Genomic DNA, 121,628 nt, shown 5'->3' on the forward strand with positions numbered 1-121,628 from the left:
TCGCCATCTTGATCGATCTGCGTAGGTCGTATTTTTACTGTTTAACCATACAATTGTCCTCAGTCACCTTGCTATGTTTATAAGCAGCATCTCTCCTTCAGTTTCACAACAAGGCTGCCATCAATCCACCAGTGGAGGCTCCTCAGAGAAGGAAGGGGAGGATCATCCTCCTCTGTGAATTGAATAAAAATATAAATAGTGAAACATTAAAGAAGTTATCCTTTTTAGATAAAACTATACTAAATATATTCACGTCACAGCAGCACTCTGTAGAGTAGCACCATGGTGTAGCCAGAGGACAGCTAGCTTCTGTCCTCCTCTGGGTACATTGACTTCAATACAAAACCTAGGAGGCTCATGGTTCTCACCCCCATTCATAGACTTACACAGCAATTATGACAACTTCCTGAGGACGTCCTCCAACCTATCAGAGCTCTTTTTTTGTTTTGTATTCAAGTCAATGTACTCAGAGGAGGATGGAAGCTAGCTGTCCTCCAGCTACACCATGGTGCTACCCTACAGAATGATGTTGAGGCTTTGCAAAATAGTGTGTTTTAATCAATTATTTGGTGACGTGATTATATTTAGTGTAATTTATTCTAAAAGGGATAACTTTAAGGTTTTTAAAAATTTTAATCATAAAATTCACTGAGGAGGATGATCTTCTCCTTCCTTCTCTGAGGATCCTCCACTGCCACAGTGAAACTTTATTCCGTGAGAAACTATACCTTATCACGGAGTGACATTTCACTGTGGTCACGTGGGTTGTATTGGCTTACGGATGTAAAAATCCCTCAAAATATGGCGTTGGAGACCATTCAAATTAACCCCAAGGTTGCCTTGTTAAATCTTGTTCATTCTCTCAAACTAAACTGTTTTCAGTTTCTCATTAGCTGGGAATGTTATTTGATATGTCCGATACAACATAATTTGGTCGGTATCATTACCAAGCTACTGCATACTCCTTAAAAATATACATTTCCTGTGCAGAGTGTGCTATTAGCATCGCTAGCATTCACTGGTTGAAGACAAATTCACTTTTGAGTGTAATGACATGAATATATATCATTCACAACATTTTGACGGGAGCTATAATCCAGTTATAATACCCCCCAAAATGTAACTATGGTGTATCAATATTGCTTTAATTCAGGCTTGGCTGAACTGCTTTCAATTGGGAAAGATTGGCCCGTACCCCGATTCCGTGATTTTCATTGAAAACGTTACTTCCCCATGTGGACCTATGAAAAAGGTATTGACTCCAATTGAAAAAAAAATTGTTAGCATTCTAATTGTCATGATGGCTGATGCTAGACAGATTAGCATCTCCTATTTTCTTAGAGTATTTCAGATAGCATCTATGCACGTGGTACTTCCGCATTCCACTGGGCCAGCTTGCCAACTCCCTGTGCTACTGAAAGCTAGCTCTGTCACCAACTGAAAATGTTGGTATGGAGCCTTGTGATTATATGCTCTTACAGGAGTGGACATTTGCAGTCCTCGAGGGCCGGATTGGTGTCACAGTTTTGCCCCAGCCCCAGCTAACACACCTGACTCCAATAATCACCTAATCATGATCTTCAGTTTAGAATGCAATTTGATTAATCAGCTGTGTTTGCTAGGGATGGCGAAAAAGTGTGACACCAATCAGGCCCTCGAGGACTGGAGTTGCCCACCCCTGCACGGTCTTACACATAGCATAGAATGTGAATTATAGGATATTTAAGCTTTCATCTCACAACATAAAAAAGTTAACATTACTAGAGACACGTTGCACTTGATTGTTCCGGAACACTTCCAGAGGTGGGCAGCCAGAGCAATATCAGGACAAAATGGGTATTTTGCATGTCCAGACCTGTCATTTAAAAGCAAACTCGTGTGTTTGGATGACTCAGCTCGTATGTATCTGTCAGGTCTTAACACGCTCAATGGACTGCTATTGTGGAATTATGCTTATCATTTTCAAAGGCATTGTACAAACATCAGTGTCTGTTGCTAGTAATTATTTCAGGGTTCTATTACAGGTTATAACACACAATAAAAAAAAACATTTAACGAAACACTTATTCTGACTGATAGTTTTGTATAGCAGCAATTGTGCAATTTATGCTTTTCAGGTTAGCATGAAAAGAAATTCAGACACCACGAAATCCAGCAGATAGGCTGACAGCTAACTATTGTCTTGACCAAGCTTCCTTGATGCTACTCTACCCACGCATCACAGAAAGCATTGGCAACATTCAGAGATAGCATGTTCAGTAGACTATACGAGCTGGCTCGGCGTACGCTCTCCTGGGACATTCTGGACATTCCTGCTATTGTCATTTCATTAAGGGGCCATGGATGACCTCGGCCATTCACAGCAGCTGACCTTCAGAGTCCAGACTCATTGTGTCGGTGGACACTAGGCTCTGTGGAATAGAGACCAGAATAGGTCTGTGGCCACTGCACTGCGCCCTCTAAAACAAGTACCCTCTCACCCACTTGCACGCACGCACGCACGCACGCAGGCACGCAGGCAGACAGACAGACAGACAGACAGACAGACAGAGCAATCTGATTTTTTTTTTTTTACAAAATGACAGCATTCTTTAACTATCTTCTGGCCAGGGTTGGGGAGTAATTGATTTTATGTAATCAGTTACATGTAATCTGACAAAAAAAACTGTAACTGTAATCAGTTTCATTACCAGTGAAAATATTGTAGTTGGATTACAGATACTTTTTGGATTACTTTTAAATTCAGAAAGGATGTTTGAAAAAATACATTATGACACCTTTCACTTTCCTCAATTACATTCTATATAGCATTGGAAAAAGGTGCAAGTTTAAGTTTGTTCTACCTGAGTGAGTCTGACCACAAGTCAGAGACAACTATGATGACACACCAAATGTGTTTGTTGGAGCCTTTTTGTCTTCTTTTAGGTAATCCAAAAGTAACTGAAAGAAATATTAAGTTATTGAGCTTGTATAATCAAAAAGTTCCATTACTGATTACAATTTTGGACAGGTAACTAGTAACTGTAACAGATTACATTTAGAAAGTAACCTAACCAACCCTGCTTGTGGCCTATATCGTTACCCATCAGGGACAACCATAGCCAATATGTTCAAAGAGTATAATGCTCAAAAGGGAACTGTACAAAGAAATAATCAGATCAGGCGAGTTTCGAGTGTTATCTGTCTGTAGATAAGTTATCTTGTGCGGCTTTCTTTCATTCTTTGTGGTATCAGTCGCTTTTCAGGCTCCCTGCAAAGGCTCTCCATAATTTCATGGCAGGATCTGTATGTCTGCTATTATCATGTATCATTTGTATTCACTCTGCTTTTCTATTGTTTGTTTGTTTGTTGTTCATTTGTTTCCTCAGTGATAGTTTCAAAATCTCAGTGCCAATTATTTACCCCCCCTATTCCCCGATTACCTTAATTAACTGCTGGGTCTCAGGCCTTCGCCACTCAAAGCAGTCAGTAGCAATTTATTGAGCGACGTGTGATTGCATGTGTGTGTTTCTGCTTGCTTACTGGCCTGCTTGCATGTGAACTTGTTCCTGTTAGTGATTATGCATGTGTCTGAGTTTGAGGGTCTCTCCCTCTCTCTTTGTGTGTTTGGGTGAAGAGAGTGCAGCTGCAACTCTCAAATCAAGCCCTTTCCTGAGCAGTGAGTGAATAAACGAGGGATGAGAGAGGGGAGGGTGGGACCCCTCTTCCTGTGTGCAGTGTGAAGTGTGTGCGATGCAATGAAGTCTAAAGGCGGCTACGTGGTTTACGTGCGTAGACTCTTTTTGTTGCGTTACACCCATAGAAGAAGTCTGCCTTGTGTAGTGTGTATCCACTAGGGGGCTTGGGGTAAGCCAGAGTAGTTTACCAAGCAAGAGGGGCCGAGGCACTCTTTTTGACTCTAGCTCGCGACGACGTTTGAACTTCAGCACCTGGTGTCATATGCCTGTTTACGAAAGCTAGCTAGCCACAGAAGCAAACATGTCTCTCTATGAATTGCAGTTGCTAAAGTTTGAAGATCAAGAGCTTGAACTGCTCTTACTCTTACTCAGGAGGAGAAAAAACTGAAAACCTACAAGAGGGGACGATGGAGAATACAAGTCTCTTGTCCAACCTTTGCAAAGCATTGACGAGGAAAGACATTTTCAATACTTTTGGCTCTCTGTTGACAGATTTGACGGCTCGCTTCAGCGGCTTGCCCCTCACATCGTGTATGCGAGAGAACTCACAGCTTGCCCGTAATTGATGCAGGAAGGCTGTCTGTGACCCTTCGGCTATTGGCGATTGGCAGCGCACAGCAAAGTATTGTAAGTTAGGAATCTCAACAGTTTGTGTCATAGTCACGGAAGTGCGCTGTGCCATCATGCATGTCCCGAAGGAGGATTTTGTTGCTTATCCCTCCTTGGCAAAATGGGCTTCACCGTGATCAACTTTGCCGCATAGTCTGGAGCAAGTTCGGCCAGCAGCCGCTACCAAGGCCAGAGTGCTTGCCGACGGACCCAAACACTGAGCCCATATGTCTTTGTGGGAGACAAAGCATTCCCTCTGATGGTAAACCTAATGCAACCATATCCAGGTAAGATATGCTAAATACATGTGACTGTACTGTACATACAGTATGATGTGAAAATTATATTATTAAAGATGTTGTAATTATATGTCTTGCATAAAAGTGATCTGGCATCCCAGTGAAAGGATAAAGGCCTATGTCCAAAGCATAGGCCACACAGTTGTTACAGTACACATTTGATAGCCTTCGTGTCGTTGTTCAATACTAATGGAAATAATTATTTTATTTAAAGGTTCTTCAGGCCTTGATGAAGCCAAGAATATCTACAACTACCACCACTCTCAATTTCAAAGAACTGCTTTGGGATCCTTGCTGCAAGATGGAGGATCCTGGAACGAGCCCTTGAGGTTGCCCCACAGAAAGCTGAGACCATTGTGAAGGCCTGCGTGGCCCTCCACCATTACCTTTGCACTACAGACACTGACGACACAGTCATCAACACGCTACACACGCTACTTTATTGCTATGGTACAGTGGTGAGAATGAGTGTCCAGCTGTAGGCAATAAGGACAGACCCCCAATACATTAACCTCATCTACATAGCCCATGTACAGTACAAAGCAGTAGAAGTTTACTGAGTGACTGATTCAGAACAGTAATATTTTAGTGTAAATAACCAGACAAATACATTTGCAGACCTTTTTGATATTTATTTAGGAAAATAGTTCAATGTAAAACAATGTAATACACAGGTGAAAAGTGTGATGAAAGGGGAAATTAGAGAAAAAACACAAAGTAAACAACAGTAACATGAATTAGGAAATAAGTAAATATAAAAAAAACATGCTGGTGAGAAGGGCCTGGGCGTTGGGGAGAAGGGCCGAGGAGGTGAACCAGGTCGGGGAGAGCGATGATGAACCAAGGGGCAATGAACCACCTGTAGATGGGCCATCAGGGCTCAACTCTGTTTCTGGGCTGTCCAAAACACCACCCCACTCCACCACCTACAAGCAGATGACGAATACATTGCACGCAATCTTAAAATATCTTCATAGGCTCCTTTTGAGTTAAAGTGCTTACTCAAAATAACAGATTTTTTATAAACATCTCAGTCTAATTAGCACACATACACACCACAGTGTCTTATTTCAGATTGTTGAACTAGCCCTGATAATCAGTATGATAACAACACTGAATATTTCCCACTCACAATTTCCCCCATCCAGAAAAGAGCAAATTCCATAGGATCTAACTACGTCTAAAAACATAGGATTGGAAACACACACACACTGTACAAAAGGACTCGGCTGCAAGACAGAACACAAGCATTTCGCTACACCTGCAATAACATCTGCTAAATATGTGTATGCGACCAATGCAATTAGATTTGACAAGAGTACATACCGTATTTGGCATATTATTGGTGTCTGTCTGACGATGTTTCATGTGAACACGAAACCAATCCAGGTGTCAGACAATCGGTGAGACACACACACCAGCGGCAGCCCCACTCCTCATCCCCTTCACCCTTTTCAGATTGCGAACGTACCGGTCCCAAATCTTTCTCCATGTTTCTTTGATATCAGTATCAGTGATCAAATGTGATATCCGTGATATCTCCTTCCAGCTGTTGTCTTTTGCGTGTTTCTCCGAATACAACTGCATCGAAGGGTTGTAAAGCCTCTCGTATGTCTCACCAGTTTGCACAGACACTTCCTAAAACTTGTGACGAAAAACGACATTGCGACACTGCGCTACACTCTGTCAGCCCTGTTTGCGAATTCTATGTAGACCCCTTTACATGCAGAAAGCTAATGGAAGCCCTCATGTCAGGCCATTTTCTCCTCTCTACCCCCACCTTGTTTCCAATGGCTCATTACCACCACATGGTAATGCTTTCTATAAGAACATAGGCCTCCTGACTCCTCCAACCGTGTGCTTTCTTCTGGGCCCTTTCATTTTCCTATCACGCTGTCAGCTCAAGCAAATAAAGAGAGAGAACGCCAGAAGTATGCTGCTGTATAGACTGGACCATGGATGAGACTACCTTTAAAAGTACATTGAGGGTGTTCCACCAAAATAAGGTGAGTCAACTCAATGTAATTGAGTCAACCCAATGTAATTCAACCATGGAAGTATTTTTTATTAATTGTTCAAAGCTTCTTTCATAGGCCTACTTGTGTTTCTGTTTTACAGGTGTTCTGGAACAATCAGGTGGCTTCGCTGTTCAGTAGTTGGAACTTGTCAAACAGTGTTTTGCCTTCTTTACCCCAAGATAAATTAGATTTGGGCATTGTAGGAAGACACTTAATCCATTTGGGACGGTGTCTAATCATAATTTGTACTTGTGCCAATTAATCAAATGTTTCTTCCTCAGAGAAGAATCTGGCTTTTTACACACAGTTGCGAATGTGTCATTTTTGTAATCTTGCACAAGACGACTCTGTATTCATTTGTTATTCATGTACAGTACCAGTCAAAAATTTGGACACACCTACTCACTCAAGGGTGGCTACTTTGAAGAATATATTTTGATTTGTTTGGCACTTTTTTGGTTACTACATGATTCCATATGTATTATTTCATCGTTTTGATGTCTTCACTATCATTCTACAATGTAGAAAAGAGTAAAACAAATAAAAATGAAGAAAAACCCTGGAAAGAGTAGATGTGTCCAAACTTTTGACTGGTACTGTATTTTTGGAGGCCAACTTTATAACAAATGTCACTGACTCGTTTGTGTAGCCTTATCACCAACCATTACTTCAACGCACAGAGAAACAGTCATACCCATATTCTTTAAGATAGGGTGAGGACTTTACGTCATGCCCTAGGTGTGCAGTGGATCTATCAAGATAATTCAGTTGCAACAAATCCACTGGCACTACAGGCTGTAGCAAATGATTTATATAAAAAGATTTATCCAAAATATTAATCCTGTGTGTGACTCCGTGTGTGGGGTCATTGAGAGACAGATGAAAGGATGGGGGAAGAGGGTGGTGGGGGTCTGAATACCCTGGAAAGAGGGAGTACAAAAGATTAGGTGCATTTGCAGATCTCTTGAAAAGGGGGTTTAAAAAGAAGTGTGCTCCAGCACATAGAATGAAAGGGTGCAAGACTGCTTTTCTCCCTCAAGCTTGGGTTTGAGAGGGCAGTAGAAAAGGCTCTTGAAATGAAAAGGCTTAATCAGCAACTTCCAGGTAGGAGACCATCTAAAACGTTTATATTACTTCTACTGTTATTGTCACAGTTATGAAGTATGGGCCTATAGAATGGCCAAATCTACAAACCTTTCTTTAAAAGTGTGTTTTTCTTGTCATCATAACTGAGATATTTAAGAAAACTGTGATCAACCCAATGAGTTCCTTTTAGCCTCGTTTCAGATCTGTTTGTGCTCTATAGCTTTGATAACAACCATACGAGTTGGTTATACAAGATCTGGGACCAGATTTCCTTTGCTTCCTGTGCAAAGATTGACACATTTCAAAAAAGCATAAACACAATGTTGTTCTGTGTGCTAATCTCTACACCGATCCTTTAATCTTCTCATTTTTTTCTACTATTTCTCTTTTTTCTCTCTGCATTGTTGGGAAGGGCCCCTTAGTGACCATTTCACTGTTAGTCTACAGCTGTTGTTTACAAAGCATGTGACAAATCAAATTATATTTTTTTGAAAATGTTCCATTTGTTCAGCTACAGTCCATGTGAAACATTCAAGGGTGTTAAAAGGTTTCAGGAACAGGATGAAATAAGCAAAGAGTGCTTTTGTATTGTTGATCGAATTGTTCACATGCCATGTCATCCCTGCTCCGCCATGGGTAGTTACAACGCAGTCCAAAGTATGAAAGTATGAAGAGTAGTTTATCACGGAGAGAGCTAATTGAGAAAATAATTGTTCCTCATTAAATTACCCATGGCAAGTTGCTCTTTACTGTTCTGTGCGAGTACAGAAAAATTGATAGATTGGCAGAAATATTGGGATTACAAAGCCAAAGCAAGGAGCTCTAGTGAATAAACCTTTTAAACCTTTGCCCTAAACTCCCAAATCTCTCCAAATACTGCATGCACGGAAGTCATGCTGAAAGGTCTAACTGTACAATGTTCTAGGACTCCAGCTTTGCAGCACTCACAGTAGCACATTCTAGTATACAGAAAGAGAACATACGAAGGCAACCTGTTTTGCCAACACGGTTGTTAGGTTAATGCACTATGTCACATTGAGCTATGAGCATATCCAACCCAGTCTATGTAACATGAGCTCTTATGTTATATCAAATTGATAACATCAAATGTAAAGTATTTGTCCCATTTTTAATAGTAATCTCACATGTTTATAAGCATATTGCTCTCCACTGTACATGAACCTATGCCTGACTGCAAGGCAGAAGGATATTAATTCTTAATTTACTCTTCATCTTCTGAAAATGAAACGTCATGATCTTCCCTCGATCCTATTATAGTTTTTTTCTTCACAACAGTCTTCAATTCATCTTCATTTCGTATATGTGGTAAAGACTTCCACAGGCAACAGAAAGTGCTTCATTTGCTCCTATTCTTCTCATATCTTTGTAAAAGGCTCTTGGGTATACTACTGGGACCAAATCATAAAACGAATGAAAGATTGTTGAATATGTTTCTGGATTCATCCCAAGCCAAGTCTAACTGAATATCTCTGTCTCCTCTCTTTTCATTTGAAATTCCCTCTTCAAAAAATGTACTGTCAGATATGCAAACAAACAATCAAGCATGTGCACAGACACACACACAAGCCCCCTGCTCCCCAGCACACACACACACAAGCTCCTTTCTAGTTGCAGTGACAGGTGGCTCTTGGGGGTTTGTGCTAAAACGGCTGAACAGCTGCACAAAGGAGCCCCACTGGGGGGCTTTTGGGGGGGGGGGGGGGGGGGGGGTCCCCTCTCAAGCGTGCCGATTACCTCCCATCGAAGCCCCCTCCTTGGCAGATGCTCCTTGAAATCCACAGGCAGGGGATAGAGTGCTTCAGTTGGAATGAGTGGAGAGATCCATTATGGAGAAGCTTGTACATTTTGTATCTTTTTCAGTGCATGATGAACTAATGAAATCAAGAAATCTAAACACGTATTTCTACTCTGCTTCTATTTGGCATGCAGTCGCCGTTTGCTAAGTTACCTTATAAACCCCATTAGACTGCATAACAAATATCATTGGAATACTGTGTTAGAACATACTAAAGAATTGTGAAGACGTTTCATGTTGTTGTACTTCTCCAGCATTGTTTTGGCACAGATTGGAATGGTGTTTCTGTAAGCACAAACATTGCAGTAAAAACTCTTATCTTGGGTGGAACATGGCTTGTTTAACAAGTCCTGATATAAATCAGATCCGTTTACAGCAAAACAAAAGGTCAGATTCACACACAAGAACACTGACTAGAGTTGTCTCTCTACAAAGAACATTATATATCGTATCAATGTATGCAGGATAACTTTATCATATCCTTTTCTGAAATGTTCCATTATTTTACTGTAAAGGAGAAACATGTTTCATGCCAATAATTGTGTTTGGTATGCCAAACCATGTGCCAATAATTGTGTCGTTGTGCAACCTCTTCTCTTGTTTTCACTGCATGTGTCCTCACAGTCCAAATCCCCAGCAAATGTCTAATCCCTCAGACTGGAACGCTCGACGGAATCAGCATCTTTTACACACTGTGATGAGAATCCTAATTAAAGTGAGTGTACATCCCACTCCTGAGTCAAAGGTCAAAAGATTTAGGTGGTGCATATTGGTAACATAATTCCTAGGGACTAGGGTCAGTCTAGGCCTACCTGAGATGCACACATGAGAGTTTTGAACAAAACACGTGTTCAGAGAATATCATTCTCACATGGTACAATGTCGCATTTTATATGGTCAGTTCCCATTGATGATGGCCTTGAACTTGTGGGGTCTTTCACAAACTTCTACAAACGTGTCGTCCCAGAGAGTGTGGTCACTGTGGTGTCTTGATGTTGTTTTGAAATTGTGCAGACTAAGACCAAGGCATTAATCATAGGGTAAAACCCTGGCCTGACTTTTGGCCATGCCAACATAAAGTAACAACTGAGTTTAGACAGCAGTCTCATTTTAATTTCTGCCAGAGACAGGGGCGCAACTTTCACTAGGGACGAGGACGAGGGGCATGTCCCCCCCACATTCTGAAATTGCATTTTTGTCCCCCCCAGTTTTAATAATTGGAATGTGATACCAAACGAGGCAATGGTGTGCTTTAGGCCAATGCGGACGCCTCTGAGCTGTCACGCCCTGACCATAGAGAGCCCTTGGTTCTCTATGGTGTAGTAGGTCAGGGCGTGACTAGGGGGTGTTCTAGTGTGTCTATTTCTATGTTGGTGCTAATATGGTTCCTAATTAGAGGCAGCTGTTAATCGTTGCCTCTGATTGGGGATCAAATTTAGGTAGTCATTTCCCCACCTGTGTTTTGTGGTATATTGTTTGTGTTAAGTTGCCTGTGTGCACGTCATAACTTCACGTTTTGTTGTTTCTTTATTGTTATGTTTGTTTCACGGAGATTAAAAATATGTGGAACTATACTCACGCTGCGCCTAAAAATTTTTCAATAATAATTATGTCCTCCCCACTTCTAAAACCAAAGTTGCATGCCTGGCGAGAGATAATAATATTTAAACACTTCTGGAAAGTGAATTATACTTTAGGTTTTACTTTTTTCGTGGTCAATAGCAGGACAATAAGTGTGCCAAAATATACTGAACAAAAATATAAACTCAACATGCAACAATAGCAAAGATTTTACTGAGTTAGAGTTCATAGAAGGAAATCAGTCAATTGAAATACATTCATTAGGCCCTAATCTATGGATTTCACATGACTGGGCATGGGCCCACCCACGTGGGAACCACGCCCACCCACTGGGGAGACAGACCCAGCCAATTGGAATGAGTTTTTCCCCATAAAAGGGCTTTATTACAGACAGAAATACTCCTCCTAGGCTATATTAGAGTGAGCTATGTCAATAATCCATTACATGAATACATATGTGGTCTGTATAAACAATGTAGCTGAATACAAAGTACAGTCGTATAAATATTAGAATGAGCGATGTCGCGAATAAATACTCAGTGTTAAAACGAGAAGTGACCAGTGGTTCAATGTTTCTCTATATGACATGGGACAGCAGCGATGGCTGTGCATGTGTGATTATGAGGTGTGTGTGTATGTGATAGTTTGTGTGTTTTTTTGTTAGTCAGTGTGCGTCACCTGATAGGTTAGTCTACCAGGTGATGCACTAATAATTAGGCTACCATATGTGACCTCTAAAAAATAGCTTTAAAAACATTTGTTTTCAATGTTGTTTGGGTGATAGCATCGTTGAAGCAGTGGTCAGGCATTCAACACATGAAAAGCATTGAATTACTTTACACTGGAATGGACCAGAGGTTGTATTCTTTTATAGACGGCTAGCTCCATTTGGAATGAAAGGGGTATACATTTGTATCATATGTGAAGTATTTGATTAAACACGTTTAAACATGTACATAGTCAAATATAAGTCATTACAACATAATACAACAAATGTATGTTATTCATTGTGAATTAGATAATGCGGTACAAAGATTGAAAATAAACGTGCTCCATAACATATTCACACCCCTACTGGCTATGGAACAGTCCGATCCGGAGGCCAGCATCTGACTGTCTGTACAATGAGCTGTCGTGTGGGTTTTACTTATTTCCCCTCTCTATCTTTCTGACCCTAAGCAATTTTCTGAACGTTGATGGTATTGCAGCCAAAATAGTTACCGACCAAAAAAATTGTTGTTCTGTGTGTGGCACCGTTTTTATTTTCGAAAGAGTGCTACCTACCCGGTGCGTTTCCAGCGTTTTCCATTTGGAAATAGGGGTAGTCTGCGCGCGCTGGTGAGCAACTAGAGTGACTCAACCAAGTTTCCCTTCTGTCTGAGGAATGAGTATACATACGGTCGGGAGAGGACGAGCCGAAAAGCGCACGATTGAATGAATAAAATGCAAAGCAAAGACCTCGACACCGATTTGGTGGGAAATGCGTTGATTGAAGCAATATGTAAGTGACCTATTCTTTTATTTCACGCGCGTTGAAACGTTTGTTGTTCGACCTGTCAATGAATTCGAGGGTTTTCTGGTGGCCTTTCTCACGTTTCTCACGTATCTCCCGACAAAACTTTTTTTTTATCGAATGACGGTCATACCGGTAATTCGCACGGTCGCTGTGCGTGTGAATGTGACATTGTTTGAGATCAAACGAGTTTCATTTCTTCTCATCTGTATTATTGTTAGGCTATGTGTGGAGTAGTCTAATAAGGGATATTTCCACGCTATAAACGTGTAACAACACATGTGATGATTTGTCTAAATGTTGATTATTAGCCTAGTCAAAAGGAAGGAAATAGAGGAAGAAGAGCTATACATTCACCACATTCACAAACAATTCCTAATAGCATAGGCTAGTCCGGGTTGATTTCCGTCCAAAAAGGCTCCACAATACAGCCTAGTCTACTTCCACAATACAGCCTAGTCTACTGCCACACTGTTAATTCTTCTCTAATCCGTATGACAACAACAACACATGAGAATATACTGGGTTTAAATCATTGGATTTTCCTCAACAGGTTTTTAAACAAATGTATGACTAGTGTCTCTAACAGCCTGACACAAACACTGTCCATTCGATCAAAACTGAATTAATAATAATTAATACAGCGCGCTTGATGAGGTAAATCGGTGCCCCCCCCCCCATGTTTACATTATGAGGTCAACGGTCTGGCATCCTTTCCGTTTTCCCCTCAACCGGCTTATCACATGAGCACCCATCAACCGGATAATGAACGGCTTCTGTTCTGTGCCATTTGATCTTGACTAGCCCAGTTCTAATGCAAGGGATTCATGGTTCATATATCTTTACTCCAGGTGGCTTCTGATCTTTAAATGAATACACATGAGTACTGTGATTTAGCCTACTGAGATTAGATGCCCTTTAATCAGAAGTGCAGAGCCACAGTGCAGGCAGGAGCCAACTTCATCATCTGGCAAGATTGATTGATTTACTCTTGAAGTCCTATGATTTTATATGTGCAAATTACAATCTGTGACTGTGTTGTCCCGGAGAGCTAGTGTTCACGGACAAAGTTATCCACTGGATATCATAAACAGTATTCTGTCAGTGGGCTTTTGCATAAGAGTGTTTAACAGTGACCGGTCAAAACGGATGTGGCAGGAGTATGAGTGCAATTGTGCATTCCCTTCGGGTACACACACACACGCATGCACATACACACACACACACACACACACACACACCATAACCCTGTATTTGTCAGATGAGAGATGATCAGAGTAGCATGGATTGTCGCATTGTTCGGGATATGCCTCCTCGCCTCTATGGCTTTTCATGTGTCATCATAATGCATAAGGACTATTATGAAGTATAATTATGAGTGAGTGAAGGACTTTTAGACTGAAGACCAGAGCACAGCCATTGGTGTCATCCAGTTAAGAGAGTGTCAGTGGCTATTTTAATGTTCCACTTCACACAGCCAGATAAGCAGCTCTATTTGAATACATGAATGTAGGTTTATTGTGAAATAGAGGACAATGCACTTTCTCTCTGAATCAGACATACCCGATAATCACCAGGCCCTATTTTGTGTAATAGCCTGTTGGCCAATTACCTCTGTGTGAGTAATAACACTCCCAGTAAAGAATAAAGCGGCTGGGGGTGGATAGGTAAGATCCTCAAAACGAAACCTCCCCAGAAGGAATGATGTTCACTGGTTAGAACTGAGGTTGTCTAAGAGCTAGAACCATTGCATTGATCCATTACCCTGCTCCGCTAGTAGGACAAACACACACACACACCATGGACAACAGTGTCCAACCAAGAGCTTCCTTGCTACTTCCTGTGGGCTGCTGGATGGGTGTGTTGTTACTTGTTTTGGCTGAGATTCATAAGAATGGAGCTCCACCCTGTTGACCGTGGAAACCTTGACCAGACCCTGCTGTATCTATCTAGCAGCTATGCCATTGATAGCCTGGTGCCAGATCTGTTTGTGTGGTCTTGCCAGCCTCATATGGTCATTGGATGACAATGACAATAGGAGTTGGCTTCAGCACACACCAATCTGGCTATGTCATTGAAGGCCGTGTCCAGGAGACGCGCCATCCTCATTATGTGCACTGTAGCCTACAGAATTCTTCTTATATAATGTCCGCCCCTTGACAACGAGCAGAAGTTGTTTCTGAAGCTGTCTGGGATGATTCACGAGGAACATGTTACATGAGCTAAAAATGTAACAAAGCGACAACTCAATACGCGCTACCCTCTCTGACCTATGCAGTGGGGCTGCTGTAGTAGTCTCTTTAGTCCGGCCCAGGCATTGTGGAATTGTGCTTCCGTCAGGACCGTCATGACATCTTCTAATCCTTATTTTCTTTAGGGTTGTGTTCCAAATGGCACCCTATTTCCTATGTAGTGCACTATAGGGCTCTGGTCAAAAGTAGGGTACGATATAGGGAATATTTGGGACGCAACCTAGATTTGCATTCAGGCACTCGCCCCTCTGAGCTCTCCTTCTCTCTGCACCGCCAGTCCGCCACTTGTTCCATGCCCTTGGAGTCGGCAATCATTTGGTCTTTCTCTCTAATCTGTTCTCTGTTGTTAACCTGCAAATCTGAGGCAGGCTGACTGGAATCAAGAGCTTTCTTTCTTTTTCGTGGCTTACTATACCATTGCTAGTGCACTCTAACCATGACACACACAAACTTGAACGCACTCACGTGTACGCACGCATGCACACACACACACACACACACACACACACACACAGACAGAGTATGCTCTACCCATCAGAGAGGGCTATAAAAATAACACTTGTCTGAAATGGTTACTGTAGACATCACAGACAGTACAGGATGTATTAAATAGAATGCAGGCCTTCTGAATAACTTGTCAGGTACCTGTGAGGAGCAAAGTGAAGAGAAGCCATCTTGACATGTGAACTCTTTAGGCAGATCATGTGAATATCGATGTGTTTCGTACTGGCATTGTCACGTTCTGACCATAGTTCTTTTGTATTTTCTTTGTTTTAGTGTGGTCAGGGCGTGAGTTGGGTGGGTTATCTATGTTTTGTGTTTCTGTGTTGGTTTTCTCGTTTTGGCCTCAGAGGCAGGTGTTAGTCATTGTCTCTGATTGGGAACCATATTTATGTAGCCTGTTTTCTGTTGGGTTTTGTGGGTGGTTATTTTCAGTCTTTGTGTGTCTGCACCAGACAGAACTGTTTTCGGTTGTTTCTTTGTTATTTTGTTATTCAGTGTTCAGTTTTGATCATTATTAAATATCATGAACACTTACCACGCTGCACCTTGGTCCTCACCTTCTTCCACCGACGACAGCCGTTACAGGCATGTTCTGATATTTACTGTAAATGTCAAGTGTGTAACTGCACAGCTAATGGTAACTGCCTATAAACTAGTTGAGGGTCGGCCATAGTGTCACAGTTTAGGCCTACTTTAAATCTTAACGTGTGTAATATTGGGTCACGCACTTGCTGATGCACTGTAATGGTCAATAGATCTAACCAACAGATCAATGAACTTCAAGGTCAATACTGTTTGTTGTGCGTTTATTCCAAATGGCACTATACATGTAAGTTGCCTCATTAATCAATGGCAAATATTGCTGTGACTGTACTTGCATTGTTATGGAGATATTTGAGCCTAGTTGAGCGAGAGTGTCTTCTGCCTAAAGCTTCATAGCTTGTTCACTGAGTTCCATGTTGTAGCCTACTGTTACTAACCCTAGTTTGTACAAACACGCTCGTCATCCTGGAGGATGAAGAGTCTCAGCAGACTGACAGGGAAACAAATTGTAGCGTCTGACAGGACTTTTTCTATTGTGTAACCCCGTCAGCGAGCCCAAGTTCCACCAGCCCTGTCAGGCTATCAGGCCCGCAGTGAACAGGATCACTCAGCTAGCTACGCAGGCACAGCTTCAGCTGCAGGAGCTGCTCTTACGTAATTAGGAGAATATGTGAATTGTGAAGCCAGTGTCCAGTTTTCTGGAGAGAAAGCTGCATTAGTGAGTATATTTGTGAATTAGTTAGAGATTGGTGGGCTAGGAGTCTCACGTTGATACACTTTCCAGTAGTGATGCACCGATATGACATTTTTGCCCGATACCGATATCCAATATTTTCCTTGACAAAAAAAACGATACCGATAATTAATATTTAACATTTTTGCGGCCGTTTAAGCATTCATTGGGGTGGCAGGTAGCCTAGTGGTTAGAGCATTGGGCCAGTAACCGAAATGTTGCTGGATCGAATCCCCGAGCTGACAAGGTAAAAATATGTCGTTCTGCCCCTGAACAAGGCATTTAACCCACTGTTCCCCGGTAGGTTACACACACACACAGAGACACACACACACCACACTGACCAAAAATTTATTTTGTTGGCATTTACGTATGTCCCCATTACCTGTAAAACATAATCAAACCTATTTCTTTCATTAGCTTGCTGTGCTGTTTCATTGTTCACTTGTTCAGTCATTTCATTCTCTTTTTTTTATTTTTTTATTTTTATTTTTAAATTTTTATCCCATTTTCTCCCCAATTTTCGTGGTATCCAATCGCTAGTAATTACTACCTTGTCTCATCGCTACAACTCCCGTACGAGCTCGGGAGAGACGAAGGTCGAAAGCCATGCGTCCTCCGAAGCACAACCCAACCAGCCGTACTGCTTCTTAACACAGCACGCCTCCAACCCGGAAGCCAGCCGCACCAATGTGTCGGAGGAAACACCGTGTACCTGGCCCCCTTGGCTGGCGCGCACTGCGCCCGGCCCGCCACAGGAGTCGCTGGAGCGCGATGAGACAAGGATATCCCTACTGGCCAAACCCTCCCTACCCCGGACGACGCTATGCCAATTGTGCGTCGCCCCACGGACCTCCCGGTCGCGGCCGGCTACGACAGAGCCTGGGCGCGAACCCAGAGACTCTGGTGGCGCAGTTAGCACTGCGATGCAGTGCCCTTGACCACTGCGCCACCCGGGAGGCTAGTCATTTCATTCTCAACCAGGGTTTCTATGGAACACCGTTTGGGTCTTTGCGTGTCAAAAAAGATACACGTCAAATAACACTAGTAGACTGAAATAAGCTTGTTGACCAATCAGGACCTGAATATGACTGCACATCACATAATAATTTAACGTGTTCATAATTTTTTTTACATAGTTATTACACATTGATTACACTATCACTCGCATTTCATATGTCTGGTGAAGTTGTCTGACTGGATGTGTCACACTGGATGTGTCTGATGCACCTCCAGTGCTGGTCATAAAAAAAGCTAGCTAGCTCATGGATGCAAACAATGTTCTTCCCCCCAAAAATAGCAAAATGACATAATCTGTTTCAGTAGCTATAGTTAACTAGCTAACTATATAGCTAGGTGTCATCATCTAAAATAACCCTAATTTATAATGAAGCAAGCCACAATAAGGATTAGCCACAATAGTGGACTTTGCGGTTAGCCTTCAAAATAAAAGTATTTAATTGACAGTGATACAAATGAATACAAATAGTAGAATTATGCCATAATTTAATAGATCATGTTAAACGAGGTTGGAATGTTGTTATATAAAATCAACAAAAGACAATCATTTGTTAATTTCACAAAAATCTGTTGAAATCACACTGGATGTATTATACTTTAGAATTGCATTGGGGACATAGTTATTTCACTGTACAGCCTTACCTATGGATTGTGGATCAATGACATGGAGTATCAATCTACTAAAGTTCTGTTATACTCACAGACATAATTTTAACAGTTTTAGAAACTTTAGAGTGTTTTCTATCCATATCTACCAATTATATGCATATCCTAGCTTCTGGGCCTGAGCACACGCAAAGCCCCAAACGGCGTTCCATAATATGTCGTGAAGCTAACAGCAGGGACGCTAATACTGTGTTACTCCGGTAGGGCAACATCTGAAAAATAGCGCACTTGGTAACGTTAGTGTGTACCGGTGCTCGACCAGTCGCGAAAGCCAACATCACCCACGACAGAGAACGGTTGATTGTCAAGGGCAATGAATTTCATTATCTTGCCGTTAATGGATTTCGCCTTTGAGTTGTTTCGCTGAAATGTTCTTACTCTTTCAAATGACTGCTAGACTTGTTGACTGCTCGATCCACACAGCAGACATTGTAGGCTAGGTTAGGAATGCTGTACATTTTACGTGGCGTCATTACGTCATGTACCTACGCTACATATGTATGCATGTCAGCTTTGACATCAGTTTTTCACATCGGCGTTAAACCTGACATCGGACCGATACCGATGTTGGCATTTTTAGCTAATATCGTCCGATTCTGATATGTTCACCAATATATCGTGCATCTCTACTTTCCAGGCTTTTTCCACTCAGATTTTTCAGAACGAACGTGAGAAAGATGGAAATTGAGGTTCGTGGACTGGAAACCAATGGCTTCTAAGATTTGGAAAATTTGCAGGTTCACATGTAAGAAAAGTCCACATGTGAAAACCTCACTTTCACATGTGGAATTGCATGTTCACAAAAATCGAATATCAAACTTGCGATTCCACACGTGAAAGTGATATTTTAATGTAAAAGTTTTTCACATATGAAACTGCAAGTTCGATTTTTACAAGTCATTGTTTTTCACATGTGAACTTGCAATTCCACATGAGAAAGTGAAAATCCAATTTTCAGTTTCACATGTAAGAAAACTCCAATGTTTGTAAACAAAGTAAATGTAAACAAACACTGTATAGTATAGCAAGGAAATACTTTTTAAATGCGAGAGCAAAATAATTGTAAATGGATGCAACATTTTCTATTAATTGTTTTTATTTTTATGTATGAGCAACTAAGTTAAACGCCTTCCTTTTTCCTGCAATTTGACTTGTCTTTGGTTATGTTACCCTGGCCTTTGCTTTTCCTGCTTTTTTTCTAGTTGCAAGTTGTGGTACATTCCTTTCAGCAACACCCTGCATCCCACTGCTGGGTTCCTTCTGAAGCTCAACAGGGTTGGTTCTGGTCAGCCCTGGACTGGAGAAACTTTACACATTTCTGAAAAACATGTCTTTTTTCACCTGATTTAAAAAATATATATGTGTAAGGGTGATCACAAATGTAAACATTGCTGTCGCATAGAGATGTAGCCTAAGATTGGTCTTCTAGCCACATTTCAGGTGTCAGATTTGATATATAGGGTCATATTTGTGGGGATGTGATCATCTTACTGATCATCTTGGGCTTCTAACAATGTCATTGTTGGATCAACTTGTTTCGCATAACTATCCTCAGAAAATACTTCATTTCAAATGGACAAATGAATATTACTATACATTATTCCTGCATAGTTTTGAATGAGTCAGCGAGTGGATGAGACCATGTAGACCATTCCTTTCAGCAACACCTTTTTGGATCGAGGGCCACATCAAGATTTTGAAATTCAACGGAATTTGCTGGGGCCTCCCGAGTGGCGCAGCGGCCTAAGGCATTTCATTTGATTTTAGAATTCTTGTATTTATTGTGTCCCGCGGGCCGGATTGAAATGCTGTACTTTGATCCCCCCCCCCCCTTCTTGATGTAGACTGTGCATCCTACTATAGCCTAGTTGTTGCAGTGTTCCTTCGCTTCATCAACATCAAAGCTGGTCTAGAAAATACGTGTTTTTGCTGCTGTGTGTGTCGATGAGCTTCCGGCTAGCACAGAAATAATTCATCCTCTGAAGATTTCAATTTGCTCGCAGAGTGAGATTTCAAAAGGGGGCCCATTTTTCAATCTCTTGATTTGAGGGAGGACGAGAGAGATGGCGAGCAAATAGAATGTCTTGTTCGTTATATAATCTCATTTATCATTTCACTCCTCTGTTTTATCATCTCATTTATTTATTAGCGGTTACAGTGCAGAAGGAAGACCCACCGGAAGGATGAAGGCTCTATATCCAGTATAATCCAGTTAATTCCATATGAATGGTTCTTCTACCCAAGATTACGTTGCCAATCAAATGCCTCGTTTCCCAACATATTAATCGGGTTTACTTTTTGGGAAGAATTAAAAAGTATTTGCATGGTTAAAAGGATTAGGCAAATCCTAAATCCCCTATAGAATTTGGAAATAAAATCAGCAGAATAAGGAGAAGGCTTTGCTTTGCTATCCAATTTAAGAGGTATGGCTCGTTGCTCGAATGCTGATGGAAAGGGTTACCCTTCTAAGTTTGCAGTATAGGAACAGGAGTTTTCCAGACCACTCAACCTAACCAGGGAAAACTCTGGGCCCTAGTAATGCTGGTATGTTGTTGGTGCAGGAGGGAGGATGATTTAGAAGGATAGGGTTCGGAAGTAGTCCTCCTCTCCCACATGTTCAAAAAGGCCCTGCTCTGCAAAATGCACAGACAAGGTGGGTTTTGAATGAGGACGGGAGAGAAAGAAGAAAAGAGAGGGAGAGGCCACGGAGTGACAGAAGTGATGCCCGATTCGTAGTGTTTGGAGTCAGGTCTTTAAACAACAGGCAAGTCTGTGTAGCTAGAGAGTCTAATGTTCTTCCAATGCTAACAATGTTTGGGTGGCATTTCTCTCTTTCTTCCGGTGCACGGGCCTCCCTGTTTGTGTGTTCGCGCGTGCTAGCGGGTGTGTGTGTGTGTGTGTGTGTGCGCTTATGTGTATGTTTTCAGCGTGGTGTTTCTCCCTCAGAGGAAGAGTTTCAATGAGGGAGGATAAGAGGTAAAGAAGAGGCAAAGAGATGGGGGAGAAGAGGTAAAGAGATGAAGGAGAGCTCAGGGATAAGATATCTTCACCAGGGCTAAACTTCCGAATCCCCACACATAGAGATAGCATCATGTCAGCTATGGTCCCCTCTACAGCACCCAGCTGGTGTAAATCACACCATTCACACTTACCTCAGACACTGACTTCTCACAGGGGAGTGGAGCCCTCTAGCCCACCTCACTGGAAACCAGCACTCAAACTGTGCAAACTCTAAGGTTCCATAATATTTTATCAGGCTGTGTGTGGATATTTAAGTGTTTTTTGACTGAATTAATCAGACGCAGCTTCTGTTTTATTTTTGTGAACTTTTGACCCCACTTAAGGTAACGACTAAGCGTCGTTATATTTAGCTGATAATAGGTTTTATCGATGCACTTTTGTGGAATTCCGCCTCAGACACGCTCAAATGTAAACAAAAACATAAATGTTTAGAGTGAAAATGGCGGAAATAGTTACCTTTCAACCTTTTATGCTCTGAATTTTGCTGCCAGAACTAGAACCGATCATTGTTTATGTTAGTTCGGGAGCAAGACCATTGCTTTTAAAATGAATGTGATCGTTTTTGTCGCCCATGCTTATGATGTTAATTTGGTCTTTTAATTAAGCACTTAAGTTGTATGCGTATTCATGAACATTCACAGCCCCGTTAAATATGTTATTAGTCACGCTTTTAACAGGGCCTGGCAGTTGGGGTAGCCTCTTCAATCCCTTTGGTCTTCCCCACATAATACTAGCCTTCTGAAATAGGAGACCATTGATGTTTCAGATGGTTCCAGACCTATCGCTGGACCTTTAACTCCAAAGCTCCAGGTATAGTGATTAAAGGCTAATAGCAGGTGACAACGAAGTGCTTTGAAGTAAATTGAGTGGCTGAGTTAAATGTAACATACAATCTAATACAAACAGCTAATTTATGGCGGAGTGGTTCCCTATAAAGTAATGGTAATTGCTGTATACATCCAGGTTTGTAAATGTAGATCGTCTGAAGAGCTCATGCATTCATGAATTTGTCATCCAAAACATTGGACAAACACTGTAGTAAGGTCTCGACAGTGTGCTACACAGAAATTTCAAACCAAAAGGACACAGAGAGGAAGTGACCGAATACCAGAGCCACATGCTCTCTATTAGCTGACCGCCTGACCCCTCCCTCTCAAAACACGAGGGGCCCTGAAACGCACACATCAGCTATTTACAAACCTTCATCTTTTTAATTCTCTCTTCCCACCCCCTCATTCTCTCTCTCTATCTCTGTCACTCCTCAGTAACTTCAGAATAACTCTGAGCCCATGGCGTGGTGCCGTGGCCTAATTATATCACCAAACAGCTGTACCCCACTTCTCTGACTAGGTCGTTGCTGAATGCGAAGGGCTATGGTAAGAAACTAGCTCTGAGCTCCATAGCTGATTCCTATCCTGCCATTTCCTCTCCTCTCAAAATAGCCCAGACAGGCTGCTCTGTGCTATCTTGGTCTTCTTAAAGTCCCAGTCACCAGACCCAGGCCCTGTTCAGCTAACGGAATTGGTACTGTTCTTATAAGCCACCTCAATGTGTTCTCCCCCCTGCACCGATCAGAAAGATCATTTGGTGGTGGTGGCCATCTTGTCAGAAATATCTTGAACCAAAGGTTGTGGTAGTCGTTTATTGGTTTATAAAGCACTGAACTTAACCTCTGACTGTCCACCAAGTGTCCTGTTGTACTATTGATCCACAGATTCAAAGTCCCGAACCTTGGCTCCATGGAAGGTAGTTGCCACGCTTGTCATTGCAGTAAACTGTCCTAAAATAGTCATAAGTTTCACTAGCCTCCTAGCCTTGTGGATGATGGAGGCTGTACACCAGGGCTATTCAACCATATTCTTACAGGGGCCAGATTTGAAAACGTTTTTTTTTTTACAAGGGGGCCAGACATTTTCTACATGAGATTACTCTTCCTAAGACCGGTATAAAAAAACGATGCACTAGCACAATTATAATCTTATTAAGCACTTTTATTCAAATTAAATGTTGCTAAAAGTTCACTTGAAGTGCTTTAAGATTAGCCTTATTCAGTGCATCAAATTGTTGAAATAATGGAACACATTTGTACTTATAACACAGGTCAACTGCATCACATTAAAATCATTTCTACTTTCCTGTCCGTTTTACATGCTCTGATGGGCTGTAACTGGTATGTTGGGTGATATGTATTGACAGCACTTAATGGGCAGGACTACAGGAAAAACATTTCTCTCATTGGAGAATATTGATCAAGGGCTCCTTTTGGCACTAAACCTCACATTTTTGCAGGACATTTTGAAGAACCATTATTGGTTCCTAGTAGAATCCGTTTGGCTCCAGGTAGAACCCTTTTGAGTTCCATGTAAAAACCCTTTCCACAGAGGGTTCTTTATGGAACATAAAATGGTTTCTACCTGGAACCAAAAAGGGTTCTCCTATGGGGACAGCCAAATAACCCTTGTGGAACCTTTTTTCTAAGAGTCTAGGCCTTGAGAGATTACACATTACTTTTATGGTCTGTTGTGTTCTTGTGGAAGCTATAATTAGAGCTCTTGCCATTATGCTGAGAATCTCTGAACAGTTGGGTGGGACCTTAAAAACCCGAACACTATACAGTAACGAACAAGGACTTCTGGACTCTCCTTTATTGTATGTTCGGTGTTGAAACTGTTCACGTGATTACTGCTGGAACCTGATGTTGTTTGCCTGAAGTAATGGCCCTGAAAAGGACTATGTTTGAACGAAACAACCTCCGTCATCCTCCCACCTACAGTACCTCAGGCAGGAACACACATAGTCCCAGACACCTCCAGCATCTGTCAACAATGTCATAATGACACGAAATGACACCAATAGTGGTGCCTGGTTTTCATCAGTGTACGATCTAGCTACAGTATATGCGAGCTTGTGGAATTTAGCGTTGTAGTCCGGTTTTCCACAGAGAATCAGTTTGAACCAGCTCTTTTGTTCATCTCTCCGTCTGCTGGCTCCAAATCACTGCTAACCCCCTGGGAGAGTATAGGAATTTTGGCTGTGTCACTCGTTGGGGATGTACAGAGAGAAGAGGAATAGCAGATAGCAGAGATGTTCAATGCGGTTTTGTCATGACTAACCAGCCATCCAGGCACAGCTGGGTTTTGTAATGGCCATCTGGCCAACAACAAGGTCATGCGATTGAAGTCCCTATTGTAAGCATGACTGTATAAACTGTATCTGATTATCTGATGTAAACCCCCTCTATCTACCAGTTAAGTCTCTAATAGGGCCGTGTTGGGCTTGGAATGTGATGTTATGGTAATTTCACTATTGCATTACTCTTTGTTACTGTTTTTTCATTTCCTTTCCCTTTTCATTTATTTTTCGTATTGTTTTTGATACGTCCATTTTGTATGTTACCCAGCCAGTCATTACTCACTCCTAGAACAGCCTTGTCAATGAAATCCCTGCTAGTCAGGTACATCTTGAGGTCCGTCTTCAAACGCTCCATTAAATATTGACTGTTCAATTAAGGGGACTTTGGCACAATCAGTTGAGTTTGTTTGTAGAGGGTTTGTAGACATTGAAACTTAAATCCACATCATTTACAGCTACTTAACAGTTACTCCTCCTAGCTAATGCCCCATCCCGCCTTTGTGACAAGGGTGTATTTGGTGCCATGAGGCCACCTCTCATAGACCAGTGGAGGATTAATCTGGGCTGCTGCTCCCAACCCCCATGGGGGGGTTGAAGCAGGTTGCCATGGCTGACTGCTGGATAGAGTGCTCAGTTATGAATGGATGGCAGCCAAGCTGCACGGACCAGATATACAGTTGTGGGTGGCTTGAGTGTGAAGGTCCTATCACTCCCTATTACTGCTGGGTATCTCAACCAATCAAATACGTGTTAGTGTGTGTGTGTGTGTGTGTGTGTGCGTCTGCTGGGCATTTCATCACCACGATGGCTTTGAAAAGGATGACAGAGCTTGGGAGGAAAGCAGTTAGCAAAATGCCAGACACAAGCAAGCAATTGTATTTTGTGAAGTTAAAACGTAACCTGCAATGTTGTGTTGATTGTGCTAATGCAGAATGAAACTGTGTACACGTGAATTAGCGATTTATCTGTTATCTATTTCTCTCTCACACCCATCGTCGCTTGAACTCTAGGAACTTAAAAACAAAGTACAAATACACAAATTTCGCAGCCTGGCAAGCCCGATAGTTGGAACTTTTAACACACACACACACACACACACACACACACACACACACACACACACACACACAGTGAGAGCCTTCTGGCGCAGAATTGGTTGTTGTTGTTTACACTGCTCTTCCAATTTGTCTGGGGCCCCTCCATAGCCCCTTACATCACCCCATCCGGGGTGAGAGTGTGGGGGCCGAGAGAGGAGTGAGGGGGGTGACGGTGAGGTAATTCATTAGTTCCCTGTCCCATTCAAATGAGATGCAGACCTATTCTCCTGCGGCCTCCCGAGTTCCTCTACTCTTTTTCGGAGCAGCCCTTTTCCCTTTCCACTTTCTGATTTCACGTTTCGGGACCCGATGCTGTTTCCTAGACTGTTGTTTGCCTCATTTCCATTTTGTAAGAGAACCAAGAGAGAGTTCCCACCCTGTTTACTCAGTGCTCTTTTTCTGGCAAGTTTGGTTTGAAGTCTATTTTTATTCTTGGGCTTCTATTCTGCGAGTCAGTTCCAAGTCCACATATCACTAGCCCTGATGTATTACCGGTGGTTGTCTTGCTGTGCTCGGTCCTATTTTGCCTGGTTTGGCAGGAGACGGGAAGAGAGATGTGCTTGAGAGAGCAATGCTTGGATCTATGAATATTTCCTTCCCTCCCTGTCCTATATTTCCATCATGTCCTGGGCCATGCCAGTGCCCATGATAATACCCGGGATTTGATGTTTGGGTGCAGATGAGTGACCGGCTGTGTTTGTATCTGATCTAATTGGTTGATGTCCTGGGACCAGGATCTACATGAGTTTTACCCATGTGCTTTGCTGTGGATAGCGGATATGGATATATGTTTTCTTGATAAATCCTATGGTCATTGTTTGGCGTGGCATAGGAGTTGGCATGGCACTAAAGACGGCACAAACAGATCTGGGACCAGGCTAGGGGACTCCTTAGTTTCACATTCCCATTGCCTTATGTGATGGTTTGCTTCCAAAGACAAAGTCTCTTCTCAGCTGTAATTGAGTAATGTTTTTGGGAGTACTTTTTGTCCTACATTGGAGTTTGAGTCAGATGTTTGCGTTGTGGATGAGACAACATCATTGCTCTTTGTTCCTCAATGACTGCATGATGACGCCGCCTCACAATCTCACAATCACATGAGCCGGAGTTTGAAGAACAGGTAGCCAACAGACAGGGTGTGGAACACACACACACACATACACATACACACACACATATATACACACACACATACACACATATATACACGCACACACACACACACACACACACACACACACACACACACACACACACACGGTCCGAATTCCCCACTTTTTACAACCGCCAGGGCCTCAGGCACCCAGATTGGCACAGCTGATTTAGGCAGTTACTTAAGGCCTGAGTGAACAGTGTTGAGATATGAAATACCTTACATTCTAAAGGGATCAACTTATCAAGGACACAATGATAACATGTTTATTTTTCTCTGTTTGATGGCATTTGCAGCTTTCATATGTATTTTGGGCTTTGAAAATAGAAGCACGCATGCATAAATGTTTTTTGTATTTTTTGGTTGTCAGACCTTGGGGCCTTTTCTGTCATTTTTTATCAAAGATATCACATCAGTCATTTTTATGTGAAGTGCTTTGATTTGAGACCTTTATTTGGTATGACTCACTCACATTGATGGAATTGGAATTGCTGACATTTTCAGTTGTAATGTTGCCATTTTCTGTTATCTCAGTGGCCTCCACAGCTACTATATGCAGCCGTTTTCCCAGTCAGACCATGATATGGAAAGCCACTTAGAAGAGGAAGAGCAGTGAATGTACAGCTTACCTCTGGACCTCTTTAAACAGACCAAACCTCTGTATTCTGATACCAGAGGTGGAGCCCCTAGTGACCAGTGATTTTAATGCAGGTAAACTGAAATATGTCTTACCTCATTTCTACCAGCATATCACCTGTGCAACTAGAGGTGAAAAAACCTCCAGATCCCCTTTATTCCACACACAGAAACACGTACGAAGCTCTCCTTGCCCTCCTCCATTTGGTAAATCTGATCATAACTCTATATGATTCCTTCTTACAAGGAAAAACTCAAACAGGAAGTACTAGTGACTCGCTCAATACAGAAGTGGTCCGATGAACCAGATGCTAAGCTACAGGACTGTTTCGCTATAACAGACTGGAATTTGTTCCGGTAACATTGAGGAGTTTATCACATCAGTCACCGGCTTCATTAATAAGTGCATCGACGAAGTCGCCCCCACAGTGACCGTACGTACATATCCCAATCAGAAGCCATTTATTACAGGTGACATCCGCACTGAGCTAAACGCTACAGCTGCCACTTTCAAGGAGTGGGACACTAATCCGGGCACTTATAAGAAATCCTGCTACGACCTCCGACGTGCCATCAAACAGTCAAAATGTCAATACAGGACTAAGATCTAATCCTACTACGCCAGCTGTAATGCTCGTCGGATGTGGCTGGGCTTGCAAACTATCATGGATTACAAAGGGAAACCCAGCCACGAGCTGCCCAATGAAGTGAGCCTACCAGATGAGCTAAATTCCTTCTATGCTCTCTTCGAGGCAAGCAACACTGAACCATGCCTGAGTGCACCAGCTGTTCCGGACGATTGTGTGATCTCACTTTCTGTAGCCGATGTGAGTAAGAACTTTAAACAGGTTAACATTCACAAGGCAGCGGGGCCAGACGGATTACCAGGACACGTACTTAGAGCATGCACTGACCAGCTGGCAATTGTTTTCACATATATATTTTTTATTTTTTATTTATTTTTAATAAATTTTATCCCCTTTTCTCCCCAATTTTCGTGGTATCCAATCGCTAGTAATTACTATCTTGTCTCATCGCTACAACTCCCGTACGGGCTCGGGAGAGACGAAGGTCGAAAGCCATGCGTCCTCCGAAGCACAACCCAACCTAGCCGCACTGCTTCTTTAACACAGCGCGCCTCCAACCCGGAAGCCAGCCGCACCAATGTGTCGGAGGAAACACCGTGTACCTGTCCCCCTTGGTTAGCGCGCACTGCGCCCGGCCCGCCACAGGAGTCGCTGGAGCGCGATGAGACAAGGATATCCCTACCGGCCAAACCCACCCTAACCCGGACGACGCTAGCCCAATTGTGCGTCGCCCCACGGACCTCCCGGTCGCGGCCGGCTGCGACAGAGCCTGGGCGCGAACCCAGAGACTCTGGTGTCGCAGTTAGCACTGCGATGCCGTGCCCTAGACCACTGCGCCACCCGGGAGGCTTCACTGATATTTTCAACCTCTCCCTGACCCAGTCTGTAAAACCTACATGTTTCAAGCAGACCACCATAGTCCCTGTGTCCAAGAACATCATGGTAACCTGTCTAAATGACTATCACCCCGTAGCACTCACAGCAATGAAATGTTTTGAAAGGCTGGTCATGGCTCACATCAACACCATCATCCCAGACACCAAAGAACTACTCCAATTCGCATGTCGCCCCAACAGATCCACAGATGACGCAATCTCTATTGCACTCCATACTGCCCTCTCCCATCTGGACAAAAGGAACACCTATGTGAGAATGCTGTTCATTGACTATAGCTCAGTGTTCAACACCATAGTGCCCTCCAAGCTCATCACTAAGCTAAGGACCCTGGGTCTGAACACCTCTCTCCGCACAACTCCAACACCATCATTAAGTTTGCGGATGACACGACGGTGGTTGGCCTGATCACCAATGACGATGAGACAGCCTATAGGGAGGATGTTAGTGACCTGGCAGTGTGGTGCCAGGACAACAACCTCTCCATCAACGTCAGCAAGACAAAGGAGCTGATCGTGGACTACAGGAAATGTAGGGGCCGAGCACACCTCCATCCACATTGACGGGGCTGTGGTGAAGAGGGTCGAGAGCTTCTAGTTCCTCGGTGTCCACATCAGTAAGGACTTAACATGGTCCACACACTCCTACACAGCCGTGAAGTAGGCACGACAACGCCACTTCCCCCTCAGGAGGCTGAAAAGATTTGGCATGGGCCTTCAGATCCAGTTCTACAGGTGCACCATGGAGATTATCTTGACTGTCTGCATCACCGCTAGGTATGGCAACTGGTTGGCATCCGACTGCAAGGCGCTACAGTGCAATATTCCCTCTAATTATTTTAGGCACTGAACAAATTTCAGGTCTGCTGAGTAGGGCTGGGTGATAAATCAATATCAATAATTATCGAGGTAATTACTTCCCTCAATAACGATATAAAAACGTTGAGATTCATTTTCGATAATGTCGATATAGAATAATTAGGTACAGCAGTTCATTTCACCTCTGTGACGCATATGCACTTGGAGAGATATGCGCTCACTAAAAACCACTTAGCACCTCGAATGATGGAGTAGCCACTATTAACCACAACAAATGAGTGATGTAGGCGAAAACAGTGGCAGTGATAGCCATGGAGAAGGAGCAGCTTCCAACAAAGAAATTATTGATAAAAAGGGTTAAACTGTTTCAGTAATTCGGAGGTGGTTTGGCTTTTTGAAGTCCGACAGAGAGCAGAGCAATGTTCGGTGCAAATTGTGCAATAGACAGGTGGCTACAAAGTCTGGTAATACGACAAACCTTTTTCAACATCTGAAGCAAAATCCCTCTTTGAAACATGCAGGAAGTTTGAGTTTGTGCCACGGTATTGATAAATGCCCCTCAAGCACCAGCCAATCTAGGGATGTTTGCCCGAAACAGTCAACACTGACAGCGTTTATGTCCTACAAGCAAACATCGAAAACACAAAGACATCACAAATGCTATTATGCATTGCATTGCTATGGACATTGCATTGCTATGGACAATTAGCACAGTCAAAAAAGAAGGTTTCAAGAGGCTTATCAATTTAATTGACCCCAGGTACATTGCCCCCTGACCGCAAACATGGAACAATTTTGCTTGTGACCTTTATTTAACTAGACAAGTCAGTTAAGAACAACTTCTTATTTACAATGATGGCCTATCGGGGAACAGTGGCTTAATTGCCTTGTTCAGGGGTAGAACGACAGATGTTTACCTTGTCAGCTCGGGGATTCGATCCAGCAACCTTTCGGTTACATGCCCAACGCTCTAACCACGGTTTGTTCAGGCATTCTTGAGTTGGAAGCAGATATGCACCTTTTAAACATTATTTGATTAATATCGTAATAATTATCGTTATCGAATGAAAAAATATATAGATATCGTGATATTTATTTGCCATATCGCCCAGCCCTACTGCTGAGTGCAAAAACTTGAACATTGTGAAAATTCTGTGCAACTTCCAGCGCGCGTTTACTGTGAACACTGAGGCTGTACCTGCTTTAAGTTACAGTTTTAACAGTGGCCAGGTAGGCTGCTGTGGCTATTTGATCACAATGTAGGCCTACCAAAGTGACCTACCATCAAAAACAATGGAGAAAAATGCATCCCATAACATTTTAACATGGAAATAGCTGTTATATCATTCATCCTACAGCAGCAGCCAATGTGTGGTGTTCAATGTTGGCCTACATTCCTTAAGACTTAAAAAAACATGCAGGGCTTGACATTAACCTGTTTATCCACTTGTCCTTCAGACAAGGATGTGACAGAAAATGTTGTTGTGTTGTTTGATGCAAAAAACACTTTACAAAATACAATGCATTATTATTCAGACAAATCATGCTACCCTATTCCTATTGGCTACGTAGCTTATTCAAGCCTGTCTCAAAATACTACACTGCCCCTTTAAGACAATAAAAAGCTCTTTACCTGACTCATTTTTTAAAGATGTCTAGACATGCACATGTTTTGGGCTCTTGTAGGAAGCAATCACTCCCCTATTGCTGACTACAAATTATCTATACCTGGGTTAATATTTCACTAACTAGCAAAGGATATGAACACAATGTGCATACGTTGCTACATGCAGCTTTTGCTTTGATCTCAAAACAAGCTCATCTACTCACGACCGCTCATGCTGTAAACACAGTCCAGTTCAAAGTAAATGGCACAGATCCATATATGGCAATGGTCTATTTGCATTATAGGCCTACTGCAGCTCTGATTGTTTATGCCGCACCGGTCTGAGTAGAGTACGGGCTGAGTAGTGCGTGTCAATGCAATAGAATCCTACTCCGATGCGTTCTGCCTACAACAAAATATCGTGCATAGTTAGATTTGTTTCAGTATGCTGCACTGAAAATGGCTAATATTGCGTTGATTCAATCACAATTGCCACAGTAAAGGGAAACGTTGATAGTGTTAACAGGAAAAACTCTAGAACAGTGGTCAACAACCTTTTCTGAGGCAAGATCACTTTCTGAGTCAAAATGCAAGCCGAGATCTATAGCTCAGATTTTTTTTATAACATGACTTAAAAAACGTAAGCCTATGCAACATTAACCAATTAAAAACAGTACTGTAGCAATGAGGTTTGTGCAGTGAGCTATAGGCCCAATACATTATCACCACATATTAGCTTGAATTGCCCTTCCAATGCATTGTTGTTTGGTACATTTAAAAATATATATATTTCAAAATTTGAAGTTGGCTATATGATCACACCGGTAATAAGATCCGTTGTTGTATTACTTGTGAGGCACAGCTGAGTGAGCATACATTTAAATCATTTGCTTTTTGTTTTTATTGTACTGGGCTGATGGTGCCTGTATCTGATGGTCAGTCTCAGCGGAGGGAGAGAGCAGCAGACTGAAGGTTCACCTCTTAACGTCCCTACGCTTTCCCTTTCCTCCACTGACACTGACCAAAAGGGGACGCCACACCGTCTTCCAGCTGATGGCGAAACTCGAGTCGCACCGCATTATTTCGTTGTTGTTACTCCTATGAACAGAGAAAGTGAAATATTCCTTGATATTAAAAAATACCCAAGCCGCTAATAATAATAACAACGCAAGCCTATAGATACACTTTCCTACTCATTCATTACTGCTGCAGTGCTTGTTGTAGCTCTGAGTGGAAATAGGAAGAATGAGCATTTTGTAGCTGATAAAAGTGTTGAATACAAAGTGTTGACAGTGCTGAGTAAGAACTTAAACATGAACTCACTCATAAAAACAGCATCTCTTTGCTGTATTCGTTGACAGTCTCTCTCTAGTCATGGTTTTAAACGTTTTGAAATATCACAGTATCAATTTTGCTGTAGCATTCTTTTATGCCTGCTACGTTATTGCAGACACGGTAATCTGAGCCATCCGATTGGTCAGCGTTAGGCCTATAGTGCACTTGATTTGCTCCCTGGGCCCGCAAGGAAGGCAGAGTTTGTACCTTCAGAAACATGAAATGGTTAAAAATGGCAACAGTTTGCGTACCCGGCACGCAGGGCAGCTGAATCGGGTGCACCTACCGCTAACAGCCCAAGATGGATAAAACAAAATAGGAACACAAGGCTTTATCGTTTGTTTTTTTACAGAAATATTTGCCGATGGTCTAGGAATGCCTTGTAGATCGACCGGTTGGCGACCACTGCTCTAGAAAGTTGAGTGAAGTTCAATATCGTGCTTCGCTCTGTGGGCTGATAGTCTTCGAGGCTACTGCACACGTGCGCAGCTTAGAGGGAACATTGCTAGAGTGCGTACGGCCCAGTATATATCACTTCTATACCAGGCGGTGTCAGAGAAAGGCCCAAACAATTGTCAAAGGCTCCAGCCATCCAAGTAATAGACTGTTCTCTCTGCTACTGCACAGCAAGCGGTACTGATGCACCAAGTCTGGAACCAACAGGATCTTGAACAGCCTCTACCCCTCCAAGCCATAAGACTGCTAAATAGTTAGTCCGGGTAGCTTTTGGTAAACTATTTATCTATCTGCACGGACCCTTTTTGCACTCTTTTGACTCATCACATATGCTGTGGCTGCTGTTTACTATCTATCCTGTTGCCTAGTGACTTTAGCTTATCCCTAACTACAGTGCATTCAGACACCCCTTGACTTTTCCCACATTTTGTTATGTTACAGCCTTATTCTAAAAAAAATTAAATTGTTTTTTTCCCTCATCAATCCACACACAATACCCCATAATGACAAAGCAAAAACAGGTTTGTAGAAATGTTTGCAAATGTGTAAAAAAGAACATTCAGCGATATAGTATTAGCACTACCTTGCCCTGAGCATGCACATTTGGGCACTGGTCTCTCCCTCGAGAGCTTTTGTGGTCCCTTGCAGATATAGGCTTGGCTTAATTAGCATCCCATAAATAATTGAGGTGATTGGAAAAGGCTATTTAACGTAGAGCTCTACATAGCTTCTTTTGGAACCACAGCACTCCTCAGTCCTCTCCTCTGCCTCCGACAGGAAGACGCGGTGAGACAAATTAGAGCTGCTCTGCTGCCCGTTGATTCTTAACGTGTCATTTAAGATAAGACGAGACGTAAGATTTAATTCAATGAGTATGGTTGTTTGTGTGTAATACGAGCGTGCCTATGTGATTTTCTGTTTTTTGTTGTTGCGGTGTTTGTATTGGGTTGTGAGTGTTACTGTAGCTTTACTGTCTTATGTGTCTTGCAGGGATATACACAAATAAGACACTGTTTGACACACGCTGGGCACGGGGGACACAGAGGGCCTAGATAGATAGGTCATGAAGTACATGGCAGACGCACAGACAGACGGCGTGAACTGGACACCCAGTGTACAGGACCAGCATGCCTCAGATTCCTGATGCTTGTCTGTCCAACCTTCTAGGCCCTGGCCTGGCTTGCTCACCCCTCTGCTTTTCACTGTTTGTCTATATATACCCATTGCAGAGCTGGGCTCAAATACTATTCGGAAGCATTTCAAATACTTTAGCTGTGTTTGATTGAGCTTGACTGGCACAATGGGACCATTTTAGAATAGTCGAAACAAGTGCAAAAACTGCCCATCGTGCACTCCAGGCAGGCTGAAGCAAATTCTCAAAGTATTTGAACGATTTCAAATAGTATTTGAACCCAGGTTTGATAGAAAGTAGCGACCCCTCAACATGGAAATCTGCAGTGTCATAGTGTTCATTATTTAGACTGATTCTAGTGGCACTTCTCGGGGTCTGTGCAAAGGCGGCTGTTAGAGTGGTAGGAACACTCCAAGTAGCATTAAAACGCATTAAGTCGGTGTGTGTGTGTGTGTGTGTGTGTGTGTGTGTGTGTGTGTGTGTGTGTGCGCGCGCGCACCTGTGTAAAACGCTGTTATCGAGCATTGAATTGCACTGTAAATGCTTTGCCTTGTTCTCTCGTTTTATCGAGTCTCCCTCAATGATATACTGTGCCAAAGGGATTTTCCGTGTTGAGTAGAGAGGTGGCTGTGGAAAAGTGTCCGAGTGGTGGCTATGGATTGATTTATGCAACATGTATTATGAATAATGTAAATGGTGACCGCCTTGTAAAAAGGGAGAAAGGCTCTCTCATGGGTTTTGACTGTAGGTTCTCCCAGGGTAGAAAGATTCAGGGGAGACATTACAGTACTGTGAAGGTAGTGGCGAAAAGGGAGTGCTTCAAGGTACTGTGTTTGGTCCCTTCAAAATGTAGAGAGACCAAACAAAGAAGGTGCCTTTCGCTCACTCAACAGAGTTTCAGGTTATTCTGTGAGTAATAACGTGACTGAATGATTGTGAAATAGTTATTTCGAAGACAATTCGCACTTGAAAACATACCGGCTGGACAGCAGTGTCTTACCTCATAACATGCTTATTGCATTCCCTTTTTAGAAGTTGTTTTAGATGTGTTTACGCTCAGATGACTTGGGTCGCTGTCCGACGCCAGAAGGAAGCATTTGAATGGTTACTCGACAGTAAATCAAGTAATGGTTATGTCCGAATTCATTGAGTACATCTGTGCAAACATCGGATTTGCATTTTGAAAAGCACAGCAAGTTCAATTGCAGGTAGCGTGTTAACATTTCGTTGCTGTGCTGTGCCCCAATTCTGTTTGCTGTCAGGGTAACTGGCACGGGGTTACCAGGCTTGTTGTATTCAAAAAGCATCGCAGAGTAGGAGTGCTGATCTAGGATCAGGTCCTGCTTGTCCATGGCATGTTATTCATGATGATATTAAAGTCCAAACTGATCCTAGATCAGCACTCATACTCTGGACACGGATTACTAAATGCCAATACCACATAGAATATTATTCAGTGAGACCAACAGAGTGTCTATTCTCTTGGTCTTTGTATCAGCCATCCTTTCTTTGTTGTCGGGAAGCGCAGGGATGTGGGCAGCCAGAATATCACGTCCATAATGTCCCTCGTTTCTCTCCACTGCACCAAAACACCATGGAATAGTAATCAGCCAAACCTCCCCTGGCCTGCAGCACAACACAACACAAAACAACACCTCTTCTCCTCTCATTTCCTCCGACTCTTATGCTTAGTAGTGTAAGGTTCCATTTGTATTCAGCCTACACACTGTGCCTGCAGACCGGGCTTTCTTGCACGTTTGCATCATAGACACTACACTGTATATATCATGCCGATTTATCAGAGCGGTCGCACTCAGCACTGCTACCCATTGTGCTCTTGATGACAATAGTCCTCAGGTGTTAATGAGTCTGCTATGATATGCTCCCTCAGGGGTATATGAGAGCAACACAGTTCCTGTCTGTCAAAGACTGCACTGGCTGTGACCTTTGGATTCTACCTTGCCATATCTAGCCCAGGGAATGTAACACGTACGTGAAGTAGGTTAAAATAGTAAGAAAGGGGGGGGTTGAGTGTATTTTTTTCACCTACCAGTGTTGCGGTCGTGTGATGTGTTGGCTGGGGTTCACAACGTTGATTGAATAACTTTGCTCAATACGACTGTAATTTTCTAACCTGGCTATTAGATCACTGAAAGAGGCAGGGACATTTGAATAGGTTGATTGCTTTTTATATCGAAAGATCAAATGCAAAGCAATCATAGCTATTGTTAAAGTGGATTTAAAACACTTTCTCATCCACTCGAAAGGGCACATCAGGAGTTTGGTTTTGGGGCATTGTGATATTGTCTCTTTGGGACACTTTGCCTCCTCCTCGTGAGTCAGTTAGACCACATCTCAATGGATCAGTCTTTGTCTGAAGTCTGTGACGGAGCCAGGGTGGAAAGAGAGGTTAGCTTGATCATTACATAGTTCCAGATTTCTCACTGTCCCATGTGGATGACATCACAACCTCCCACATTTTCAGAGCATAAGAGGGAGGAAAGAGGGGGAAGGAAAAGGAAGCCCGGTGGTGGTAATCTGGGGTGGTTGAGACTGGAGAGTGACTTCACCCATTCGGCTTTAGCCAAAATAGTCTCAAACCCCCAACTATGTATGGGCTCTGCCATCTACTTTTGCTCTTGAATGGGGAAGCTGTGTGATTCCTTCACTCTGTGTTCTGTCAGGACATGCAGTTCTGTTTGAATTCTGTGTAGGCTAGGCTTTGTGTTTTGGTTGAACTTATTTTAACTTATTTGTTTGGTTTCACATGGGTTTGTGGTGTGCATCTAAGTTGGCCACCTACTAAATCCCCTTATGATGAGGGATTCTAGTTGTCATCCTCTGCACGCTCTCTCTCTCTCTGTCCCTCTTTCTGTTTCTCTCTCCCTTTCTCCATGTATCCCCCCTTTTTATATCTCCTCTCCCTCTCCCTCTCCTTCTCCTTCTCCTTCTCCCTCTCCCCCTTCCTCTCCCTCTACCTCTTTCTCCCCACCTATCTCTGCCCTCTCTCTGTGCCCTCTTTCTGTTTCCCCCTCTCTATATATCTTCCCCTCTGACTCTTCTCCCTGTCATTGCAGTGTGTTTGGCAGCAGGCCCGGTGCCATACAGAGACACCAACAATGGCTCCTCTATCTCTGAGTACATCACTGAGCTCATCCACCTCGCTGGCCCAGTACTTATTTAACAGTGGCAGGCTTTGAGAAGGAGATCGCTGTGTATCTGTCTCATCTCAGCTGAGCTCCCTCATAGACTCGTCTGAGCTCTGGCTGGTCTTTTCCATGAGCTGAGCTCTGGCTGGTCTTTTCTATGAGTTGAGCTCTGGCTGGTCTTTTCTATGAGTTGAGCTCTGGCTGGTCTTTTCTATGAGTTGAGCTCCCGGCTGGTCTTTACTATGAGTTGAGCTCTGGCTGGTCTTTTCCAGGAGTTGAGCTCTGGCTGGTCTTTTCCAGGAGTTGAGCTCTGGCTGGTCTTTTCCAGGAGTTGAGCTCTGGCTGGTCTTTTCCAGGAGTTGAGCTCTGGCTGGTCTTTTCCAGGAGTTGAGCTCTGGCTGGTCTTTTCCAGGAGTTGAGCTCTGGCTGGTCTTTTCCAGGAGTTGAGCTCTGGCTGGTCTTTTCCAGGAGTTGAGCTCTGGCTGGTCTTTTCCAGGAGTTGAGCTCTGGCTGGTCTTTTCCAGGAGTTGAGCTCTGGCTGGTCTTTTCCAGGAGTTGAGCTCTGGCTGGTCTTTTCCAGGAGTTGAGCTCTGGCTGGTCTTTTCCAGGAGTTGAGCTCTGGCTGGTCTTTTCCAGGAGTTGAGCTCTGGCTGGTCTTTTCCATGAGTTGAGCTCTGGCTGGTCTTTTCCATGAGTTGAGCTCTGGCTGGTCTTTTCTATGAGTTGAGTTCTGGCTGGTCTTTTCCAGGAGGTCTGATATCAACAGAGGGATGCAGGAGAGCTCAGTTATGACTAGAGGAGTAGCTAGGAGGGACTGGAATGCTTCTCGTAAAACCTCAGTACGTTATTGCTTGAAGTAACATAAATATATGTAGCACTCTCGGATGATGTGAATCAATTCAAATTTAAAGTTTAAATGTCAAATGTTGTTTATATTGATATACGCTGTGCTTCATGGAGTGGGTCCTTCTTTTTTTGTGGTAATAATGCATTGGTCCTCCCTGTTGACTCTTCATCTCTTCGTTGCTGAGGTAAGCAGCAGGTTGCCTGAATGCCAGTCTTATTTTCATCACTGCCTCAAGCAGACCATAACATGTGTAATTCACACAGGTTTCGCTCTGCCAGGTGCCTGCCAGCATCCCACAAAAAGACATAGTGTATGTGATGGAGGAGGTCTGGTCAGCTGTGTGTGTCTCTCTGGCCTTTCTAGGGAGTTTTTCCTAGCCACCGTGCTTCTACACCTGCATTGCTTGCTGTTTGGGGTTTTAGGCTGGGTTTCTGTACGGCACTTTGTGACATCAGCTGATGTAAGAAGGGCTTTATAAATACATTTGATTGATTGATTGAGGTAGACTATACGACAGATGGCAGGTGACTGAGAACGACAATGTCAATATGGAGGAGACCTGTTCCCATAGAAATAGAATGGCTAGATGGGCATGACCATTCTAGTCTTTAAATTTCTATACCCACCTACTGCTCAGTGTCAGAGTACAATTCAAAACAATATAGCTATACTGTATAGGCTACATGCAACTAGGTTCGATACTAAGTACATCATAATGACTTCCCAAAGTCATACACTATTTGCTTCTTCCAGCATTGCTGCGCTGTGTGGCATTACCATACTTGCCACTGTGTTGCACAGAAGAGAGTACATCTCCTGTCTGTGGTCCTTTGTGACATACCTGCTCCACCGTCATTGTTTTTAGCCCTGAATGAATAATTTAAAGCACGTTGCCCCAGTGTTTACCCTGAGAGACTATGTGGAAGAAACTTGGCTCAATGCTGAGTGTTGCATAGGGAATGTAGGGCGACAGTGCTGAGTGGACAAAGGAGCCACATATTTCCCCCTAGGACTTTGTGAGGCCTCCAAAGCCTGGGCAAAGTTATGTTTGAGCAGGGAGCTTCAGGCTCAAGCTGCCAAGTGTGAGTCACACTGCCACTGAGGCACTGACCCAGGCTGAGAGCTCTCGCAACCAACACCCTGTCCAACTATTTCTATGCCTAAAGGTTTTTGCAGGCGCAACCTGTAATTCCATTGTGGTCACAGGATGAAATGCACACACAATCAAGGCCCAATTAAGCTGTACACACACAATAACAAACTTTGTGCCATCTAATCAGTGTTCAGTACACTCAAAAAGACAGACAATACTTTTTAGTATGAAACTACAGATTACACCTTTAAAATGTTCTGTTTGGCTAAATTAAGGATGACTTTTGTCATAAAGAGAGGAACCTGCATGTATTTTGTCCCCCCCCCCCCTCTCTAAATCAATCCGTTCTTCCCCGGTAGAATCATCAAGAGGCAGAGAGGCAATTGACTTGTTTTGTTCTGCCAGGGAGAGAATTCACTCAGCCCTGACTGTCGATTAATCAGCCGGTCGTTCTGGGAGAGGAGCGTGGGGTAAAGTTAGAAGCAGACCAGAGATCCGAGATCTTGTAGCTATTAGTGTGCTTAGTGGACTAAGCATATCTTGAGTCATTTAGACTCTTAAGGTTTGCCAGTGGGTGAGATGTATCATATCGTTATTGCCATGATGTGCTTTATCATTCTTGTGTGTTTATTGTTTTACATTATTGAGGCTGAGAGTTAGTTGAGTAGCTCAGCAGAGACCATAACGCATTTTGATCTCATACTATGACTTGCTGGTACAGTATGCATGTACAGTGATCTGCAGGTATTTGCGTTACGATCATTCGCATGTTATGGGATCCTATATATTTTATGATCATAAGCATTGTGCTATTTACAGTTCCTCCATGGAGAAGGGGTTTCCTAATCAACCTTGATTCCACCTGTTGCCCCTGTTACCTTCTAGAGACTATAAAGTAGATCAATACAACGTCACTCAGACCCACTTCCAGACAAGCGGCTGTTTTGGAATGAGGACAGGTTGAATTCCATCTCTATATTGTGGTGTGTTAACTAGAGGTCGACCGATTAATCGGAATGGCCAATTAATTAGGGCCGATTTCAAGTTTTCATAACAATCGGTAATCGGCATTTTTGGACACTGATCATGGCCGATTACATTGCACTCCACGAGGAGACTGCGTGGCAGGCTGACTACCTGTTATGCCAGTGCAGCAAGGAGCCAAGGTAAGGTGCTAGCTAGCATTAAACTTATCTTATAAAAAACAATCAATCTTAACATAATCACTAGTTCACTACACATGGTTGATGATATTACTAGTTTATCTAGCTTGTCCTGCGTTGCATATAATCGATGTGGTGCCTGTTAATTTATCATTGAATCATAGCCTCCTTCGCCAAACGGGTGATTTAACAAGCGCATTCGTGAAAAAAGCACTGTCGTTGCACCAATGTGTACCTAACCATAAACATCAACTCCTTTCTTAAAATCAATACACAAGTATATATTTTTAAACCTGCATATTTAGTTAATATTACCTGATATCATTAATTTCTTTTAACTAGGGAAATTGTGTCACTTCTCTTGCGTTCATTGCACGCAGAGTCAGGCTCGTTGCGAACTAATTTGCCAGAATTTTCCGTAATTATGACATAACATTAAAGGTTGTGCAATGTAACATGAATATTTAGATTTATGGATGCCACCTGTTAGATAAAATACGGAATGGTTCCGTATTTCACTGAAAGAATAAATGTTTTGTTTTCGAAATGTTAGTTTCCGGATTTGACCATATTAATGACCTAAGGCTCGTATTTCTGTGTGTTATTATATTATAATTAAGTCTATGATTTGATATTTGATATAGCAGTCTGACTGAGCGGTGGTAGGCAGCAGGCTCGTAAGCATTCATTCAAGCAGCACTTTTGTGCGTTTGCCAGCAGCTCTTCCCTGTGCTTCAAGCATTGAGCTGTTTATGACTTCAAGCCTATCAACTCCCGAGATTAGGCTGGTGTAATCGATGTGAAATGGCTAGCTAGTTAGCGGGGTGCGCGCTAATAGCGTTTCAATCGGTGACGTCACTCGCTCATAGACCTTGAATTAGTTGTTCCCCTTACTCTGCAAGGGCTGCGGCTTTTGTAGAGCGATGGGTAACGATGCTTTGAGGGTGGCTGTTGTCGAAGTGATCCTGGTACGAGCCCAGGTAGGGGCGATGAGAAGGACGGAAGCTATACTGTTACAATGGCAATACTAAAGTGCCTATAAGAACATCCAATAGTCAAAGGTATATGAAATACAAATGGTATAGAGAGAAATAGTCCTATAATTCCTATAATAACTACAACCTAAAACTTCTTACCTGGGAATATTGAAGACTCATGTTGAAAGGAACCACCAGCTTTCATATGTTCTCATGTTCTGAGCAAGGACCTTAAATGTTAGCTTTTTTACATGGCACATATTGCACTTTTACTTTCTTCTCCAACACTTTGTTTTTGCATAATTTAAAACAAATTGAACATGTTTAATTATTTATTTGGGGATAAATTGATTTTATTGATGTATTATATTAAAATAAAATTGTTAACTCAGTATTGTTGTAATTGTCATTATTACAAATAAATAAATACATTTTTAAATATCGGCCGATTAATCGGTATCGGCTTTTTTGGTTCTCCAATAGATAAATCGGTGTTGAAAAATCATAATCTGTTCGACCTCTAGTGTTAATGCTTCTCACACTGCCATTTTCTCACCTGGCTTATTTTCTCTCTTTCTCCGACCAGCTCCCCACCCGGCTCAGGACCCAAACCCCACAAAGGAAGACACTGAGGGGTTGACAAGACCCCATAAAACAGGCCCAGCCCAGATAATGGAAACCTACACGAAAAAGGACAAAGAAAAGAAAGTGGGGACCCACACACAACTGGACGTCATCCCGAAGTCACCTGCTACACCGACGTTGCCCATGCCTGGCTCAAGTCCTAGCCCCATACCTAATAAAGGTAAGTCGCCCTATAATGTGGTGTTACCAGTAATAAAGGACATGGTGTGAAAATGGCTGCCCATTAGCAGTGGAGTAAAGTACTTAAGTAAAAATAATTGAAAGTACTACTTAAGTAGTTTTGGGGGGTATCTGTACTTTACTTTACAATTTATATTTTTGAAAATGTTTCTTTTTTACTTCACTACATTCCTAAAGAAAAGAATGTGCTTTTTACTCCATACATTTTCCCTGACACCCTAAAGTAATCGTTACATTTTGAATGCTTAGCAGGACCGGACAATTGTCAAATTCACGCACTTATCAAGTGAACATCCCTGGTCATCCCTACTGCCTCTGATCTGGCGGACTTACTAAACACAAATACTTAGTTTGTAAAGATGTCTGAGTGTTGGACTGTGCCCCTGGCTACCAGTAAATAAAACAAAACAAGAAAACAGTGCCAGCTGGTTTGCTTAATATAAGGAATTTGAAATGATTTAAAGTTTTACTTTTACTACTTAAGTATATTTTTGCAATTACATTTACTTTCGATACCTTAGTATATTTAAAACCAAGTACTTTTAGACTTTTACTCAAGTAGTATTTTACTGGGTGACTTTCACTTTTACTTTCTGTCATTTTCTATTAAGTATCTTTACTTTTACTCAAGTATGACAATTGGGTGCTTTTTCCACCAATGCCCATTTGTATGTGTTTCTATCTACCATAGAGGATCTGAAGTAGTTTATGACCATTTTCAGGGGTAGTAACACAGCATTAGATGTCCATGGTTGTGTAATAAAGGCTATCTTCATGTGATTATTGAGCAATTACCTCTGCACTCAGTTGATGTCATCCGACCCCTCGGGAAAACCAAATGGTTCAGTCCAGATTTATCTTGACCACATGCTTTCAGTGCTGGGGGTAAATCCAATAGACCTGATGCAGGGGGTTAGTTACAGCGCTTACAGCTCACAAGACAAAATCCATTAAGCTAGAATTGTTTTGCAGTAGGTTTATAGAATTTGGCTAGAATGCTTTTTTGTTTGTTGTTGTTGAGTGGATAACTAATGCTATTTGTGTGTAGCTCAGTTGGTAGAGCATGGCACGCCAGGGTTGTGAGTTCGATTCCCACGGGGGAACAGTATGAAAATGTATGCACTCACTAATGTAAGTCGCTCTGGATAAGAATGTATTTGCTAACAGGCTAATCGCTAACAGGCTATAGCTAGCCTGCTTGCTAATCACCTCCGGTCTCTAATATAAATTGGAGGAATTAACCTGACTGGGCACCACATTTCACAGAGTGATGCCAGGGGGCACATTTAGCCTAGCTTGACCCGCTGTTGCACCATCACCACGTTTGTTTCCACAATGCCACTACTTGTCCTGGCCCCAGCACTGTAGCACATGCAAACACTAAGACACGTGTTTGGGTGGGTTTTGTGAACATTTTTATTTATTTATTTATTTAACCATTATTTAACCAGGTAGGCAAATTGAGAACACGTTCTCATTTACAATTGCGACCTGGCCAAGATAAAGCAAAGCAGTTCGACACATACAACAACACATAGTTACACATGGAGTAAAAACAAACATATAGTCAATAATACAGTGAAAAAAAATAAGTCTATATACAATGTGAGCAAGTGAGGTGAGATAAGGGAGGTGAAGGCAAACAGATATATGTATAAATAAATAAAATATAAAAAGGCCATGGAGGCGAAGTGAGTACAACACAGCAAGTAAAATAAAAACTAAAAAACACTGGAATGGTTGGTTTGCATTGGAAGAAAGTGCAAAGTAGAGACAGAAATAATGGGGTGCAAAGGAGCAAAATAAATTAATAAATAAATACAGTAGGTAAAGAGGTAGTTGTTTGGGCTAAATTGTAGATGGGTTATGTACAGGTGCAGTAATCTATGAGCTGCTCTGACAGCTGGTGCTTAAAGCTAGTGAGGGAGATAGGTGTTTCCAGTTTCAGAGATTTTTGTAGTTCGTTCCAGTCATTGGCAGCAGAGAACTGGAAGGAGAGGCATCCAAAGGAAGAATTGGTTTTGGGGGTGACTAGAGAGATATACCTGCTGGAGCGCGTGCTACAGGTAGGTGCTGCTATGGTGACCAGCGAGCTGAGATAAGGGGGGACTTTACCTAGCAGGGTCTTGTAGATGACCTGGAACCAGTGGGTTTGGCGACGAGTATGAAGCGAGGGCCAGCCAACGAGAGTGTACAGGTCGCAGTGGTGGGTAGTATATGGGGCTTTGGTGACAAAACGGATGGCACTGTGATAGACTGCATCCAATTTATTGAGTAGGGTTTTGGAGGCTATTTTGTAAATGACATCACCGAAGTCGAGGATTGGTAGGATGGTCAGTTTTACAAGGGTATGTTTGGCAGCATGAGTAAAGGATGCTTTGTTGCGGAATAGGAAGCCAATTCTAGATTTGACTTTGGATTGGAGATGTTTGATGTGGGTCTGGAAGGAGAGTTTACAGTCTAACCAGACACCTAGGTATTTGTAGTTGTCCACATATTCTAAGTCAGAGCCGTCCAAAGTAGTGATGTTGGACAGGCGGGCAGGAGCAGGCAGCGATCGGTTGAAGAGCATGCATTTGGTTTTACTTGTATTTAAGAGCAGTTGGAGGCCACGGAAGGAGAGTTGTATGGCATTGAAGCTCGCCTGGAGGGTTGTTAACACAGTGTCAAAAGAAGGGCCAGAAGTATACAGAATAGTGTCGTCTGCGTAGAGGTGGATCAGAGAATCACCAGCAGCAAGAGCGACATCATTGATGTAAACAGAGAAGAGAGTCGGTCCAAGAATTGAACCCTGTGGCACCCCCATAGAGACTGCCAGAGGCCCGGACAACAGACCCTCCGATTTGACACACTGAACTCTATCAGAGAAGTAGTTGGTGAACCAGGCGAGGCAATCATTAGAGAAACCAAGGCTGTCGAGTCTGCCAATGAGGATGTGGTGATTGACAGAGTCAAAAGCCTTGGCCAGGTCAATGAATACGGCTGCACAGTATTGTTTCCTATCGATGGCGGTTACGATATCGTTTATGACCTTGAGCGTGGCTGAGGTGCACCCATGACCAGCTCTGAAACCAGATTGCATAGCGGAGAAGGTGTGGTGTGATTCGAAATGGTCGGTAATCTGTTTGTTGACTTGGCTTTCGAAGACCTTAGAAAGGCAGGGTAGGATAGATATAGGTCTGTAGCAGTTAGGGTCAAGGGTGTCCCCCCCTTTGAAGAGGGGGATAACCGCAGCTGCTTTCCAATCTTTGGGGATCTCAGACGACACGAAAGAGAGGTTGAAGAGGCTAGTAATAGGGGTGGCAACAATTTCAGCAGATAGTTTTAGAAAGAAAGGGTCCAGATTATCTAGCCCGGCTGATTTGTAAGGGTCCAGATTTTGCAGCTCATTAAGAACATCAGCTGACTGTATTTGGGAGAAAGAGAAATGGGGAAGGCTTGGGCGAGTAGCAGAGGGGAGGGCAGTGCTGTTGTCCGGGGTAGGGGTAGCCAGGTGGAAAGCATGGCCAGCCGTAGAAAAATGCTTATTGAAATTCTCAATTATAGTGGATTTGTCGGTGGTGACAGTGTTTCCTATCTTCAGAGCGGTTGGAAGCTGGGAGGAGGTGTTCTTATTCTCCATGGACTTTACGGTGTCCCAGAACTTTTTTGAATTTGTGTTGCAGGAAGCAAATTTCTGCTTGAAAAAGCTAGCCTTGGCTGTTCTAACTGTCTGTGTATATTGGTTTCTGGCTTCCCTGAAAAGTTGCATATCACGGGGGCTGTTCGATGCTAATGCAGAACGCCATAGGATGTTTTTCTGATGGTTAAGGGCAGTCAGGTCAGGAGAGAACCAAGGGCTATATCTGTTCCTGGTTCTAAATTTCTTGAATGGGGCATGCTTATTCAAGATGGTGAGGAAGGCATTTTAAAAAAATGACCAGGCATCCTCTACTGACGGGATGAGATCAATATCCTTCCAGGATATCCCGGCCAGGTCGATTAGGAAGGCCTGCTCGCTGAAGTGTTTCAGGGAGCGTTTGACAGTGATGAGTGGAGGTCGTTTGACCGCTGACCCATTACGGATGCAGGCAATGAGGCAGTGATCGCTGAGATCTTGGTTGAAAACAGCAGAGGTGTATTTGGAGGGCAAGTTTGTTAGGATGATATCTATGAGGGTACCCGTGTTTACGGAATTGGGGTCGTACCTGGTAGGTTCATTGATAATTTGTGTGAGATTGAGGGCATCAAGCTTAGATTGTAGGGTGGCTGGGGTGTTGAGCATGTTCAAATTTAGGTCGCCTAGCAGCACGAGCTCTGAAGATAGATGGGGGGCAATCAGTTCACATATAGTGTCCAGAGCACAGCTGGGGGCAGAGGGTGGTCTATAGCAGGCGGCAACGGTGAGAGACTTGTTTTTAGAGAGGTGGATTTTTAAAAGTAGAAGTTCAAATTGTTTGGGAACAGACCTGGATAGTATAACAGAACTCTGCAGGCAGTCTTTGCAGTAGATTGCAACACCGCCCCCTTTGGCCGTTCTATCTTGTCTGAAAATATTGTAATTGGGGATAAAAATGTCTGAATTTTTGGTGGTCTTTCTAAGCCAGGATTCAGACACGGCTAAAACATCCGGGTTGGTAGAGTGTGCTAAAGCAGTGAACAAAACAAACTTAGGGAGGAGGCTTCTAATGTTAACATGCATGAAGCCAAGGCTATTACGGTTACAGAAGTCATCAAAAGAGAGCGCCTGGGGAATAGGAGTGGAGCCAGGTACTGCAGGGCCTGGATTCACCTCTACATCACCAGAGGAACAGAGGAGAAGTAGGATAATGGTACGGCTAAAAGCTATGAGAATTGGTCACCTAGAGCTACTAGAGCAGAGAGTAAAAGGAAGTTTCTGGGGGCGATAAAATAGTTTAAAGGAATAATGTACAGACAAAGGTATGGTAGGATGTGAATACAGTGGAGGTAAACCTAGGTATTGAGTGATGATGAGAGAGATCTTGTCTCTAGAAACATCATTGAAACCAGGTGATGTCATCGCATATGTGGGTGGTGGAACTGATAGGTTGGATATGGTATAGAGAGCAGGGCTAGAATCTCTACAGTGAAATAAGCCAATAAACACTAACCAGAACAGCAATGGACAAGGCATATTTACATTAAGGAGAGGCATGCTTAATCGAGTGATCAGTAAGGGTCCAGTGAGTAGAGGTTGGTTGGGGTCGTGGCGATCCAGACAGCTGGCCGGGTATATGGCTATCGGTAGCAGCATAGGATGGAGGTCTGTTTGTAGATACCTCGTGCGTTTCCGTCGGTAGGTTCCGTGTAGTGGGGTTTTGTTCAGATAGCAGCCGATAGGACAGCTAACGATTAGCGGGCCTCAGGTGAGCGTTCAGGTAACGTCGGGACGGATTTGCCGGTTGGATAAATCCCTCGGGCAGATAACGTCGGCAGTCAGTCGTGAAGGCCCGGTGGGGTTCCGTATCTGCAGCAGCAACAAAAGAAACGGGTCCGGATGGTGATGGAACTCCTCAGCTGGCTAGCTCCAGCATGATTTGAGTTTGCTCCGGGGTCGACGTAAGCCAATAGTCACACGGTATGCAGCTAGCTAGCTGCGAAATCAAGGTGCAAGTGTCCAGAGCCTGCGGTTGGAATCCGGGGAAACTGAGAGAAAAAAAGTCCCCGAATGCTCCGGTCCGAGTCGCGTTGCACAAAAGTGCCGGTAGATTATCGAGCTAAAGGAATAGCTGATGACCGCAAAACGTGGGCAGCTGAAACACCAACGCTAGCTAGCAAACCGGCTAATTTCGGGGCAGCTACAGATTAGCTTCTGGCTAGCTATCGGAGTAGCTTCTGGTTAGCTATCAGGCTAGCTTCTGAATTAGCCCCTGGCTATCTTCCACGATGGATTTTCAGATTGAGGTAAATAATACTTAATGTAATTGGTGAAGCGGGTTGCAGGAAAGCTTTTGCAGGAAAGCTTTTGTAGTTGAGTTCTTGGATAATAAAATAAATAAAAGATATGTGAAGAAAAGGTGTAAATATATATATATATACAGGACACGACAAGACAATACGGAAAAGACGTCTGAACTGCTAAGCCACCTTGGAGCAAACATAGTCTTACTTCCTCTCTGCCCATTTTATTCTTTGCCCATTCATCTATTGACTGTGGTCATGGTCTATTTAACTATAGCGTGAGGTGGCAGAGCTAAACCAAATGAGTTCTACTGACTAACTTCCCGAAATGATCACAGTAACACCAAATTAGAAATCTGGTTTTGGTGTGCCAGATCAGATACAGTCAGATCAAGGAGCTCATTTTAGCGACGTTCTAATTGAACTGCAGGATCCCTCAGTAGATAACAGATCTCAGATCAGCTTTTGTAAAGTAAAATATATTGGTAGCACTTTACTTAAAGCCAACAGGTATAATGCTTTATAACCCATCATAAGCCTTTGTAGTGTCTTGTGACAAGGGTAATAATGTTATGTCTCTGGAAGGTCTGTTGGAAGCATTTGAGCACCAGTAAGTCAACAAACTTCTGAGACAGCACATTCTAAAAGGGCTTCTGTCACTTCCTCTCCTTCAGGTTGCCTTCCTGCTCAGTCATGCAAGCTAACTTCTGTGTTTTATCTTACCCCGAGGGTAGGAGGAAAAGGAAAAGGATAGGAAACAGTCTGCAGCTCTTAATTAGCTCAATTAAATGTCAAGGCATGTATTTGGGAGCACTACTTCCATAATGGCCGCTTTAATAAACTTTGGCACATCTCAGCCTCGGGTCTGACAGCTCATGGCACTTGGCCACCGGCAGTCCGTTGCCTCCCTGGAGGTTTTCAAGAGATCATTAAAGGACCAGGGATTTTACTCTTCACTGACACTGTCAGGGGGCCCTGCTGCTTCAGTTCAGCCAACCACACACACACACACACACACACACACACACACACACACACACACACACACACACACACACACACACACACACACACACACACACACACACACAGCTCCCCCAAACCCCCCTCCATGGCACTTGTTAATTGTTGCTATGGAGAATTGGTTTTTACTGTAACACTTTCTTGTGGATTTCCCATGGACATAAATACAGTGCCTTCAGAAAGTACTCACACCCCCTGTCTTTTTCCACATTTTGTTGTGTTACAGCTTGAATTTAAAATGGATTCAATTTAGATGTTTTGTCACAGGCCTCCACACCATACCCCATAATGTCAAAGTAGAATCATGTTTTTGGAGATTTTAACAAATGTTTGAGTCAATAAGTATTCAACCCGGGCGGCAGCGTAGCCTAGTGGTTAGAGTGTTGGATTAGTAACCGAAAGGTTGCAAGTTCGAATCCCCGAGCTGACAAGGTACAAATCTGTCGTTCTGCCCCTGAACAAGGCAGTTAACCCACTATTTCTAGGCTGTCATTGAAAATAAGAATTTGTTCTTAACTGACTTGCCTAGTTAAATAAAGGTAAATAATAATAACCCATTTGTTATGGCAAGCCTAAATAAGTTCAGGAGTAAATGTATGACAACATCATCTCTGAACCACACACATACAATTATCTCCAAGGTCTCTCATTCAAGCAGGGAATTTCAACCACAAAGACCAGGGATGTTTTCCAATGCCTCACAAAGAAGGGCACCTAAAAAAAGCAGACATTGAATATTCATTTGAGCAAGTTATTAATTACAATTTGGATTGCATATCAATACGCCATGTCACTACAAAGACAAAGGCATCCTTCCTAACTCAGTTGCCGGAGAGGAAGGAAATCTCTCAGGGATTTCACCATGAGGCAAAGGGTGACTTTAAAACAGTTTCAGAGTTTAATAGCTGTGATAGGAGAAAACTGAGGATGGATCAACAACACCGTAGTTACTCCACAATACTAACTAACCTAATTGACAGAGTGAAAAGAAGGAAGCCTGTACACAAAACAGTAGCCTAAAACACAAGGCCAAATCTACACTGGATTTGCTTACCAAGAAGACAGTGAATGTTCCTGAGTGGCCAAGTTACAGTTTTGACTTTAATCTGCTTGAAAATCTATGGTGAGACTTGAAAATGGTTGTCTAGCAATGATCAACAGCCAATTTGATAGAGCTTGAAGAATTTTAAAAATAATTCTGGGCAAATATTACACAATCCAGGTGTGCAAAGCTCTTAGAGACTTACAAAGAAATACTTACAGATGTCATCGCCGCCAAAGGTGATTCTAACCTGTATTGACTCAGGCGTGTGAATAGTTATGTAAATGAGATATTTCTGTATTTCATTTTCAAAAAATGTGCACAAATTTCTAAAAACATGTTTTCACCGTTGTCATTATGGGCTATTGTGTGTAGATGGGTGAGGAAAAAAATATATAATTATTTTTTTAAATTTTGAATTCAGGCGGTAACACAACAAAATATGGAATAATATGAAGGCTTACTGAAGGCACTGTATAGCCAGAAAGCGATGCCCATCTTTGTCCAATGAGAGAAGTGGTCCATTTTAAAGGATACCAATTGGATATGCCCGGACAACAGTTCCCTATACATTCAACTCGGAACCCAGAACCAAATCCTGTGTGCGCTAGCTAGCTACTTTGTCTTTACAGTCTGCCATGACATCTATGGATCAAACTGCTCCTCTAATCCTTTCAAAAAGCCAAGTGAAACAGATGACAGAGAACCATATTGTTGAGATTTGAGGAGTGTGCTGCTAACAGTCTGGAACCCAAACACGCTGCAGTGTTTCTGGGTCAGCTTGATTCTGTTTCTGTCTCGGAGGCTCCTGTGGGTGACCCATCGTGATGGTCAGGGCCTACACACACACACACACACGCACACACACACACACGCACACACACACACACACACACACACACACACACACACACACACACACACACACACACACACACACACACACACACACACACACACACACAGACACTAGCGCTTTTTACAGCCCTATACATAATCAGACGTAGTGTCAAAGTGGGTCAGAGGATATTATAGGGAGGCCGCTGCTGTTCTGTCCTATCTGGCGGATCGTTTCAGCACTGTGATTATTGTGTTTTAATGTGTTAGAATCCACTGAAGTATGAAGAAGAATTCAACTTGGCCAGTTAAATGCCGATCAATTGTCACGAAACGGTAGTAATTGTTGCATGGCATTTGAGAATGACATCATAGCAATTACGGTATGGTGTTTTCATCCAGGGAGCTGTTGCTTCTGTCACAATTATGCAATGAATCATATACAACATGATCGTCTAATTATATGAATCATTTTTTGATCATCATTCAAAAGCAATTGGGGTTAAATTGGTAATTGGTTATGGGTCGGTGGCAATGTTCCACATGGAATCCATACCAAACAATCCAGAAGGGTGCAGTAGAATTCCTGTAACGGTAGGACTATGCTCCCCAGGCATGAGTTAAGGTGCTCAGAGGAATGCAGACACCAGTGGGAAAAGATGAATCGACACTTTTTCCAGTCAGCACCAATCTGAGACTTTTGAACACGTACAGCGACTTGCAAGACAGCTCTGCTTGAAGATCGAAGAGGACCTCTATAGAAACGGATTGTTCTGATATGCAATGGGTTTTTTTGTCTCGAAGTTGGACAAAGAACATCTCTCCCTTCCCGAACGTGATTGTTTATGTGTTATGCATTTCCTCATAAGCCACTAACGGCTAAATTGAATGCTGGAAAGAACATTGTTGACTTGGCACAAGTGAAAAATGAACTCGGTTTACAGCCATATCCTGTCTGGGTTTAGGTGCGTTACTTAACTGAATGCAATTACATGTTCACTCATGAATCCTTACCAGGACACTGTAGACAAGGTGTGCCATGGTGTGACTAACCACCAGTCCTAATCAGAGTGTTTTCCACATTGCTCATTCACTTCTGTTAGATACTAGGGTGGAGTCTCTATCTGGCTCTGGCATAGTTGGCAGATTTGACTGCCAGCTTCCAGCGTTTTATCGCTCTGCAGATGTGGGGCTGGATTGGGGCTCTTTTCTCAGTTGTACAATGACCTCTCACATTCACTTCCTCGCTCTTTCTCTCGTTCTCTCATTCTCACCATAGACGCAGTGAAGTCAGAGGACAGACAGAAGTTGGCCAAGGAGCGGAGAGAGGAGAAGGCCAAATATCTGGGTAAGCTGAGATGGGGGTTGAGAAGAGGAAACTGTACACAGGGAGAGGATGCCCCCTAGTGTTGGGGGGTAAGGGGTGGTGGCAGATTTAGTTTTAGGTTATGTCTGCGTTGGCTTTGTTTTCAGGCCGACACATGGTGTGCACATGTATCACAGAAACATTTGGAAAAACGTCGAAGGAACGTCAAACCAACCTAGACTGTGGCTCAAGCTCAAGCTGAGCACTTCAATGAGAACCAAAACCAAGCCAATGATTTAGTATTTGGCTTTCAAGACACATAACAGTTTTCAACGTGCATGCTCCAAATAAATGTTCATGTGCATTTTATTAAAACAATAGCCTAGCTAACCCCTTTTTTGTTTGAACTCACAAACGCTTTAACGATCCCCAGCTCTGAATTGATATGTTTAACCCAACGTCAATTGATACAGACTTGTTTTCAATTGATAGTAGCATAAGTCAATGCCCTGCTTCAAGTTGCCTTAACAATTCTCTGGCTCTATTTCTTTTGTCAGTCAAGATGACTGCCTGTCACCCGCTTGAGTGTTTTTGTTTGTTTGTTTCACAAGCCACGCTGTCCTTGGCTCTAGTGACACCCTGGCGACGTGCACTGCTTTGCATGATTGACAGTTGCTCTTGTCTTCTCTTTCGCCCATCTTCCCTCCAGACAAGCTTGGACAGATACAAGGTAAACCACGCCCTATGTGTCCATGGTGGTAGTTGGTAGTGGTGGTGGTAGTGGTGGTGATTCTCGTTGTCGTGACCTGCATTTTTGACCTGTTACCTTGATTGATTTTAACAATTGTCTGTTTGTCGCTCAATCACCCTCTCTACAAAAAATATTTTGAATGAACTTTCTACATTGCCACGGAAATGATTGCTTCACGGTACCAGGCAGCCATTGTGAGTGTACCAATGAGTTTATCAGTCAAATTGCCAGGGTTAGAGGATCCAAACCCATTCTATTCATTCTATTTCTATGTGAGCTGCTGCTGCAGGGAGGGGGGTGTTGCCTAGGCAACCAAAAACTCATTTTCTACAACACCTTACTTGTTTCAACAAAGAGCAAAGTTGTAAATAGTCCACGTTACCGCATAAACGGACTCAACCTCATGAATGCTCGGCCGTACGGTCTTCAGTTAGCTGTTCGTTCCACAAATTTGTATATATATATATTTTTTATTTTTATTTTTATATAGTTATGAGGGTTATTTTATTTTCATGACGGTCTTCCTCCATATCCGTCGGTTACATGGTTATATGGTAATTGTACCAGCCCCACAATGTGTTGGTGCACATTTTTGTTCGTAGGACGTTAGCCTAGTGTCTACTTCCATCACATGTTTTCCTTCCATGTTGAGTCAATGATACAAACTAGGTGCTTCCACACAAGTGTTGTCCCTGAGTTAATTAAGCATTATATCATCCCATCATGTATAAACATGGTGTGCAGGCCTTTTTTTTTGGCATTATTTTGGCTACCATGGCTATGCCCCCATAGGATGACAATGTCCCCCTCCACAGGCACAAGTGGTCACTGAATGGTTTGATGAGCATGAAAACGATGTAAAACATATGCCATTGCCGTCTCAGTCATCAGATCTCAACCCAATTGGACACTTATGGGAGGTTCTGTAACGGCGCCTGAGACAGCGTTTTCCACCACCATCACCAAAACAACAAATGATGGAATTTATTGTGGAAGAATGGTGTCACATCCCTCCAATAGAGTTCCAGACACTTGTAGAATCTATGGCAAGGCGCATTGAAGCTGTTCTGGCCCATGATGGCTCAAGGCCCTATTAAGACACTTTATGTAGGGGTTTCCTTTATTTTGTCAGTTACCTGTATAATTATATAATTTATTATCACTCTATGCAGTTATTTAGCCATTTTATACAGGAATTATAAAGAGAGGATAGGAATCAAAAGTCACATCACCCTTGCTAAACGGCAAATGTGTTTATACTTAATCTCGGGATCCCAGATCCACATCTCACATTTCAGGGCCAGCTACTTCATTAGTAAACATTTATGTCAACAGTCTGTCATGAGAGACTCGTTTTTAGTCTAGTCTAAAAACGTTCTCTTGTTCTCTCATTCTCACCCTAGACGCAGTGAAGTCAGAGGACAGACAGAAGCTGGCCAAGGAGCGGAGAGAGGAGAAGGCCAAATATCTGGGTAAGCTGAGATGGGGGTTGAGAGGAGGAAACTGTACACAGGGAGAGGACGCCCCCTAGTGTTGGGGGGTAAGGGGTGGTGGCAGATTTAGTTTTAGGTTATGTCTGCGTTGGCTTTGTTTTCAGGCCGACACATGGTGTGCACATGTATCACAGAAACATTTGGAAAAACGTCGAAGGAACGTCAAACCAACCTAGGCTGTGGCTCAAGCTCAAGCTGAGCACTTCAATGAGAACCAAAACCAAGCCAATGATTTAGTATTTGGCTTTCAAGACACATAACAGTTTTCAACGTGCATGCTCCAAATAAATGTTCATGTGCATTTTATTAAAACAATAGCCTAGCTAACCTCTTTTTGTTTGAACTCACAAACGCTTTAACGATCCCCAGCTCTGAATTGATATGTTTAACCCAACGTCAATTGATACAGACTTGTTTTCAGTTGATAGTAGCATAAGTCAATGCCCTGCTTCAAGTTGCCTTAACAATTCTCTGGCTCTGTTTCTTTTGTCAGTCAAGATGACTGCCTGTCACCCGCTTGAGTGTTTTTGTTTGTTTGTTTCACAAGCCACGCTGTCCTTGGCTCTAGTGACACCCTGGCGACGTGCACTGCTTTGCATGATTGACAGTTGCTCTTGTCTTCTCTTTCGCCCATCTCCCCTCCAGACAAGCTCGGCCAGATACAAGGTAAACCACACCCTATGTGTCCATGGTGGTAGGTGGTAGGTGGTGGTGGTGGTGGTGGTAGTGGTGTTGATTCTCGTTGCCGTGACCTGCAGTTTTGACCTGTTACCTTGATTGATTTTATTTGATGTTACCTTGATTGATTTTAACAATTGTGTTTTTCATCTCAATCTCTACAAAAAATATTTTGAATGAACTTTCTACATTACCATGGAAATGATTGCATCACAGTACCAGGCAGCCATTGTGAGTGTACCAATGAGTTTATCAGTCAAGTTGCCAGGGTTAGAGGATCCAAGCCCATTTTATTCATTCTATTTCTATGTGAGCTGCTGCTGCAGGGAGGGGGGTGTTGCCTAGGCAACCAAAAACTCATTTTCTACAACACCTTGCTTGTTTCAACAAAGAGCAAAGTTGTAAATAGTCCATGTTACCGCATAAACGGACTCAACCTCATGAATGCTCGGCCGTCCGGTCTTCAGTCAGCTGTTCATCATGTTCATTGTCCTATATGTTCCATTGTCACAATTGGGAGTACAAAGCTGGAAGCTGCTTAAGTAAAGAACCTCATAGAAGTAACATATGTGCCTTCTGTTAAATCCAGCCTTCCTCATCATCGTAAAGCGTAGTAGATCTTGGATGAAATGGGTTATACCATCATGGATCAGTCTAATTGTCAGTCCACTGGGGTAGGAGGCCAGGCAGAGGGTTTCTCCCGGATCTAATTCCTTCATTCAATGAGATTCAATCTATAACCTTGTGTTTGCAATCCCAGCTAGGAGGCAATCCCAGCTAACAAGGCCAGTCTTGTAAAGTATCAACAGCTGGAGTGTAATTGTCTTCTTCAAATGTAGGCTATAAAGTTCCATTTTTTGTGTGTTTCTTTTCTCCCTCAAACAAGATGGGATTTTCTCCCTGAGTAATGCATGAAATGTTCACTAAGCCGCAAGAAGACGCGTTTGGCCCTGGGACCGTATGAGTTGTCCGTTCTTGGCTCTCTGTAGAGTGTAATGCATACTTAATGTGGACAGGGAGGGCACGGGACTCAGTCAATGATTATTTAATGGCTCTAGCTGCTGTCTAGCAGACCAGGATGTTGAGTGTCAACGTAGGGAAGCATTAGGGGAGATGAAGGGAAGATCGTATTTAAGTCACATCCACAGGGGGAATGGAGTGCTGTTGATCTCTTCAATATACACACACACACTTTTTAATTGGCTCAACTGCCACTACGCCATCCTATTCAAACCATGTCAAGGCTGATAACAGATCACATGGGGATGTTAGTAAATGACCTAAGATCAGTTATTAACTGAAAGTATCCATTTATCGCAAAAAATATTTGTCTATTTGACACCGGCATTATAAAAAAATTCCTATGGCGTTATCTTTCTCCTACGGCTCATACTATGTGTGTTCTAGGTTAGCATGGCCGCTGCGCTGCTCCCTGGCAATGTGCCAAGATCTCATGTGGGCCTTGTCAGTGTCACACTCACACTGTCATATATTTGACGTGTGAGGGCGGTGTGCAGTCTGTCATGCTCTCACTGTGACACGTCGCTGTGCCTTTTGAGTCAGTGGAGGCGAGAGCTGTGTAAATCTCCATCCGAAGCCAGCCCTGACATGTAGCCTCTGTGGACACTGGAAGCATCGCTTGTCCTTCCTCTTCCCTTCTCCCACACTCCCTCCATCTCTCTCCCCATACGTCATATTTCCACAAGGCTGAAACCCCGAGACAGTCTACACGCAATTACCTCTACTGCTAGCCCTTGAAGCTTTGCCTCGACAGAAGTTAATAATATGCCCTTGCCTTATTGGAGTTAAAGTACTGTTATTAAATGTTAATTACGTTGAACCGAAATGCACACTCACTGTAGCAGATAAGACGTGGGAACTCATGTTGTTAGTGCTGGGGCCCTCTGGTCTGCTGTGGCACGGTGCGATGGTGCTTTTTGAGCCTACTTTTCTCAAATAAAAGCACAGCTGTGCGCTTTGCGATAAATCTAAGCGTTTGCCTCCAATGTTGCCCCAGTATTCCCCTAATGTAATCGGATAACCAGTCGATTTTGTTGCATCAAGTACCCCCCACAAAGAAGCTGATCCTTCATGGGGGTTTATTCAATAAAGCCAAAAGATATAGTCGCTTATGTGCAAAGAGAGAGAAGCACAGTGTGTCCCAAATGGCACTCTATTTCCTATTTAGTGCCCTATTTCCCTATAGGGCTCTGGTCATAAAGTAGTGCACTATGCAGGGAATAAGATGCTATTTGAGATGCAGAGGCAGTCATAGAGGTGGTGGCGTAATACCACCTTTATAAGCCCTCTTTGAATGGCTCAGGGGGTGGGGACGCTTACCATATCAAAGTTTATTGTGCAGTTTATTGAAACCGGCGCGTGATGCGATTAACGCGGTAAAGTGTCAGTCCAGGGGTTACAGCCGAACCTTGCATAACGCTGCCTCTCTGGCGCTCTGTGCAAAGTTAAGTAATTCAATTTATATCTGAGGGATAGTGGAATTTCCCAGTTGAAAAGAAACACTGCTTCACACACCCACATTTTGTGGCATTTGAGATTTTGAAGCACAGTCAACATCAGAGTGAAGAGGCATTTGTGTGTTATTCAAAAGTACTTAAGATACTATTTACCATAGAGTTGCTTTTGGAAGAAGTACAGTTTTTTTTTATTGAAACAGATTAAAACACAAGGGACTCCATTTTTGTGTCCATAGCAAAACAACATTCAAATGTTGGTCAACATCTAACAATGTAACAGGGCTCTGCCTATCATCTGCAAGGGTGTTGTATTCAAAGAGAGAATAGAAGATCCTCAAATAAGTGGGACAGGAAGAGAGAATGCTCCCGCAGGTGGCTTTCACTTGTCCAGTCATTTCCAATCAGTGATTGCCTCAAGGAAGGGAGAAATGAAGGACGCACTTTTGAAATAGTTGAACAGGGCCTCAAAGAGCGAGAGAGAGAGAGAGAGTTCTCTCTTGATCCCAATTTTGTTATCTTGCCTCTCTAACCCTCCTGATTTGGTTTTCCCGTAGCGGCGAAGAAGTCCCAATGGCTGGAGAAAGAGGAAAAGGCCCGGCAGCTGAGGGAGAGCCAGCTGGACGAACGGCGCAGGAAGCTGGAGGAGCAGCGGATCAAGACAGAGAAACGTCGCGCTGCCCTGGAGGAGAGGCAGAAACAGCAACTAGAGAAGAACAAGGTGGGTTGTGAGGGAGAAGGGTGAAATACCCTTAGACGCTAATCTTAGGTCAGCTTAGCATTTTCCTCACTAACGGCAAAGGTTGGTATTGGGGGAGGGGCAGCTGATCCTAGATCTGTACCTAGGGGAAACTTCACAAGAAGAGAATGAGTCAGAGAATCATTAACTAGTGCTAACCTAGTATTTCTCCATGTTTGGTATGAAGGAGCGGTATGAGGCTGCCCTCCAGCGGTCCACTAAGAAGACCTGGGCTGAGATCCGACAGCAGAGATTGTCCTGGGCCGGAGGCCTCAGCCACAACTCCAACCAGAGAGAAAGTGAGTACCTACCGCTGAAACAGGAACCCAGAACCCACCGAGCCAGACACTGCCGGAGCCTCTCCTTCCTTCAAAGACAACTGCCTCACCTATACACATTTGACACTATCTTGCCGAGCCAAAGGACTGTTGATGGCTTGGATCATTTCTTTTCACATGGTCCTTCCCAGCACAGTTCCAGCAACTATGGTGGATGCGTTACCAGGCCAGTGCAGTACAGCTCGTTTTGGCTCGCTTCAGTAGTGTGAAAAGGGGTACTACTGTGCAGACATTCACATTCACCTGAGCCATATTTTCACAGGCTTCCGGTTGTTTTGCACTTCAAGTAAACCGTAAATTAGGTCACTCACTTTACACTATATAGTCAGTTAGTGACAGTCAAACTTGAATTCCAGTCACCTTCAACCCTATTAAGCAGAGGTGGTTCTCCGTGATTCGGTCTGGCATCAATCAGCCTACACGGCTGAACCGCTCCTCTCAACCTCATCACAGATACGTAGTTATCTCCTAATTAAATCACTCTGAGATATCTCACACACACACACACACACACACACACACACACACACACACACACACACACACACACACACACACACACACACACACACACACACACACACACACACACACACACACACACACACACACACACACACACACACACACACGACAGGTGGGTTGATGTCCCTATCAGCTCTTGCTGGGATGTGCTACACTACAGCAGTCTAATTTCCCTGCAGAGGGAGGGAACATTGGCTTCATTCCGTGAGGAAATAGCTGGGTAATGACAAGGCTGAGGTGAATATGAGATGTCCAGGCATGTTTGAGGTGTATATGTGTGGTGTGTGTGTGTGTGGGGGGGGGGGGGGGGGGGGCTGTGATGGTGTCAGATATGTAGTGATGCCCTGCGAGTCACAAACAATTCTGACCAATGTTTTCCCGGTCTGCGTTTGTGCGACATACTCAAAAGTCCTGTTTCTGTAGGGTCTCTGGTGATTCAACAGTGTACCATTTAAAAAAAAAAAAAAGATTTTATATTATTCATATTTTATTGAAAGGAATGAAGGGGAGAGAGCTAGAATGAATATAAGTAGCGTGAAGGGTTCGACTGGGATTCGAACCCACGTTAGCAGGGTTACATACTGTATGTGCACAACCAACCCCAGGCACATAGTGTAGGCTATTGCATGACTGGATGTTTCATTCAGGGTCCCTAGATACAGATAAAGTATTGGTTCTTCAATGTGTATGCTGGTACTTTAGAGCCTGCAGTAAGCGGGGCTTTATCAGTCATCAACACACTCATCAGAATAGTGGTTCATTCATGTTTCGCTAGCATTGATTCACATAGTCAAATACCCCTTCAAGTCAAATGGAGTCGGTAACAGCAATGCACTTGGGAAGAGGTGCATGAAGCAGGGATGTCTCTCGCTCTCTCTCTCTTTTCCTGCTGTTCTCCACCTTTGCCAACTCTTATGGTCACACTGAACATAGACGTTGGCAAGGCAGCCAAACAAATCTGGGACCAGACTACGTACTATATGAGCCATGAGTAATGGCAAATGTTGACCGCCAAATTAACCTGCCCCCCCCAGCCTCCTCTTTCAGACCCAGTGCTGTCGAAGACCGAAAGGTAGAAAAAAAGAGGGAAAGACTGAACCGTGACAAGCGTTAACAAACAGGATACAGTGGACTACTGAGGATCCAATAGAGTTATTTAGGAAGAGGCAGCAGAGTGCTCTATTGGCCTGCAGAAAAAAGACCTCTCCCTGCCCATCTCCAACAACAACAGACCCATATCTGACGAGGGATATTTAGGACAGAGACATCCAATTCCCCCATTAACATTAGACTGTACTGTCATATGTCTAGTGGCATTTAATGAATGGCACAATGTTCACTCGATTAGTCTCCATTAAAGGGTCTGGGGGGATGGTGTTTAATTAGTGGGTTGTCTCAGTAGTTCCCTCCACTAGGTGTCAGTTGTGTTACACGTGTGTCAGTTGTATTACATGCGTGTCAGTTGTGTTGACTGACATTGGTATTTGTTTGTGTAGTACAACATGCTGTGGTAACAAAACTGTTACTACACTGTTACTACTTTGTGTACGGCAGGACTCAGGTTGGGACAATGATGGGACGTGTACTCTTTTACATTCTAATCATGTCATCGCAGGTTAGACATATGTGTTCACAGGCCATTGATAGTCAGTCGTTTTCAGTGTTTTGGTGTCACTCTTTCACAAACAGTCAAGTGTATCCATTTTGAATATCAACACCTAACTGAATGACGCACGACCCAGTAGACTCAACACAATATTTCTTTAAATATATTTTTTTAGTGCGTAGAAAAAGCTGCGTTATTTCCCTCTACCATCAATTGTCTGTTTTCAGATTGTAATTGATTTTCGGTGGAGGCTCCTCGAAGTATACTTTGACATGACACTTTGACAGTTAGAATTTCTATTCTGTTTCCCGTCATCTCCATGCGGAAAGGAATGTAAAATAACACTTGTCAGATGAGAAATGTTCAACACAGAGATTTTATTATTTTGTTTCTTTATTGAATCAGAAATAGTTGCTCTCTGGAAATACACCGTTTTGGTATTTGGATGTTTGCTGTATGTATGCGTGTGTGGGGGGATTGATATCACCGTGACACATCCTGGAGGCCTCCCTCCCCTGTGTGAAACAGTGTGACCCACCATCTCTGTGGACTACTCTCTTGGCTTCGCAGGCAGATGCTCGGTGTCGGCGGTCAACCTGCCCAAACACGTGGACTCGGTTATAAACAAGAGACTCTCCAAGTCCTCCGCCACCCTCTGGAACTCCCCCAACAGAAGTAAGACACGTCACGCCCCCTCTTCCGGGAACGCCCACTTTTCATATCCGTTCCTTCACATTTTTTTTTATCCCCACTGTCTCCAATCCAATCGCTTGTCTGTGTTCGATGGTTGATTACCGATCATTTTCACCTCCCAAATTCAAATCCACCCTTGTTTTTTTTCTTCTGTGGTTCATGGGTTATGGTTTTTCTCCCTCCCTCTGCATTTTGTTCAGTCCCTGCATTTATATACTTCATACTTTGGTGTGAATATATGGGTTCATTTACGCTGTCTTCATATTTTTTTGTCCCACATTTTTGGTGTTCTTGGTTTATTCATTTGCTGGTGATGGTCATTTCGTGCTCTTTGGTTTGTGTGTCAGTCGATGTTTTTTCACTCACTGGAAAGTCTTGGTCAATGTCTTGAATGGTGATGGTGATGTGTTAATGGTGACGGTGATGTCTTGAATGGTGACGGTGATTGTCTTGAATGGTGACGGTGATGTCTTGAATAGTGACGGTGATGTCTTGAATGGTGACGGTGATGTCTTGAATGGTGATGGTGATGATGATGATGAATGGGTTTTCAGGCCTATGCTATCCCAATGTAAATACACTCTACTTTGCGGAACAGTGTTTCAGTGCACCTAGAACAGCACTGCAGGTGCAGGGTTCTTTCAGAAGTGCATGTCTAAATAGGTCACATAGGAACTTTAGTGTTTAAAATAAAAAAGTCGGCCACTAAAGGATGAGTCAGCGTTTTAAGCGAAAATTCTGAAAACTCCACATGAACACCTGTGATGCTTGAAAATAGATTAAGGTGACTGCTGAAAGCGTAACCCTCTCCCTCTTTTCCTCTCCTTCTCTCCCTCTCTCCACCTACCCTATCTTTCACTCTCGCCTCTCGTCTCTCTCGTCGTCCTCTCTCTCGTCTCTTCCTCTCTGTCTCTGCTCCTCTTCTTTCTCCTCTACCCCCTGTTCTTTTGATTCACTCATTGTCTATCAAAAGCTCACTCTCCTCTTTTTTTTATTTCAGTCTCTCTCTCGCACACTCTCTCTCTATTTCCCTCTCTGCTGGATAACCTTATTGTCCTTCAGGGCAGGTTTAATAGGGAAGTGGGACGTGATTTAGTGTACTGTAAAAGACCCAGTAAACCTCTGCGGTGGACTTCTTTCGTCTCTCTCTTCCCTCTCCTCTCTCTCCTCCCTCGTTTTTCAATGTCAATGTTCTGAACTGCTGCCTCCATAGCCAGAGGGGTTTTTGCTAACTCTGGCAGTGCTTACTTTATACTGCTCTGGTATATAGGTTGTGATCTTCCTCCCTCTCATGTTATTATGCGTCTGGAAGTTTTCCAGGTTCCTCATAGAGCATAAGAATGGGGCGTAGGCCTGGGTTGGTTTGAGGCTTTATTTGGTGTGAATGTTTACTAGAGACATAAGGGTTTATGCGGGTGAGATATTGTCTTATTTGATCTGTCATTATAGGAAAGCTAACTGAGCAAAGCTTAGCTCGTTGTCGATATTCCATATAAAGAAAACGAGAAGCAAAAGGCCTTTCTGTGACACTGTGATGACAATGCGATATTGGATCATTATATTTGAGTCATTTACTAAAATGGGGTTGTAATAGTTATCGAACAGTTAGTGGGTATAAGGTGCATATTAATACTGTTTGAACACTGACGTCGTCTGACGTAGCGAGACAGAAGTGGGGATATTCACGGTGGCTCTAAGAGGCAAACCGGCTTTGAAAATGAAGCTGGTTTGCCCAACCTGTTAGTGATCCCTTCGCGCGCCAATCCCTTTAGCGGGATCGATTTGACAACATCCAGTGAAGTTGCAGAGCGCCAAATTCAAACTACAGAAATATCAATATTCAAGATAACCGAAAATATAAGTGTAATACATCAAAATAAAGCTTAACATCACAAATGGTCCTTATGTTCGATAATGTCCTTCTTGATATCCCCAAAATGTCAATTTATTTGACGCGTTTGATTCAAAAATACACCGGTTCCAACACTGCCCAACATGACTACAAAGTATCTAATAAGTTATCTGTAAACTTGGTCCAAACATTTCAAACAATGTTCCTAATCCAACCTAAGGTATCCTAAAACATAAATAATCAATAAAATTTAAGACGGGATATACTGTGTTCAATACCGGATAAAAACAACGTGAAGCGCATTCCAGTTCACGCGCACCAAACAGTAGAGTCCACTTGGCTTGACACAGAACAGACCTACTTCTTCATATCTCAAAAGAAAAACATCAACCAATTTCTAAAGACTGTTGACATCTAGTGGAAGCCATAGGAACTGCAACCAGGTTCCTATTTAATAGAGCTATTCAATAGTAAACCAATGGGGAATACTATGACCTCAATTTTATTTTCCCCTGGATGGTTTGTCCTCAGGGTTTTGCCTGCCAAATCAGTTCTGTTATACTCACAGACATTATTTTAACAGTTTTAGAAACTTTAGAGTGTTTCCTATCCACATCTAAAAAGTATATGCATATCCTAGCTTCTGGGCCTGAGGAACAGGCAGTTTACTTTGGGTACGATTTTCATCCGGATGTGAACATACTGCCCCCTATCCCTAAGAAGTTGATGTCATCTGACGTAGCGAGACAGAAGTGGAGATGTTCACGGTGGCTCTAAGAGGCAAAAAATGAAGCTGAAAATGAAGCTGGTTTGCCCCTTAAGGCCAGCATAGGACTTTGAATTTATGTGATAAAATTGGTTGTGTTTGTCCCCTCCCGCAGCCCGTAGCCTCCAGCTGAGCCCGTGGGAGAGCAGCATTGTGGACCGACTGATGACGCCCACCCTGTCCTTTCTGGCCCGAAGCCGCAGCGTCGCCAGCGTGCTCAGCAACGGTAAAGGCCGTAAGTAGTTATCACACTCCCACTGTGATAGATGAGACCTGCTATTGGCGGGGTTGTTTATCATTTAGAACAGCATTTGTCCAACCACCCCTCTTGGCCCCCAGGACTTCCATGTATTTGATAATTTGTTCCAGTCAGAGCTAGCACATCTGATTCCACTTGTCAACTAATCATCAAACCCTTGAATGAGCTTATGAACTACAATAATTCTGTAAATGACACAATTGTGAAACGTTTGAGGGGCACCGGCGAGAGGTTTGAGAAACACTGATGTAGGGTATGTGAAGTGATGTGTGGCAATGAATAGCTTTGTTGCATGTGCTCTGCTTGTGTTTTTAGAGATGGGTGTCGTATTTATTTCTCTTCCTTCCTTCTCTCGCCTGCTCTCTGTGTGCCTCTCCTTCCCGTCCCCTCCAGAGTCGCCCCTATGCCCTCGTTCGGCCTCGGCCAGCCCGCTGACGCTGTGTGCCCACCGGCCTCACCACCGCTGCTCCGACCGCTGGAGGGTGACGTCCAGCACGCCCGACATCACCCAGCGCCGACGCGACTCCACGCCGGTACGTCAACCATCCTTTTTTATTTCCTTTCGTATTTTTCATTGACTGGATAGAGAGGAGAGTAGATAGAGAGATACAAATCGAAAGAGGGTCATAGACAGTGAAGGGCACAGACAGACCGGACTTGACCCCTGTCGCCTGCAGGCCTGCATGGTCCGAAATCTGGAGCGCCGACTACTACCATCCCTTACTGTTTAAACACAATAGAACACCGTTTGGCACTTTGAATAAGCTAGAATGTACTGTGTATCATTTGGTTTTGAGAGATGTTTTTATCCACATTTATACCTTTCTGATGGTTTGTGTCTCTGTCTCTCTGCAGATAGAGAAGAAAAAGAAAGAGAAGAAGGACAAGGAGCGGGAGAACGAGAAGGAGAAGAGTGCTCTCAGCAAAGACAAGGTGCTGAAGAAGAGACAGTCCTTACCCAGCATGAGGCACAGACCGGACCCCAGGTAACCTGCTCTCACACAGTACAGCACTAAACACCCTTTACACACTACTGAGCCGAACCAAGCCAAGCTGTACTGTATTGGCCTGGTTACACATCCACCATAGTTGTTGAAAACTTGCAGGAAAGGACCGTGTTTAAAGAACATATACAAGCCAGCACAGCATATGTAGATTGGGTCGACATTATAGTGTGAATAGGGTATACGACTAAAATTAGAGCTTAGAGTGTTTGCTAAGGTTAGGGATACAGTAAGAGACAAAGACAAAAAAAACCTGTGAGTGCAGATGGTAAAACCAGCGTGTCTGTGTGTTTAAGTGAACTCAGGATAAGACTGAAATGCATGAGGCCCCTGAGCCAACGGATATTTATCCAGCGCGTTAATCATAGCCGGCCATGGGACATGGAAATGGATGGGGCTCACTGACAGATGGAGGGAAAGGAGAAAAAAAAAAGAATGTTCTGACTTGAGAGAATTATCTACTTCACTTGCTTTAGCAATGTTAACGTGTTTCCCATGACAATGAAGCCCTTTGGATTGAATTGAGAGAGAGATGAGAATGCCAGATGCCTTAAGGAAGAGAAGTACACACACACACCACTCTGGTATAATGGGACTTTCCGCTCCGAGCGGCGACTATTACACTGTCTACTGCTGAGAAACCATCCCATAATGCTCTGTCACAGACCACACAATGTTACACGTGTTAGGTTGTGTCGTGTCTGACCCTGCTACCTGGTGAGGTCATGTTTATTGACTGCTGTCTGAGACTTGAGGTTAGGGAGGCACATATGTAACAGAAACAGTTTTAATAGTATTACTTCAGTGGAGGTATTAGTGGTAGTCTCCTTGCTTGATTGTGTATAGAGATGGACAATTTTTTCATCCCTAGGGCTGGATATGACTAAATGTTCGACTAAACTTTACTTAACCGTTGTTTGCTTATTATTATTTACATATTTCTAATGATTTCTAATGATTTGTCGGACATACTGTGTGTATTCATGTTTTACATAATAGCTCTCTTACCCTCCCTCCCTCCAGTCCTAGTCCCTTATCCAGACAACGGGCTGCCTCACCCGCCACTACTCCTAGAGCAAGACCTTCCTCCTCCTCTCCCAGCCCCGCTGCCTCCCCCAAACCCCCCTCTTCAGCCCGGGCTAGCCCCTCCACCCCCAAGGCCCGGCCCAAGAGGGCTAGGACCCCGGCCCGGGTGGACCACGGGCGCACCTCCTCCCCCGTTCCCCTGGAGAGGGCCAGGGAGACCCGCGGCCGTAGGTCAGCCACGCCCGAGGAGCCCAAAGGCAAGAGTGAGTATGCAGTAGGTAGTTAATACCCCCAGGTGGAGGGTTATATGTGTAAGTAAAGTGTACTCCTCTTACAGGGATCACAACTGTGCAGGATCATTTTAAAGGGCTTAATCAGCGTAACCACATTCCCTTTAAGTGGGGGGGGTGTATTGTTTATGTTGTTGGAATGAGTTCAGTTGTAACACTAGACGCGTAACTCTTGGCGAGCGTGAGACACTCCTTTTCATTTCAATGAAACACGGGCGTAGGCAGGGCGGTTGGCGACAGGCTTGCGCTGCTCAGTGTCAAATGACTCTCTGGTTCTATTTTCAAGATTTCTAAGTAGCTCACTTGATAATGTGGTTCGCCCTCTGCTCGCGTTGGTCTTAAGTTAAGCTTCCAGTGTAGCAGGGAGACAACCCACTGCTCCTGCAATGGCCCAGTGTATTTCCTGTATTATATCACATTTTAAGACAGTTATATTTACATTGACATTAAGCTCTGTGAATGGAAGTCCTGTCTTCAGTCTAGTTATGGTGTGGTTTGTAATGGTTTGAAAAATGGTTTGAAAAATATGGACTCACTCACCCTAGATAATTTAGAATCTGGTATATTTTATATGCACTTGGCACACAAGCCGTGAGAACACTATATACCCATATAATTCGGTACCTTTTCATTTCCCCCTGACACAAGTTGGATTTTAGTGTGTCTGTTTTCTATAGGCCCTGCCACAGCTGATTCATACTTTGCTTCCTCAGTTCTTTGTGGTTTGGCTCAGTTCCAAGCTGGAAGAAGTGAATGTGTGTGCGCGTACGTGCGTGCGTGTCAGTGCACTGTAGCGCCGGCCCAGCCACAGGATGATTACCGTCGGGGTTAATTAGGCACGCCGACAATGCCAGCTTCTCTGTCTTTCTCTCCTTCACACACAGCGAGGAACAGCAGGGGGGGTGCTAATTACTGAAAAATGCTATAATTACAAGTTTACAGAATCCAAAAATGTATGTTTCCATACTTTGCCACTGTTTGAATTAAGAACATCACAGCGTGTCTCACGTCAACCAAGAGGAATCTAGACCAGAGGTCTAGTGTACTTGTCTTAATGTAATTACACAGTTTTATCAGTGTTTCAGCTTAAAGAAGACGATAGTGTGAACAGTGATTTGTCTTTAGAAAACTCTTATTGTATTTTCCCATTCCTCTCCGCTTTTCCTGCTCGATTCTCTCTCCAGGCTCCCCCGTTCCTTCAGTCGCGGTATCCTCCGCTCCGGCCACGCCCCCTTCGCTGAGTACACCAATCAGGGCGGCGACCGCCACTCCTTCTGAGGTCCCTCCTTCCGCCCAATCAACCCCCAGTGTCCCTGCATCGTCCCCAGCCCCAGCCTCCTCGTCAGCCAAGCCCATGGCGGGCACCAACAACCCAGAGGAGGCCGCCCGGATCCTGGCCGAGAAGAGGAGGCAGGCCCGAGAGCAGAGGGAGCGGGAGGAGCAGGAGAAACGCGAGCTGGAGGAGAGAGAGAAGTGAGAATCATGTTATCCTCATGTACAGTACATAAACCCACACTGGAGAGAGCCAGAGCAGCGTCTAGTCGGGTTGCAAAATTCCTGAAATTTCGGTTGGAGGATTCACCATTATCCTTTCTACTGTAAAGACAACCTATGTCTTACCAGCTTGAAGGGACAAGGTGGAAGTAACCATGGCAGCACATCACAATTTGAATAATTTCAAGAGTAAAGCATCAACATATGGAGTACAATACAGTTCTCCATCGTGTCATATGCATGGCAGAATTAGACCACTCAGCGCTGTCTATGATACAGTATGTGTGGTGCTCGTGTTACCCCCCCGGAGGTGTGGAGTTGTTGACATTTGTGTAACAGCTTAAGTTGCCCCCCTCCGCTCAGGTTTATGAGCTAAAAAAGATTTCCCGCGTCAGCCTATTGTAGCACGTTGACCACAGTTACTATGTGACCACTGGGTATTTATGTCATGACAGCTGTCAGGCTGGGCAACGGGCTCCTGTTACTCTCTGTTCCTCTCCATTTTATCAGCAGGCAACTATTTCCTTATAAAATAGTTTCATTTCCTGATTGTGTTGAACTTTTTATTTTCCTGGCACAGCTATTGCCAATGTAGTACAAAGACAAAGATTCACTCTTTAAGCTAGAGCGCATGTTAACTGATTTATTCTAAATGAAGATGTATACAGTGCCTGAAAGCATTCAGAAACGTTGACGTTTTACAGCCTTATTCTAAAATGTATTAAATAGATATTTTCCCCTCATCAATCTACACACAATACCCCATAATGACAAATCAAAAACAGGTTTTTAGAAATGTTTGCAATTTTTTTTTTTAAATAAAAAACTTAAATATCACATTTACGTAAGTATTCAGACCATTTACTCAGTACATTTACTCGCTACAATCTTCCCACACATGTATTTGGGGAGTTTCTCCCATTCTTCTCTGCAGATCCTCTCAAGCCACTCCTGCGTTGTCTTGGCTGTGTGCTTAGGGTCGTTGTCCTGTTGGAAGGTGAACTTTCTTCCCAGTCTGAGGTCCTGAGCGCTCTGGAGCAGGTTTTTATCAAGGATCTCTCTGTACTTTGCTCCGTTCATCTTTGCCTTGATCCTGACTAGTCTCCCATTCCTTGCCGTGGAAAAACATCCCCACAGCATCATGCTGCCACCACCATGTTTCACCGTAGGGATGGTGCCAGGTTTCTTCCAAACGTGACGCTTGCCATTCAGGCCAAAGAGTTCAATCTTGGTTTCATCAGACCAGAGAATCTTGTTTCTCATTGTCAGAGTCTTTAGGTGCCTTTTGGCAAACTCCAAGCAGGCTGTCACGTGCCTTTTACTGAGGAGTGGCTTCCGTCTGGCCACTCTACCATAAAGGCCTGATTGGTGGAGTGTTGCAGAGATGTTTGTCCTTCTGGAAGGTTCTCCCATCTCCACAGAGGAACTCTATAGCTCTGTCAGAGTGACCATTGGGTGCTTGGTCACCTCCCTGACCAAGACCCTTCTCCCCCGATTGCTCAGTTTGGCCCGGTGGCCAACTCTAAGAAGAGTGTTGGTTGTTCCAAACTTCTTCCATTCAAGAATGATGGAGGCCACTGTGTTCTTGGGGACCTTCAATGCTGCAGAAATGTTTTGGTACCCTTCCTCAGATCTGTGCCTCGACACAATCCTGTCTCTGAGCTCTACGGACAATTTCTTTGACCTCATGGCTTGGTTTTAGCTCTGACATGCACTGTCAACTGTGGGACCTTATATAGACAGGTGTGTGCTTTTCCAAATCATGTCCAATCAATTGAATTTACCAAAGGTGGACTCCAATCAAGTTGTAGGAACATGTCAAGGATGATCAATGGAAACAGGATGCACCTGAGCTCAATTTCAAGTCTCATAGCAAAGGGTCTGAATACTTATGTAAATAAGGTATTTCTGTTTTTTATTTTTAATACAGTTGCAATCTACATTGTGTGTAGATTGCTGAGGATTTAGTTTTTCAAAATCCATTTTAGAATGAGGATGTAACATAACAAAATGTGGAAAAAGTCATGCTTTCCGAAGTTACTGCACATTTGTAAATAAGCCTCTATGCTTTGATTGGTAGACTGGTTGGATAGAGAGCCCCTGGCGATACATTATAGGTTGTATTGCTCGCTAGACTCATGGCAACACAGCGAAGGTGGGTAGGAGACTGCATTATAGGTAGGATTGCTAAATGCTTGTCGCCCTTTGCTCAGGGTCCTGCGAGAGGAGCGTAAGCTGCGGGAGGCGGAGGAGAGCCAGCGCAGAGAGGAGGAGGCGCGCCTCATGGCTGAGGAGCAGCGCCTGAGAGACGAGGCCCAGCGTGTGGATGAGGAGAAGGAGGCGCAGGAGAGAGCCAGGGCAGAGCAGGAGGAGAATGAGCGCCTACAAAAACAGGTGAACAAGCACCTCCAACTGCCAGCAGACAGAGGGGGGGCTAGTCTACACGCACAGAGGGGGGGCTAGTCTACACGCACAGAGGGGGGGCTAGTCTACACGCACAGAGGGGGGGCTAGTCTACACGCACAGAGGGGGGGCTAGTCTACACGCACAGAGGGGGGCTAGTCTACACGCACAGAGGGGGGGCTAGTCTACACGCACAGAGGGGGGGCTAGTCTACACGCACAGAGGGGGGGCTAGTCTACACGCACAGAGGGGGGGCTAGTCTACACACACAGAGGGGGGGCTAGTCTACACGCACAGAGGGGGGGCTAGTCTACACGCACAGAGGGGGGGCTAGTCTACACGCACAGAGGGGGGGGCTAGTCTACACGCACAGAGGGGGGGCTAGTCTACACGCACAGAGGGGGGGCTAGTCTACACGCACAGAGGGGGGGCTAGTCTACACGCACAGAGGGGGGGCTAGTCTACACGCACAGAGGGGGGGCTAGTCTACACGCACAGAGGGGGGGCTAGTCTACACGCACAGAGGGGGGGCTAGTCTACACGCACAGAGGGGGGGCTAGTCTACACGCACAGAGGGGGGGCTAGTCTACACACACAGAGGGGGGGCTAGTCTACACACACAGAGGGGGGGCTAGTCTACACACACAGAGGGGGGGCTAGTCTACACACACAGAGGGGGGGCTAGTTTACACGCACAGAGAGGGGGCTAGTTTACACGCACAGAGGGGGGGCTAGTTTACACGCACAGAGGGGGGGCTAGTTTACACGCACAGAGGGGGGGCTAGTTTACACGCACAGAGGGGGGGCTAGTTTACACGCACAGAGGGGGGGCTAGTTTACACGCACAGAGGGGGGGCTAGTTTACACGCACAGGGGGGGGCTAGTCTACACGCACAGAGGGGGGGCTAGTCTACACGCACAGAGGGGGGGCTAGTCTACACGCACAGAGGGAGCTAGTCTACACGCACAGAGGGGGGCTAGTCTACACGCACGGAGGACGGGGGCTAGTCTACACGCACGGAGGACGGGGGCTAGTCTACACGCACGGAGGACGGGGGCTAGTCTACACGCACGGAGGACGGGGGCTAGTCTACACGCACGGAGGACGGGGGCTAGTCTACACGCACGGAGGACGGGGGCTAGTCTACACGCACGGAGGACGGGGGCTAGTCTACACGCACGGAGGACGGGGGCTAGTCTACACGCACGGAGGACGGGGGCTAGTCTACACGCACGGAGGACGGGGGCTAGTCTACACGCACGGAGGACGGGGGCTAGTCTACACGCACGGAGGACGGGGGCTAGTCTACACGCACGGAGGACGGGGGCTAGTCTACACGCACGGAGGACGGGGGCTAGTCTACACGCACGGAGGACGGGGGCTAGTCTACACGCACGGAGGACGGGGGCTAGTCTACACGCACGGAGGACGGGGGCTAGTCTACACGCACGGAGGACGGGGGCTAGTCTACACGCACGGAGGACGGGGGCTAGTCTACACGCACGGAGGACGGGGGCTAGTCTACACGCACGGAGGACGGGGGCTAGTCTACACGCACGGAGGACGGGGGCTAGTCTACACGCACGGAGGACGGGGGCTAGTCTACACGCACGGAGGACGGGGGCTAGTCTACACGCACGGAGGACGGGGGCTAGTCTACACGCACGGAGGACGGGGGCTAGTCTACACGCACGGAGGACGGGGGCTAGTCTACACGCACGGAGGACGGGGGCTAGTCTACACGCACGGAGGACGGGGGCTAGTCTACACGCACGGAGGACGGGGGCTAGTCTACACGCACGGAGGACGGGGGCTAGTCTACACGCACGGAGGACGGGGGCTAGTCTACACGCACGGAGGACGGGGGCTAGTCTACACGCACGGAGGACGGGGGCTAGTCTACACGCACGGAGGACGGGGGCTAGTCTACACGCACGGAGGACGGGGGCTAGTCTACACGCACGGAGGACGGGGGCTAGTCTACACGCACGGAGGACGGGGGCTAGTCTACACGCACGGAGGACGGGGGCTAGTCTACACGCACGGAGGACGGGGGCTAGTCTACACGCACGGAGGACGGGGGCTAGTCTACACGCACGGAGGACGGGGGCTAGTCTACACGCACGGAGGACGGGGGCTAGTCTACACGCACGGAGGACGGGGGCTAGTCTACACGCACGGAGGACGGGGGCTAGTCTACACGCACAGAGGACGGGGGCTAGTCTACACGCACGGAGGGGGGGGGTAATCTATACGCACAGAGTAGGCTAGTCTACACACACGGAGGGTCTGTGTCTGTTCATCTGTCTTTTCGTCTTCTTTTCTTATTGTCCACCTGCTTGTGACAGAGAGCCTTCTGTAACCCTGTCTGTCCCATATCACTACTTTAGCCAAGTTTGTCATCTACCTGACCTCATCTGAAGGCATATCTCATAACCAACCTTGTTTCGTATATTTGTTCAAATCACTTTCAACCAATGTGATTTGCCGTTAGCGTCGGTCAATATTTTCCCAACGGCTACAGACATTGACATTGAATGGCCCCTTTCACTCTTTGGAGATCAGCAGAAAAGGCCCGAGTGTGTTTGACTCACTGACAACTTCCTGTGTTTCCCAATGGTTTTACCGCCGTTGCTCAGGAGCAGCCGAGGTCTAGGATCCCGACGAACAGATGTCAGTCAGTGAGCCAGAAAACACTGTGATTCACAGAAGTGTTTGTTTGCAGTGTCAACATAGACTGTGTGATAGGAGATAGGAGCTGCCCCTGGGTTTGTGTGCTTTCTGTCCCTGTCTAAATGGTGGTTCTCTCTGGCTGGCGACCCTTTGATACCCTCTAGTGCGTTGTCAGTGAAGGGTCTTTCGTAGTTTCAACAATGATGTATTTCAAAAATACAGTATTCTAGAAAGGGTATTGTGTTCAGTGACAGGTTCAATACAATGACAAAATTCTCACAATGTTAAAAATAGTCACTTCCTCCACTACAAACAGTGACTGTATAAAAGCTACAGGAAATACTATCTCCCTCAGGATAACGCATATACAACAACACTATTGGTGGTAGTAGCATGTTATTAGCCTTGTAAAATCCATACAATTAAATAGAACACTAGAATGGACATTGGCGTCCCAGTAGTGCGACTAAAAGGGCTGTCATCTTGGTCAGTAATATAATGTGTCTCTATGGTAACCCTTACGGATTTCACATGAATCTCACATGTGGTCCCATGTGAAGTGTTCCAAAAACAACGCGTTTTCTTGTGATCCCGCGTGATCTTATGTGAAGTTAATGTGACAACGCGTAAAGCAACATGTGATAACATGAAACCACACGCGTGTAAGCAAGTGAACACATGTAAAGTGTTCCAAAAACACTGAAATTGTTTTTGTTTTTTTTAATAAAAGGGACGAGCATACCACATTGTAATCTGTATGCTTTCCAGAGAGAGGAGGCCGAGGCTAAGGCCAAGGAGGAGGCCGAGAAACAGCGTCTGGACAGAGAGAAACACTTCCAGAAGGAGGAGCAGGAGAGACTGGAGAGGAAGAAGGTCAGAAAAGATCCATGCATTCATTCTACTACATGAGTATACCCCACCAGCGTCCTCTCTACCCCGGTACCCGCATCTGTGTGTATAGCCCACTCCTATCGAATTCCAGCCATTGTCGCGCAAACAGACTGTTTCTGCACTATTGCCATCTCCTTACGGAATTGTCACGCCAAACAGACTGGCACCGTAACAGACTTGCAGACTTACTGTATTTCTTCTGTACTGCCTGCACTGTACATATTCCAAAGGTACATAGGGAAATGTTTAGTATACATTACAGTAATCACACATAGAGCCTTATTCAATCAAAACTGTTATTATTGCGGGATCAGTCAAAAATCACATTGTTCTAGTAGCAACAGGAATTATGCTTGATTTAGCTTATGGTTACGTTTCTTTTTGTTTCACTCTTTAGACAAGGATTTGTTGAACATAATATCAACTCTCATATTCCTGTCACCAAGAAGAATGATGTTGGCTTATCCTGGCTACTTGTTTTGATTTAATAGGGCTTACAGTCTCTGTTTGTTTGAGCGGAAGATTATATACTAGGTCCAAGACCTCAGGCTATATATAAACAGTTATGGCGGCGAGTGAGTCCTAACCGGCCCAGTCAGTGTGCAGTCCAGGGTTATGTGTTCTGCCCGCACCTGGTGTACCACTCACAGTCAGACCATGCTGCAACCCTCTGAGTCTGCTCTCACTCTTGCTCTTCCTTTCTCTCTTACTCACCCTCTCTTTTTCTTTCCGTCTGTCTCTTGTCCACCTTCGTCCCTCACTCTCCTATTCTCTCTTTATCCCCCCCCCTTCTTTCTGTCTGTTTCTCTCTCCCTCTCTTTCTCCCTCTCTCTTTCTTCCCCTCTCTCGCTCTCTTTCTCTCTCCCCTCCTCTCTCCCTCTTTTTTCCCCCTCTCTTATCTGAGGCCCATGCAGCTCAGCTGGCCGAAGCAGCTCCACATTGTGTGTTGAGCCAGGCTCTAGTGGTATTTACTGCACAAGAACAGTATGTCCTCTACCCAAACCCCTGCTGAGTCACACGCCTCTGCACACTGCTCCACAGCTGCTGTTACATACCTGACTGAGTATGGATTCTGTGGATCACGCACACCACTGGAGGCTGCTGAGGGGAGGACGGCTCATAATAATGGCTGGAACGGGACACATGGACAGGCATCAGTTGTACAACTGACTCGGTATCCCTTTAATGTATTTGATACCACTCCACCTATTCCGCTTCAGCCATTACCACGAACCCGTCCTCCCCAATTAAGGTGCCACCAACCTCCTGTGACACACACACACACGGATCACCTAACTTTCCACTTTACCACTAGCATGTATCACAACTCCACATCAAAGCTGCCCCACATCTGGCATATCTGTATGTTTTACTTGATTTATGGCAGCTACCTCTTCTCTTAGCATCATGGCTATCTTGCATTCAGCTAGGCCGTCATTGTAAATAAGATTTTGTTCTTAACTGACTTGCCTGGTTAAATAAATAAAACGAAATAACTTGTACCAGGTAGGATTTGGGTGTTTGTTTAGCTGCTCGGTGCCAACAAGGAGTCCATTGAGATTACGTTACTGCACAGTTACTGTATTACTGTGATTCAACCCATGGGGACTGAGCACTTAATCTGCATCCGCCATCTTGTTAACATTCTCAGTCTATTCCCTCTCTCTGACCGTTGTCGTCGCTGTGCCTTCTTCCTTAGCGTCTCGAGCAGATCATGAAGAGGACGCGCAAGACAGACGGAGTGGAAAAGGTACGTTTGTTGTGAAGGCACAATGGCAATGCACTTCACTCGATTTAAAATACATGTAACACATGATAATCTATCTCTGTATAGAAAGACACCAAGTCCCCACCTCCCTCCCAAGTCAATGGCAAAGAGGCTGAGAGCAGCAAAGGTAAGCAGAAAATGAAAAGCAGTGTAAACGGCGTCCATCTTTGTTCATTATTATTGCTCTTGTGTTCAGGAAATCGGAGTCAAACAATTCATCTCAATTAATCCTGAAAGGAAATGTATTGTAAGTGTAGTGGGCTCCCGAGTGGCTCAGTGGTCTAAGGCACTGCATCTCAGTGCTAGAGGCGTCACTACAGACACTCTGGTTCGAATCCAGGCTGTATCACGCACATTTGGCCCAGCGTCATCTGGGTTTGACCGGTGTAAATAAGAATTTGTTCTCAACTGACTTGCCTAGTTAAATAAATACATTATAATTTAGATTTGTTCATCAATGATATCCGGGGGGGAACGGATTCAAACATCAGTGGGCTGTGTCCATGGTCCTTTTCCAGCCTCTGTTTCACTGCCACATTAATGGAGAAGTTAAGCTCTAGATACTGACTGGTTTAATAAACTAATTAAATCCCACTGGGCACAGACGTCAATTAAACGTCTATTCCACGTTCGCTCAACGTTGATTCAACCAGTGTGTGCCCAGTGGGATAATATGGCTTCTTTGATTGGATGGCTGTATCAGTCTTCATGTTAACTTTGACATTTGTTCACTCAAAATGAAAATGTAAATCCCCATGATTTAGGCCAAATTCCAAGTTACACACCCATAACTTAAAGTAGGATTTAGCCGACTGCGTGTTGCTTACGTGATGTATTCCCTTCCTCTTCCTATATAATAGGAATCTTGTTGATTAGAATGCAGGGATTGAACTTCTACTTTTTCCCCCTCTCAGTTTAGCTTCGGCACTTTGTCAAGTCAAGTTTATCTAACCCGTTTGTAAGTACTAAAATACACGTTTCGTAAGAGCTCTCAAACGATAGAACGATAGAGACATACGCATGAGCATGCACAGTCAAAAACAGTCAACGTAAATAGGCAGCACAAGTATCTAATTAGACTAGGCTAAAAGCCTGAAGGAGATAAATATGTGTTGCTGTTAGTAAAGTACGATAGTTACGGACAAAATGGATGAAAGGATAAGAAGGGTCCTCCCTCCTGACATGTAGAATGTCGGTCTTTGTTTCATCGCCATCTGCATTGTGTTCCTTTCTCACATGAAGAATATTTAATACTATTGTTAGAATCCCAGCCCCACTGCTTTCATTTAGGACAGTATAACCCATGTGTGTGCTTATTGTTTGCAGTCCAAACCCAGTCTGGGGGATTTTCAGTTTCTGGGAATATCTTATGGCAATGCATAGCATTGCAGGGTTGGATTAGTGACTGTAAATGGACCACATTCAGCCCATCAATTCAATTCCGTTTTCTTCTAACATAAGACACAATAAATACAAATATTCACAAATATTACTCCTACTTATACAACCCCCATCCCCATGTTACCAGAGACACACACACACACACACGCACATACAACATTTGCAGATGAGAAGGATGAGTAGGAATGAGAATAGGGGATTTGGGTACATGTGGCCAGGATTCCAGCATGGTGGAAACCATTATTGGAGGCACTGATGTGGTTGGGAGTCCAGGCAAGTTGGGTGGCGTTGCTCCTCTCCAATCAGGCCTTTGGACATACTCACACACACACACATGTGCGTGCACACGCACTCACACACATGCTCCAATATGGACGCACGCACACAAGCCCACACACACACATACACACACATGCACACATGCACACATGCACACATACATACACACACGCACACGCACACGCACACGCACACACACACACACACACACACACACACACACACACACACACACACACACACACACACACACAGCCGCAGTATGTAATCATGAATCCAGCACTGGTTGGATCCATCCTGCATATTGAGTTCTGTCTGTGCTTGCTTCAGGGTGGCCCTGAGAACTGAGTGTGTGTTTTACAGTGGATTTAATTTGTTTCCGCAGCCTCTGCTGACTACCAGCCAAGCCCAGAGATCAACAAGAATACAGAGAACGACCATAGTGGTGAGAGAGACAGGTAAGGTTCAACAACCGTGTCCTCTATTTCCTGGTGTTAGAAATGTACAATAGCAAGCCGTGCACTATTGTTATTACAAGACCACCATGTGCGCAAGAAAACCAGAAACCAGCAGTATTGGATGTCTTCTAATCAAGACTTGTGACGATTTGTATAGTTTCAAACCACGAAAGAAAACAGAGAGCCTCAATACATAGGCCTGCAGTAGAATAGTAGAGATATTGTTTATTTATCTATAGAAATATGTTTTTGTTTGTGAGGGATAGTGTAATATAAGGTTTGAGGACTTCAGTTAGCCTCTGAGGGCAGACCAGGGTTGTATTCCGTGATGTCAAACGTTATGAATGTTGCAGATAGATAGATATAGAGCTGTCACCATTCTATCTGACAATCATTTCTATCTACGTTATATCTACAGTATAATGTTACATCTTCCTGAACAGGCCCGAGGGGAAAATCTGCAACTGAACCACTTGGGGCCGTAGTCCTTTTGTCTGTAACCATGTTTCACCCTCCCTCCCACCGTAATCATGTCCCTCCCACAGCTCCACGGTCCATGTGGTCAACGGTGTCCAGCCAGCCAGCCACGAGAATGGCCTGCCTAGCAAGGGGGACACCGCACACTTTGAGGAGATCATCCAGCTAGCCAATCAAGGCAACAGCAGCAATGGGGGGCGGGAGAAATCAGAGAGTGACATGCCCACTGAGCCAATCCTGGCCTTTGAAAGTGATGAGCCCTTCCTGAAAAAAGTGGGCCCCATGAAGCCTCAGCATGTCGCAGGTACATTGACAGAGGGAGAGAGAGGGAACTCCAAGGGCCGGTTTCCCGGACACAGATTATGTTTTGTCTTGGACTAAAATGCATTTGAATAGAGCATCTCCATTGAACATGCTTTTCAGTCTAAGACCAGGCTTAATCTGTGTCTTGGAATCTGTGTCTTGGAAACCGCCCTCAAATGACAACTTAACCTAATAATATTATATCAGCTCTGCCAATATTTGCAGTAATCCAAGCAAGGAATCGTATCTCAGTGTCCTCAACCTCCGAAGGATTTTTTTTTTTTACAGTGTTCTTAACTATAGATTAAGCTGGGGTTCAATTACAGCAGTAATAATGGTCTCGCATCTGCTCTGGCGGTTGACTTCTCACATTAGGGCCAGGGTTCACAACGTGCCATAAAGCGGCGCCATGGGTTCGTAGTGTTGTCCTTGGCAACGAAGAGCCATCCGACTGAGCAGGTCGGTTTAGTGCCGTCTCAGATGCAATTCGTCACCCGTGCGTACGTGAGTGTCCCGAGGGAAAGAGAGGGGGAGAGAAAGGGAGGTAGAGGGTGACAGAGGGAATCCTCCAGCCCCCAGTGTGCCTAAGGGGACACAGGGGAGGAGGGGGAGTGAGGTATCTTAATACTGACTGCTTTCGCTCCAGGAGCTCTGGTTGCTACGCTCAACACCCAGTGTTGAATTCCATGAGTGTTGGGGAGCTAGCTAGCTGCCAGGGATGGAAACAGAACCCCGGCCCAGTTATGTACCCCCATCCCCCTTACCCTCCTCCCCGCGGCGTGGTCAGCATTACTGCCCCTCCCCTGAAGGCTTAGTCCCCACCTGCCAGCCTGCCAGCAGGTCATAAATTATATCCAAAGCAAACAGAAGAGGGTCACCCAGCTGCAGAGCTTCAGCCACACGAGCTCCAACAATATGAACCACTTTAATCAGAGTGAATTCACTCTGCCACTCACACTGCCTTCAAGTCACAGTCTCAGTCTTTCACAAGTTAACATCACATTTCTAATCTGCCCTGTCTGCATACCCCGCACTCTCTTCCCATGATGACTTGGAGGCGTTATTTGGTTTCTGGCCGTGGGGCTGGGGGTTCGTGACTGGGGAGATGAATGTATCCACGCTGATTGAATGTTACGACGTAATTCCATAGATTGGCAATCGGGGACATGTTTATTTCTAAACATACCGCCGGGGGCTAATTCAAATGGCGATACTCGTGAGCTATTGTGGTGGACCGTTTAGCAGCCTGACAGGTGCCTCTGTCAATCTATTGCTACTGTTAGCATCAATCACGCGGTGTTTATCACACACGTAGCGCTAGCTAGCTATCACTCACTCACATGATGGGTGACTGAATGGTCGTTGATGGTCGGCCATTAAAAGGAGTCAGGATTCTGTCTGGAGCATCTGCTGCTTGGTTTGATTAGCCTCTTAATTTCCCTATAAAAACACACCTATAAAGCCTAATGGGTTCATGCCCTTTGTGACATGCACTCAGGACCTTTTCAAATGTAGTATTGTAGCCAGGTCAAGGGTTTATACGCCTTGTCATTAGCAGGGTCAGTGAGGGTGGGTCCTCCTCACACATTTACAAATGCTCAAATTGGCGACCATTTTGGCTCACCATTCAGGTGGCGCATTCGGAACGGCTCAAAATGGACATCGTTTTGGATCGCTGGTGTTTTTCTCTTGTTGTTGTGTGGTGTATCACTCACTGTGTTGAAATTGACGCTCATCTTGTCCTCTCCGTCTATTATCTCTCCAGAGGTCCTGTGAGGTGTGCCACTCATGAAGGCGATTCTTAGGCCCCCCCACCTTCCCGAACCCAGCCTCTGCTCGTACGGGTAGAGAGCCCCCTTCTTCCCGAGGGGCACTTCCCCTATGACATGTGCCAAACCAATCACAGACTGCTTTCTAGGCCCCAAAAAACATAAACTTTGCCTGGGAAAAGGGCCGAAGAAGATGAAGAAGAAGAAGCAAAAAAAGACACACGTAAAATACAAAACAGGATATGACATCATCGCCACCTGACAGGGTGCATCAGTGTTACCATTTGTAGATGGTAGAAGATATCACAGCATCAATTCTTCCATAACAGTATCGTCCATGGTAGATTTCACCAGTCCTGAGGGGGAAAAATACACTAATGAGTCATTGTTATTATTATGAGTTGAAAGAGAAATGAGTTGGCTTTTTTGTTTCTAATGTTTAGTTTATTTAAGTTGAAGAGAAATGTAAAAACTGGGTAGAGTTTTATGTGAATAATGTAAATGAAAGCGTGAGCGTTGGACTAAAGGAGGGAGGGGTCTGTGGAATAAATAGGGTATGAATTTATGAAAAGAAGCCCAATGTTTACTTAACTCCTGCCTTTCAAGGTTTGCCCAGTAACTAATATGAAATGAAAACATAATGATACGGCCTCTGTAAACATGTTCTGTAAATGGAGCTTCGCTGCAAATAGAATGTCTCCAAAATACCGAAGAAGATGTGTTTTGACAATGTACGTTGTTGCAGCACAGCGTCAGCCGTCTCCAAGGAGTGCTGTGTCGACAGGTTTTCTGTTTTAACTGTTCCACTCCTCAATTATGATTGATTTGTACTCTGAAATGAATATAGAAATGAACAAGGGATCAGTTGAACAAAAAAACAGTGCACACATGGGTACTCCAGATTCAGAATTGGTAAGCCTTGGGTCTAATCAGTGATCCATTCAGTTTAATCAGTGTTGAAACAGAATGTACACAAGGGCATCCCATCCCACCATTTTAAAAATCAGTATGCAGTTTAGTTTTTGTTCTAAACCTGAGCAAGAAGCATGATATGTTGCCTCCTCCATTGAGATTCCACAGATTCGAATGTGTTTGAAAATGAAATGCTGGTGTGTGTATATGCTATAAATATATTTTGTTGTGGGTTGAAGGGTCAGAGAGAGCATCGGAGTCTTATTAAAGAGAAAATTGTTGTCCAGTTGTCTGTGGTTAAGTTTTCCTTCGTTTGTTGGATGAGATTTGGAATGACACTTGAAACCAGCAAAGAGACGACAAAGAAAACACAATTGTTACAAAACTGGCGAGACCAGGCTGAAAAGACAGACACACTGTAGAGTATGTTGAGGTTGAATGTGCTCATCGATTCTCTTAATGTCTGTCATTTATCACAAACCGACAAATCGGACAAAGCGCATGACGTTTCACCAAGTAGTACAGTTAGGAAATATTTCCCCCTTTTAAGCTGGCCATCAAAGTACAATGCCACACAACCACCAGAAAACCAGATCTGGAGATGGTTTTGAGAGAGAGAGAGACTGTCTTTTAGGGGGATACAGTGACTTAGCTCAGCTGTCCCCTTCAATTTGGTCTTCTTTTCCCAAAACCCAGTGGGTGTCCATGCCTCCCATGCCCTTACCCCATCAGCCCCCCACTGTTCCCACATTTTGGTGGTGAGAGGAGGGCTGACAATGTTGATGAACGTTCGCCATTTGCTGTTTGCCATTCGTTTTCCCTGCAAAAGCAGCTGGGCTCTATTACCAGCACGATTTATGTCCCTCCGCTCCCCAACGCAAACGCATGCAGTACAGATCATCACACGTAACTCTCATTTGACTAATATGACTTATAACCACTAATGCACTGTGGCGAGACTCATGAATAATGTCTATGACTTATTGCTAGACAGTAATGGGCTTGGCTAGGGAGAAGTATGTTTGACTTATTACTTCAAACACAGAGTTGCCTTCCCCACACTACTGGTGTGTTGAAGTCACTGTAATGCCTCTAAAGTTTTGAGAATCTCTTCTCTATCTTTGATTCACATTTAGTTTCGTTTCTCGGGTATTGCCCGATTCATGTCTTGAAACAATGACGTAATGGTTTTCTTATTGACTTAACCTCCCCTGTGTAGTTGGATCAGTGAATATTGCTAGAATGTTTACGTGTCCCTATAGAGTATCAACTAGATTTTTATGAGCACATTATCTAACCGTATAAATCTTCGCACTGGGATAACATCTAGCCGACTGACGCAGTTGCTTAGATTAGAATAGTCACTAGAAAATCTATTTAACAGCTGTATTCATCCGGCCCAGCAGAGGGCAGCCATGCAACACAGAGGTGTCAAACCACAGATCACATTTCCCCACACATGTTCACTCTCTCAGACCTCTCAGTCAGTGGAGGCTGGTGGGAGGAGCTATAGGAGGACGGGCTCATTGGAATGGAAGTAATGGAACAGAGTCAAACGTGGTTTCCATATGTTTGATACCGTTCCATTTATTCCATTTCAGCCATTACAATGAGCCCGTCCTCCTACAGCTCCTCCCACCAATCTCCACTGCTCTCTCTTTCTCTCTCTCGGAGGACCTGAGCCCTAGGACCATGCCTCAGGACTACCTGGCCTGATGACTCCTTGCTGTCCCCAGTCCACCTGGCTGTGCTGCTGCTCCAGTTTATTATTATTTGACCCAGCTGGTCATCTATGAACATTTCAAAATCTTGGCCATGTTCTGTTATAATCTCCACCCGGCACAGCCAGAAGAGAACTGGCCACCTCTCATAGCCTGGTTCCTCCAGGTTTCATCCTAGGTTTTGGCCTTTCTAGGGAGTTTTTCTTAGCCACCGTGCTTCTACACCTGCAATGCTTGCTGTTTGGGGGTTTTAGGCTGGGTTTCTATACAGCAGTTTGAGACATCAGCTGATGTAAGAAGGCCTTTATAAATAAGTTTGATCTGATGCTCTCAGTCAATGGTGAAGCCTACCAGCAAAAAAAGAGAAATACAGTGTGTGTCATATGGAGAGATAGCGATTCACACATTCAAATCCCAAACATATCTAAAAGACAGTCATAAAACAGTCAATAGAAATGGTATAGTCGTAGTCAAGCTTTAGTGTGTTCCCTCTCTTGATCCACTAAGTCAAGACCCAGTTGCCCATAGTGCTGCCTAGAGGGTGAGGGGCACTATTTTTAGGCGGATGTCAGCAGGCAAGTAATGAGTAATGGAAGGGACAGTGGGCAATGCCAAGGTGCTGAATTCATTCTCAGAGAATGGAGGGTGAAAAGAGGAGGAAGTGTGTGTGTGTGTGTGTGTGTGTGTGTGTGTGTGTGTGTGTGTGTGAAAGAGTGTGTGGTGTGGTGCAGGTGTGGGTGTTTGTGCGTGTTTGTGTGTGAGAGAGAGCGCGTGTTCGTTAGATTTACGAGGCTCTGATGGACATGGAGAAGGATAAAGGTGCCTGTCGGTCAGAGTTAGGTCCTGCCACTCACCCTCCTGGGAAAGCAGGGCTGGGTGGCATAGTGGCGGTGCAGATTTGGCAATGTCACTTTGATCCGTCGGTCTATTATCTCCTCGTCGGCGGACGGAGAGCTGCCCTGCTGACCTGCTGATAGGTGTACTGGACGTGTTGCCATATCAACCCTATTCTTAGATCGCATTCCTCTTCACAGGGTGGAGGAGTCCATAGGAGTTAGCCTTATAGAGAACGGTAATATAGGAATTAACAGAGCTAATTCAGTCTATGACTTTGCTTGTCATTTTATCTGGGTATTCTAAGATCAACATTGGTTGTCTGTTATACTACCCATTACCTATCCAACTACTGTAAAAAGCCTGATGCCTTTAGCAGTCATGTCTATGTCTGCCTCACTTCCCGTTCACGACGTGGTGCAACTTGCGTCCGCTGTTGTTCTTGTCGTAAACCCCCTGCACCTTTGACCCGTGGAATCTTGTAAACGGTGTGGAAGCGCAAATGTGTCATCTGCGCCTGCCGGATTTAACGAGGTAGACAGGTCCGTGAGGGGTCAAGCCATACCTTCATCTGAACCATGAAAAACCAGAGAGAAACCAACTTCTGTTTAATGTTCAAACACACACACATACACACACACACACAGTCTTGTACAGCTAACCTTGTGGGGACATACAATTCAGTCCCATTCAAAATCCTATTTTCCCTAACCCCTAACCCTAAACCTATCCCTAATATTTAACTTAATTCTAACCCTAACACTAATTCTAACCTTAACCCTAAACCCCCTAGAAATAGCATTTGACCTTGTGGGGACTAACAAAATGTCCCCAGCTGGTCAAGTTTTTGTTTGTTTACTATTCTTGTAGGGACTTCTGCTTCCCACAAGAATAGTTAAACACGTACACACACACACACACTCACTCTCACACACACACACACACACACACACACACACACACACACACACACACACACACACACACACACACACACCTCTTACAGTACATTGCACCCCCTTTATCTGCTCAGCAACAACAACAGGACCCCTTTACACAGCTGCTATCTGATGGCAACACATTAATTGCATGCCACAGAAAGGCAGGCACTCCAAATGAGCCCATTTCTTTATCCCTGGAGGTGCTGTTCCACCTCCAAGCAGACCTGGCCTCTCAACTGCTCTGATGAGAGACAAGGGTTTCTAACAGCTGCCTCAAACCCCATCACACACACACACACACACACACACACACACACACACACACACACACACACACAGACAGACACACACCAGAACCTATCATCTCCCTACAGTGCCTGTTGTTATGGAGTTGCTGTTTGAAGATCCAGGGAGGACTCAGGGCCCACGTCCCATGGGGAGTAGCTGACTCTAGACAGGTATCAGCTGGAGCATTGTCACAACTTTTGGAGTTCATTTTCATGCAGGCACATTCACTCTTTGAGGAGTGTGGACCCCCGGGTTCTTATGGCCTCTGACCAACCTTTGGAGTTAATTTTCACTCAGGCATTTCCTTGGGCCACTCTTTGATGAGGTCCCCCTGGGTTGATGTAGAGTGGTGTGGGCCCTCGGGTCCTTTAGGTCTATGACAAACAGCACACACATTGCAGTCCTCTGAAGAAATGAAATGTTAACTTTGGGTGCACGACATTGTGAATAAAAGCATGTTAGTGTTAAGTTAGAACATACTGGTGTTGTTGAGAAGGGAAGCATGAGCTTTATAGATACAGTACCAGTCAAAAGTTTGGACATAGCTACTTATTCAAGGGTTTTTCTTTATTTGTACTATTGTCTACATTGTCGAATAACAGTGAAGACATCAAAACTATGAAATAATACATGGGAATCATGTAGAAACCAAAAAAGTGCTAAACAAATCAAAATATATTTTATATTCTTCCAAGTAGCCAGCCTTTGCCTTGATGACAGCGTTGCACACTCTTGGCATTCTCTCAACCAGTTTCACCTGGAATGATTTTCCAACAGTCTTGAAGGAGTTCCTACATACCCTGAGCACTTGTTGGCTGCTTTTCCTTCACTCTGAGGTCCAACTCATCCCAAGCCATCTCAATTGGATTGAGGATGGGTGATTGTGGAGGCCAGGTCATCTGATGCAGCACTCCATCACTCTCCTTCTTGGTCAAATATCCCTTACACTGCCTGGAGGTGTGTTGGGTCATTGTCAATTGATAGTCCCACAAATGATAGTCCCACAAGCGCAAGCCAGATGGGATGGCGTATCGCTGCAGAATGCTGTGGTAGCCATGCTGGTTAAGTGTGTCTTGAATTCTAAATAAATTACAAACAGTGTCACCAGCAAAGCACCCCCACAACATCACACCTCCTCTTCCATGCTTCACGGTCGTAACCACACTTGCGGAGATGCAATTTCTGAGGCTGGTAACTCTAATGAACTTATCCACTGCAGCAGAGGTAACTCTGGATCTTCCTTTCCTGTGGAGGTCCTCATGAGAGACAGTTTCATCATAGCGCTTGATGGTTTTTGCGACAGCACAAAGTTCTTGAAATTTCTCGTTTTTCTTTGCTTTTTTGAGTTGTTCTTGCCATAATATGGGCTTGGTATTTTACCAAATAGGGCTATCTTCTGTATATCAACTCTACCTTGTCACAACCCAACTGATTGGCTCAAACTCATAAAGGAAAGAAATTCCACAAATTAACTTTTAACAATGCACACCTGTTATTTGAAATGCATTCGAGGTGACTACCTCATAAAGCTGGTTGAGAGAATGCCAGAGTGTGCAAAGCTGTCATCAAGGCAAAAGGTGGCTACTTTGAAGAATCTAAAATATATTTTGATTTGTTTAACACTTTTGGTTACTACATAATTCCACATGTGTTATTTCATAGTTTTGTTATTCTATTTTATTATTCTACAATGTAGAAAATAGTACAAATAAAGAAAAACGCTTGAATGAGTAGGTGTGTCCAAACGTTTGATTGGCAGATGTACGGTAGCACACAGCCAGCTGCAGTGGACATTCTTTGATCATTTGCCATTGTTCAAGTATGTCTTCCTAGGATTCTAAAGAGACAGAAATAAGTTTTTGGTCTCTAACCCTTGGCACTGATGAATAAGAACAAAAATGACTTAATCGGGGGAAATTTGCTGCTCTGTCACTTGTTCTGTAGATAATCGGTCAGAAGATAATAGTGAATATAAGGTGATGAACAGATGAACATGCCATATGGGACAAGGAGGGGAGAAGGAGAGTGTAAATATCAGTCAAGGTTTGCACTTTGGTTGCAAACCAGGCACCAGATGCATTATGTCCAGACCTGGCGCCAGGACAAAGTGACTAAGGTATCAGGTATCGGATAAGACCCAGATGCAGACAGCTAGAGTCACAGATGTTTATTGACCCAAACAGGGTCAAAGGCAGGGAGACGTCCGTAATCAGGCAAAGGACAGGTCAAAGGCAGGCAGAGGTCCGTAATCCAGGGCAGAGTCAATAAGGTACAGAACAGCAGGCAGGCTCGGGGTCAGGACAGGCAGAGGTTCGTAAACGGGTCAGAGTCAGGCAGGTACAGAACGGCCGGCAGGCTCGTAGTCAGGGCAGAAATAATGATCCGAACTGGGGAAACTAGGAAACAGAACTTTAGATAGCAGGGAGACGGGAAAACACGCTGGTAAGACCTGACAAGACAAGGCGAACTGGCAGCAGACAAACAGAGAACACAAGTATAAATACACTGGGGTTAATGAGGAAGATGGGCAACACCTGGAGGGGGGTGGAGACAAGCAGAAAGACAGGTGAAACAGATCGGAGTGTGACAGCACCCCCCCGCAGTCAAACCTTCAGGAGGCGCCTCACTGTATATGCCGGTTGGCCGTAGATGAGACGGGGGAGCGGGGTGGGTCTGGAAACAGGAGACAAAGGGCTGTGAGGCATTGGTTCAATCCTAGACACATGAAAAGTGGGATGAATACGGAGGGTACGTGGCAACAGAAGACGAACAGCAAAGGGGCTAATGATCTTGGAGATAGCGAAAGGGCCAATAAAGTTTGCAGAACTCTACCCGGAGGGGCAGGTCACGAGTGGACCATACCCGAGATGATACCAGGGAGCCGGGGTTCAGTGGCGGTCCGCTTGTTGTTGATACCTGAAAAGGTGGTCTTGAGAAGAGCTGACCGGGCTCTCTTCCAGGTTTGGTGAAGGCTGATACCCCAGGGAACACTCGAAAGGCGAGAGCCCAGTGGCAGAGCAGAGGAGGGTGTTGGGGGCGTATTCAACCCAGACAAGGCATTGAAGAGTCGTCCCCAGGTCTTGATTGGCTCGCTCCGACTGGCCGTTGGACTGTGGGAGGAACCCGGAAGACAAGCTGGCCAACGACCCAAAGCGTGCGGAACAGCTTCCAGCCCAGGACGAGAACTGAGGGGCCTGATTGGAGACCATGTACATGGATCCAGAAAACGTGCTGCACCATGAGCTGGGCCGTCTCTTTGGCAGAGGGTAGCTTTGGGAGAGGAATTAAGTGGGAAGCTTTGGAAAACCGGTCCACTACTGTCATGATGGCGGTGTTGCCATCAGATATGGGGAAGACCCATGACGAAGTCCAGGGATACGTGAGACCAGGGACGGTGAGAGACAGGCAGTGGTTGAAGAAGACCAGCCGGAGCTTGCCAAGGAGTCTTGTTCTGTGCACAGACCGTGCAGGCGGTGGCGAACGAATGTCCGGGACCATGGTAGCCCACCAAAAGCTTTGTCTCACAAAGGCCAGAGTGTAGCCGCGGGGCTATAGTGGTGTGACAGTGCATCCGGCTTGATGTTCTTGGATCCTGGTCGGTGGGAGAGGGAGAAGTTAAACCGGGTGGAAAGCAGGGCCCACCTAGCTTGCCTGGAATTGACACTTGGCTGTGCGGAGATATTCCCGGTTCTTGTGGTCCGTCCACACAATGAACGGATGTTCAGCCCCCTCCAACCAGTGTCTCCACTCCTCCAATGCCATCTTCACCGCGAGAAGCTCACAATTCCCCACATTGTAGTTCCTCTCCATGGTGTTGAGGCAATGGGAGAAGGCGGCGCAGGGATGTAACTTGAGGTCCAGGGCAGAACTTTGGGACAGGACAGCCCCCACTCTGAGATCCAAAGCATCGGCCTCCACCACGAACTGACATGACGGGTCAAGATGAACCAATATGGGAGCAGTGGTGAAGCGGTGCTTGAGGTCCCAAAACACCCGGTCAGCAGCTGGGGACCACGTGAACTGAACCTTGGGAGAGGTGAGTGGAGACAAGGGGAAAGCCAGGGTGCTGTAACCCAGATAAAGCGCTGATAGAAGTTGACAAATACCATGAAACATTGCAGCTACACTCTGGACGTAGGCTATGGCCAATCCACCACCGCTCTCACCTTCCCGGGATCCATCTGTACATTCCCTGCAGCGATAATGTAACCAAGGAAAGGAATGGTGCAGCGATGGAATTCACATTTCTTCGCTACTACGCAAGCTGGTTCTCCAGGAGGCACTGGAGGACCTGTTGGACGTGAAGCATGTCTTCTTGGACTGAGTTGGAATAAACGAGGACATCATTGAGGTAGACAAAAGCGAACCGGTTTAACATGCCACGGAGAAAGTCATTAACCAGGGCCTGGAACACAGCAGTGCCGTTGGTAAGTACAAATGGCATGACCAGGTATTCGTAGTGGCCACTGGCCATGTTGAAGGCAGTCTTCCACTCGTCCCCTTCCCGTATCCGCACCAGATGGTAGGCATTCTGCAGGTCAAACTTGGAGAAAACGGTGGCACCCTGGAGCGGCTTGAAGGCCGAGGCGATGAGTGGTAGCGGGTAGCGGTTCTTCACCGTGATGTCATTGAGGCCCTGGTAGTCGATGCACAGGCGCATGGTTTTGTCCTTCTTCTCCACAAAGAGGAACCCTGCGTCGAGAGGGGAGGCAGAAGGATGGATACACTCTGCAGCTAGGGAGTCCTCGATGTAGGTCTCCATTGCCTTGATCTCCGGATCCGATAGAGAGTACAGTCATCCCCGTGGCGGTGTGGTGCAGAGGAAGTGAACTGGCCCGGGCCTTACTGAAAACCTCCCAGAGGCCCTGGTAGAGAGGCCCGGGGCAACTTCAGAGCCCACGGGAAGACGTCCCGGGGCAGGCTGCGCTGACTTCAGGCAATGGGCAAGGTAGAATGGGCTCCAGCCCATGATGGCACCAGCAGTCCAGTCTATGATGGGATTGTGTCACTGGAGCAAAGAGAATCCCAATACCACGGGAACCTGAGGAGACTTAATCAGCATAAATTGGATTGCCTCGCTTTGGTTCCCTGATACTCCTAGGTTAATGGGAGTGGTGTTGTTAGTGACCCGGCCTATAGAGCATTCGTCCAGCGCTCTAACATCTATGGGAGTGGAGAGGGGTTGAGTGTGGATGCCCAGCTCTGACGCCAGGGTAGCATCCAAAATACTCTCATCAGCTCCAGAGTTGATGAGAACCCAGAGAGATTTTGACTCGTTCCCCGACAGCAACATGGCATGGAAAGCGATGCGAGTAACGGTAGAGGAAAAGTTCTCCTTACGGCCCACCAGAGTACTGCTGGAGCAGTTTACGAGCAGCCTCTCTCCCGGACAATGGAGAATCAAATATCCTCCGAACTTCCGCCACAAACTCTTCCAGACTGAGGCAGACGTGGACTGTTGCTCCCACACTGCCGTGGTCCAGGCGAGTGACCTCCCGGACATCAGCATTATGATGTACGCTATCCTCGATCGGTATGAGGGGAACGAAGAAGGCTGCAGCTCGAAAATGAGGAAGCACTGGAAGAGAAAAGCCCGGCAGGTTCCTGAATCTCCAGCGTAGTTGGGTTAGGCTGGGAGACTACGGGTGTGACCCGCTGCCAAGTAGGGAATCCGCAGAATTGCTCCAGCAATGTATCGAATGCCTGGTCATGGCGTTCTGCCAGGGTATGGAGTCCCTCCATAGGACATTGCAGTAACTCCTTGTGTCTCCTAATGGTGGCTCCTTGCAGGGAGACACCATTGTGGAGCTGGTCTGAGTCTGCTGGGTCAGTCTGGGCCAGTTTGTACTATCAGAACTCAGGATAAGACCCAGATGCAGACAGCTTAAAACATGGAAAATCATGCAGCTCATTAGTTCAGCAACACGTTGAAATATGGCCCAAGACATTTCGGTGGATCAAATTCGACCCACCCTTGTAATCAATTAAGCAATGCAGGCCTACCATAAACACATTTCCAATACATACAGTTCCATTTACAACCACGAAAAGCAATAGGCTACCATAAAAATAGAATGTAGCCTATCTATTTCTATGACGAAACATACCCATATGTGGCTATACCCATTTGGGTTCTTGCATTGAAATTATGCTGAATTCTTCTTATATCACGCTATACCACAATAACAATGTAAGTTGAAATGCTGAGACCATTGAGTGCTTTTGACCAAGAAGTGACACATCTGCAGTAACCGAGTATTCCAGCCACTCTCTTCCTATGAACCAGTTGCTACTAAAATAACATTTTTGAACAGAAAACCTGGAGCTAGGGTAGGATTCTATAGAATAACCTGGGCTGGCTCCTCTGTTCCAAGATTGTCAGGAACAGTTGTAGGTGGAGCAGACTGTGGAGCCATTATCTAGGCGGTACTAGTGGAAGGCTAGCTGGAGCTCGGAAGCATCATCACTGCTGGGCTTGGCCGCGGCCTCAGTGGTTTGATTTCTGATATTCATTGTGGCAGTGGCAGATTAGCTGGTTAGAGTGAAATAGGCTAATAACACTAACGGCTTTTACAGCTGGCTAAGAAGCTTACTAAACTCTGTAATGGTGGGGCGTGAGGCAGAGTTGAGTGAAGCAGCTTGAACTGTAAACTTGACCCCATCTTTATAAATCAAAATCAAATATTACAGGCGGCGGTGTATCACACTATTCACATAGCCTACCCTAGATGAGCAGCGTCATACCTAACCACCCAGTGGCTTTCCATAGCCTCCTTACACACAAACATACACACTCTCCACGACGCTGATACAGCACAGATCCAGATTTTGAGCCAACCTGTCACTCAATCATTGGAATTTTTTTGCTATTTTTATATAGAGACAGAAAATGTAAACTGAGGTGGCACAAGTTTCAACTGAGGGGGCCCCCTTTTGCCCCCTTGTGGAGCCCGGCCCGATGTTGTCACTGACTCACTGCACCATATACCATGCTTATACCAAGGCATTCACGTCTCGGATTCGGCCGGTGACACAGCCTTGATTTGCTGGATCTGTTTGTCTCTTCATTTCGACGCTGACAGTGGACATGGTTTACGACATCCCCAGCCGTTAGCCCAGCACAGCCTCAGGCTTCAATTTTCCCAGCTTGCAGGGTGTTGGTTATTTTCAGTTCCCAGGGATAGCTGGGTACCAACTATATTTCACTGCACATTAGTAGCAGGCTACTGTAACGACGACGCAGAAAGGAAGCAGGTGCAGAGCGTGAGTTTAATAATAATGAACATAGAGGGTAACAAAACAAGAGCAGCGTCTGGACATGAAAACAGAACCAATACTACCTGATGACTCAAGTAGGTGAGGGCTAAATGAAGGGAGATTAATCAGGGTGGTGATGAAGTCAGGTGTGCTTAATGATGGGGAGCAGGTGTGCGCAATGTGGGTTGCCAGGACTGGTGGTTAGTAGACCGGCGACGTAGGGAGGGAGCAGGAGTAGGCTTGACATCTACAGTCATAGAAATATAATTACTACATGTTGAGTGTACTCATGAGTGTGCTGTCAAAATGCTGTCTGACGGACTTTTCTCATTCTAATAATTCTCTATTAATCCCGTAGCAGTCTACAATCATTGAAATACTGTTAAGTGCACCCATAAGTGTAATGTTCTAGTCATTCTATTTCTATGGCTACAGTAATAATGTGCTGCTGTAGGCTGCTGTAGCACTGCCTCTTGGATGCCTTCCAATGACGGAAAAAAGATGGCCAGATACATGTCAAGTAGAAAGGAGCTCCTCCATAGCACAAGCCTGTGTTATTATTGGCTAGCTAAATCAGGCCCTCGGTACAAGGGTCATAATTCAGTGGAGTAGTACAGGCGGAGTAGTACTCCCTACACAGTTTTCAGGGGTGCACCTGTAGTGTCTTATTTTACACTGGGTTATGCAAGGCAGCTCTGTAACACACTACTTTTATCTAGTACAAGTTGGTTTTCGTATCACCACCACCCACCCAACTTTAGAGCTTAAATTGAAAAATAACCTGGATAGAGATGGTTTGAATGTTGACACCATATGATCCAGTAGTTTAAACATTTTTCGAATGGTTTGAAAAACCCTTCTAGGTGTGAACTTTCAATTACCCTCTGTTTTTAAACAAAATAAATTACATTTTCAAGACAATATGTTACTGTATAATTTCATCTTCCTACCTGTGGCCTGCTCAGTTCATGTTTCTAGACCAGCACTAAATCTTACCATTCTTAATTTATCCTCCATCGAAAAATGATTATATAAATGACCCCCACCTCTCAGATCATAGTAATTTACTGCCAAGGGGTCAATAAGATGTGTCCATGTGTTTTTTTTATTTTATTTTACCGTTATTTTACCAGGTAAGTTGACTGAGAACACGTTCTCATTTGCAGCAACGACCTGGGGAGTAGTTACAGGGGAGAGGAGGGGGATGAATGAGCCAATTGTAAACTGGGGATTATTAGGTGACCATGATGGTTTGAGGGCCAGATTGGGAATTTAGCCAGGACACCGGGGTTAACACCCCTACTCTTACGATAAGTGCCATGGGATCTTTAATGACCTCAGAGAGTCAGGACACCCGTTTAACGTCCCATCCGAAAGACGGCACCCTACACAGGGCAGTGTCCCCAATCACTGCCCTGGGGCATTGGGATATTTTTTAGACCAGAGGAAGGAGTGCCTCCTACTGGCCCTCCAACACCACTTCCAGCAGCATCTGGTCTCCCATCCAGGGCCTGACCAGGACCAACCCTGCTTAGCTTCAGAAGCAAGCCAGCAATGGTATGACAGAGTGTGACAGAGTGTTTGTTTGAGATGTGTTTGAGATGTGAGAACAGCTGCTCTGGGACCCTGGAGAGTTTGAAGGAGGAAGGAGTAGGGGAGTGGCCTCTGAGTTCTCCTATTTGGTCTGATAATTTAAAAAAAAATCTAATCACAGCGTGACACCCACTTCTGGTTACCCACACTGCCCTGCTGCTCACCTTACTGGGTGTCACGTTTGTCGTATAGAGGAGACCAAGGCGCAGCGTGATATGAATACATACTTTTAATATAAAACGAATGACCACGAAGAACACCTAACAAACTGACCGCTATAAACAACGAGTGCAGACATGCAACTTCACATAGACAATAACCCACAAAACCAAAATGGAAGGACCACATGATTCCATATGTGTTATAGTTTTGATGTCTTCACTATTATTCTACAATGTAGAAAATAGTAAAAATAAAGAAAAACCCTTGAATGAGTAGGTGTGTCCAAACTTTTGACTGGTACTGTATGTTATTTGACTTAGTCTATGACGTCGAAACAATAACGTTGATTCAATCATAACATTTTCCTATTTAAAAATGTTTCGTTTTGTTTAGAATTTTATTAGAAATATTTGTTCTCTTTTATCAATAATGAATTTAATCTTGCCTATTGACCATGTTTGGCACGTCCATGCTCAGCCATAATGCAGTTTACAGTAGGCCTAGCCCCTATATCAGTGTGAATGAGATTGAGGCCATGCAATTATTTAGAACAATGTGGACTGCAAATGGGTTCAAGTAAGCCTATTTAGCAAAGATGGGATAGGTCTATAGATTGTTATTTCGTTTCTGTAAGCCATTTAACAAACTACAATGGACTAACATTGGAATTGGAGTTGATCCCAAGGCAAAACTGTAAATACACAACCTGAAGCAACTACATATTTCGCCATGGAGCACGTTCTGATTGGCCAGTGAGGGACCAAGCCTTGACACACCGACAATTTATTAATTCTTCAAAACCCAACCCTGAATTTATAGCACTATTGCCTGCGCTTAGATTGACCATGTCACGACTCCCACCGAAGGTGGCTCCCCTGCCTGTTCGGGAGGTGCTCGGCGGTCGTCATCGTCGCCGGTTTACTAGCCGCCACCGATCCCTTTTTCCTTTTCTGTTCGTTTGGTCTTATTAGTTGCACCTGTTCCTTATTGTGTTTTTTTGTTTTTGTCTTTTTAAGCCTGTTAGGCCCGCCTAGGTTTGTGCGGGATTGTATTTCTGTTAGTGTGTGGATGGTCTATTGTATTTTGTTTTTCTGGACATTTTGGGTCCTGTGTATGGGCCGGTCAGTTGATGCGCCGTGTGTTTTGGCGTGACCGTTTTTCCCCGGGAAATAAATCTACATTTATTCGAACCCTCTGCTCTCTGCGCCTGACTCCATCCCACTGTTTTTAAAGGACTCTGACAGACCATTGCGTTAGGTTTGTTAAAATATTAAATGGTATTAAAATGTGTTATCTGTCCATTCTCTCGGCATTGTGACCAGATTTCCTGGTCCTTCCATGTATTAAAGAGAGATATTGTTTCAAAATAATGTCATGCTAGGTCAATCATTTTACTTTCGCTATAATGATGAGTTAAATTGTTTCACCCAACAGATCTGTACACTTGTAAGATGCAGTGTAGGCCGTCATTGTAAATAAGAATTGGTTCTTAACTGACTTGCCTAGTTAAATAAATGTTAAATAAAATAAATACAAATTAAATGCGTCCCTGACTACCTCCGGATGTGGTCAGAAAGATCTGATTACAATTAGTTCACAATGTGTATTTTGATTGTCTACACCTGTCCAAAAAATGTGGACACAATCAGAATGTTGACAAGATCAGGACAAAGAACACATGTTAGCACCAGGTTTTGTCATCTGGGTTCAGGAAGAGAGTGAGGATGTTCTGCTATGGTTAATGTGGGGTGATTATTTATATTTTTGTCTTTAATCTTCACTGATTGAGACTGAAATGTCCTTCAAACACTCAGAGCCACTCCGGCTGTGTCATCCCAAGGCTTACATGGAAGGTTCCGCATCAGTGTGTGTGTGCGTTTACACGTGTGTGTGTGTGATCCCACTACAACTGTTGTCTACTAAAATACATACTGCATATCTCCCATCAATCACAGAGACACACTTCCTCCTGGTAAGGGTCAGTGTCCTTTGTCTGTACCCCTAATGTAAAAACCTTGCTCATAATAAATTAACAACTGATTATAAATTATCTTGTTTCTATAAACAAGTTTCCACATCGGTAAAGGCGGTGATGAAAGTGTCTATTACCCTGACTGACTTGTATACAGTACATCTTATTTGCTGAGTGACGTATGGGGCCGGAGAAAATGCTAATCCTGATCGCATTTGGTAAAAAAAATTAGGAACTGTTGAAAGATACACTGTACTGATTTAGAATGAGAACTAAACCAGTTATCATCCCACTCAACCTTAAACTGAAGTAGTCTTTGATTGGTGTTCAAAACCAATAAACAATTAAATCCACAAAATGACTGGTGGTACGCACACAAAGGAATGAGACAAGACGTTTTTTTTTTTTTTGCATTTCTTTCATGCTTATTACAGCAGGCAGGGGTCATTTTAGTGCTAAAATAAAGGCATAGAAAATGTAACCATGGCATAGTAATCTGTGACGATGATGACTGCAAATGGCACATATAAATGTATGCGTAAGTGTGCCATTTGCAGTCGTCATCATCGTAGGTTAACTTTAAAGAAAAAACATGTTCTTTCCCAAATGGCTTTATTGTGCACAGTGTACATAATTTACTGGTCAGTTTCAGAATGTATTCGAAGTGGTCAAACTCATCGTCATACACTCTCTAGGTTACAATGAGATGACAGGGCATGCAACCTGGATTGAAATGTTACAAAAAATGTAAATTTAACAAAACAAGAAGAGAAACTAAACAGGGCAGCCGAAAGTTGTGATCTGGTTAATGAACTCATCGATGCCCAGACATACTTTTCTGTAGTCTCTGGATGTGCACTCTTGTTGTGAGGGCCAGTACTCTATCCATGTCTGTTCTCCTAGGACATACTTGTACTGCAACAGTCCTTTCTCCTCCACTCTGTGCAGGTCTTCAGACTTCCCCATAATCATGTATGTTTTCCCCTGCTTTAGACCCAGAGCCTCTCTACAGTAAGATAGTCCCATGAAGTCACGATTCCTTCCCACTATTACCTCATCAGTACCTGGCTTGACGACGTCATCGATCTTCATGGTTGTAAGTGTTTGTGTGTGTCGTAAGCTTAGAGTCCACCACCGTAGCTTTGTAAACATAATCCAGTCCCGCGCCGCAGGCTTTGTCTATGCGGTTGACATCTGGCTCATCTTTCTCCTGCATACTGCAGCTCTCTTCCGCACACGTGCACACGTCTCCAAGACACAGTCTGCTCAGAGTACCACCCTCCCTCTGCGGGTGGTAGAACTTCACACAGTGCTTTTGGTTGTAGTATTCGTATACAGAGATGGCAGCAGGCTGTAGAACTCCTACTTCCTGTACTCTGTGAATCTTAAAGGATATTCTGTCTGCTAATTTATGGGACACCTTGTCCAGATAGAGGATGAGAGATCCTCTTTCAGATAGAACTTTGTCCATCTCAAACTTCTCTATGTAGCGCTCCCTCCCCTTGGACAACTTTTTCAGATCATCTGTGTCTACGATGAGGCCGGTCAGCAAGCCGATGTCCAGGATAGACATGGTCGCATCTCTCTCCGAGTTACGATACAACACCTCAACAGTGAGCATAAATGACTCCTTGGCGTCCTCGTGGCTTGTTTTGTCCATCTTAGTGAGGGTGACAGAGAGGTCAAAGCTTTCACAGTCACTGTCCTTCTCCTCTGGCAGGGCATAGTACAGTGTCACCACCGACAAGGTTGCCTCACCATTTCCTGAGGCTTTTACTGTCAAGTCCTTGTCTATGGAGTTGACCTTGTCTGTACGAGTGTGGAACTGGTTCTTGTTGTTGATGGACCACTTGGTGACTGATGCTGTGCCGGCCACCTCCAGATTGATGTTCAAGTCAATGTCTTTCAGGTCCTTCACGTTGCTCCAATACTCAGCCACAGCCTGGAACACCATGATGGTGGACTGTGTGGATCCGTATCCCCCTCCCACTTTCTTCTGCTTGTTAAGCGACCTGACTATTGGGCCGGCCTCTTCGAAGGCCTTCACCTTGACCAGGGCAAGCAGGGCATACGACGTGGCCTCCAGCGTGTACTGGTGACCACCTGGGACTGGCCAGTGGTCCAGCTGTGGAGAGGCGAACTTCAGTAGGGTCTCCTTTTTGACTTTCCCTGCATTGGCCAGAGCATAGGAAGTCATAGCTACAGCATAGGGATTCGTGAGGTGGGGAAGACGCTTCTCGAGGTACACTACTGCCTTATCCATACTGCCTGGTAGGCTGATGGCAGACTTCTCACACAGTGAGCTTGCTTCCGGCATGGCGATGAGAACAAAGGCTGTCATAGATGCGTCACTGTCCGACCCCCTCACGTTACCCGCCATCTCTGAGTGATAGACAGGAGCAAACTCATTGAAGATGCCGTCTGGCTGTTGTGTGTTCAGGATCAGCCACTTGACAGCACTACATAGCACATTTTCCTGAACACTGATCAATGTACTGGACATGGCAAACACCTTTAATACGTATGCTGTCAGCCAGGTCCTGCTCTTTGTGTGGATCCAGGCAGCGTAGGAGCCATCTTCTTTACGGTAGGCCAGCTCACGTTGGTAACCAATGTTGATGTACTTGATGGCTGTGTTCCGTCTGTCCAGGCCAATATCCTCCCACTTTTTGGTGTTGTCCAGGTAGTGCGTAGCAATGACAGGCAGGGTCATGTAGATCATGTTCTGTTCCCCACACCCGACTGGCTGAACTATCAGATTGCCCAGTGAGTCTCCACTGATGGCCTGCTCCACCAGCACACTGGTATGCTCTCCACCTGTCACACTGATCAGTGTGTCAGCATCAGAGTTTGGCACTTGGTTCCGGGGCACTCCACTGGGTATGTGTGCGATCTGCTCACCACCATGTTTAACCGGGTTCAGGAGTACGTTGTTTTCCTTCTTGACCAGCACTCCCTCAGCCACAACGCGCAGGTCCCTCTTCACACCGTCATTGCTGCCAGAGTTTTTCACAGATGCCTTGACCCTTAATGGAGGGCAGGCCCAGCTTCATAGGGATGATGACATAGGGGACAACCCGGGTGGACATGGCGTCCATGTTCACTTCCTGCTTGTACTTACCCTTCTTGCTTGCCGAGCTGCACACCTCGCCATTCTCCATCAGCTCAACACGCACAGTGATGGGGTCTTCGCTGTAGTTGTGAAGGATTGCTTTGACCTCCAGCTGTTCGTTGCGGACAGCTGAGTAGGGCAGCTTTAGGTCAACGAAGAACTCCTTTAGAACTATCATCTCAAATGGATCTGCCACACTGATACTATGAGTTTTAGACAGGCTGGTGGCTGTTATCTGCCAGGTTGTGATGGAATCTTTCAGGAAGTTGTTCTTTGTTACAGACGTGGTCTCGCAGTGCTTATCTTGGGCGGGGCATTCAGGAAGATTGGTATCTTCCCACATCCAGCTCTCAGGGAACTGACTACGAGACACAATGTCTTCAGACCGCATGAAAGCATCATCATCCTCCTCTTCACTGCGTGAGAGCAGCAGTGCATCCTGTTTGAATTCATCCTTTTTTGTGGCCATCTCATTGCAGCAGACGAGGAAGGATTGGATGCAGACATCCCCATCTATGATGTACTGGGCCCGTCTGTCACAGGTGTACCCTATGGTGTTGTCCCTCAAGCCGTCCACACAACACTCCTTGGCCAGACCATTGTACTTACTGGCCATAGTAGTGATGACGTCACTGATGGTCACTGCTCGTCTCCGCCTGGAACTAACAGGACAGCTGGGGTCTGTTCTGATCACAGTCCCTTTAGCGGTGTTGGTCTCAAATACCAGACCAGCATCGTAGAACACCCCCATATTACCTGCTCCCCCTCCAGCTGTACAGCCTGTATCATGCTTCTCTATGGTGTCCCAGATCTTGGTCTGTGTGAGACAGTGTTTGTTGTTGAGAACGTAGACTCCCTTGTCTACAGCCACCAGTCCTACTTTAGCTCCTGGGTCTCCAGTGATGGTCAGACTGAAAGCCTTACGAGGCTCATAGGATGCCTTGGGCCTGGTCGACGTCACTTTCAGCGAGCCCATGCAGGAGACCTTGATGTCAACCCAGACAGAGTCTGCCACCAGGTCATCTGTTCCCACATGGTAGTACGCTATGATGCGGAACGACGAAGCATTTCCTTGGAGATGGGCACTGACAGTATCACCAGCGCATTGCCCTGTCTTCTGAATCTGCCCACTTTCACCAGCTGACCTCTATTCAGGAACATGTATGTAAGGTCATGGTTTTGAAGGGCGAGGGGTCCCAGGTTCAGATTGATCTTAATGGGGTCTCCTATTTTCAGATCATTAGAGTCAACCCCAACATGAAATTCCCGGTGGAAGTCCTGTAGGGGAGAGCCTTCATGGTGGCCTCCGCCTGTCTGGTGTGGAGGATACCCGGGTCCTTGGTCTTCACAGTGATTGGCAGCTCTTTGGCTGATGCCACGGTGTTAAGTGTAACTTTGGCGAAGCCATTAGCCCTGGTCACCCCTTTAGCATTATCTGGAGCCACCTCAATCTCCACTCCATTGGCTGGAGAGTTGTCGGGATTCGTGATGTAAACCGAGACATCAAAGGGCATGCCAGGTTTGAAGTATTTGGGCGTTCTCTTAAAGAGGATGGTGTATGTCGAAGTAACGTTCTGGATCCCTCTCTTCTCTGCCTCTACCATCTCACCCCCACCCTCTGTTAACACGCTGACTGATACAAAGATGGAGTATTTGACCAGATCATGAATTTTGGTGAAAGTCTGTGTGATGTGTTCCTTTTTCAGACAAGCCACTCCTTTACCTTCTCTGATCTCTACTCTCTGCAGAGAGGCGGGGAAGCTCTTTTTTTCGTTCTCTGTTGTGATGACACCAAACACCACATAGCCTGTCCCTGTCACTTCCTTACCATATAGATACCTGGCAGTGATGTCAACGGTCAGGTCTTTGTCGTCGATGTAGAAGAAGGCTTTACCTGGGGTCAGACTAACCTCGAAGCTGGGCAGAACATACTCCTTGACCTCAAAGTCAGATGAGAAGGTCATCTGAGGAGTGCTCTGGAACCTCGCGACCACATGCCATGTCCCGAAACCGACGATCGCAGGGAGAATGAACTGTCCAGATTTGACTCCCTTATCTGGGTTGATGATCTTCCTGAAGATGGTGATGTTTTCAGGAGTCATGATCTCCACAGAGACTGTGATCTCTTTGTTCTTGGCAACTTCTTTGTCCTCAAATATCTCCCTGGTCAGAGGCTCCAGGCCAGGAGTCATAGAGAACACTCTGTAGTAGACGGTGCTGGCCAGAGTGTAAATGGTCTTGACAGTCTGGATGAAGATGTATCCAGACTGGAAGGAGACCAGGTCAACCTTCTCCAGGAGGCGGTCAGGGAACTGGGCCTGCAGGACAACATACTGCTTCTGCTTGTGGTCATCCACAAAGTGGCCCCCCTCTGGGATGACCAGTTGCGTCATAGCCTGGAAGTTGTTTGCTTGATCCAGAACCACTGATTTAGAGACCAGCTCTTTGCTCTGCGTTGGGTGTTTTTTCACCATGATCTTAACATTCAGGGGACCTCCTGTATGGTCTTGAGACTCCACAAAGGTGTTCTCATTACTGCCCACACGAAGCAGGTTAGGAGCTGACAACACTTGTAGAGCAGCTCCATCAGATACGGTAGGTAAGGAGAGGGCTACAGCCAGAGCGGCCAGACACAGCAAGTTGCCGACCCACATCTCCACCACTGATTCTGGGTCTGTAATAGTGCCTTCAATCCTGTCTACTCCTGAGCTCATTCTGTGGGAGGAGTTCCAGGGGTGACTCCCCCGGGGGGTGTGTTACTTCCCAGCAGTAGAGCTGGGAAACCAGCGGTCCTGATAATGCTAGTTGGAAAGTTCACTGATAAGCAAAACAAACAGCACAAAGTCTATCAGAGAGATACACAGGTTGGAAATGTACTGGAACTTCTCTGATTTATGTTAAACCACTGAAACCAACAACTTAATAAAACAAAATGGCAAAAAATGGCAAAGTCTGATGTGTGGGGGTTACTCACCAAGGCTACTATAATTAACTACCGTGCCTTCAGAAAGTATTCATACCCCTTGACTTATTCCACATTTTGTTGCGTTACAGCCTGAATGAAAAAATACAATTCTCACCCATCTAAACACAATACACCATAATGACATGGTGAAAACATGTTTTTAGACATTTTTGCAAATAAATGGGCTGTTAGTAGCCTGAAACTCATTGTTTCACGAAGCATACCATTTTAAATGTCAGTCTATATTATTTGGACTCCATGTTTGCCAAAGTTACAGTCTTCAGAAGGCCTGTTTCAAATCAAGAACCAAGAACATGAAGGGCTTATGTTAGCCACAGTTCTATCTTGAGGTGATCTCTCGTTAACCTCTAAAAGTCTAAGCCGTTGGGGGGGGGGGCTTTACTACTATAGCTCATAGAAATGAATTGAATAACACATTTATAAATGGCAAAAAAGACAGTCAAAAATTGTATCATAAGGAATAAGGTTTTGAAGTGTCTGTCTCTATGGAAAGATGAGACTCTCACGAACAAGATGGTGTTCTCTGTTTTGCTCTGCGACAAGTATCACGGGACTCGTCTGAAGGTGACCGGTACCAGTTAAACAAATGTATGGAAGTATAGAGTTGGTTCTGTGACGGCCCAAAAAATGGGGTTAAATATGTGTAAATAAAAGCTTTCTTATATAGCTCTTAAATTTTAGGACCCCTTTAGATATAATTAATAAAAAATAAAAAAAATTGATAAAATATTGAATTGGGCCTTTACTACTATAGCCCATTTCTTAAAACTCTAGGAGATACGTATTTAACCCCTTTTATTGGGTAGGCACAAATCTACCTCCATACTTCCATTCATTTCTTTAAACTGGTACCCGCAAAATCATTGTATTCACGAGAGTCTCATCTTTCCAGAGAGTGATCATAATTAGTTTGTAGGCCAAACTGTTTAGACGCTACAGACATTTTGTGAGAAAACCAATTTGTATATAATGAAAAATAATGCATATCTTAATTTATTTCCACAATTAATGAGTAATATGTGTAAATACTATGTAGGCAGTTCATGCAAAGGATTGTTACCTATAACCAGGATTGACATTACAAAATGTACATTATTTATTATTATTTTGGAAAAAACTGTTATTGTTATTCATCCTGTATTGTCCCTAACATAATCCATCCCCGAGCCCAACTCAAGAGAAGACTTAATGTACAGTTGTAGCTGTTTGAGAAGAGATGTGGGTTTGTTGTTGCAAGTAAGTTTGTCATTTTCTTTTAGTAGCATTTTAAAGGGTAGGGAGCATAAACATAATTACATGTAACATACAGTGCCTTGCAAAAGTATTCACCCCCCTTGGCGTTTTTCCTATTTTGTAGCATTACAACCTGTAATTTAAATAGATTTTTATTTGGATTCCATGTAATGGACATACACCAAATAGTACAAATTGGTGAAGTGAAAAAAAAAAAAAAAAACCTGTTTAAAATGTTATATTTTTTATTAATAAATGGAAAAGTGGTGCGTGCACATGTCTTCACCCCCTTTGCTATGAAGCCCCTAAATAAGATCTGGTGCAACTAATTACCTTCAGAAGTCACATAATTCATTAAATAAAGTCCATCTTTGTGCAATCTAAGTGTCACGTGATCTGTCACATAATCTCAGTATATATTCACCTGTTCTGAAAGGCCCTAGAGTCTGCAACACCACTAAGCAAGGGGCACCACCAAGCAAGCAGGCACCATGAAGACCAATGAGCTCTCCAAACAGGTCAGGGACAAAGTTGTGGAGAAGTACAGATCAGGGTTGGGTTCTAAAAAAATATCAGAAACTTTGAACATCCCAAGGAGCACCATTAAATCCATTAGTAAAAAATGGAAAGAATATGGCACAAACCTGCCAAGAGAGGGCCGCCCACCAAACTCACGTACCAGGCAAGGGGCCATTAATCAGAGAGGCAACAAAGAGATGAAAGATAACCCTGAAGGAGCTGCAAAGCTCCACAGCGGAGATTGGAGTATCTGTCCATAGGACCACTTTAAGCCGTACACTCCACAGAGCTGGGCTTTACGGAAGAGTGGCTAGAAAAATAGCCATTGCTTAAAGAAAAAAATAAGCAAATACGTTTGTTGTTCAACAAACGGCATATGGGAGACGCCCCAAACATATGGAAGAACATTCTCTGGTCAGATGAGACAAAAATTGAGCTTTTTGGCCATCAAGGAAAACGCTATGTCTGGCGCAAACCCAACACCTCTCATCACTCCGAGAACACCATCCCCACAGTGAAGCATGGTGGTGGCAGCATCATGCTGTGGGGATGTTTTTCATCGGCAGGGGCTGGGAAACTGGTCAGAATTTAAGGAATGATGGATGGCGCTAAATACAGGGAAATTCTTGAGGGAAACCTGTTTCAGTGTTCCAGAGATTTGCGACATGGACAGAGGTTCACCTTCCAGCAGAACAATGACCCTAATGTGACGACCCTCCCACTCTGTCTGCCATATTCTCTCTTTGCTCTTGTCTCCTTATTAGGATGCCGGTGGGCGAAGTTGGGAGGGTCGTCAGCTACATGGGAAACACCTGGGCCCGGGTGTGTCCCAGGATAAATAGACCTCTTCCACATTCATTGGGGAGACTCTCTCCATGCAGACACCTTCATAGATTTTGTTGTGGTATTTTTGTGGCTTTTTAGTTGTTTGCTTTGGCACCTTTCAACACCCCGCATTATCACATTTATGCAAGCAAAACACTCACTTACACTACTGATTACTGATTACACACACCATTGTTAATTGCATTTAGGTTACCTTGGTTAATAAATATATTATGTTATTCCTTATCTCCATGTTGTCTCCCTTTTGTTACGGGCTTTGAGCCGGTTCGTGACACTAATCATACTGCTAAAGCGGCACTCGAGTGGTTTAAGGGGAAACATTTAAATGTCTTGGAATGGCCTAGTCAAAGCCCAGACCTCAATCCAAATGAGAATCTGTGGTACGACCTAAAGATTGCTGTACATTAGCAGGAGCTCATCCATCTTGAAGGAGCTGGAGCAGTTTTGCCTTGAAGAATGGGCAAAAAATCCCAGTGGCTAGATGTGCCAAGCTTATGGAGATATATCCCAAGAGACTTGCAGCTGTAATTACTGCAACAGGTGGCTCTACAAAGTATTGCCTTTTGGGGGGTGAATAGTTATGCACACTCAAGTTTTATTTCTTGTTCGTTTCACAATAAAAAATATTTTGCATTTTCAAAGTGGTAGGCATTTTGTGTAAATCAAATGATACAAACCCCCACAAAATCTATTTTAATTCCAGGTTGTAAGGCAACAAAATAGGAAAAATGCCAAGGGAGGTGAATACTTTCGCAAGGCACTGTATGGATTTGCATTAGAATACTGTCTTGCTGTCTCTGCCTGGCCGGTTCCCTTCTCTCCACTGGGATTCTCTGCCTCTAACACTATTACAGGGGCTGAGTTGCTGGCTTACTAGTGCTCTTCCATGCCGTCCCTAAGAGGGGTGCGTCACTTGAGTGGGTTGAGTAACTGACGTGATCTTCCTGTCCGGGTTGGCGCCCCCATCTTGGGTTGTGCTGTGGCGGAGATCTTTGTGGGCTATACTCGGCCTTGTCTCAGGATGGTAAGTTGGTGGTTGAAGATATCCCTCTAGTGGTGTGGAGGCTGTGCTTTAGCAAAGTGGGTGGGGTTCTATCCTGCCTGTTTGGCCCTGTCCGGGGGTATCGTCGGATGGGGCCACAGTGTCTCCCGACCCCTCCTGTCTCAGCCTCCAGTATTTATGCTGCAGTAGTTTATGTGTCGGGGGGCTAGGGTCAGTCTGTTATATCTGGAGTATTTCTCCTGTCTTATCTGGTGTCCTGTGTGCATTTAACTATGCTCTCTCTAATTCTCTCTTTCTCTCTTTCTTTCTCTCTTTCTCTCTTTCTTTCTTTCTCTCTCTCGGACCTGAGCCCTAGGACCATGCCTCAGGACTACCTGGCCTGATGACTCCTTGCTGTCGCCAGTCCACCTGGCCGTGCTGCTGCTCCAGTTTCAACTTTTCTGCCTGCGGCTATGGAACCCTAACCTGTTCATCGGACGTGCTACCTGTCCCAGATCTGCTGTTTTCAACTCTCTAGAGACAGCAGGAGCGGTAGAGATGATCGGCTATGAAAAGCCAACTGACATTTACTGCTGAGGAGCTGACCTGTTGCACCCTCAAAAACCACTGTGATTATTATTATTTGACCCTGCTGGTCATCTATGAACATTTGAACATCTTGGCAATGTTCTGTTATAATCTCCACCCGGCACAGCCAGAAGCGGACTGGCCACCCCTCATAGCCTGGTTCCTCTCTAGGTTTCTTCCTAGGTTCTGGCCTTTCTAGGGAGTTTTTCCTAGCCACCGTGCTTCTACACCTGCATTGCTTGCTGTTTGGGGTTCTAGGCTGGGTTTCTGTACAGCACTTTGAGATATCAGCTGATGTACGAAGGGCTGTATAAATACATTTGATTGAATACACACCAAAAGTCCCAATGCAAAGTTACACCTCACTTTTCTATTTTTAGAGTTATTGCATAAAACTGATCAGAATTCTGAATAAGACTGGTTATGCCGGAAAAAATGAACATTTGTGGGGTGGGACGTAATATAATGTAAAGTCCAAAAGAAATAACTTCAAATGTATAACTTCAAATTAAACTTCAAATTTAAATTACATTTTTATCTAACTTACAATCAAATACTTAAATACTTTTACTGTTACAAATCAGCTTGCAAGGTTCATAGCCAACTAGCCTGCTATCGTTAGCCCTACTAGCCTGCTAACGTTAGACCTACCAGACTGCTAACATTACGTTAGCACTAGGTTAGTTGGCCAGTTGCTATCAACAACAAGCTTAAAGTAAACCAACGTTTTGGAAACACATAATGCCATCTAAGCAGTTAAAAAATAATCTTACCGGAATATGCAGTTATTTTAGCCAGCCAGCTAAAGTTAGTTATTTTAGCCTACTAGCTAGCCTTGATAGATAACTAGCCTAGCTAGCCAACCACCACAGTTGACATAGCTAAGTAGTAAGCCAGAGAACAACTAGTCTAGCACAGGCAGAAACCCACAGAACAAAAAAAAAATCCAGCAGATATAAAGTAGAGTGCGGAGACTTACCGATTGATGGCTGAGTTAACTATCAAAGCCTGCTAATGGTAACCCAACTAGCCTGCTAACATTAGCCCTACCCGCTTGTTAACATTACATTAGCACTGCGTGAGTCAGCCAGTTGCCATCAACACTTAGCTTACATTAAAGTAAACCAAAGTTTTGGAAATACATAAAGCCATCTAACCCGAGAACTAATCTAGCACAGGCAGATACCCACATAACACAACAAAAAAAGCCAGCCGATATAAAGTAGAGACAGCGGAGACTGAATCGATTGACGGCTGAGTTAGCTACCACTGTCAAAGAAGAGCCATGGAGAGGCCTTCAGAAGGAGAAGCTGTTTCACCGGTCAGGGAGAGTCGGTGAAACGGCTCACTTGCGTCAACACTTGGATTGGAATGTTATTAAATGCTTACATGGCTAGTAGCTAACGTCAGCTGGAACTAGCTAGGTAGCACCAGTTCTCCATATGATGTTGACAAATAGTTAATTGTGGGTAATTATCCGGAAATAAGTTAATAAATACTTAAACGCTAAAACATAACTATGTCTGTAGATATAGGTAACCAGATCTTGACTACAACTAAGTCACTAAATCTTTGACCACACTGTGTTGTTACTTTGGTGAATAAAAACAAATGCTTCCAACCTTTTAAGAAATGCAGCGCTAACATACAGCTGAGTGTTAAATTCTGCCTTTTCATTGCAATGGGCCCAAAGTAGTCTTCTATCTCGGTCAATGACGAGATGAACAACAAACACACACGCTATGCCAACATCACCTTTTCACCTCTGGCACTGGCAGGGCCTGGTCTACTGTAATCATTAAACCATCCTGGACAGGGACAATAGGACAGGGACAGCGACAGATTATGGAGTTTAACAGATTATCGGAAAAAAAAAACTCCTCTGAAACTATTGGTATTGCTACATCACATCTTTAACTGTTTATATCACCCACTGACTTTGGAAAATTGTTCATTGCAAAGAGTCATCCTAGGTTTAATGTAATTCCTGTTTCAAAATTTAAAAAAATCTAATGTTATTGGTCACATACACGTGCTTAGCAGATGTTATTGTGGGTGTAGCGAAATGCTTGTGCTTCTAGCTCAGACAGTGCAACTGAAATGGTCCACCCACACAGCCAGCATGGTGAAGAAGACGCAAGAGCGGGCTGTATCACCGCCTGGTACAGCAACTGAACCGCCCACAACCATAAGGCTCTCCAGAGGGTAGTGAGGTCTGCACAAAGCATCAAAGGGGGTAAACTACCTGCCCTCCACGACACCTACACCACCCGATGTCACAGGAAGGCCAAAAAGATCATCAAGAACAACAACCACTCGAGCCAATGCCTGTTCACCCTGCTATCATCCAGAAGGAGAGGTCAGTACAGGTGCATCAAAGCTGGGACTGAGAGACTGAAAAACAGCTTCTATCTCAAGGCCATCAGACTGTTAAACAGCCATCACTAACATTGAGTGGCTGCTGCCAACATACTGACTCAAATCTCTAGCCACTTTAATAATTCAAAATTGGATGTAATAAATGTATCACTAGTCACTTTAAACAATGCCACTTTCTATAATATTTACATACCCTACATTACTCATCTCATATGTATATACTGTACTCTATACCATCTACTGCATCTTGCCTATGCCGTTTTGCCATCGCTCATCCATATATTTATATGTACATATTGTTATTCATTCCTTTACACTTGTGTGTATAAGGTAGTTGTTGTAAAATTGTTAGATTACTTGTTAGATATTACTGCACGGTCGGAACTAGAAGCACAAGCATTTCGCTACACTCGCATTAACATCTGCTAACCATGTGTATAAGACCAATAACATTTGATTTGATTTGATTTGACAAGCCACATTTCTTCAGCCTCCTTTCTGTGTGAGTGGACCATTACAGTTTGTCAGTGCGCCAAGGAACTTGAAGCTTTCCACCTTCTCCACTGCGGTCCCGTCGATGTGGATAGGGGGGTGCGCCCTCTGCTGTTTCCTGAAGTCCACAATCATCTCCTTTGTTTTGTTGATGTTGAGTGAGAGGTTATTTTCCTGGCACCACTCTCCCAGAGCCCTCACCTCCTCCCTGTAGGCTGTCCCGTCATTGTTGGTTATCAAGCCTACTACTGTTTTGTCATCTGCAAACTTGATGATTGAGTTGGAGGTGTGCTTGGCCACGCAGTCATGGGTGAACAGGGAGTACAGGAGGGAACTGAGCACACACCCTTGTGGGACCCCAGTGTTGAGGATCAGCGAAGTGGAGGTGTTGTTTCCTACCTTCACCACCTGGGGGCAGGCCGTCAGGAAGTCCAGGACCCAGTTGCACAGGGTGGGGTTCAGTCCTAGGGCCTCAAGCTTAATGATGAGCTTGGAGGTTACTATGCTGTTGAATGCTGAACTATAGTTAATGAACAGCATTCTTAAATATGTATTCCTCTTGTCTAGATGGGATAGGGCAGTGTGAAGTGTGATGGCGATTGCATCATTTGTGGATCTATTGGGGCAGTAAGAAAATTGAAGTGGGTCTAGGGTGACAGGTAAGGTAGAAGTGATATGATCCTTGACTAGTCTCTCAAAGCACTTCATGATGACAGAAGTGAGTGCTACGGGGCGATAGTCATTTAGTTCAGTTAACTTTGTTTTCTTGGGTACAGGAACAGTGGTGTCCATCTTGAAGCATGTGGGGACAGCTGCCTGGGATAGGGAGAGATTGAATATGTCCGTACACACACCAGCCAGTTGTTCTGAGCATGCTCTTAGGAAGCAGCTAGGAATGCCGTCTGGGTCGGCAGCCTTGCAAGGGTTAACACGCCTTTACATGTCTTACTCACATCGGCCAAGGAGGAGAGCCCACAGTCCTTGGTAGAGGACCACATCGTTGGCACTGTGTTATCCTCAAAGAGTGCAAAGAAAGTGTTTAGTTTGTCTGGAAGCAAGAGGTCAGTGTTCGTGACGTGGCTGGTTTTCTTTTTGTAGTCCGTGATTGTCGGTAGACCTTGCCACATACGTTTAGTGTCTGAGCCGTTGAATTGCGACTCCACTTTGTCTCTATACAGACATTTTGCCTGTTTGATTGCCTTGCGGAGGGAATAACTACACTGTTTGTATTCTGCCATATTCCCAGTCAACTTGCATGGTTAAATGCGGTGGTTCGCGCTTTCTGTTTTGCGCGAATGCTACCATCTGTCCACGGTTTCTTGTTAGGGTAGGTTTTAATAGTCACAGTGGGTACAACATCTCCTATACACTTCCTGATAAACTCAGTAACCCGAATCAGTGTATTTGTCTGTTCGTCCATTCAGTTGAATGTCTCATTGGTTGTTGTTGTGGATGCATTTCCATAGGAATACATTTCCATAAAAACAGAAACAAAAGAGGGACATTCAGGGTGTAAAATCAGAAAGACTCCTCCCCCGGCCTGTCACTTTCTCCACTGATCCATGGAAAAGTCTTTCTCCCCTCTCTCTCCTTCGTAATTTACGGTCTGCACCGTCTCCCAAAGGGAAGTGAGACACAGATGGTTCTAGCTCTTAAAAATGGATAGTCCCCCTTGCATTCCTCTCCTCATCTCTCTCTCTCTCTTTCTCTCTCTCTCGCTCTCTCTTGTTGACGTGTGATTGTAAAGGAAGTCATCTCGCCAAAGAGACATGGGCTGTCTGTCTGCTGGTCTGGGTATTTGGTGTGATGATGTGCCTTGGTGTGACATGGCCGTCCTTACTAATGGCCTTCGTACAGAAAAACATTTATTGTCACTGACTGCCACATTGTCCTTATTTGACCAAATCTGATTCTGAGAGAAAATATATTATTACATCTCCTTATGTTAATACCATTTTAAGAGGTTATTAAGAGGGAATGGGAGTGGTGTGAACAGAAATGTGCAGTTAGAACTCTCTCAAGCATATAGTATATCATGTTTCATATCAGTAACCAGAGTGTTATATTGCACAACCTCAATGAGCTGCACTACTGTACCTGATTCTGGGGCATCCTGCTTCACAGATTGGCCTCTCTGATGTGCCTCTCGGATTGGCCTCTGATGCAACAACATGCATTTTTGGTAACGCTACATGACTACAACATAACTGGAAAAATATACATTGCATGTTTCTATTGCAGATTATAATTGAGTTTACTTGTTGGATTTTAAATTATAAATGTATGGGCACTTTATAGCTTTCATCTTCTCCTGTATCTTAATTTGCTTTGACAACTGGAATAAATTACTGGCAGATATACTGTATGTTTGCAGCAGGTCAGAGTAATAATTGTCACGTTCCTGACCTTATTTGTTTTTGTTTTACTTTGTTTAGTTGGTCAGGACGTGAGCTGGGTGGGTAGTCTATGTTATGTGTTTCTATGTTGGGTTGAATGTGTTGCCTGATATGGTTCTCAATTAGAGGCAGGTGTTTGACGTTTCCTCTGATTGAGAACCATATTAAGGTAGGCTGTTCTCACTGTTTGTTTGTGGGTGATTGTTCCTGTGTCTGTGTCTGTTGCACCACACGGGACTGTTTCGTTTGTTTGTTTGTTCGTTTGGCTAGTCTTACCTGTTCGTGCGTTCTTCGTGTTTATGTAAGTTCTCAAGTTCAGGTCTGTCTACGTTGTTTTTGTAATTTTCCAAGTGTTTTTCGTGTTCGTCTTGTCTTCAATAAATATCAATTATGTCTGCATAAAACGTTGCGTTTTGGTCCAACCCCTCCTCATCCGAGGAGGAGGTATTAGACAGCCGTTACAATAATACTATAAGTAATGTATGAGTTTGAACTTAGAATTAACCTCACTCCTTAAAGTAAAAAATACAGCACCCTTGTTCCCTCACATTTAACCCAAATGGATTTAAAATGTAGCAAACGCTAACATTACCGTATATGAACACATCACACATCCCCTAGACACAGTGCAGAGTGGAATTTTCTCATACATACACACATGGTGTCTTAGGCTGGTTCCCCCCAGTTCTCCCATCTATCTCTCATTAGGGTCCAGCTGCTGAGTGTCCTTATCAGGTAAACCTTTGGCACTAAACGTCTAAACACTGGTTGCGGTTTGATTTAGTACCCTTCTCCCCTAAGTGTGCATTCGTTCACTCCATCTCATAGATTTAAATGCATGCGATTGGTGTAGGAAATATGGTGGAAACTCCCTCTAACCCATGCTCACACCATTCCAATGCTTTTAAATCTATGAGGTGGAGTCCAAATCCAATGGTAGAGAATTGAACCACCAAAGTGCCTCAGATAACCTCATGGCAACCTAGTAAAGCTTGTCAATGGATCCCATCCATATCTAGACAGAAACCCCTTGGTCCATTTTACTCCCCCAAGTTGGCGGGCCCCACTTAGTTAAAAATAAACCGTTTCAGGGCAGGCTGTACACTCACAGAGGTGGCGAGTCCTGGAGACACAAGTCAAGTTTCCCCACAGGGATAAGAACTGCAGGCCTTCTTTTTCAGGATACACTAGTAAGTATACATTGGGAAAAGTATACATTGGATGAAGCTTGTGTTTTCATAGAAATTCCATCAGCAGTCAGCAACCCCCCATATTTCAGCTACTTCTCTCAGCACCACCCTCCATTTTATTTTCTCATTTTGTTGTGTCTGTGTTGATGGAATTTATATGTTTAAATGAATGATTAGAATATTCCACCCTGAAACTATATAATTGTATGTAATTGATTAGAATCATCAATGAAATACATTAGAATCATCAAATTATTATTAATGATGTGTGTAGTCTTAGTCAGTAAAATTATAAGAAATTATGTGTGTAGTTTTAGTCAGAATTAGGGTAAAACAATATATCTGTACAATATGTCTCTATAGTATCTTAAAAACTTCTACTTGGTCACAATCCCGGATCCGGGAGCACCCTCATCAGTAAAAAAGCTGACTAGCATAGCCTAGCATAGCGCCACAAGTAAATACTAGCATCTAAATATCATGAAATCACAAGTCCAAGACACCAGATGAAAGATACACATCTTGTGAATCCAGCCATCATTTCGGATTTTTTAATGTTTTACAGGGAAGACACAATATGTATTTCTATTAGCTAACCACGATAGCAAAAGACACAACTTTTTTTTTCCACCATTTTTTTTCTGCATAGGTAGCTATCACAAATTCGACCAAATAAAGATATAAATAGTCACTAACCAAGAAACAACTTCATCAGATGACAGTCTGATAACATATTTATTGTATAGCATATGTTTTTTTCGAAAATGTGCATACTTCAGGGAGAAATCATAGTTTTACATTGCAGCCACCATCACAACTCTCACCAAAGCAACTAGAATAACTACAGAGAGCAACGTGAATTACCTAAATACTCATCATAAAACATTTATGAAAAATACACAGTGTACAGCAAATGAAAGACAAAGATCCTGTGAATCCAGCCAATATTTCAGATTTTTTAAGTGTTTTACAGCGAAAACACAATATAGCATTATATTAGCTTACTACAATAGCCAACCACACAACAGCATTGATTCAAGCCAACAATAGCGATAACGAATAAACCAGCAAAATATATAATTTTTTTCACTAACCTTCTCAAACTTCTTCAGATGACAGTCCTATAACATCATATTACACAATATATATAGTTTGTTTGAAAATTTGCATATTTAGCGGCACAAATCGTGGTTATACTATGAGAATAGTAGCCAAGCTGCAAAGAAAATGTCGGGAGAAATCTTGGGAGAGGCACCTAATCTAATCAATAACTAATCATAAACTTGACAAAAAAATACAGGTTGGACAGCAAATGAAAGATACATTAGTTCTTAATGCAACCGCTGTGTTAGATTTTTAAAATTAACGTTACTACGACATACAGCGTGCGTTAAAGCGAGACCGCACCGAAATTAATGGCGGAATAGTAGGTCAACATTTTTCAACAGAACAACGAATTAACTTCATAAATAGTTCTTACTTTTTGATGAGCTTCCATCAGTATCTTGGGCAAGTTGTCCTTTGTCCAGAATCATCGTTGCTCGGTTGTAGATTGCCGTCTTCAACTTAGGAATTAGCAGCAAACATTAGCTATGTGGCCCAGACGTGCCCAACTCACTATAACGCAGCACAAAGAAATATCCGAAAATCGCAATATACTGATATAAACTGATATAACTCGGTTTAAAATAACTACATTATGATGTCTTTAACACCTATATCGAATAAAATCAGAGCCAGATATATCTAAGGCCTATAACGAGAGCTTTCCAGAACGCCATCCTGAGGTCTGTCTCGCGTCATGGCGAACGTTGAAAAGAGTGCACCCCACGTTCCAAGACCATTTATATGGCCTCAGATCTGCCTAGCAACTCCATTCCAATTCTCACTGCTTGGTGACATCTAGGGGAAGGCGTATGCAGTTCATGTCGACCAATAGAATACATGCAAATTAATAAACTGACCCTGGAACAGATTGCCAGATTTCAGATTTCTCACTTCCTGACAGGAAGTTTGCTCCAACTTGAGTTCTGTTTTACTCACAGATATAATTCAAACGGTTTTAGAAACTAGAGAGTGTTTTCTATCCAATAGTAATAATATGCATATTATACGAGCAAGAATTGAGTACGAGGCAGTTTAATTTGGGAACGAATTTTTACAAAGTGAAAACAGCACCCCCTATTGAGAAAAGGTTTTAAACACAGACTGTCTGAGCAAGATTCGGTGCCGACCTTGGCTAGGGGCCACTGAGAGATTTGAGGGAGGACAGGGAGTGATTCTCACGGTCCCTAATCTCTGTCGGCTGGGTATTGATAAAGTATGTGCGCAGGATACCTACTGTTTGTGTGCAAATGTATGTGCGTATGATATCTGCTGTTTGTGTGGATGTATGTGCACCGCTATAAAATGGATGTCTTTGTATTGTGGACTTGAGAACGTTCTCGTGAATAAACTGTACTAACCATTTGCATAAGCTGAGTCTTTGACTAATTATTATTAAACCCATGGTCTAACAAACCTCGGGGATTGGTCAAAGCTATTGATTGATTTTTATTATCATTGGGATTGAAAATTCTCGTGACAGTCTGGCTCAGTATTATCACAGATGTACTTACAGGTTCAACATATTCCAACTGACTTCTTTTGTACACCCACATTGGAAGCAATACAGGGACCCTAATATGGATGCTGTACACTGCCTAGACGTTGTGAGCAGAACATTTACATCACAAATAGGCTCCAGACTCCTATGGTTTAAAGTGGAGCTGTTCTACTGCTAAATTTGCCAAGCTAATAAATAGCTGCTGATGGTTGGCATTAATAAAGCAGTTTGGTTGGCATTGGATGTTGTGGACCCTCTTGCTGCCTGGCTGTCTGGACTTGATTTAGTTCAATTGAATCGTCTAGAAGCCTCTTGTGCTGCCAAGCTGGCTGATAAGCACGGAAGGATGGGAATGGAATGGAATGGAATAAAAGGAACGATATCAAACATACGGAAACCACGTTTGACTTCATTCCAGCTTTGATTCCATTTCAGCCATTACAATGAGCCTGTCCTCCTATAGCTCCGCCCACCAGCCCACTGATACACACACTGATGCACACATAGAACACACACATTCACACATGTGGCCTTTGGCATGGCCTATTGGTCTCGATGTTAGGAAGATCATCTGTAAATATAGTAAAGTAGGGTTGTAAGCGGATAGGACACACTGTTCAGGAGAAGCGGGGCAGTTGATATCAGACATACAGAGGAGCAGCACAATGTGTTCCCAAGTGGATCTGGTTCCCCTTATGTAACAAACACCAACTGAATAACAAAAGAGATCAATCTGGAGAAAACAGAGAGGGTTTGATTATAGGTTATGAAAGTGATGTTGTTGTCTCGTCTGTTTTGGATCCTGCTTGAGTTGTAGGAGACTTGAACAGTTTAGCCATACTGTCATTGTAAATAACAATTTGTTCTTTCACGCCACATGGCACTGTCCACCTAACCTACAATTATGGAAAGACAGCACACAAACTGTCTACACTTTTGGGTCACAGTATTCCACTCTCCCCATCCCTCTGCCTTCTTGGAAACGTCTCACTACTTGATCTACCACCCAAACATCATCGCTGCTTTTTGATTGACTTAAAGGGATACCTCAGGATTTTGGCAATGAGGCCTTTTATCTACTTCCCCAGAGTTTTACGTCTCTGTGTCCAGTATGAAGTTAGAGGTAGTTTCGCGATCCAATGCTAACTACTGTTAGCATAAAATGGGAAGTCTATGGGTATCTACTAGCATGTTAGCATATACCCATAGACTTCCAGTCATTGTGCTAATGCTAGTTAGCAATTGCGCTAGCTGTAGTTAGCATCTTCCTTCAAACAGCACACAGAGACATACAAATAGTATCCACGAGTTCATCTGACTCTAGGGAATTAGATAAAAGGCCTCATTGCCAAAATTCCGAAGTATCCCTTTAACTTAAAAAAAAAGTATTTAACCAACTCGCCTGGCTAAATAAAGGTTGAATAAATTATAGAAGAAGAAAAAAGTGCTCTGTAATAGACAATTTGTAATGTATACTGGTGAGAATATCTTGTGGCAATAGACTTTACTGCACGTAAAAAATGTCAACAAGGACCATCGTACCATTTGTCATTCTAAAGGACCAGGCTCAGCAGGGCAATACTAAGAGCAGGCCATTTCAGGCCATTGCCACTCACATGGCACCTTGTACCAAAATCAATCAAACTTGCTTAAGTTTAAATTCATGGGCCTCGTTCTGTCCAGGAGCCTATTAAAATGACCATGGGAGAATGCTCCTTCCTCTGCACAAAATATATTTGTTCTGTTCTGTCATCTGTTTGTCTTTTCCATAAAAAGATAGGGAGAAAAGAAATGGGAAGAGAGAACGACCGGATTTCTAGACATGTGTTCCTCATCTGGTGTGAAAGAGGCACCGAATCAGTATTCTATAGGGAGAGGCAATCTCCACAGGCATTGGGACTCAGGAAGTCAGACTGGAGAGAATGGATGAGAACTGGCCTGTAATCTACAAGTCCACCTAGTGTATCTCCAGGGCAGTCACATAATACATATGTAGGATCTTAATTTGAGCCAGTTAGCAACAGCAGGAAAATAATCCTGCAGTAACTGGAAATGTGAATTATTATGTGGATTAAAATGAATGAACATTTTTGTAGGGGTTGATACATTTTTAGTAAGGGAAAATCAAGTCTGAAATTTCAGTGGAAATTACAAACTTCGGAAGTCTTTTTAAACGTCAAATACAATACAAGCTTTACATTTCCTGCATCGCACGAAAGTTCTCCTGCAAAGGGTGATCAAATTAATATCCTACATCTGTAATACAACATACCCATGCAAAGCCAAACATCTTTGCACGTGATGCTAGTAAAACGTTCCATATCACTAGTGTAAAGAATCAGCCTGCATAAAGATGATTGTGAAACAAGAGAGATGTCCAACTTGCGCAACATCTTGTCTTTTAGTAGGATCAAGGGACTGGGGTAACATTAGTCGAACATTATGCAAACTGGAGGAAGACCAGATTCATGTAGTGTTGTGTTCTTCAACATCTTTGTTGCCAGATCTTTCAGTTCTACTCAGATGGTTAAGCTAGCAGTGTGACTCAGCTGTGGAGTGCAGATGTTGTTAGCGGGTACTTGCATGTGTGGGATGTTGCTGACAAAGGGTACTGTGTGTGGTTCAGTGCATGATTGTGTGTGGTAGTCTATAAAGAACCAAGCCTTGGCTGTGTGGTTGAAGTAATATAATATACAATGGCCATGATGACTCAAATGTATGGGATGTAGCTATGGGAACTATGAATCAGAGTTAATGGGAATGGAAGTTTAGCATGGTGTTGCCCGTGATTTGGTGTTGCTTCGAGGTAATTGAAAAGGAAAGCAGTGTGTGTGTGTGTGTGTGTGTGTGTGTGTGTGTGTGTGTGTGTGTGTGTGTGTGTGTGTGTGTGTGTGTGTGTGTGTGTGTGTGTGTGTGTGTGTGTGTGTGTGTGTGCCAGCGTATGTGTATGTGATAGAGACAAATTAAAAGAGGTAAAATACTGTATATCTGGCCTTAGATTGAACCAGATGTAGAGTATACTATTTCATCGTTCAGACCTTAAAGCCACTTATGAGAGGAAAGATTTTAAGAATGCCTGGCGAGTTTACAATGGTGTCACGTTGGTACAGCTACTTTGTGAAGGCCAAGAGCCTTTGAGCCCTCTGTCTCGTTGATAGAAAATTTTCCCTCTCGATCTGGCCCCTGAATGGTCGCCCGTCTAAGGATTGGAGCTGTCAAATCGATGTTTTTAAGTGTGTGGAAGTGAGTTTACATGCAAATGTATACAGGGAGGGTAAAATTAAATGTGTGTCTGTAATGTGTGTCTGTGTGTGTGTCTGTCTGTCTCTGTCTGTGTGTACATTCGCACTTACTTGTATGTGCACACATTTGGGTGTGGGTATGCATGTACGTGTAGGGGTAGTGAGTGTGTGTGCATGTGAACATTTCTGTCTGCACTATATGTGTGTCACGGAGAGTGCATTTACAGTACATGTGTCTACACCATGGAGCAGAGGTGAGGAAAGGGGGTAATGCTGCTTAACTTAACTTTGGACTGGGCCCAAGAGCCACAAGAGTAGAGCTCATGGAGCCAGCATCACAGACTCCTAGCGGGAGTGAGACTGTGCACAGAACAGAGCCAAGCAGAGCAGAACAGTGGGTCTATTCAAACCAAGCATTTCCCCTGTCAGTATTTGGAAATTGTATAAAATGAGACCACCATTTTTTTTCACATTCATAAAAAGTCCAGCGAAAATGAGAAGAAAATGGAAAAGAAAGTACTTTCCTTTCCAAAACAGCAGCACAGCAGTGGTTATTGTGTCTTTCAGTTCAGTTTCGCCTTACGGCAATGGCGTTGCTAGGGGGACAAGAGCGAGAGAAAAATGTTAGTCTCTTTTTCGGTTGTATGCAAATAGCACTGTGAACCTTATTCGCTCCTCGTTGGGTTGTTTCATTTCAGAAGTGCAGGAGTGCATGAACTGTTTTCATCTGGGTAGGGGAGTGGAAGAATAAATCCCTTCCTATGAGTCTGATTCCCCTTTGACCCCAATCCCTCTGCTCCATCTCTCCCTCCCTATCGCTGGCCATGTGTAGAGAAACAGCGGATGTCTGGTACAACCGCACCAGTACACACTGTAGCTAAGACTCTGAACTGAACATTTTGATTGCCCTCATCAAACCCTGAACGCCAAGGCTCTATGGCCTCCACAGCACCAACTGCCAAACGAGGTGATAATTGGACGGGACCACTTTGACGGACAGATGAGGGGGCGGGGGATGTTAATAACACAAAATCTGATACGAATGGCTACCTTATTAGGTTTTTAGTACAGGCTCTATTCTGAGCAGTAGTCCTGTGGGAAATAATGATATGATAATCTTTAGTTAAGTAACCAAATGTGGTGCGGAATCAAAGCCAGATGGGTTGCTTTGGCTCTCGCGGCCCAGGGTCGGACGACCTCCAGGATTAAAAGAATAGATCACCAAAGTGAATACTTTTGGTTCCTTCTCCACATTTCTTGCATAACTGGATGGGATTTAGTGGAAGCAGCGATGGTGATGCATCAATGTGAGATATGGTGTAGACTGGAGGGTATGTAAGCGGCATGGCCTCTTCTGAGTATGAATACTACTTTCAACAGATGGCCCACAGCTAGATTTCATTTCAGGACAGTTGTGTGTGCTATGGTTCAGCTGTCTAAAGCAGTGGTTCGCAAACTTTAGGAACTCAGTCCGGCTTTCAACTTACTATTGAAAGTTGTAATAGTATAATTTTTAGCTAGATTTTTTTGCCCATCAATTTTGTTGTTATGTTTGAGTCACATACATAAGTGTAAAACATGGCTTTGCTAGAATGAGCTTTAAAACGGCAACAATTTCTCTGCACCCATTGACAAAATGTGTAGATTTGCAAGAAATAAGCTTTACACCTGCTAACTTTTCTGTAAGGGGTGCCTGACTGTTTGGGAATCCCTGGTCTAGAGGATTCGGAATTTGTTTATGGAAGTTAAGATGATTGGCTGATGAAAACTGACAGAAAGTCCCATAGAAGTAAGTAGCCACCAGTGCGGTCTAGGATCAGCTTACACTCCCACAATTCTAACCTTCACCATTAGGGCGAGAAAATGCTAAACTGACCTTACGTCAGGTGTTAGGAGTGTATCTGCTGATCCTATTCATAATGTTTGTCTTACTCTTCATGCTCCATATCGACAGCTACCTGGACAGGCTTTGCGTCCGGTGGTTGTTCATGACAATTCCTAACCAAAGCTAGTCTTTCACTTCACGTTCGTTCCCCTGCCTGGCTGTCCTTAAAGAACCTTGTGCACCTGAAAAGATATTCAGTGTTTTTTTGTCAATCCCAGACTAGAATGTTTCTCGATCAGCTATACTGGTCGAGAGCTTGTATGTGCCATCAACAATCACAAAATCTATGTCATTGTTTTTTTCCAATATATAAGGCAATCTGCAGTTCCAACATTAACAAAGCAGTTACCCCACCACTGATCTGGTAAATAGCTTAGGGATGGGGCTGTATACATGTAACCACACTCAAATGCATAGACAGAGCTATGGATGCAAGGACTGACCATCCATAAGATCAAAATGATCGTTTTAACTCTATTTGTAGGCTATGCAGTGTTTGTTTACAATTCGTTTGTTTACAAGCTTATATTTTGCGTTCTGGCGAGGTAAGAAAGTTGAACTAAGCTCCTGAGGCATTTAGAAGATATATTCTTCAATGATCAATTTGTATATATCTTGACAATCTTGAAATGGATGTAGAAATAACAGATTTAAATGTGTGTTTTTGTACTTTCGGAGTGTATGAATCACTGCTGCTCCCTGCTGATTCTTTTCTGTCTTTCCTGTCCCACTCAG

At 44.2% G+C, this 121,628-nt stretch overlaps 2 protein-coding genes across 9 annotated transcripts; one reads left to right on the forward strand and one right to left on the reverse strand.

Annotated features, from left to right (window-relative positions):
- Positions 1 to 12,228: 12,228 nt before the first annotated feature.
- On the forward strand, positions 12,229 to 81,959 carry LOC129837902 (MAP7 domain-containing protein 1-like). 8 transcript variants are annotated; one of them, XM_055904414.1, is made up of 21 exons: positions 12,229 to 12,587; positions 42,000 to 42,218; positions 52,321 to 52,389; positions 53,057 to 53,077; positions 54,502 to 54,570; positions 55,237 to 55,257; positions 58,301 to 58,464; positions 58,670 to 58,781; positions 61,522 to 61,626; positions 64,378 to 64,497; positions 64,915 to 65,054; positions 65,377 to 65,507; positions 66,549 to 66,814; positions 68,026 to 68,314; positions 70,549 to 70,729; positions 74,181 to 74,285; positions 76,003 to 76,053; positions 76,138 to 76,198; positions 78,137 to 78,209; positions 78,755 to 78,990; positions 80,755 to 81,959. In XM_055904414.1, the coding sequence occupies exons 1-21, from the start codon at positions 12,521 to 12,523 to the stop codon at positions 80,763 to 80,765; spliced, it is 2,511 nt and encodes an 836-aa protein (XP_055760389.1). In that variant the 5' UTR covers positions 12,229 to 12,520; the 3' UTR covers positions 80,766 to 81,959. The 8 variants fall into 8 exon arrangements, with proteins under 8 accessions (XP_055760389.1, XP_055760390.1, XP_055760395.1 ...); XM_055904415.1 differs by having other exon boundaries at positions 64,378 to 64,488; XM_055904422.1 differs by lacking the exon at positions 12,229 to 12,587 and adding an exon at positions 37,449 to 40,439.
- Positions 81,960 to 97,033: 15,074 nt separating this feature from the next.
- LOC129837435 (complement C3-like) lies at positions 97,034 to 102,319 on the reverse strand. The gene is given in 5 exon segments (XM_055903585.1): positions 97,034 to 97,530; positions 97,532 to 99,463; positions 99,465 to 100,612; positions 100,615 to 100,812; positions 100,815 to 102,319. Coding segments are annotated over 5 exon segments (5,046 nt in total). The 5' UTR covers positions 102,265 to 102,319; the 3' UTR covers positions 97,034 to 97,212.
- Between the last annotated feature and the right edge of the window lie 19,309 nt (positions 102,320 to 121,628).

The sequence above is a fragment of the Salvelinus fontinalis genome, chromosome 38 (genome assembly GCF_029448725.1).
Source record: "Salvelinus fontinalis isolate EN_2023a chromosome 38, ASM2944872v1, whole genome shotgun sequence".
Taxonomy (NCBI): Eukaryota; Metazoa; Chordata; class Actinopteri; order Salmoniformes; family Salmonidae; genus Salvelinus; species Salvelinus fontinalis.

Coding starts and splice junctions, on each gene's coding strand:
- LOC129837902 (XM_055904414.1), top strand. CDS start 12,521: ATGAATAAAATGCAAAGCAAAGACCTCGACACCGATTTGGTGGGAAAT. Junction 54,571..55,236: donor GGAGAAGGCCAAATATCTGG/GTAAGCTGAGAT, acceptor TCTCCCCTCCAG/ACAAGCTCGGCCAGATACAA. Junction 68,315..70,548: donor GAGCTGGAGGAGAGAGAGAA/GTGAGAATCATG, acceptor CCCTTTGCTCAG/GGTCCTGCGAGAGGAGCGTA.